This window comes from Oxyura jamaicensis, chromosome 10 (assembly GCF_011077185.1).
Source record: "Oxyura jamaicensis isolate SHBP4307 breed ruddy duck chromosome 10, BPBGC_Ojam_1.0, whole genome shotgun sequence".
Lineage (NCBI taxonomy): Eukaryota > Metazoa > Chordata > Aves > Anseriformes > Anatidae > Oxyura > Oxyura jamaicensis.
The window spans coordinates 6,831,713-6,972,927 of record NC_048902.1 but is presented as its reverse complement, the minus strand read 5'-3'; the positions used below and the strand labels follow the sequence as shown (position 1 = coordinate 6,972,927).

Sequence of the window (141,215 nt, the reverse complement as noted above, 5' to 3'; positions counted from 1 at the left end):
GCAAAAATACAGAGAACATTCTGCAAGAAATATATAAATTGTAACCTACTTCAGTAAGTTTCCTAAAAAATATAATCAAATTTTAGTTGTTTGACCAAAATAAATGGAATAGGAAGAAAGGGCCCTTTCAGTGAATACACTGGCTGGGCCACAGGCAGTGCTTGCTGGCATACTAACAGCAGAAGAAGCCCTCTCTATACAGCCAGCCCAGTTCTTTCCTGGGGACACTGAGCGGCCACAAATTGCGACTGCTGCTGCCCTTCAGGCTGTAGCGGGAGCTGGTATTGAAGGATTAGCAGGCAAGCTTAAAAGCAATGGATACTAAATTAAATTATTTATAATAAACAGAAAACTCTGTAGACAAACCAGTAGATATTTCAAGGGTAAATTCTGTAATGGCATAACTGTGTTGCAGTGCACTCTTACCTAATGTATTACGAGCTCATACCTTGCTCTTTTGTCAGCTGTCACTGTTGCAAAGGTCAGGCCCTCTGAGTCTTTATCTCAGATTTTTAGCACATTACTTCTCTATTTTTGCTGACTCTTCTCTCCTGGAAATGTATTATCTTCTCCCACCTCTCTCCATTGCACACAGTAAATTCTTCTCTCTGGTGTGTCCTCTTTGCCATAAATCTTTTTCGAGTAAGGACAGAACAGAAAGCCTGTGTTCCTTTATCTGTCTCCATGTGTCCATCTCCCTACTCTCTCCTAAATTGTTTGGCCTCTTTGCAAGTGCTTTATTTGCCTTTGGCAGTATTGTCTTTGCTCCAGAACTATGCAGTTCCAGACAAAGTATTTTTACCCATGGTTACTAAAACTGGGTCACTTTGAATTGTGCTATGAAACATGTCATGCCTTGCAGGTGATGCAGCGCAGCGCTGACATCACAAATCTGATTGTTTCCAGTCAGCAGTTCCAACACAAAGACACAACACAAAGATTGGTAATATCAGAATACCTGGAGTAAAAAACTAAGTGTGAGCTTTGATGCCAAGCATGCAGACTGTTGCTTTAGACTAAACCTAAAGCTACAATACAAGGGCAATATTGGTATATAGTAATATAGACCTGGTACTTTATCTCTCTTGTTGGAAACTTCACACTTCGTACATGGGAGATAGGCTTAAAAGTAAAAAAAAAAATAATATATTCTCTTTACTAATGGTCAGACTGACGTGCATAGAAACTGCAATACTTCACTGTGCAGACTGCTTCAACCTATTTAACACAATATCTCTGGTAATACAAATCCCTATTAAAATAAAATGGCTGACTGATGCAGAAGAGATGATTGCTCCCTGTGCCACTACCTCTCTCCTTGAGAAGGCTACAGCATGCAGTGTTTGTTTGTTTCTGTTGGTTGGTCTGGGTTTTTCTATTTCTATTTTTTTTTTCTTTTTTTTTCTTTTTTTTGCTTTCTTCCTCCTGAGAGATTTGCTCCACAGCCACAGCAGGTAGCATCCTACTGTCATAGGCACATTTCTACTTTGCCTATGCCTTTGGCTCTCTATTACATACTTACAGACCAAATACTTGAGCGTTCATCTTTGATGTTACAGCTTATTTTGTGTTTTACTTGTAAAGACAGAAGAGATGGACTCTTTCCTGATAGAACCTTTGACTCTCAGCTCCTCTGAGACTAGCATCTCCCCTGCTTCAAGTACATTGAAGACAATAATTTGATAAGGCAGAAGACTTGCCTTTCTGATAAATTACCAGTGCACAGCATGGGATTCAGCCATGGTTCATTTCTCATTGTTCATTGCACTTAAATTAACAAGATCTTTTACTCACAGACTGCAGGACTAAGGCTTCAAAGGATGAAAAGACTTGCAGTATGTGATAAAAGCATAACTACTGTTAAAGTGAAAAATACAAAAAAATAACCCATGCCTCATCTGTACTTAGAAACCACTATTGTCTAAATTGAATGGAATGGGTTTCAAAGTTAAGATATTAAAAATGCTGACAGAGAATGGGACTTTTTTTTTTTTTTTTAAAGTGACCAGAACTGAGTGTTCTTTAAAGAGTTGAGAGTGCAAAAAGCCCTCTAGAATTTTACTGTGTCTCCCTGTTTTAACTTCTCTTTATTATTTTCTTCTTGAATTTTACTTCCTGTAAGATTTTAATAAGCAACTTGGAAAAAAGTATTCTCTTGATTTTTAGAGTTCTTTGGTAGCTAGGGCCTATTAAATAGGTCAATATGTTCTGAATTCTATTTGATAACTTCTGTAATTAGGTTCTTGTCTGACATACATGAAAACAGTAAAGTTCTCCCCATCCCCAGCTCCCTGCTGCCCCAGCACTCTCCTAAATTCAGTTTCTTTTTCCAAGGCAAATTCAAATGCATAACCCAGAGTGACAGCAGTTTAAAAGTGAAGGCAGGCATTGTTAGATGCATTTTGAGGAGTGACTCAGAGCCCTCAGTGCAAAGAAATTTACTGCATAAATGTGCACTACTATTACATGCAATACTGTAAAGTTTGAAGGTAAGCTTTTTGCCCAGGATACCTCTGAAGGGAAACTTCAGTTTACCATCCTCTCTAGTATATCAGGCCTTATATCAGGTCTATAGCTGCCATTTAAGTACCATTCTTGTTATTATAAAAGAAGCAAAACTGAGTTAGTGGTAGTAGCAGTAATGACTATATTCCCTTGTGTAACAGGAGACAAAGTTCACCACCTCCTCTCTAATTTCCATCAGTCCCCCTTCCCCTGATACCATACAGCCTTTTACATCTGCCTCAGTGTGCCTCCTCTCCTTTCCTATTTCGTTATGTGAGGGTTATCTGAAGAGGCTAGACATTTCAGTTGTGGGCTATATGCAGGAAAACAGTGATCTGAAGTTGTTTTGTGCCATCTGTGTAAGTGTATATAGACCTAAGTGGATAAATTGGGCTGAGTAACCTGAATATTACACTATTTTATTTTCACCTATCATGTTGTACAGATCATGAGACAAACAGAAAGCAGCACGGGTGTTCTATAGGTCTCCCAGGAAAACACAGATATGAAAATACAATAAAATAAAAGCAGCAGCAACAGAAATCTAGTCCTATTGAATGGAGGATTGGGCCTTGAAACAAAACGTGAAATATCTCAGAGTATATTGCTCTCTTGGAAACAATTTTTTAGAAGACCTAAATGGAAGATGGTTTTCTAGGAGATACATCACAAAGAAAGCTGGGGATCAGCCCCAGTTGGATTAATTTTTAATGACAGGAGCATTTTGGGCTATGTAGAACTACTGGATCGTCACGTAAGTGCCCCATGTTGCCCTGGTAACTGATGTTGAAAATGTGTGTACCAATCATTTGCTTTGGAAAAGAGCTGGCAACACACTGCAACTTGACTTGTAAGCAATGCTCTTATACACCGAGTAGTGGTAGGTGCTAGGAGATTTCTGATAGCTACATAAACGTGGCTCAACCCATACAGGCCTGTGCTACCAAAATTTCTGTAAACCACAAAAGACGAGAGGTAAGAAGATGCAAACACAGAACGTCATGCAAAAAGAGACCTGCAGGTTTCTTGCACACCACGTCCACTTCAAATTCACAGAAATGTAAACATTAACAAAACCCCCTACATAGGATTCCCTCACGTATATGAAGCACAAAATGTTTAACAAGGAAAACATTGATATTAGAGTATATCTTAAAACATAATTATTGTCCTCTTCATTTAATGAAATATTACACCCCATTGGAACAAGCAGTCTGTGCAATAGCAAATTTAAGGAAATGAAATTAGGCCTCCTTGTATCTCCTGTGAATTTAAAAGAGTTCTAGGAAAAAAAAATAAAAAAATAATAATAATAAAAAAAAGCAGGGCCATAGTAATGACAGGCTAACTTCCCATGGAGGAAAGTCGATGGAGTTGCTGGTTCACTATGTGCCTTTACTAAACGTTTCTTTCACCACCCAGTTTCTGAGCCTCCCCTCTAAACTGCCACCCATAACTATTTTGCATATCTGTGACTGATAAACGTAGCAGAAGCCTACTCTGTACATGTGAGTGGGAAGCATGCATCCAGGCTCTGCATCCCTGCCAGGGTGTATGGAATCAGTTGATTCATCATTTATGCTGCTGCTGAAGAAGTCCAGGCACCAGTGCATTATCATGATTAATTTAACAAAGCTAACTTAGAAATGACACCAGAAGCGATACCTAATGGCATGTTGTTTCACTCTTAAAAGCAGTATCTAATATATACTTACAAGGAAGAACAAGGGGATGAAAGTGTGTTTTTCTGACTGATAAAATGTGAGGCTGAATATTTCTGACTTTTCCCACATTGGCATGTAATTGCTCAGGTGTTGTGTCAGCTGCTCTAGACAGCTTCAGTCTGCAGAGTAGAGGCAAACAGTTTCCCTCCATGTGAGATCAGTGATTGAACATCAGCGTAATGCTTATGAAGGTAGCTTATTCACAGGCCCAAAGCAGTTACAGACATTGCCTAACCAGGCTGTCAGCCACACCAGGCTTATTTGGGATGTTTTGTAGTTAACTGCTGCATCAGACATGGGCAGTAGTGTCCTTCCTCCATGTGTACCCTGGTCAAATGCATTGAAGAACATTTTGCAAACATACCTCTAACTATGTGCCTCTCAGCCAGGGAACTCCATGAACTGCTGACACTTCTTGGTGCAGCTTTGACTTACCACAGAGGTTCTTGAGGGAAGTCTAACAGGTTCAGCAGCCCCACAGTTAACACATTTCCCAGCCTGCATCAAAACTATTGTACCATCAGACCTGCCACGTAAACAAATGAACTTGTTATAAAAATGCTTTTAACCTGTAATTTAATGTTTTTTGGGGGGAAACTGCCAAATCCGCATTTCACATAAACAGATATATGAGTCATTACAGCGAGTGTGTTTATTGTACATGGCAGTTCTTTCCAAAACACACATGTTTAAACAGATGGCTTATGTTGACTATTAATGCAGTTCCTGCAATTAAGTTCAGTCTGAACAAAGTAGACAGAGACTGACATTCTATTGACATCAAAGCCAGTGTATTACATCTTCCCCTTATGAATGTTCAAATTCAGATCTGCTACTACAGCCTTACTGAAATGTCAACTGCGATAAGTCACGATGTAAATGAAGAGGAGAGATAAGGTAGCTGGCATCTTGCTAATTTACTTTTTGACTGGGATTTACTATATGCATATTCATGCTGTTAGGTTTTAATGGTGAAAGTCCACGTTTGAGCAAATTACTGCAAATAAACACAGCAGTAGGGTTAAATTTGGCTCTCCATATCTATAGGTGTGGTGGGCCCAAAGCACAACCAAACTAGTTTTTACTGGATAGGCAGCCCAAGAGCAGCAGGGTGGTGGTGTGCTCTGCTGGCTGTGCTGCCAACTGAAGCAGCTACATGGCCCACAAATGATTATGGTCCTGCAGGCAAAGCAGCTGTGCCAGAAAATAGAAATGGCCATACCTGGTCAAACTCAAAGCTATTCTAGTACAGTATTGTGTTGATGGAGGACATCGCAATAGGGGCTGGCTAAGAAGGAACGTGAGAGCAGCTCAGATGAAATGGCCCAGATGACACAGTTCAGGCTGCTTCAGGTCTTCCTGAACTGCAATCTGTTTCCTTGTATTTAATAGTGCCCAAGAGGTTTCTCCTCTATGAATTTGTTGCAGAGGTTTTGGAATCAATGTAAACATTCAGTATTCACAGTTTCCTGTAGCAAAGTGTTTCATACCTTAGCTGTGTGTTACATGGAAGAAGTGCCTCCCCTTCTTTTGAACTTGGTATTAACTTCATTCAACAATCTGCAGGTCTTGCACTGGAAGAAACAGTGAACAATTGTTCCTTACTCACTGCCTCCTGTGATTTTTTAGTAAGTCTGTTCTATCATCTGTTGTGTTTTCCAAGCTGAGGAACTCTATACTCTTTCTGGTATGGAAGGAGTTTCATACCTTTCTTTACCACTTTTTCTCTATTATCTGATCAGTTTTTTTTGCATACCTATCTTATTTATTTTCAGATAAACATGTGCAGCAGGTAGTGCCTTGGCCCTGCAGCTGGAGTCTCATGGTTGCATTTCAGTGAAGGACATCTCCAGCTCTATGTGACCTGTTTAGGAGATGCTAATTGTAGCCTCTGAAACGACATAAAACAACAAGTATGTTTAGGCTTAGTGAAGTAGAGGAGCTGTTTAAACAGTTTAACAAGCATGTCAGATCTATTAAGTGCTGCTTACCTTTTCCTCCTTCCTTGGTACTCTCACAAACCAAATTTCAATTTCTGGTTTTTCCTCTGTTATATTCTTCACTTAATTTTAGCAGTAGGAAAAAAACCAACCAACCAAAAAAAAACAAAACACAACATGCATTTCATACATGCCTCTGGATAGAGATGTTTTAAATGCCTTTTCATATTCAGTAGTAACTTCCTAAATAGGCATGCATGGGAAAAGCTTCGTTACAGCACAAAAGCTGTGTAGTAGTTAGGCTACTTTGGCTTCTGCTCTAGCAGGGCCTGTGACACAAGTTCTTGGAAGATCTCCAAGTGTCGTGGCATGATGCTGGACAAGGCTGAAGTTGAAGCAGAACAAGGTCCCTTTTATCGCAAAGTCTGGCACATCTTCAGCATTACAGGGCTGGCGCTGCACAGTTGAACACTGCCTCCCTGCTGAAATACCACCAGGTGTTGAAGAAGAGAGCTCATTTTCAGTCACACAAGTGCAAATAGCCAGAGAGCAACATTCAACAATCTAATTAAGGCTGAACAAGAGGAGAAACTTGATACCTTACAACCTAGAAAACAACTAATCATCCCTCTTTGAGTGTCATTGCTGGAAGTAAAACAAAAACAGCAAACAAACAAAACAAGTAAGAAGCAAAAAAATACGCAAACCCCAAAACACAGTCATACAAAACAAACCCCACAACATTTCTGGGAAAGCCCTAGGAAAACTATTTCAGGAACAACATCCTGTACTTGAATTTCTTCCAGTTTGATTTTGACCAGCTTTAACAGAATTCACAAGACAAGAATAAAAGGGAAAATATATATCTCCAATTATACAAAGTCTATGAGCTTTCATTTCACTGTATATACAATAATAAATGTGAACTTCACAGTTACTATTTTTGCACTCCATGGTAGTATTAGGAGAAAAAAACAACCTTGCTTAGAAACCTTTCAGTGACATAGCCTGGCTGTAGTAGATTTACCCTCTAAAAACCTATAGTTAGTGTTTCAGTTGACACAAAGCTCCAGGAAGGAACTTTTAGACCCAAAGGGAAGAACACCGTAGATGCTTTTCCAGTAAGGGGTAACTACAGCAACCACCAGGTGTGGCTATTAGTTCTTTACAGAAAGAGAAGTAAACTTAAGTCATGCTTCAGATAGATTAAATATTTGTGAAGCTCATTTAACGCCCTTTCAACAAGTGAATGTATAATGGTCTAAACAGCTGTAATTATAATGCATAAATATAACCTATGCAAATAGATTATTTTTATAACTTTCCTTGAAAAATGGCTTCAGAGCAGCAAAGGTAATATACTGATACCAGAAACATTAGGAAGCCGATTACAAGTGTATCTCCTAACACTAGCTATTCAGGTTGCTTGACACTTCCTGTCACCAGAGTGGGATTTCAGTCGTGTAACTTTGCCAAACTCTAAGCGTTTAGTCTCAAGTTTTCTAGCCTGAATGCTAACCCTAGGCTATATTTTAGTGAGAAACACTGATCAAAAGGCACAGCCTAATGATCAAGCTTAGGAATGAGATCTTGTTTTTTAATTCTTTCCCAAAGGCTTGGGAAAATGTTTCAAATACAGCATTGGCATGGCTCTTGTAGCAGGGATAGATCTCTCAATGCTCTTGTGCAAGTTGGAAAGCCTTGATAAATTGTAATTTACACACAATCCATGCAGACTTAGATCTTAGTTGCCAAAATCTCAGTATGTCTTGTCTGGCTTGTGCATGCCTGATAAAACTTTGGTTTGCTATTTTTGATAAAGCTGTGTGTGCATGAATTCCACAGAGCCATTAAGCTTGATTCAGTCCCTGGATACAAGCAGAGTCAGACTTCCCACAACAAAGCTACTCAGGCTCCTACACAGAGCTTGTCTTTTCAGAACTTGCATTGATCCTCCTGCTAGGACAAGAATAAGAAGGAGGAGAGATGGCCGAGGGAAGGAGGGAAGCTGATGGGTTGCCTTGGAGAGGTGGCAGGATATAACAGCCCCTGCAGGAGTGGCTGATGACAGTGGTATGCTGGTTGTGGCTGGGAGGACCAGTGCATCTGGCCAAGGAATCAGCAGGAAAACAGCTGAAAGAACTGGGGCTTGGGAAGACAAAAGGAGAGGAGGAGCAGTGCAGAAAGCCAAACTGGGACATGAGGCAAAGCAAGGGAGATTTAGGAGGGACCACAGCTGCAATGGTCCAGGCAAGGGAACGAATGAAACAGCAGTAGTTTTTCAAGCAGCAAAAACAGTTTATTGATTTTGAGGATAAAATATTCAAGGTCAATAGATTTAAAAACAAAATGAAACAAAAAAAAAACAACAACAAAAAAAACAAACGTGTGTTTTCTGAAAGTTAAGTTCGAAAATGAACTATTTCAAAAGAATAATATTAACCATTCCATTTCAACCACAGTAAGAAACATCCAGGTCTTTCCTGGGACAGAACTTTCCCATGCTATTCTGAAGGATGTTGGTGTTAGCAAAGAATGTCTGCAGGCAACACACACTCATTTAATTTCTCAGATCCAATTTATGGACAAAACAGAGGGAAAAATGATTAAATTATGTCTACTAGTAGTTCTTGAATTTTACCTCTTACTATGTTAAGCAAATGATATGATTGTGCTGATGCCTTTTTTTTTTTTTCAGATTCCTGTCTCTAAGCTTATTGGTATTTCCTCATGCCATGAAAAGGTAAAACTAATTTACCGAGAGATTATAGAGCAGTTAATTTATGTTGGTTTAGGCAATGATTCAGCTTCTGTCTGACACAAAACATCAATCTCTGTTTCCCTTTGGCTTGTGGATAGATGTGACTAATTTAACATAGCCACACAGGTAAGTTAAGGAGTCTTACAGATAAAGCAAGGAAATAAGGGTGCTGCTTCTTGAAAAGCAGAATTACACTTCAGAATAGCAGCTATCACTTTAACCTTCTAACTGCTGAGCATTGGCAACATTCCTGAGCTGTGCTTCCATGTCCTGTAATGCCGACTCTGAGGAGGGAGTAACTTGCTGCCAGTCGCCTTGATAAACTGGTAGGGCATTAAACTTAATATTCATTAAACTTAATATTCAGATGGAAAGAGATGTGAATGGTGTGGTTTTGTTTGTTTATATCAACATTTCCTACAAGTGAACAGCTTTTTCTTTTTCCATTAGAGGCAATCTATCTGTATGTAACAAAACACTAACAGGGACTTGAAGATGATCAGAGAGCTGGAGCACCTCTCCTATGAAGAAAGGCTCGAGAGAGCTGGGGATGTTCAGCCTAAAGAAGAGAAGGCTCTGGCATGACCTTATTGCAGCTGTTCAATGCTTAAAGGGGGCTTATAAAAAAGATGGAGAGCAACTTTTTGCTCAGTCAGATAATGACAGTACAAGGGGGAATGGTTTTAAACTAAAAGATGGGAGATTTAGATTAGAGGTTAGGAGGAGATTCTTCACTTGGAGCATAGTGAGGCACAGGAGCAGGTTGCCCAGAGAAGCTGTGGATGCCCCATCCCTGGAGGTGTTCAAGATCAGGATGGACAAGGCAACCTGAACTTGTGGGTGGCACCTCTGCTTATGGCAGGGGGGTTGGAATTAGATGATCTTTAAGGTCCTTTCCAACCCGAGGCATTCTATGATTCTATGATTCTTCCTTGCTTAAATGACGAACATGAACTGTCTGTCATTCAGTGAAAGACATCAGGCAGCCTCTCCATGCTGGTGTTTTTGGCATACTGGTGGTGTCCTCCTCTTTCTCTTGGTCACTTTGGGCATATTTTACCACATAGAGGTGCTGCAAGCAGGATATAAACACCTTCAGGGTACAAAGCAATTATTTTTTGCCCTATGCACAGGCTATTGGTCTGGGAACTTGTTAGTCCCAGCCTAAGAAGCTGGCTCAGTGTTGTGTTGGCCCAGCATTAAAAGCCCATAACTGAGACTAGGTATTATTGCACAGAAAGCATTTCAGAACATCATTAGTGAAAGCCAAAATTAATCCTTTCAATTGTCTAAACTTGAGACAACCCTGCTTGTCAGGGTCTAAAAAAAATATTTGGTACTAGACTGTTTCTGCTTGCATTAGCAAAAGAGTTACTTCTAAGAAGCTTTCAGGAAATGCAGATCCAGCAATCCTAATGCAGCAGAAACAGAAAGTCTTCATGACTGAAACTTTGGGACAAACCTGAGCTCACAGCGAAGGAAAGACAAACAGAGGACATTACAAACCTGTCATATATTGATGAAGATGTATTGATGAAGACACAAAACCAAAACTGAAATTCTTATACGTAACAGTACATCTGGCACTTGTGGGCATCCTTCTATATTGAACACATGTAGAAATATCTTATTTTAAGACGTACCTCATCAGTCATGCCACTTAAAAATCTTATTCGCTTATTAGTCTAAACGTTGTATCTTTTTAAAGGAACTTTCTCCTTTCACAGCAGTTACACGTCTCTTACCAATTGTCAGTGAAGTACAGTTCCTGCCAAGCTCCAGGATAAGAGGAACATTCAGAAATTGCATTTATGTTACGAATTACATCATGTTGCTATGCACTTGAACCATTCAGGAAATATTCCCCTTCTTTCAAAAAGCCTTTGATTGCTTCCTGGGAAAAGAAACACTTTTAAATCTTATTTGGTAACAGAGAAAGACTTTTTACATTTTTAATTCAAGTTAATAAAAAAGCATGACAATTTATCTGATATCTCCAGGGCAATTTATGGCTGTATCAGGTGTACAACACTTACACAATCGATAGAGAAAAAATACATTGCTAACACATTCAGAAACACCAGAGATGTAGACCTGGTTGTTGAGCAGTCCCATTTTTGCAGATTTTTAGGTGTTGCCCTACTATAAAATTTGTCCAGAGCCTCTTCTCTGGATAGGTATGCTCCTCAACTTCACCCATGGTCAATCTCTGACAGCTGCCAGCATTGGCCTCTCCAGCTCTTCTCCCTCCATAGCACTTGTGACAGCTATGAAGAAAAACGGTATCCTTATCACCCTTCCATTTGTTAGGCTAATCCAGCCAAGCTCTTTTATTCTTCTCCTGTAAGATATGTTCATGACTCCTCTGATCATGCTAGCAGATAAATTCATCTTTCTTGATAAGGGGTGGCTTTCTCTAATAAAGTCCTTTGTTTTTAGACGTCCTAATTTGCATTATGTGAGGTACCTGTAAAGGGCTACAACGGCATAATCTAGTTCTGTGTGCTTTTTCTGATCTTATTGTTTTAAATAGAAAAGTAAATATTAATATCACAGAAGCACATTACATAGGCTCAACTACTGTAAACTCAAAATGAACAATATTATAATCAAACCAAAATGGCTACTGAGATTAGATCAGCGTGTGACCAATTACATTGCCTTGCTCACCAGTTTATGAAATCATAAAGCTAGTACAGTGTGTAATCAAAGTGTGTGTCCAACAAAGAGAAGAATTGCTATGTGTTAATTTTGCGTCAGGTGATTGAAAGAGGAGTTGTTTCCTGCTGGTAAAGACCTATCAGTAATAGAGGGCTTTAACAACCTGGGGATCACTAGTGCCAGGATTCATGGAACAAAGGACATTGCCTGAAAGAGAAGATAAAGCCTATTTAGCTAATCTTGAGGAACTACAGAGATCTAAGCAGGCCTTTTGTAGTTTTCTGCTTCAACGCTTTCTCCTTAAAATTTAATTGCAGTTGTGGAGCTATCGTTTACTCTCCTTAGTTATTACCTGCCTTTACCCACGTGAACACAAAGCTTGCAAAGGGTTTTGCAACGAGGTCAGTTTCTGGACCAGCCTTAAGACTAACAACAGGGGGTTAACATGGCCTACATTCAGATTTCTCTTTTTTGGTCTCAATTTAAACAACAGGGGTTTGTTTTTCTGTGAATTATGAGTTTCTATACAAACCAGCACTGTCTGATCTTCCTTGTACATTATTGCACAGGATGACAGTCAAATTATTTGTGCACTCTGGACATGAACTGCATGAACCAGTCCTTTTCAAGTAGGAAATCTTTAGACATAAGTCCATTCAGAACTGACCTCGATCACCCTATGCCAGAGAAAAAAACTCAGAAAGGATAATTTTAAAATGCATAATCACCTGTTATATAATGAGAATCCACATGACTGGAAACTTTTTTTTTTTTTGAGAACATACAATAACTTACATGCCAAATCTATTTTTCAAGATAATAATTCTTCTGCATCCACCCAAATTTTCCAATTTCTGGGTAGTCTGAATGCTCATTATCTTTGGTAAAACAAACAAACAAACAAACAAAAAACACTAAATTGATTTCTTAAAATGTTGGAATTGTATCTAAGGTGCCATCTCTTATCTTTACAGTATGTAAAAAGGTTGTATTTTGGAATTTGATCTACTTTAGTTCACAAACTAGCATCATACAGTTATATATTCCCAGTACTTCTCAAATGTTCTGTAAAAAAAAGAGTTTTTCTAACTATCTCATAAGTAAAAAACTGTGTTTTTTAAACAGTGTAATTGCATTAATTATGAAAGACAAACAGGAAAAAAAAATTCTGATCACAACCTGATAAACACATTAAAGACTGAGCTGGCTGATACAGTTATTAATTATAATATGCTTTTATAATTTTATACTTTCCTGACTACACCAATTCCCAGAAATATTGTAAGTGGTGCTTGTGAACACAGTTTAACTCCCCAGTAAACATACCCATCTGCTCAGTGTTTTCCTTCCTGCCTAACTTTTACCTCAGTGGTAAAAGCAGCTGACTGAGGGCATTAGGTAAGAAATACGTCTGCTCTTACAGACTGTCTTGTCATAATGATATTGGAAATCAGGTGATGTTAGTTCTAACAGATGATACCTATGTTGACAAATGCCAACTAGAGTTCAGGGATTTGGGTGACGGGAAGCTTCAGTGCTTACTACCTTTAGTACCTAAGTGCTAAGGAAGCTTTTTCATCTACTTCTGGATAGCTCTATTGTGGAGAGAGTTTCATTTAAAATGGTGTTTCTCAAAACTGTATATGCTTGAAGTAGGTAAAATTTCATGTGGTTATGAGCAAAATTGACGTGCTATGGAAATGGTTAGGACTCCTCTTATTTCAAATATTTTCTGATTCTCAGGAGCATCATCTTCAAATTTGATTATTTTAATGGCAAAGGTGTACATACAGTACACATGAAGTTTAGGATAGTGTAAGGAACTTTCTAAACTCTGGTTGGTTTCCTCTTATGCTGTTGACAAATTTCAGATGTAGGATGGTGGCAAAATTCAACTCATGAAAGCTATGTATATCATACCTGGTCTGCACTTTGTATGTAAAATCTGAGGCTTCCATTTTTACCCCTGGGAATTTTCTGCTAGCAATTATCAGTTTCACAGGTCCAACAGCCTCTACATGGAATGAGCTGTATTGCAAATCAGACAATTGCAACACCGCAGTTATGGTTTGTGTGTTTCTCCTGTGCAGTTATGCTAAAATACCGAATACAGAACCTGTTCTGCTAGTTGCCATAAAGGCAAATGCTTGTATCATAACTCTTCTTGTAAAGTGAAAGTGGACAACGTGTGTTATGTGGTCGGTCACACACTACTTACGTGCAGCCAGCTTGGTTTTAAGTAGAGCATGCTGTTTCCTGCAGCAGTTTGCCAGCTCATGAATTCAACTTTGCTTAGAGGCCATGTGTCTCCATGCTGACTCCGGCTTCTCTGTGAGAGAGCACAAAATATTCGTCAAGCAAATAAAAAGCTTAGTTCAGTTCAGAGAATCAGAAAATGTCTTGCATGTTTGTTAGTCCTTAGTTTTTACAGTGAGGGCTGGCTATTCTTACTAATCTCTTCCCATTTAATGGGGCTTTTGGAACTAGCCTACTTTTGGAACTAGCCAGTGTCTAATTTAAATCCAGCATAGATCTTCATCTGTGCTTTTTAGAGGAAATAATATAATTTTTAAAAAGTTTGAAATGAGAATGACTGTCTAATTCTCAGACTTGCAAGAGAAATGTTTATTGTTGGGGCAAATACATAGATAGCTAATCAGGACATTATTTGGTATTATATAAAGGCAAATGGAAACTGAACAAGGGTAACATCGGGAGACAGACTAAAAGGTATTTGTGCTGGACACTACTCCAGAGGTTTCACCTGGAGGAAAAAAATTTGGTTTGATATTTTAAGTGACTGTTAAACTGAGATGTAAATAGTAAATGTTTGAATATGAGAGGTTTTTGATCTAGCTGTGGAATTCAGATGGATCCCTGTACCTGTGCAGTTACCCTGTCTACATGTCTAGGATTTGCTATAAAGTGTAGGGAGACAGGGCTTTTGATGTGTGTCTGCAGTTCAAAATTGCTATTTTGAATTCTTAAAATGCGTAAGCCAGAAGATTTGTCATTCAAATAGTCTAGATCACCTCATTGATTTCTACAGACTCCTGCAGCACAGCATATGAGTGCTTAATTCATGTACATGTTTAATATTTAACAGAGTGCTTCTTGGTTACAGTAACAACAGGGGGGAAAAAAAAGTACATATGGTTTGCTGCTGTCAAAAACAAAGACCTAGAAGGACAACAAGCAGAGGCTGTTCATTTCTTTCTCATCTGCCAAGTGCCACCTTTCACCTAAAAAAAAGTAACTGTAAAAGTAATTGGTATGTTGTTATTTTTATTAGGTATTATTGCATAGCTTTTACTTCCTTTTGATAAGGGACAGCTTGAAATACATACAACAACTTACAGTTCAATTCCTATCCACAACCTTGAACCTTTCCAAGTCACGTATGTTGACTGTTCAGAGGGTTAATGGCTTCAAGAGAAAAGCAAGCTTATGAAATAAGGCAAAATCTATAAATAGCTTGATTATTGAATGCTGGTGCTTAGGGCCTTGGAATATGTGGTAATTGAAGAGTTTGTGTTTCCCAATATTTTCTACAAATAATTAACAAATGATATAGACTAGGTCAGACTGCCTTTGCTGCTTCCTAAGCAGAATGCAGGAGACTGTGGGGGCAATTAGTTAAGAGGTCAGGAAGGGTAGAATACAGCTAGAATTGTCAAAAATAAACATGAATCAGATTTTGCTAAATAACTTGGTTCTTTGTATTTTTTTCCTCTTCTTATGGAAAGCTTTTTATTTATATCATAATGAAGGACAAGGAAAAGTAAGTTGCACTGATCTGTAGGAGAGGTATAAGAAATAAGGAGCCATACTGCTGAAAAAGACAGTCAGGGAACAGACTGGTAGTATTATTTCCCTGGGCTTCCTTTGGCCCTGGTGATGTGGTTTGATGATGCTGAAGTCACATAATAAAGAGTAAAAATGACAGCTAACTTTCTCCCATGCCTGAGGACTGACTCCAGCTGTTAATGTGGAGGAGCAGAGGCTGCTGTGCATATCGACTTGGTCTGTTTGGGACCACCGAGGCAGAGCTCAGGGAGATTCTGCCTTTTGGGATGCTCTTCCTTTTTCTTATAGCAACCACTGGGATCAGTGATGAGCACTCAGGTTTGCACTGGTGTATTTAATAAATAGACTCTGTACAGCCTGAGGACTGCTGATTCATAGCACATCGATCTGTCTAGTCTATATTGTTGTCTGATGCTTCCTGAATAATCAATTACTGGTGTTGGTCATACCATTCTGCTTTGGTTTATCTGCAAATTTCATAAGTAACCAGTTTGTTCTGGGATTTTATCTCTTCCTATTATTAAATGTAAAGCATATTGGACATCAACAGCTATCCATGAAAAACAATCATTATTGTGATGGATTTCTTCTCCATCTACGTAATGTCTCTTTGAACATGACCTGTTACAATTTCAACTTTAGCCACTTTATACATATATGTATACTTGTCCTGTATTTTAATACAAGATTTTTAAATAATTTATTTTCTTTTAAAGAATAATTAAACATCAAATAAATTTTTTAAAACAGTGATTTGCCATTGGGCACTGTACAAAATGCATTGCTTAAATCTTCTTCGATTGAGTCTACCAAATTCTTCTGGTCAGTGGAGCTAGTTATCCTGTCAAAGAAAGACAGCAACTGGTATGACACGATCTGCTTTTCATAAATCTGTGTTGCAAATTATTCCAGCCTGGTGACTCAGGGTTAATTTCTTTGGGTATCTACACAAGATCCTCAGTTTAGAGTGTTCTCCCTAGCTCCCATACACTCAGAATCTGAGCCAAGGTTATCTTCTTATCTAGGGCCTTCGGGCTTCTGGTGCTGGAGGCAAGCAGCACACCCAAGTAGGGTTCAGCCTGGATTTTAATTTGATGTGGAGGGGTTATGAGATGCAGTACTGTTAACTACTTTTGGGAGTTCCTCCTCAACTTTATTCCTAAATCACACAGATGATTTAAACGTCAGAAGTGATTTTGAGATAAATCAGATACAGAGGTGCTCAGCCAGCCAGGCACCAGTCTTCTGCAGGGTATTGCCTCCCGTGACAATTTCGATTCCTCCTGCTTGAACTGGCCACCCACATAATTTGGGCACCACAGAGCTCAGTTTGACATAATCTGTGTGAGATTTTCCATAGAGCTGAGGTCAATTCTGCTGGCATTGCATCTGATCATATCACTTCTACCCTTGCATTTCTCTACTATGCTTGTTGTTTTGAGATACACATTTGAACTGACAGAAAAAACATTGCTACAGCACTTAAGCTTTTGTGTGCTGGCTCTTTCAATATTTTGCCATGGAGATCACCAGGAACAGCTCATGTCTGGGCTTTTCCTGAAAAGCTACCAATTCTACTTCTCTGTACTTTCTGCCTTAGGTATGCTGACTTTCTCCACTGTCTTTACCAAAAACCGAAGTGAAGTTTTTCTATGGACTTTGGCCTGTATTCGCATTGCTCACAATCACTTCTGTATGTGGTCACCCAATTCTCCAGTCCATGCCCACTTTTTAAATAATGTCAACTCTCCAGAGCTTTATCTTTGTAGTTTAGTTTATAATGTCTGACAGTTCTTGTATAGTGAAGTGTTTCCCTTCCTGACCTCAGGGCAAGGAAACAGTATTCCTGCTTCAGTCACATTGCACTGGCACGTGGCTTAGTCACACAGCAGCTACAGATCCCTGGATGAGGTCATCAAACAGTCTGATGAGAGGTGACGGCTGTGTTAACAACATCTGCAGTAATATGAGGAACTACGCAGGCTTTTGGGGAGCAAAAAGCAAAGTAAAACTGGTTTCTTTTACCTGGCACATGTCAACTCCACGACTTTTTCTCTTATTGACCATTCCTGACTTTTACAGCAGAACCATCTTACAAAGGATAGTGAAATAATGTCTGTTTCCAAATTCTTGGAGTTGTTACAACTTTCATATTCTATTTTTACACCTACAAATTTGCTGATTTTATGGCCTCATCAAACATAAAAAAACAGTGATTCTAAGTTCATTTGGTTTTAGTTGAATGTCCTCAGATGTCAAAAAGAGGCAAGAGTTTCAGCAGGTGAACTCAGTACTTTCTGAGTTCACAGGCATTCAAAAGCATTCTACAAAATTTCATGTGAGACTTAATGATTTCACTTACAACAAATCTGACAAGACTAAGACGTTCTTGCTGAGATGCGTGGAAAGACCTCTCTCCAAGATTAGCAGCTTACCTGCTCATGAGTATGCCCATGGCGTGCGATGACGGATTGTCTCGCAGGGTCCTGTGGACTCATGACCTTGATGACTGTTACTCCTGGCTGAATTGGGAATTGGAGTAATGCATTAGCAAATAAGGCATCCCATATTAATGTTTCCGGCCTCAACTAAGAATCTGAAAACTTTAGGGCATCTTACAAATAGATACTGTAAAAAGTAGGTGACGGTGAAGATTTTCTATTAGATTTGATTAGATTTTATTTTTTTTTAAACCAAAACTGTCTAGTTCAGCAATGTCTGGAGTTAGGGTGCCTTCTGTGAAAAGAAAGTCTTGTTCTTGATTTTCTGAGTTCATAGTAAGTGGGATATTTGGTATTTTTCTTAACTTTATAATTTAAAAGACTGACCTCTATCTGGAAAATTAATAACTGATAAAAAACAAAGGATATTATAACTGCAACTCCCTACTGTTCTTCTCTTAGCACTTCCCAAAGCAAACCTCAGCTGATAAGTAAGTGATTGTGCTACCTTTCAGTATCCCATTTCTTCAAAACCAGTCAACACTTTTCCAAAAAAGCCACTCATAAAATATATCTTTTACCACATAGAACAATTCTATCTTATTATTAAAAAATAAATGATTAAAAACAATTCATTCTTATTATTAAAATTTATTTTTTACCAGATAGAACAATTCTATCTTTTACCATTTAGTGAGTTTTGCTGGAGAACTGTTCCAATATGCAAGTTAATGTGCAAATAACTGAAATTGTTATCAAGTGAAATGGCTTGCCTTTGTATTCATAGACATTCATATGGGCTTTCACAATGAGTAAGTTCAAATTCTTACCAAGTGAATAAAATTATGCTTATCATTTGAAAGCAAGTCTGTTTGGTCCAGACTAGACTATTACTGCTTCTTTCCCCACTCAAAGGCAACATATTCACTGAAACAAGTTCATTTTTATTTCAGGCAATTTTCTTACATAGCTAGTGGCTTTTTCATCTTCACAGCACATCACTGAAGAAAAAAGCTATGACTTCCAGAAATACCATCAAATAAAGTCCTCATAAAAAATTAAGTTGGATTCCTTTTATGATGCAACTTAGCTGTTTTTTTGAAGATTCTCTGGCTTGGGATAAAAGGTATCAGTAATTTATAATTCAAATCTCAGCTGGTATGACATACATGTGATCAACACTGATCAGAACGACCAATCATCTTGGCTTAGACATTTCACACAAAAAATGCAAGTTCTAATTAACAAATGTCCTAGACACAGATAAGGTACATGGAAATGATTCTTTGAACTCCCTTGAAAACCACCTGTCATGATAAGATTGTATGTGTATCCTCATTTGTGGATGCATTATTTCTTACCATGTGGAATCTATGCAGTATTTGTTCTTTTGTAATCACATAAAAGCTGTGAAGAGCTTTGGGTATAAGCTTTGAACAAAGAACAGTCAATAGGATTGTCATTTTTTAAAAATCCAGATTATCTCTGAAGACTTGTTCATAGTATGAAGTGAGGCTTGTCCTGGAGTATAATGGAAAAGGGTGCATATGTATTTATTCAGGAACAGAGGTGGCATTTTTATATGCAAAAATTACAACTATTGTGTTAGAATTTAGACAGCTTATCTAGTTTAAAATTACCCTGAGAAACAAACTGGGGTTTCTCCAAATGGGTGAAGGTATTTTTATTAATAAGATTTGTCCCTGTGCAAAATGGCTGTGCCTTGGCAATAGCAGCCAAAGTTAACACTAGCTTCTTATACTGACACTCTTGCATTTGCTTATCAATTAGTTCTTCCATATTTGCACCTGGGAAAATCTTTCATATTTTATTGTTCTGTCACAGAAAGGGAAAAGGACACTCTGAAACAGTATCACAGTTTTTTTTGCAGATACTAATTCTCCCACATTCTCCACTGAGAACTGGAAGCCTCCAGCTGTCACAAGGGAAAAGGGAAAGCAGATTACTATATGCTGGCATCTTCTTAGTGTTTCAACCATTTTAATATATTGAATTATGCTGGGTTTACTCATTGCTAATATATTTGAGATACGTGTTGTAAAAATTGCCAATATTGATCTTAGGAAATTATTACCTAGCTGGTTGTAAGGCAATTTGGGTGTTTTTATATTGGGTGTTTTATATATTGGGTGGTTATATTTTTGCAAAAATATAGTTAATATAAAAATTTAACATAATAATAATAAAAAAAAAACAACAATAACATATTGTATTATTTCCATGGAATACTGTGGGTTTTTTTAGATAAAAAAGGATGGTAAAATTAACAATATTGATTTCTTACATCTGTTAAGTCCAGAAATATGTCTTATATAGTTACTTCTGACACTATTACAGTCAAAAATTACATCATGGGAGATTCTCAGTAGCTAAAAGGTATTAAAAACAAAACAAAACAGAAAACAAACAAACAAACAAAAATAATTAGAGTGAATAAGGAACAAGTTGCTCATGGAGGGTATGGCGTAACCATTTTTGTACATTTTCAAAACTTGTACAGACAAGGCTTTTGGCAACCTGATCTAACTCATCAGAAAATCCTCTCAGTGTGGTTTGTGGTGAACAGAGTTGATGCCACATTACTTGGCTGATTTCCCAACTGCTAACAGGCATATACTCTGTTTAGTGAGGTACAGTGGATAAAATTTGCCATCTGTTCACTTGCCAACAGTCAGATGGTAGGAGCTGGAGATTTTGTAATATTAATGCAGTAAAATATGAGAAGAAAGCTTGGTTATTGAGCAATCAGTCCATGTACCCACCTCAGATAAGCATTATGATGTGACTATCATTTATTTATGTGTACAAAATTGTGTAACAGGCAATACCAAGCAAATATTTGTTGTTACAATGTGAAGGTCTATTCACAAAACTGAAGTTTTAAACTTTAAACTTTCAATGCAGATTTTTTTTTTTTAAGGTTTATTTTTTAAAAAAGTCTTAACTCAGGGATCTGAGCAAATCTTGCCATGTAAATAAGTTGTGTTACAGTGCTGTATTGGTTTTCCTTTTACGAAATTATTATGCAGTGATGGAGTGATCAGATCCTTCTATTTAATGAAATGCTACCATAACACACAAGGAACATGTTTTCATGACTTTCAGCTGAGTGAAACTAGTGATTCCATTCACATTTATCAAGTCAGGCATGTCTATTCAACGTTGGTATTTAGAAAAAATAGGCAAAATGCATGTTTTTCTCCTGCAGTGAATGACCATTATCTGTGTATTCAATGAATGGTAAGCAAATACCAAAGTTTCTGCTTGTCCTGTATCTGTTATTCTAGATACAGAACTCATACGTCATGTAATTTTTTTTTTTAATTTATTTTGGACTGTTTATCTTTTTAATTGAGAACACAGAAGGAATGGTACCTACCAACAGACAGAAGGTGCATTAATGTCATTTTTGAGTGGCATCCTATCTGCAAGGGAGGCTCATGAAGATTACCAAAGGATTGTTTGGTAATAAAGGTGCAAAATTATGCATCTTTATTTACCAAAAATATCTCAGTAATTACAAGTAACTGCACAGATGTCTATGGTTGATAAAATATCTATTAAAACTGCCTTCTTTACAGTTCATCCATTCATAATTCCATTCTGTTTCCCTTTATGCTTTTAATACATGTAGATTTTACTGAAACAGAATATTTGAAACAGACTTGGCTTTCTGGGGCTTCTTTTCCAGGTGAAATCACATTATTTTGTGAGCAATTTTTGATCCACTAGGCCACATATTTCTGTTTGTTAGGGAAGCATGTTTGTAAAGAGCAATAGTAATTTAATCTACTCAAATGCGTGCTTTAACAAGATGATTTTCAAAAATCATTTTGGTTAACTAGGAAATGATTTGACCACACACAAGCTGTTTTCTTCTTTTTTTTTTCCCAATAATTCATAGCTGTGATAAATTGATTGTTGCTTTTTGCTGTGCAGAAATCATTATGATTCTTATGAAATGCAGAGAAAATGGATATATATTCCTGTTTATGTTCCACGATTGTTATAGAAAATATTTAGTGCCACTGATTTGCACAATTGCTCTTATATACTCCTATATAAGAGCATAAGCTGTCATGAGCTTTTACTCAAAACTTCAACCATGAAGTTTTCTTCTAACAACTAAACATACTATGAACAAGTCTTCAGAGATAATCTGGATTTAAAAACCATTCAAAATATTCAACCATGGTTTATATATAAAAAGAGAAATAAGTGAAGGTCTTTTAAAGCTTGATAAAAATTATCACAAATGGAGGTTTGTTACCTAACAGCAGGAGCTGTGTACAATTTTCCATCTTGTTTTCTTGCATTGATGATTTCCTATGATATAAATGGATTTGATGGATTTGAACAGTCAACACTGCACAAAAGAACTAAAAAAAAAAGGAAAAAAAAGTAATTTTCTATAGTTTCTATAACTTACATAATTAGCAATTTGTCTTTGTGTCTTAAGTTAAACAGAAATTAAAATGAGAATTTGATCATTTTTGGCTAAAACTCCCCCCTCCGTTTCAAACATGCAGAAATCAATCACATGGCAAGGTTTTAAGCCATTATGGAAGATAAGTTGCATTAATATGCTACTTAAGGTTAAAAAAAAATCAGCATTGACTTTAGAAAAGAGAAATAATGGTATGAATGGCTAGAATTCTCAGAAAGAACAAAAATGGCACTAACAACTAAACATAAACCCAATTTATCCAAGTATAGGCACAGACCAGTCTTACAAAGGGCTAGAATACAACATGCACTTATGTTTTCTACTAATGCAGTGACTAATAAAGCATCTGACAGTGCTTTTACAAAAACTGCCACAGTACGCGAGGGAACAGACATCCAGTGTGCACTGATATGTCATGGTGGTCAGTAGTAGGTGCTTATGAAAAAATAAAAGAAGGTGAGACTTTCCAATTATGAACCTCCCCAGGATTTCCATGCGTCTCCAGCATACAGTGATGTGACTTCCCCAGTCAAATTATGTGGATTATTGTGTTTAACAGCCATTGTCAGCCTGAACTTTGGTCTTTGTGGCATAATGGTTTGCCTTATGCACCGAATGTTTATTGTTGAAAAAGACTTGCAAAGAATGTGGGCACATATATTTACAGCAATGTGCAGATGTGGCATGTATCTCTTAGAATGTTAAATAAGGTGCCAAATAAAGAATCTTCTTGTGTTGCTTGCATGCTCTGGGCTGCACTCTGCGCTTTACTGCATATTCCACAAACCAAAAAATGCGTTTGACAGATAACTTTAAGTATTTCACTGTATTCCCCCTGAAATTTGAAGTTCTGCACTACCAACAACATGGCTACCTGCAGATTTACCACACAGGGCTGTATGTTGTCATCTACATTATCTGTAGTGCCATTAACTCCCTGAAAGATGTCTTTTTTAAGATCAGCATTCTTGTTTGTGTTCCCTTTGTCTGCCAGTGTTCATGTCACTTGGACAGCTAGATTAACAGCAATAGCTTTTTTCTGTGCGCTGTAAAAACAAACCAGGTTCAGTCAAACTGTAGCCGAAATGGCAGCTAGCACATCTCTTAAATTAACAGGTGGACAGGAAAAACGGCACCACCATATCAAAGCTCAGTGCCTGCACTTACATGCTGTACGAGGCTGCACCTCAGGAATAGCGCAGCTTGTCAGGAACTGGCTGAGGGAAACTCTGGACAGTCCTAGGCAGCCTCTAGGGCATCTTGGAGAGCCCTGTGAGGTCTGCAGGGGGTGTCTGAGCACACCTAGGGGCACCGAGCTTTCAGGGTGAGCCAGGCAACACTGAGAGGCCCTGGAAGATTATAGGGAGCGCTGGGAGGCCTCCAGAGCTCTCTAGAGTGCAGTGGGGGTCCCGGGAAGCCTAAAAGGGTGCAGGTGGGCACTGGGGACCCTTGGAGGCCTCTACCGTGTCCCGGAAAGTCTCTAGGGGGTGCTAGATGATCCTGGCAAGTCCCTGGAACTCTTATAGCTGGGAGCCTTGGGAGGCCTCTAGAGCAAACTGGGCGGAGGCTGGGAGGTACCTAAAGCGACAGAGGGGGACAGCAGATAGCACCGCAGGGCCACAGGCGGGCTCAGAGCTATGCTGGGAGGCCTCAAGGACATCCTAGGGGACACTGGGGGACACTGTGAGGCCCTCACGGGGACCTAGAACGCCCGCAGAGACCCTAGTAGACACGTAGGTGCTCTGGAGCTGCCCGGAGGTCGGCGGGCGGCGCTCAGTGCGCTCTAACAGGGTTTCACGGCACCTCCTCGCGTCCTCGGCAGGACGAGGCGCGCGCCCCTGCGCGGCCCCGGCGGCCTGAGCCCCGCCCCGCCACGTCACCTGCATGTCGGGGGCGCGCCCGGCGCCGCTCCGCGCTGAGCCCCGCGGCCCTCTCCCTCAGCTCCGCTCCGCTCCCTCCTCTCCCCTCCCCTCCCCTCTCCTCTCGGCGGCCGCCTCCGCCATGGTGCTGGAGTCGGTGGTGGCGGACCTGCTGAACCGCTTCCTGGGCGACTATGTGGAAAACCTCGACAAGTCCCAGCTCAAACTGGGCATATGGGGGGGTAAGGAGCCCAATACCTCCGGGGCGCGCGGCGGGGCCGCCGCTCTCAGGGGGGGCGGCCGCTTCCTCACGCCTCGGCGGGTCCAGCCGGCCGCGACCCCTCTGAGGGGCGGGCGGGCCGGGGGCCGGCGGGCCCCCGTGAGGGGGCGGCCGGGCTGCAGCGGCGGAGCCTCCCTACCGCCGCTTCCCCGTGAGGGGCGGGCGCTCCGTGGGCCGCCGACCACTCCCCGAGGGGCGGGCGGGAGGGCAGCGGCTCCTTTGCATTTTCTTCCCCCTCGGCCGTGAGGAGTCGCCTGGGGGCTGCGCGCTCCCGCGCTGGCGTCGCCCCCGGCGAGGGGCGGTGCCGTGAGGCGGGGGCTGTCCGTGAGGGGGGCTGAGGGGGCTTGTGCTCCTTCCCGCCTCGTGTGAGGGGCTTGGGGAGCCTCACGGCTGAGGCCATTTCCCGCTGACGCGAGGCGCGGGTGGGCGCTGATGGTCTCAGAGTGCTGCAAACCGGCTGTGTGGAAAATAAAAACATGTTTATTTTGTATTTCTTGTGAGTGTGCTCCGGGGTATGTGTGTGGCATGGGGTAGTGAGGGGTGGTTTGGGCATGGCGGTGCCGTGAGGAATGGGAGCCTTGGGTGAGGTGCAGGTGTGGGGTGCTCAGGGAGCTGTCTTTCACCTCCCATTTCAGTGCTTGAAGTCATCTACTGAACAAACATAGTAATAGAGAAAGGTGGTATAGCCCTTTTTGATGAACATAGGAAACGTTCAAATTTGCCACGTGATAGGCAGAGGATGCTGTTGAGGTACTGTGTGGAGAAGGCCTTACCTACATCCCCTACATACACCAGAGAACAAAACTTTTTTCATCGGCATTAATTTTGTGGTTGCTATGTCAGGAAAAGTTAATGTGCTTTTGGAAATAGTTACGCAAGAATCTTTACATTTCATGGAACAGCCCAGGTTGGAACGGATCTCAAAAGATCATCAAGCCCAGCATTTCATGGAAAAGGGAGCCCAAATGAGATTATCTAGTATCCTCTGCGATTGCAGCTTGAAAACCTCCAGTGATGGGGTTTCCTTTTAGTGCTTCTACGATGCAGGCTTTTCCTGCGATGTAATATGATCAAAACCAAGATACCACTACAGAAACATGCAGAAATGTAAGACGGTGATATTTCTGTAGTCTCTACCATCATTAAACTTTGCCTGTGTAATCAGTGTTTAATAATTCTTACAAAATAGCTGTTTATTATGCTCTTCTATAACTGGAGTCAAGTTTTCAGATTTTATCCACGTGTATTTGGGAGAGTTGCAGTTTTGTTCCTTGTTTCAACTTGTATGGCATAGTAGTTGAAAGAACTTACTCTGTGTTTTTCTTCTACATAGGTAATGTGGCACTTGACAATTTACAAATAAAGGAGAATGCATTAGTAAGTATTACATTAATTTTAAAGTAGTATTAATGGGTCCTGGGACTACTTATTATGGTCTCATTTTACACAGTATACCTCCTTTACTGGTTATTCAAAGTAGGTACTTGGTTAACAGCTTCTATTTTTTCTAATGTTATGGGAAAACAAAACAAAACTATTGGTTAAATCATCAGCATGGTCCTGAGAAAACTGATTCTGAGAAATTAGAAGTAGTGGTTTAAATTGATGTTTTGTGTATATGTGCATAGATAACCCATTCTAATATTTGAGGCTTGAAATGATAAAACATTAAATAAGATATTGGTGCATTTTTGTTAACATTTCAGTACAACTTAAAGGATTTATTTTCCTCAGTGATGGCTGCTGCATAATCATACTTCCATATGAAATTTCTTTTAAAATACTGAAAGCTGATCTTGCCTATTTCTTCTTAGTTACGATCTTGGCATATTTTCAGCACATCATTTTTTTTTCTCCTTAATATCAAACCCCAGTGCTCTTATCATCTTTAATGTCTGTAAATCAGTTGTCTTTACCAAAAAACATTTAAACACCTTTAATTTCTAGCGTTTTCCTTCCTTTTTTTTCCTCTCTGGAGTTTAATCTTCAGAAAACTCATTCTTCAAGGTCAAACTCGTGATCCAGTTCTATCAGCAGGCCAAACTGAGCTAGTCCCTCTTGGAACTCAGCTGTGGATCTTATGATCCACAGTATCATAAGTATAAGTACAGTATCAAATGGGGTAGATGTAGTAGCTGGTATCTGCTTTTATTTCACTGCTTCTGGCTCTGTCAAGAGCAGAGATCTTTCTTTGCTCTCACAGTTTGTTTCAACCTCTTTCCACACCTGTTCATACTACTGAAGACCAAGGGTAGGGATTAAAATATTTGAAGTGAGTCTATTTTTGCTTACTCTTTTGATATATTTTAATGACAAATTAAAGCTGACAAGAAAACTTCCAGTTAAGCTTTATTTTTTATTTTTTTAATATTTTATCAATAACAGATTTTTAAGATTTATCCTCCTGCAGGAAGAAATAGAAAGAAATATTTAAGAGTTCCTAAAGAGTGGTCATAACCGAGAATTTAATGCATATGGAAATATTTCTAGGAATATATAGTCATAACCAGAAAAGGGTTGGAATATTCCATATTTTTTTCAATTGTTTCTTTAAAGCACTAAACAAGAATAAGCCACAGAAGAATTGTTGGTAGTTTTACCAAATAAAGTTGTTTGATGTTAGGCTCATAATTATAGCTGAGAATGCTTTTTTAAAACTGTGGAAATCTGGCAGAGATGTTAATTGGGATATTACTCTTATTTTTAGAGCAGCCTTGTTTAATATTTTTGAGCTGTTGGAGAAGTGGCATTCGAGGCTGTTTTGTAATATGTAGGAGAAGCGGTTGACATGTCTCATTGGAGAAAGCAGGTTTACTTTTTATAATCTTTGAGATTGAGAATTCATGTCTTTGGATTGTACTTTATTCACTTCAAAAGAATATTGAAGTGGAAGATCTAGAAAACGCTTTGCTGAAATAGGGGAAGGAAATTCAGCAACTGTGTACCAATTGGAAATTTTCTGTAGATCTTGTTGTTGAGGCTTTTAAAATATCTTAGTGCAATGCTTAGTATTTACTGATAATTAAAAAGAGAACACCTATTTGGCAGATCAAAAAAATAAATTATATTCTCTTATGTAAATAAAAATCTACTTCTTAGATAACCTTTGGAGCAAGGCATTATCAAAGTTGTAGGAGAGAACTGCTAGAAATGTGTGATTCCTTTGTTTTTAGGCTTTCTGCAAGCCTAAGCATATTTATGGATACCTGTGTTCATCTGAGTATTGTTAAATAATTAAAGATATATCATATAGAGAACTGTTTCTGTTCTGGAATTTCAGCTTTGAGAGGATAATTTTAAGAGAAGTCAGGATAATAATTTTGCTATATAAATCAGGTTACCTTCAAAATATATGTAGCTATTTAATACTTATTTTTCTTTACAGAGTGAACTGGATGTACCTTTTAGAATAAAAGTTGGTCAGATAGGTAAGTTTTTGTTTCAAACTGAATCTTAAAATTGAAGTTTTAAGACCTTAATATGAGTCTTGCCTCAGAATTTCTTTTATAGTTTTTTCTTTGGTGCTCTCTGTAATAGTGTTTGCTGTTGAAATTAGTGTTGATGTCTAATGTGAGTGCACTAAATAAATCATAAAAAGTTATCTGCCTAACCCTGTTTGTGTAACTTCACAGTCTGGGTATGAAAATCATGCCTGAGAGTTTCTTTTCAGGTATACAGGTGATCAAGAGAGCTTTTTGGTATAATTTTAGCATTTGTGATCCTTTAAAGGAAAGATAAGGAATACGAAGAAATTAAGTAAGATTCCCCCCAAAAATGGCGAACTTGCCAAAAGTTTAGGAACTCTTAGATAAATGTTGTTAAAATTGATTCCCTTGACATCAGCATTGCGTTTTTCACATGAAATGTTTGTTGGAGATGAATGTATTGTATATCTTCTAATATTTTCCTGGAAAAATCATATTAATCCCAGCAAATGAAACTCAGTTCACATTTTCAGCTTTTCACCTTGACTATTTGGACTCAAACACCATCTTTGTACTTAAATCTATTGCTTTTATCTTCTCTGCATGCATTTTGTAATTACAAGGGCTTTATAAAAGGTATGCCCATCCACTTTCTCCTGACTTTCTAAATAGTTTAGGACATGAATGAAGATAAAGGGCTAATGCCCTGTATTGCCTGAGTTACTGATCAGGCTAAGCATATGTACAAAAATATTCATTTTGATGTAACTTTTATCTGCTTTATATAGATAAACTTACTCTGAAGATTCCCTGGAAGAACCTGTATGGTGAGGCAGTTGTTGCAACTCTAGAAGGCTTGTATCTTCTAATAGTTCCTGGAGCAAGTAAGTAAACTCCTCAACAACACAGTTAAATAATGGAAGGGAGAAAAATATATAAGGGTACCCATGTATTTAAGTGTATAATAGCAATTACTTCATATAAGCTGCCATTTTTACTTTCTGTTCCTTCAGGGAGATTTCTAAATGAATGTTGGCAAATGAGTAGAAGAATGGTGGGTTAAAAAGGGGAGCATGAACAAGATGATAAAGGGTACCTTTCATGAAAATCCTTGGTTGTATGCATTTGAAGTTCAGTTAACAGGTTTCCTCTTATGCATGCTTATCCTGAATCCATTCTTCTGGCATGGTTGAGATCTTTTGACTGTTGTAAGATATAGTCTGTCTGCTTAGAGCAATCGAAAGTAGTCATTCCATTAGAACTGATTTTTAGGGAGGGGGGAAGAGGGTCAGAAAACCTGATTTTTCTCTGAAATCAGGTGCTCTGTTGTATGAAGGAAACTTTCAAGTTTCTAGAGCATCACATATACGTGATGTGAATTAAAACATGTTACATTACACAGATCACACTTGAAGGTCCGAGTACTCATGGAAACATCCTCTTGAAAAACAAAATGCTTAAATGCTGATGCAGTCTTTTTTATTCTACTGTGTAAAAATCCCAGTTTCCAAGGCTGGATGCAGGTTTCAGCATTCGGTCCTAGAATAGCCTTTGCTTCAAATGACTATTTGCAACATAATGCTCAATATTGTGCACATTCCTTGATTATGCATTTATAAAAATTGAAATGTAGGATTAAAGCTGTCCCAACTTGGTTTACAGGCATTAAATATGATGCAGAGAAGGAAGAAAAATACCTGCAAGATAATAAACAGAAGGAGCTGGCAAGAATTGAAGAAGCCTTACAGAAAGCGGCAGAAAAAGGTACTGAGTTAATAATTCCTCCCCTGGAATTTGAGGACCTATTGTGCTATGGAAAGAAAGTCCTATGTTGTGATTGACGTTATAAATTAAGTGTCTAGCTAATCTTAGAATTGCTTACTATAGAATCATTTAATATCCTGAGATGGAAGGAACCCACAAGGATTATTGAGTCCAACTCCTCCAGTTACACTTTCTTGCTGCAGTGCCTTAAAAAATCTTTTTGCGCTGAAACTTAAAGAGTGTTACTCATTTTGTTTATCATTCCTTTGTCCGTTGGAAGTGAGAACTGGATTATCTGGCATGTTTTTCTCTTAAAGCTTTTGGGGAATAGGACCAAAGACAGCAACTACTTTGCATGAGGCAAATGTATCTTGCTTTGGAGTTTTAGTAATGGATGTTTAATAATGTGTTCTAGACAAGCACAAGTCATTCTTTGCTTAAAGGAAACTTTAAGGAGAGTGGTAAGGTTTGTAAATTTTCCACAAAAATTATCAACAATAATGCTTTCATTTCAGTTTCTGCTGCCTTTTTCTGATGTACTGCATTTGGACTAGTTTAAAAAATGACACTGAATGACACTTCTTGATGAAGTAGTAAGTAATGACACAAGAAAACAGTTGAACACAAAGACAGGAAACTTTAAGCAAAGCTGTGATCTAGATCATTAGAAATGTAAAATTTTCCATGATTGGGTAAAAGAATTGATCATTTCAGCCCAGTTAGCTTTTTTTTTTTTTTTTTTTTTCTTCTCAAATAACTAATAGAATAACAGTATAAATTAGGCTTGTATGGACAGAGACCAACTTCAGAGCCAATGACAGAATGACAGGTAATGAAAACTTGCAATGCTGCAAGTCATTTGCCTTGCAAAACCTCCTGAAAATAAAATAACACTTAGAACACTTCAGGGGAAAAAACAGTCCATGTTGTAGTCTCTTTGCTTGCTTTATTTTCCAGTTGCAGGACTCTACTGCCTTGTCCTGTCCTGGTAGTTTGAAATATACATATGCATTTTTCTTCAGACAGCAATTTGGTCATCTACATAGAGTGAAGAAATAAGCCCTGCTTTGTTTATTGTCTTTAATATGCCAGAAACTGTGTGTGAGCTAAGTTAACATAGGTTGATGAATTTTGGAGCCATTAATTCATACTGGGGCAAGGGAATATTTGTAGAAGTTTTAGCCTAATCATGGAGGACATGGATACTGTAGGAGCTGCAATGTTTAAGCTGTTATTTTTTTTATCAGTAGCAATGGGATGAAGGGATAATGTAACAAGAAGAATTTTACCTAGTAGGTAGCACTTGAGGAACTGCAAATCTGGAACTGGATGTAATATAGAGTCAATGCATGTGCAAGAAAAGTCAAAAGTTTTTTTTTTTTTTTTTGAATCTCAATACATCTAGCATTTGCAAGACTTCTGAAAAAGAGTTAGATAAAAATGCTACCTCAGTAGATTGACTTGTCATGTGAAGAACTAGAATTAGATTTAGAGTCATGTTTTAGAAAGATGCAGTATTAAACTTCTGGCTTGGGGGGTTAGAAAGCTAGAGGAATGTTCAAGTCAAATTATTTTAAATTGTGGTGATGCTGCAGCCTCATTCAGTGGTACAATAGCTTTGCAATTTGTGTGACCAGGTCTTGTATTAGAATACTGTAGTCACAGATCTCTTGCCTTTGCTAGGTACAAAGGTCCTGGGGTCCAAATTGCTCTGCTGTGCTGTAAACTTGTAACAAATTCAGCTCTTCCCTGTAAGCTTTTAAGAGCTTTCAACAGCTGGTGAAAATCTGGAAGATACACTGAATAGATTATTTTCTCCATGAATTCTTAGCTGTGTTTGCTTTTGTGACTGTTACTCAACTTAAGTGTATAATCTTAATTCAGTACTTTCATTTATTTGAGAATCATTTGGCATAACCAGTCCTGGGGATATTTTCTTTCAACATACTATTCAAGTGTCAAGCAAAATGTTCACGTCTCTGTGTGGTAATAGTGTGATGGAGAAGTGATAGCAAGGTCTGCTGACACAAGCTGACAAAACATTTTCTGTTCTCCAAGATATGCAAGTCTCTCAGTGTCAAAACTCATTAATGGAGACCAAGGCTTGAAACCCTTGTCTTTTGCTGGATAGAAGTAAAATGAAAATTACCTAATATGCATCTGTAGATAGTCTTTGAAACTAGATATTTCTGATATGGCTCTGGCTGTCCAATACTATACTGTAAATGCTAACTTGACACATGAGGCTTACAAACTCAACATTAATTCAAGAGCAGAATGTAACATTATATCAGCATCCAATTTCCTTCTATTAAACAAAATGCGTTTTTCGGTTATTTGCTGCCATGTGGACCAAGGCACTCATTCACAAGATTCCTTGTATCGTTTGGAGAGTCTGATTTGCAAGGACACCAAGCCTGGTGGGTATGCATGGTTAATTGCAGCTTATGTTTTTAAAAACAAACAAAAACACAAAGCAGCCAAATTTAAAATGAGAAAACAACATGTTTGGTGAGCATATGCATATTGATGATTCTAGAAATAAGATGTTGATGATTGTGGATTCAAACGGAAACCTTGTGTGACTAGTCTTAGCTTAATTGAATGGCTGTTCAAAGAAATTAATAGACCACTTAGAAAAATAGCCATCAGCCATCTTGAGTTCAAGAATGTCATAAAATACTGACAACGTTCTGCTTTAGTTTTAAAACACTACTGTGTAGATATTTTGAGAACAGAGGGTAATTCCTAAAAAGTCTGGTCTTAAAAATACTGTAAGTTTACGATGTCTTGAAATAGTGGACAGGCAAAATGACTCATAGCAGATAGAAGGCTTTTAGTATGTTTTTTTTTTTTTTTTTTCTTTTTTTCTTTTTTTCTCCTTGGTTTTGTTTAATTTGGTAGCTTTTAGACAAGGAAGCAGTTTCCACTGAAATTCACTGGAGCTGTTATGTTGTATCTGCTGCTATTTTTTATCTTCTCGAACTAGATTTTCAGAATGTTACTCTTGGCTAAAAATATCTGGGGAACTTTTATCTGACTCAACGTTTAGAATGAGCTTCAAGCTTTACTTGGACTATGATTAGACTCTCCATAGTAGTGGATGCAAATAATCAAGTGTAAACCCATGTTGCCTTGGTTTTGTCTAACGTGCAAATGAAAGTCTGAGAATTCAATACGAAGTGAAGTAAGCTGTCTTTTAAACTATTGTATCTAGAGGATTCCTTGGACCACTAAAAGGAACTATTCAGAAGAAAACATCATTTCTGTTTGGCATAGATTTTCTTCTTTGTGACTCCCCCTATATTTTTTTATTTGTAGCGTGACCACCTTGTAAGTGGTTATGGTTGAAGTTTTGGCTGGCACTTCTTTCTCCTTTGTTTGAACAAGCATGCAAAGTACATCAAAATAAAGCTCTTCCCGTAAGTTAAATAGGCCATTGCACTTTCTTCTGTCTTGCTTTAGCAGGACACACCCTTCTACTGACTGCTATAACCTTTTAAATGATCTTTTTCCCCTTTATGGTCAGAGAGGGGAAAGAAACAGTGCAACTCACCAAACTGGTTTTCTTCAGAAATACAGGAAAAAAGAGCATTAACTTAATTCATGCAATGGTTGTGATTTGTTTGATCATAATTCGTGTGTTAATATTAGAATTTAACTTTATATAAACCTGTTTAAATAATCATTATTTCTGTATGTGTTTTTTGTGGCTGCTATTATTTCAGATTGCTCTCATACCCTACTGTTGATTGTTGTGAGAATCTTATTGATAAATGTTCCTTGGGTTTTCTTGTATGTCTTGAGTTTAAGTTGGAAGTTTTACACTTGTATAGTAGAAGCCTCATCTGGATTTAAACTAAAGGTTTTCCCGTGTGCACATTGTTAGCTGTTAAATTATGACAACTATGCCTTTTCCTTAAGTCATTAAATAAATGCTTGGATTACAGAAAAGTTTATTCATCGGGGTTCTAGTAAGCAGTCATGCTTCTCTTTTCAGATCTTTGTATGTAAGAGATCTGAAAGTGTGTTATGCAGTGCACGCATCAAAAGCCCTGACTGTGTATTTGCTGAGAAGCCTGGTGATCATTTGTAATTCCTCAAACTCACGAGATGTTGTGTAAGGAATATTGAATTCTGAATTTAATGCCTCGACTGTACAATTGGCAGGACCCTGTCTTGATCAGTGGAAATTTGTATACATAACTTAAAGTTGTTACTGGCTGCTTATTTTAGTGGGGCTTTAAACTTAAATGATGTTTAACTTTTTTTTTTTTTTAAAAAAAAGTAGCTGATGGCATCATTAATGGCTATGCAATTCTGTAAAAGCTTTTAATGCACACTTCCTAAGTCACTTTACTTTAAGACAAGCTAAACTTTCTTCTGTCTTTTATTGTCTTGCATTTCTGCCTTACTAACTTGAATTTTATCCTTTTCCAAAAAATTGCTTGCGCTGAAAAAGGACGTAAGCGTAAAAAGTATAAAAAGCATTTTAAGAGACCCTTTAAAGGTCATGATCACTCAAAAGGTGGGTAAAATACATGGCTTTCAACTTCTTAAAATACTATATTTCTGCATTATTTTGGATAAGTTTCTCTTATTTTGGCTAAGTTTCTCTTATTTTGGATTAGTTTCTCTTTCTTTAGCATCCACTGACACTTCTTATTTTTCCCCTCTTTTTTGAAAGGCGGGACGTAAACTGGAGATAGGCTTTTGTTGCTGTATATCCATTCTCTCTATCAAATAAGATTGAATTTAGTTCAGGTTAAATGCTTAACTTAGCCTAAAAGATCACACTATAATTCCACTATTGAACAAATGGAGTATTTCCCAGGGTATCTTTTTATTTTTGCTTAGGGTATGCAAGCTTCTTAATATTCTCAAGCAATGTCCTGTAAAAGGCTCTAATGGACTGATCTTGTATTGTGCAAGTATCACCTTCATCAGATTATTCTAAGATATTTTGTACTGAATTACACCTTCATATCTATTTGAAAGATACTTGCTTGTTGAAGCTCACAGTTAATTGCTGAGGGGCTTTTACAAGAGAATCTTTTACCTTAGAAGGAGTGGGGAGATGTATCTTAAAAATAAAAATGAAACTGGAACTTGCTGTAAGCTGAACTGTCTTCACTGAAACTTAAACATAAGTTTTCCTATGGCTATGTTAGCACATCTTCAGAATATGGATGTGCAGAAAAGGAAAACATCTGAAAAACTAAAAACTGAAGTGTTAAATATCCACATCAGAATAAGCATTACATTTACGTGGGAATAGCTATGGTTAAAATCAGCTGTTGGACTGAATGCTGACTTTTTTTTTTTTCCAGACAAACCAAAGGAGGAGAAGAAAGATACTTTTTTAGAAAAGCTTGCAACTCAAGTTATAAAAAATGTGCAAGTCAAAATCACAGGCATTCATGTTAAATATGAAGATGATGTAAGTATCTGTCATGTACTCCTTTCTGTCTTAAATTCAACCAAAGTACGGTCATTATAGTCTAGCTAGTAGAGATAAAGTGTTATTTGCCCCATTGAAAAAGTTATTGTGGTTTCTTCTACACCACTTTGGATGAAGTACCTCAGGTGCAACCAAAAGTCAGAAGTGTTTTGAATATATGAACTAGATGTTCTTTGTTTTGCGTTATTCAGTGGTACCTTGCTCACTAAATGCGGGTGGTGGCGGTTTGTCTCACATTAATATGCTCAAATGATATACAGATTTTTTTGGTGTAGTGGATGAAATGGAGAATGGCAGGAACATGAGGGCTTATGGATGAATTGGAAAACAAAAAGCTTAAAACACCTACTAGATTATGGAGTATCTTTACATAAACCACACTAGCATTATTCTATCCCAGTTCCATCTTCCTTTAAGAAAAGAGATGTGACGGGATAGTTGCAAGTAGATGGAAGGTATCTGATGTAGAGTATTTCCCTTATTTTGGGACTGTTTCCAGAGTCGTATTCAAAGTGGTGGGAAGAATGGAAGTCAGAAAATGATGTAGTTTTTCAGTTCTTTACTGTATAGAGGTTTTAGGACCTGAAGTGCAATTTTAGAATTTAATTCTGAAGCCTTTAAACTACAGCCATATTGGTTTTGTCCCAACTCAATATTAGAATACTGAAGCAAAGGAAGACCCTTAAAACAGCTCAGGATTTCTGTCAGTTTTAATGGTATGATGCATCTTTGTATGCAGGCAATAGAGATAAATGGCTGTTCTTTTTCTATTTTTGCAGATCACAGATCCACAGTGTCCAATTTCTTTGGGAATGACATTGAGTGAGCTTAGTTTATTGGTAATTATGTGCATGCACGTTTTTACATTTTTGATTCACTTATCTTTGGGTACCAGAAAGGAAAAGTCACGTTTAATATGATGCAATGACAGTATGCATATGGAGGGTAAGACAATCTTTTATTCGTGCAAGTAGTACCTGAAGTTTGTTCAAGCAGCAGAGAAGATGATTGAGGATCATCATACTTTTTGAGACTAGTGTTTTGTTCTTATGATCCAAGTGATCTTTAAAACTGAATGTGTTGACTTTGATGGGGGTTGTCTCCCTGTCTAATAAGTAAAGTAAGCAAACATTATGTCATGATGAATAATGTGGTATTTTGCCAGGCCTTTTGAGAAAAGAGGGGACAGAATTTCACCTCACCTTTGTTTGCCACAGATTCAAATGATTTTATGGGTGGGATAAGAAGTTGAAAATTGAAATAAAATCACAAATTTAATACTGGATTTTGACCTGTGCATATGCAGTCTAGCGGAACTGACTTAGGTTATCTGGTTGCACCGAAATGATTCGTTCTGTGCTTGAAAGTATAAGATAAAACTTGGATGTGTTAAATAAGATGCACAGAATGACTTTTATCACTTTGACCTTTTAGACAACAAATGAGAACTGGAAGCCCTCTATTCTGAATGAAGCTACGAAAGTAATATACAAGGTAATATGGTATTTTTTCCTAGCTACCAAGCGAGCAATTAAACTTTGGAGTATAACAGTTTGTAGTTGTAAAGAAAAATTGGAAAACGTGTTGTGAATTCTTCTTTTTCTTCTTAATTTTACGATGTAATTAAACAGAAGTAGAACAAAAATGACTGGCTTTATATAAGCCATAACTTTCAAGTCCATGGTTTAAATAGTTAAATGCAAACACCGATATGATCATTAAAGGCATTATACAACAAGTTTGAAGTCTGCATAGTAACTATGATTTCAAATAGTTCTGTCAAACTGCTATTTTTCACTCTAGTCTATATGCCTAACATGTATTTGGGATTCTGGTAGCTAAGCGTGCTTGCTTGTGTTCCCCTCCTTCCTCCCACCCTGTTGTGTTTAACCAGTGTGTGTGAACTTGCATGTGCTTTAAGAACTTGCTTTTTAGCAAGTAATTTTCATTTGAAAAATAGTATTATATGATTAATTACATCTTAATGCTTAAAAGATTAAATACATCTCAATGCTTGTAGTATATTTGCTGTCTAACATGCCTTTGTTTTCTCAAATGGAAAGCTAAATTCATAGTATGGATTGAATACTGACTATGGAATCTGTTGATTTTTTTTTTTTTCCCCTACGCAGCTTTTGTGCTTGGACAGCCTCAGTGCTTATTGGAATGTACACAGCAAAATGTATTATCATGGCTCCCGTGAACAAATACTGGTAATGTAGAAGAAAATGTGTTGAACAGTACTATATTTCACGGCTCTTGAAGTATTTTAAGTTACACCATAATAATTTCTACAACCCCCCACCCTCACACATTTTGGTCAACTCTATTTTAATACCAGTCATATGTTAATCCATCACACCATTAACACTAATCCTTTTTTGTTACCTCTATATGTTACCAACTCCTATAGGTTTAGAAATGGTCAGATATTGGGTCTTTAAAATCAGTTTTGTTGGCATGTTCATCTTGACCTTATCGAGTACTGTTTGTTAGTATCTGGGCTATATGAGGTCTTATATAGCTACTGTAATGAAAACTAAGTTAGAATTAATAAATTTTCAGAGTATTATGTCTTTATCAGAGCAGAAACTTGTATCGTGTTATCCAGATACCTAAGCTGTGTGACTGAAACAAAACCAAACTGAAGAACAAGATGTTAAAGCAAAAAGCTTTTTTAAAGAAACTTACAAACTGAAGCTTATAGGTAGTGGATGTCAGTCCTAAGACTTTAAAGTTAGAGGGGTTAATGTAGTATTTCTATTAAGGTAGCACCCCTCATTGTGGGAAGCAGCTCTGGTAAAATTTTGGAAAAGGTTTATTAGAATAAGTTTTATGTATGAATGAATGAATATGCTGTGCTTGTCAGACTGAAGAGACTGAAGTACATGAAGGTGCTTCGTTGCAGATGACGAGACACAACATGAGGGCAGTGAGTGTAAATTGCATACAGAACAAGAGGCATATATTTTATTCTTTCTGTTAAATTAGCATTTTAAACTCAAATTCAAGTATGTGAGTTTCCTGGAGGCTCTGTCTCTTTATTTCTGCTTTGTTCATGTTTTGAGTAGCTGTTAGCTAAATGAGTAATTGTGTCTTGCAGCTTGTAATGTTGTAAATCTATGAAGTACTTGCTTTGCTTTGCTTTCATTTCTGCCGTCTCTCACAAAGTTTTACTTCCTCAAAAGGGGAACTGGGAACTTTAGTGCTATGAATAGGGCAGTTGTATAGATACAAATTATGTGTGAGGGCAAACATCCTCTTTTTGTGCTACAGATGAGGACTACTGAACTGTAAAGGCACCATTACTGTTAAGTTTATTTCAGATGGCTATGACATTCATGTGGTTAAAGAACAGCTTGTTTATAGAGATAATGCAAATATTCTGTGTATCCTTGTACAATACTGCCTGTTTCCCTTGCTTCCTTTTCTTCTGTTGTGCTTGTCTTTTAGAGGTATCTTTTTATTTTTTTTTCCTAGCTAAAAGATACACTTAACCAGATAGGCTTCATGCTAATAGGGAAGGTTGGTTCAAAACTTAAGTGTAAAACCAACCAGTGAGTTGGTTTTACCAGCCAACCAACCATTCAGTATTCTGAACCTTGCCTGTTGCATGGATCTTGAAACCTAAGACGTCCTTTTATTCTGTTCAAGTTTCCATTGTAGAGTAATTCTTTTAGTCTCAAAGCTGGGGTGTTAAGTTCACTGTATGTAGAAGATGCTGTGAATATGTTGATTCTTTATCCTGTCTGTAGGCTCTTGCTTTGTTCAAATAGCTGAATTACCTCAGAGCACTTTCCCTTATGCCATTCTAGTTCAGCAGAGATGGTTGCATATTAATAACAGCCAAGTTAATGTCAGTGTTTTCAGTTAGCATGGAGTGAGTGACATTTGATCATTATACTTGCAGACACTGGTGTCATAGCTTGTCTGTGAATGTTTTCTCTGTTAGATCTCAACCAGTCTGAAGTGAGATGTAAATGCAAACCAATATATGCAGAATATACTGTTTGACTTGACAGCAGCAAAAGCCTTAGTTCTTTAAATGCATCATGCCAAAATTGTCCACATAATCACAGAATGGTTGAGGTTCAAAGGGACCTCTGGAGACCTAGTCATCCCCAGTGCCCCCCCCCCCAGCCAAGCAGGGTCACCTAGCACATATTGCACAGGAAAAGTTCCTTGGTGAATCAGTGCTCCACATGCTTGTGGACAGATGGCATTGTGGCCATCTAACACTGGCTTACCTGACATCATTAATTGATTTCTTAACAAATAATTTCTGATAGAAGTGGGAGCTTTGCTCTTCATGACTATAAAATGGAGTTATCTGTTTCAAAAGCCTGTTGTATGTCCTGCATGTAAATCTTTCTTTGAGGGTTGAGGGCAGAACAATTCCACTGTAGCAGATGGTGTCTAGCATTTTGATCACCTGTTAACTCGAAGCATCTCACCACTTGCAGTTTTTTCCAGTTCTTGAGATCCTTAGTAGTTTTGGCACTGTGTACTAGTGTCACGTTGCGTACTGGGATTGTCATTCGGATGTTTTGCGTCTTGTGATGGGGCATTTCGTTTGAGATCATAGCTGCAGCTTTTGATGCATCATTTCTGTGAGTTAAAAATCTGTCAGTTGTGCTTAGTCATCCTTCTGTGCTTTGGTGAATTTGGCAACCTTTATGGCCCTGTGCCTAGAAGGGGAAGAGAGGGAAAGCAGGAAGCAGCTCAGAACACATCTGAGAAGGCTTGAAGAAGCATGGGGGAAGACTGAAATTTGGCATGGGCATAAGATTACTTGTGGAAATCCTTTCAGCAGCTTGTTAAGTCCTCTCTGTTTCACAATTTTAAAACAAATACATAAACTAAATAAACAGGAAATAACATGTTTTTAGTAGCATTCCCTGTATTAAAGACCTGAATACATTTTATATGTAGTCCATAGTGTAGCCTGTTTCCTGGAAAGCTAGACCTTCTATCCAGACAGGCCATTTTAGTCTTACTTTTAAACAGCATTATCCAGAAATCGTATTTATTATTGTAGCTCATTGGTCAGACTTCTCGTTAAAATAAGCTGTGTAATCCATAGCAATCTGTCACTTTCATACAACAGTCTTCATATTTAAATAACGTGAGCATATGGCTATTTGTGAGATTAGCTGTTACAAACTTAATCTCATTGAAAAGCTAGCTTTTATTACTGTGGAGCAGTAGACAGAAAATAAATTGAAATACAAATATTTTTTAATGAGAAATGTACCTTTTTATAAAATGCAAAGCTGTTTTTAATTAAGGAACTGGGAAAAGGAATTACTTGAAGAAATTTCATAATTGTGAAATATTTTCCATGTAAAAACAACTCTTAATATTGACAGACTTTGTAAAGTATGACAGGAACAAGCACTTCATCTGCTTTCATGTAATACATGCAATAATTAATACTTTGTCCTAAAAGCGTATCTTCTGCTTTAACTGATTGTGCCATTGCAATGTGGAATCTAGCTAAAATGTTTGGGTAGCATCAAATACAGCATTCTCAATAAATTGTCAAATGATTGTAGCGGCAAACAGACTTCATTTTGAATGAAGACTCAGCTCTAGCATGATATTTCTGAGACCTGTCAGGCTGTTGCATTATTTTCCTGACTTCTTTCTATCTTGAGTTTCTCTCGTACCCATGAAATACTGGAAGGCTTAAGTGGCCTCATTATGTGCTAAACATGAGGAGGGGTAGTTTATGAGTATTTATTCTCAGTACCCTTAAGCAGTTTGAAAACAAACATTTGATCTGTTATGCCACGTGTTGGAATGTATACACGAGCTATGATATTTCTAAGTTTGTACACACTGTTTTTTGAAAGATTTCAAGGTTCCATGAACCTTGAAACAAAGTTGAATGGAAACTGTACTAAACTTCCCCTTGAAGAGAGAAACGAGAGAAACAAACTTTTTTTTTTTTTAATGGTATATTAAAACTTTTTACTCGTAATTACTTGTGCTATATTAGATATGCCTTTTGGGGATGCAGAGGAGGAGAAAGCTCCCGCAGAAAACATTGGAATTGGAGTTGGTCTACTTAAACCATAGGCAACTGTTCAAAAGTAGTACCTTTCAGCAATTATTAGATGGTATCATATTTCTTCACAGGATCAGCTGAAAAGAGGAATTCCATGTGGTGGTAACCAATCTCAAGACTACCAGTATAGTAAGTAAACTAAAAATGAATGAATATTTGCTGCTTTGAGCATGTTAATTAGTCTGTCTTGATTATGAAGGCAGGCCCATAGTAGCTTCATTTTACAAAAAACTAAAGGTAACATCTCTGTCACATTAACAGATTAATGTAACATCTCTGTTACAGAGCTGGGGATGTTCAGCCTGGAGAAGAGCTCGCTGCAACCTTTCAATACTTAAAGGGGTCTTATAAAAAAGATGGGGAAGGACTCTACTTGGGTAGATAATGATAGGACAAGGGGAAATGGTCTTAAATTTAAAGAGAACAGATTTAGACTGGACATTAGGAGGAAATTCTTCACTGTAAGGGTAGTGAGGCACAGGAGCAGGTTGCCCAGAGAAGCTGTGAATGCCCCATCCCTGGAGGTGTTTAAGTCCAGGCTGGATGGGGCCTTTGCCAACCTGATCTAGTGGGTGGCATCTCTGCCTATGGCAGCAGGGTTGGCGTTAGATTATCCTTAAGGTCCCTTCCAACCCAAGTCATTCTGTGATCTCAGAGCTTATATTCTCTTTGACTAACGCTGGACTAAGTTCATTTGTGTAAGAATCACGTGCTGTTTCTATAAGGTCTTGGGCATATGCATTATCCCTACGAAGTTTGATATATCAGGCAGTGCACTTAAGTACTTTCAATATGTATTTTAATTGTACATATACAAATAATTTGAATTCCTAAGTTTTTAGACCAGTATCAGCCTCTGCAAGACTCTATATCAACCCATATGCAGAAGTAGAACTGAAAACTCCCAAGTTTGATTGTAATGTAGAAGTACAGAGAATTGCCATCGAACTCACTAAGCCACAGGTAAGTTGGTTTGGTGTCAGTTATCATGTACTTCAGTTTGTGAGGATTTTTTGTGTAGGATATTTTTGCTTTTGAAAAACGGTGTTTTTTGGGAGTTCCATGTTTATAGGTGCATAGACTGAAATGTGTATCAGTAATTGTGGTAAAGTGTCAAGTCCTTTTCTCACTATGTAACAGTCACTCACTGCCACTGGATCCAGGTACTCTGACCCTGTTATCTGTGGACCCTCTGGGGACAGCACTTTTAGTAGCATTCCTTTCACATAGAGAATGGAATCATTCTTTTGATTAGCCCTTACCTTGCTTTAACTGTTAAAACTGTAAGCTAATACTATAACTGAAGAGAGGCAAGGATGGGAACGAATGGTGTATACTGGCTTTGACAACAAAGCTCCCTGAATTATCAAGGAATTAATTTAGATTGTTCCCCAGCAATGACGTTGTTGTTAGTTGTTCAGTGGTAATTAACAGTTGGCTAAATAGCTCTCATTGATATTAAAGTGTAATCTGTGTTCAGAACAGTGCTAATAATGCTTATGAAAATGCAGTTCCAGGATTGGGGAAGTTGTGTATTGACCAAGGAAGAAAATAAGATTGGTTTGAGAAAGTCAGCAACTTTGTTCTGAGCAGACTAACAGAAATGCAATTACTTTGTCCTTCAAGGAGACCAAAAATTCAGATGGTGGTGTCCTCTGAGAACAATAGGTATAGTTGTTGGTCTACTTTTATGTACTAATGAAAATGCATAGGCTCACATTTCTGTGTAGTTTGGGGAGTACTGAAGGACATGGTAAACATATAAATGTATTTTAATCATTACGTGTAATGGCATCTGAACCTTTGCCAAGAATTCTGTTTTCCTATGTTTAGTACCTCAGCATGATAGACCTTCTGGAGTCCATAGATTACATGGTTCGCAATGCACCATACAGAAGATTTAGGCCAAGTGTATCTCTCCATAAAAATGCCAGACAATGGTAAGTTGAATATGTTCATGCATTTTTTTGGGAGATGCTGTAGTCCTTTCCAGGTTTTTCATTCTCTTTTGTGGTTAATACAGTTTCAGAATGAGATTGCATGTATCATAACTTTAACATAGCTTTGCTTAACCAAGTTAAAAAAAAAAAAAGGTTTGCAGAAGGATTATGTGAAAGAAATAAATAACTGATGAAAATTATTTGAAAGCTAACTTTGATTACAGAATCTCTGAACAAAAAGCCAATGTTTGCTCTAGAGGTTAGAATGCAGTTTTAGAATGACTAAAGAAAAAATGAGGCAATGTTTTATGAGGGAAACGTATGTCAATTCTAATTTTAGTTCTTAGTTTTTAATTCATAATTTTTTATGGATCTCTTTCTAAGCACTTAAGCACTTTGTCAAACAGCATCAAGTAATTGTACTTAATGCTATTACAGCCCAAATTTGTAAACATGCAGAAGTCAATAGAGAATGTCAGTTTATAGTTCTTCAGGCATTAAATATAATCCATCAGTCTTTTTCAGAAGTGATGTTGAAACCATTAAAAGTTTTATAAACAAAGTTACTTAAATGATGTGGTAAACAAAGTGCATACTAACATGCTACATCCTCTGCAATGTTTAAGTTGCCTTGCACAAAATGAAATAGGAAATTGCTCACAAGTAGGGAATTGTTGTAGGTGGAAATATGCAGGTGACAGTGTTCTAGAAATTCACATCAGAAGACGTACGCGTATGTGGTCGTGGAGTAACATGAAACTACACAGGCAGCTTCTGAAGAGTTATAAGAACATGTACAAAAATAAGCTGACACAGAGTAAACTGTCAGAAGAAACACAGAGGCAAATTCAGGTATGTGGTGTTTCTGTTGAAATAAAGTATGCTTTGGTTCCTTAATTAAATAATTTTTCAAATGTACATGACAGTAATCAAGGTTGATAGTTTTACTAGGGCAGAAGAGCTCTGAAAAGACAGTTTTCATCAGAAGTACAGTGTAACCTATTGGGAAAAGAAAGAATTCTAGTGAATTGCTGTTAAATTAACTTATCTTGGTTGCAGAGTAATGAACTTGGACAAGTTTACTGAAGTGCAAGATTATTAAAAAAAAAAATCGGGCTGTCTGACATCAAACATCACCTTTTAGTGAACTTTGGCAGGGGATATACCCATGAAAGAAAGGAGCATGTCTAGGAAGAAATTAGGGTATAAATATGAAGGGGCTGGGACAGCAATTGTATTGGCGAGCATCTTCTAAATGTTGTTGAGAGGCAAATAATTCATCATACATTTTACAGGACCTGGAAAGAAAGCTTGATGTCTTCAATATAATCCTAGCAAGACAACAAGCACAAGCTGAGGTAAGAAATAATTTCTGTTTAGTAATATTTTAACACTTCAAATAAGATTATCATGATAAAATCTTGAAAAAAAATGTGGTGACAAATGACTGGATGGGGAAGAGAGAAGGCAAGTTGCCAGTCTTTACAGGACAGGAGTAAATCAATTTCCAAACTGGATACCAGTCCCTAAAACTTAACATTGTGTGCGCACAGTGTTTCTACTGTGTACTCTGTACCATTCAGGCAATTGTCTCAGGGTTTATGATTTTCTTCCTTTGACTTTTGTTATTTCGAGACTGATTCTGCAGGTATTTGAATCGAGCATATACAACTGTTTCCATACTATCTGTATTCGGGCCCCTTTCTAGTGTATAGCCAGTCTAATTAAAATAACTATGATAGAATTGTTAAAAGGTAGATTGAATATGCATTTTGTTTTGGAATTCAATGCATCTGGAATGCACATAAAATAATATGAAAAACCAGTAATGATGTTGCTTGTTTTTGAGATACCATGGCCATATGTAGATTTTTTTTTTTTAATGCAAAGAGAAAGTGTGACTATGATATAAGAAAAAAATATTACTAAATATATGCAGTTGTACAGGCTCAGTCATCAGGTTTGTTACTGTAGTGTTACGAATGTAATTGCTTCTCGTATCCCCACTCATTCTCTTTTCATACGGTTCCTGCCCTTTTGCAGTATAAATGCTAGTGAAATGACTAGAGAAGGGGATCCCAAAGTAACACACACTTGCATTCTCTCCTCCTCCACTGTGCCATTGCCCCCCAGTCCTCTTTTTGTTTGTCTGCTGAGTCAGTGGTCTTAATCCCTTGCAGGTGTCATATTGCTGTCTCTCAGATACCTATTCAATGTACATGCATGCATACATGAATTATTTACAGAAAAAAAAAAAAAATCAAACAAACATATAATAATCAGTTACATATTCTAATGTCTTGTTTGTAGACTATAAGATCAGGACAGAAACTACTGAAAAAGAAAGCCATTGAAGGTGAAAAAAAAAGTGGAGGATGGTTTAGTGGTTTCTGGGGTAAGAGAGAATCTAGAAAAAAGGAAGATGAAGAATCATCCGTTCCTGAAAGTAAGTGTAGGCTGTAATATACTAACTTTTTAATAGGCTTCTAAGTTACTATGTACTTTTGTTTAATAATGATGAAGCAAGTTACAATATAGCTTCCTTGCTACTATACAGAAGAGAGTATGGCATAGGCAGTACAATGCAGTATTGATCTATTTTATAGTATTACATACTGTTACTGACTGTTGAGCTGAAAAATACGGCCTGTTGCTGAAATGGCTATAAGCATTTTAGAACTTTGTAAGAAGAAGAACATTGAGTTTACAGCTGTAGCGCGATATGCATCAAGTGAGAACTGTAATCTGCTGATTGCTGTCGAGATGAGAACTGTATTCTAATAATACTCCTTAAAGTTATTTTTGTATTTGGAAATTATGAGTAGTCTAATAAATGATTTCACTGCTATGTATGTAATGCCATATATGAAGGCTGGTGATTATTTTATAATATGGAACATACTGCGGTATGGAGAAACAAAAGATGAGCTTTGTGTCAGCAGAACTTTAGTTAGTAACCGTAACCAATTTTCCTCTCATGTTTTTAGCTGTACTCAAGTGTACATTTTTGTGGGTTTTCATTTTTTTTAGCTATTGATGAACTAATGACACCAGAAGAGAAAGCTAAGCTCTTTACTGCTATTGGTTATAGTGACAGCTCCCATCACCTTTCCTTACCAAAACAGGTAAATGACTCTTCAGGGGTGGTTTAAAAACAGACAAAAACCCAACTTTCAGGCACATGTTATTCTTAAGCTAAAGAATGTGTTGATAAAAGTGAAATCTGTGCAGAATATGTAAAGAAGATAAACATAAGATTTTTAGTTAAAAAACATGAAGAATGTCTAATGTTTTTCAGGGTGTTTTACCTTGTACATAGCCCTAATATGGAGTGATTTAGAGTAGCAAACTGGAAGATAGATACCTGTTTGCAACTTTGATGAGAAGAAAAGCTAACTGTAACTGGAAAAAGATATCACATTAGTAATGAAAAAATAGCATTTGTCTCTTGCTTCCTGTTGTGGCAAAAAAGGAATTAGCCTGTATGGTTGTCTTGACTGTTCTGTAAATCCAGAAGTCAGTTATTCTGATAATTGAGTTGTTGTTTGTATAAAGGTGAACATTAGCATGTGATTATTTCCTGTTTCACCTAATGCTTGCCACTTCCTGGGATGCCTTTGTTAGAGGGATCATGTTATGTTCCTGTTGAAACCTTTGTCCTCATAAGAAGTACTAGGAGATTCCTGTTATACTTGTTTCTACAACAGGAAGGAAAGCATAAATTAAAAAAGCATATGTTAAAAAAAGAACACAACACTTTTGTGATGGTTATTATTTGGCTTGTTAAGCAAAGGAATAAAATATCAACTTGCAGGTATAGTATTCTTGGCAGGGTTTATCAGTTGAAAGCTACAAAGGAGACAACAAGTATGAGTTTAATGTTAAGGTTTCTCTCAGTATGGCTACTGAATGGTCAGTGCCATTCTTGTTTTAAATCTGAACGTGACTGGTGGATCTGCTTCTAGTTGTTCATCACTTAGAGAAGCACTTCTTTGTTTCCTTCAAGGAGACTTTTGTCTGTTTTCCCCTGCTCGCCTAACTGAATGCTCCAATCTTCCACCCTTGTGTATATGTGTTAAATTTTGTCATTGTAAACCTACGTGTGCTTCACATGTAGGCAGGAAAACTCAGAATTATTTGAGGGGCAAAATCCCAGCCTCTGCATGATTGTGTGAACTTTTGTTCTTGTTAAATTGAAAAGAGCAGAGCAGCAACATGCCTTTGTTACTAGGAAAGATGATGAACAACCCAAATGGTGCCCAGTACTGCTGTGTTCTTTTGTTTCACGCATTCTTGCCTAACTGTAGAAAAACTTCCATTTTTAATTTGGACAGATGTAAAGTAAAGATGCTTTCGTCTCTGTCAATACCACATAGAAATATGCAGGCTTCAAATTGAATTGGGAAGTATGGTCTGATACTTAAGTTACTGATTGATGTAGTCACAAATGTTACATGGAAAGGCTTACCCATCCTTGACAAGGTTGATACCTGACATTAAGCAGGAAGAACGAAAGCATTTATGCGATGACTTCTAAAATGTAGTTATTTGGTGTGATTATAACAATTTGTTTACTCGTCTTGCTAGCTCTCTACTGAGTGTAGCTTATCTGCACTTGATTTCACAGCCTAAATTCTACGAATCTTAAAAAGAAATACAGATTTTATTTGCTCAGCATTTGTTGAAATAAGCTATTTTGTATTGCAGAATTGACTGGTGAGGGTTGTATGAAAGTTCTCTATAGCTAGGTTTCTGCATGAGGATGTATGGTTACTGGAATAGTTGCAATTCCACATTTCATTATATGGATTTAAATTACGAGCTCTGAAAAAAATTTCAGATCAAGATGACTAATTTCAGTTTTCTCTGTCCTTCTCACTAGTACGTTGCTCATGTTGTGACATTGAAGCTCTTAAGCACTTCTGTTACAATTAAAGAAGACAAGAATGTGGCAGAAACTCTTAAAGTACAAATAATTGATCTGAGTACGAAAATATCACAACGCCCGGGAGCACAAGCCATTAAGTAATTAGATTGATGTTTTCTTTTTTTTAGTAGAAACATTACTTCTTTTTCAAATTTCTAACCTTTTTTGCTTGGGTAGTTTTCATTGTATTATGCTGTATGTTGACTTGTAATGTTTCTGATTCTGATATTTCAGTCATTGTAGATAATTTTAAAAGTTGTTGATTTGATAAATAATATTGAAGGGAATTAAGAAAGGAATGCTATTTGGTTGCTGTGCGTGAATATGAGAAGTCTTTTTATTGAATCCAGATGTTGAAGTGCTGAATATTTTGGGAATTGATGCTTAAGCAGTGTGAAGTGGTTGAGCTGATTACATTCCAGCCAAGCTACCAAATATGCTGCTTGATTACTTTCTACAGAAAAGAAAATCTACATCTGTATGTTGTTGGTAGATGAACCAGCAGCAGGGGAAGATGAGACCTTTGTCCCCCTTAACCAAGGGCACGTCAGAGATAGTGAGCACAGATTGTGTTACACAGTCAGGGAATAATGTTTCAGTGGCTAGAAAATGAGATTGTGTGCATTTTCTTGCACTTTGATTTGCAGTACTATCATCTTTTGACTTCATGCATAAGATCATCAACGTTAATTGTGGAAATATTTTGCTGAAAACACTTTTGGGGGTAGTATTAAAAGTGCAGACTGAGTGCTGGAAAAAAAAAAGCTTTGAAAAAGCTAAGTGTGCCATATAATTTAGTTGGCAAGACTGAAACAGTAGGGAAAAAATACCCTTGATTTTAATTTTCTGGAAAAATGTCATTAGGTTATCTCAAAGTCATGTTTGCGACTTCAGTTATGCCCAAAGAGTCAAGAAATTCCAATGAAAGCAAACCAGGACCCAAGACTGGTTTTACGTCTAATGGTTACTTCAAAATATGAATTAAATTAGGCATGTGGACACCAACAAACTGCTCTTTCTTTCATAGATATTTTTCTGCTGATTCCACTTACCACTTTTTCAAAGGAAGCTAGCAGTAAAGGGTACCCATTTGCGCCAGACCAAGCCCATAACTTGTTTTGAAATCAATAAGTAATAGTTAACATTTTTACTTTTTTTTTTTTTTTTTTTTTTTACCTGTAGTATAAATATTCTACCCATTTTCTCTTGGAATTGATTTTCTTAGTAAATATGAGCTGAAAGTTATTTTTACTCCACTTTGCAGATGACAGAAGGTAAAAATAAAATAACATCCTTGTCTGCTGTGAACAACTCGCTTCTTACCTATTTTGCCCTAATCTATTAATGTTACAATTTCTTAACCATGTGGTATGTTAGTCCTATGAAGCTAGGTTGGTTTTGTTTTCCTTTATCAAAGGCTTTCTCATCTTGCTCACTTTTACTAGGTGGAACTGTGTTCTGTATTCTCATTAAATATAGCATTTAACTTTTCATCTTCTTTAGGGTGGAAGCCAAGCTTGAAAACTGGTACGTTACAGGCCTGAGACAAGAAAACGTTGTACCATCTCTTGTGGCTTCCATAGGGGATAGCAAGTCTTCTCTACTTAAGATAGAGTTTAATATTAACCCAGAAGATAGGACTGCTGATCAGAGTCTTAGTATTGAATCACAGCCTGTGGAAATAAAATACGATGCAGTGAGTAGTTAACAAAATTATTCCCTCTTTCTGATTCTGATTCTTTTCTTTCTCTACTGTTGCTCTAATTCTTTTTGCTCAGTCAAGGTCTATTTTGTATTTTTTAACTGAATGACTTCTGTATATGTTGATAATTGTTGTATCTCTCTCCTTCCTGAAAAGAGAACAATAAATGCTATGGTAGAGTTCTTCCAGACAAGTAAGGGAATGGATCTTGAAAGATTAACATCAGCCACGTTAATGAAGCTGGAAGAAATCAAAGAAAGAACTGCTACAGGTAAGATAACATGTATCTCACCTGAAGTGAGATAATTTCATAAAATATAAATATTTATATATCATAAACATTGTATATATCAGTATCATAAAATGTTTCTGTATGATTTGCAAAACTGCTTGTGTGTCGATTGCTGGCTAAATAGAATGACTAATTTTTTTTTTCTTTGAGTTTTTTCTTTTGACTTGGATTAGTGGATGTTTTGTAGGGAGGAGTATTCAGCTTAGTGGGAAAATGCCATTCTGTGATTAATTTTTCTTTACGGAAACCAAATCTATGATTCTATGAAAACAGTAAACTTCTATGAAAATAAGACTTCATTCAAGATGCCCTGTCTTTGAGATAACATCTCTTTATATGTGGTCTGGAACAGCTATTTTACTTGTGGCTAGTATTTCAATTTTTACGTACCTTTCCTTTTATTTAAGGATTAGCTCATATTATCGAAATGAGGAAGGTCCTTGACTTGAAGATTAATCTGAAGCCTTCCTACCTTGTGGTTCCACAGACAGGTTTCTACCACGAAAATTCAGATTTGCTGATTTTGGACTTTGGTACATTTCAGGTATATAAACGATCTTTTATAAACTCAGAGGAAGAAAATACTCTTTTTCTTTAACATAGCTGTCATTTGGAACTGTATGGTTTTCAGACGATGAAGGTGGTCATCTTTGAATGTGTTTTCCCATAGCATGCTTACTACAAAATCAGTTGGGGTCAGCGGTTTCATTGTGTTCAGTGTTCAGAGCTGTTAGGTTGTCTTTTGACATAGTTTTACTAGTTAGTCCACCAATAAAACATTTCCATATTTGGTGAATCCGTATCACAGTAATTTTAATCTTCCATGTCTTCAGCAAAATGTGAATGTTTTGCCCCTTTTTTATAGAATGATATATCTTTAACAGATAAAATGTCTTTTTTTTTTTTTTTTTATTTCTTGGAGCTTCAAAGTTCATTTCCTTGTTCCTGTAAAACTGAAAAATTACAATTATTTAACTTGATTTTAGCCAAGTAAGTATTTGGTTGTACTCCAGCAATAAACTAATAATGAGAGTTAATTTTACATTACTTGAATTTGAATGGTTCGATAGCATGAGGAGAAATAAAAAATTATTCTATCCTTGGTGAGTGAATTGTTAAAGAAATAAAGATCTCGTCTCTCTGTAAGAGTCCAAATGGCAATTGTAAACTCCTATGAATTGTCTTTTTCACCTTCACTAGAATTAATAGCATGTAAATGTATGTAAGTTTGAGACTTAACTGTGTCTTGTCCTTATGTGTTTAGCTGAACAGCATAAATCAAGGCAGTAGTCAAGCTTCTAGCTTTTCATCTTTAGAGGAGATAATGGACAAAGCTTATGACAAGTTTGACGTGGAAATAAAAAACGTGCAACTTCTTTTTGGAAGAGCAGGTAACAAAACACAGTTGCTGTTTACTCAAAGGATTGATTAAGGATAATTGCCTGTAATTAGTAAAAATATTTTTAAAGAAAGAAACCAAGCAAAAAACAGTAGTTATGTAAAAGATTGTAATAGTCTGCTCTCAGGTATTCAACTAAGAAAAGTTTGCATGTTAATTTCTCTTTAAGAGAGCTGTGTTTTGAGACTGGTGTATTATTTCTTTGCCAGTGAGCAACATAATTGCATAGGACTCTTACATTTTCCTTAATGCTCTGGCAAATGTACTAAAGTTGCCCATAGTAGTATTTAATTTGGACTTATATTTTACAGTTAACAAAATGCTAAGTTACTTTTTTAAGATTTTATATTCAGATGTGTCTTTTAGTGTGGAATTGGGTTAAGGCTGCTAAGTTAATATAGTGTTAAGGAATACTGAAAATCTATTTAAAAGTTCTTAAAATAGTTCACCTAAATAGTTCTGGCTTTTTCAGTTTATGAGTGGGTTCTTTAAGTTTTCCTTGGGATGCCGTTTGATTACTCACAATGCATCAGATAGAGCAATTAGCAGGCAATGTTCTTCATCTAAGTTGATTGAATACTTGCAGGTGAAGACTGGAAGAAGGCTCGTTTTCAACATCCATCAACTTTGCATGTTTTACAGCCTATGGATATTCATGTACAGCTGGCAAAATCGATGGTGGAAAAAGATAGCAGGATGGCCAAGTAATGTATTAATGTTGAGAGGACTTCTTTAATTACTGTGTATTTAGAGAGAAGAAAAAAATATTTTCTGCAAGGGTTTAGTAACATATTAATGTAGGAAATACTTTTTACAAACCCCTTCTTCTCTACTAATTCCCTGGTCACCTTCACTTTTTACTGACTAAAAAAAGTCATTTTAATGAGTCCAATACCTATTTTTTAATACAGATTCACTAGCTTTACTGTGATGTGATATGGTATTTATATATTAGCATAGTTACTAGTAACATTTTAAATCAAGAATTGATATGTACCGTTTTTTCTTGGAGTGAATCATTTTTTTTTTTTTTTTTTAAGGTTTAAAGTGTCAGGAGGGCTTCCTTTGGTACATATCAGACTCTCTGACAAGAAAATCAAGGCAATTTTTGATCTGATTGATAGCATTCCATTGCCTCAGAAGACATCTGTGTCAATTGCAAGCACAAAGGTAAGCTGACTACAATTAATAAAACTGAAATTTAAAAAATTAATAAGAAGACACAATCAAAGTGATTAAGTGTGAATTCCTGCTAATGTCCTTTCTCTTTTTCATTTTAAGTAAGAGATCTATTGTCCATCTGAGCTAGGCAGAGTGGTGCCAATGCAACTTAATATCAGAACATGCTGGGCTTATTCAAACAAGGTTACCTGAGACTTTATCACTGTCCTGTTGGCTTCAGTATAAGTATTGGATATAAGTATTGGAGAAACTAACATTTCTAAGAAATACGGAGAAGGCCAGCTGAAAGATGGATAACCAGTGGAAAATATAACTGAACATACCATGTTACCTGAACTTCAAAATAATGGTTTCTTCTTTCTGCTCCATCTAGGTGGCAGTGATTCCTGCAATTCCTGTTGTTGATAAAGGGTTACTTAATACTCACCAGTTGTTAGCAGAAATAGTGTCAGGTAAGAAAATGTACATGCCCCTTAGTAAGAGTAGGTGGCCAACATTTATGGAATATCTTAACATTTCCAAGCTAGCGTTGTTCTTAAAACATGTTATAAGGATACTAGGGATGAGTATGGTTGTCTCTAACTTGCACTGCTTAATGAGTATTAAGATGTTGCTGTTACATCAGAATACAAAACTTACTTTTTTAAAAAGCAACCCCCCTTTTTTGGAGATGAATTCATACTCTGCATAAGCAACCTCTTCAAATATGAGTGAGATATTAATAAAAACTGCATTCAGATGTTATTAGCAATCCAGTTTAATTATCCAAATGTCATGAGACATGTTTTTAGGGAATTGAACTGACAAGCCTGTTTGAGAATTAAATTACACTGATTTAGTCAAAAACTAATCTGCTGGTTTTGCTACTTGAAGAGTTTGAAGTCTAAGACACTGACTTTCAGGCAGGCATATGGAAAAGATAAATAACAAGTCTAAAGCACATGTACTTGCATAAGCAGCCAGCATGTGGCAGAAATACTGTTACAGACATCACAGATGTACTGTCCAAAATGTTTTACATTAGCAATGCTCTCCTTTTTCAGTAAATGCAGAGCTAGAATAGCAAATAGCAAATTAATTTATTCATTCTGTGGATTTGAGTGTATATTTTCATAGTTCTAGAGAGGAACTTGTACAGTGGAATCTGGGAAACTTCTTTTTTTGGCGTTTACTTTAGAACTGTTTTTCCCCTATATAGATTCTTTAACATCTAATGATACAGCCTAACTCTAGTGCTTTAACGTGGCTTTATTTTTATTTTTTTTCACTTTCCCACCTTCATCTAATGGGAAGGAAGCAATATAGATCTAAAAACTACTTGGTCATGTTATGTTTACATAGCTTGTACAGTATGAAATGACATTGGAATGGGACATAGAGCAGTAGATTTACCCCTGTTTGTGGAAAAAGTTTATCCTTTACTAAGAAGGAGGTCATTTCTGTTCTGTAGATTCTGAAGAAGAATATTTTGATTTTGAAGAAAGTTCTGAACAAACTGACAGGACACTGATTAAGGGAGAAGAAATAAGAAATAAGGAGCCTGCTAAAGAGGAACTGACAGATCTTCACTTGAAGTTCGAAATTAAAGAGGTATGTCTCTGTAAATCTATCTTAATCTTCTATATAAAGACTACTTGAAATAACAAAACCCATTATTCTATTTCAAGTGTTCTCCAAGTTTAATGGACACACAAAACATAGCCACTAAAGAAACAATACGCATGTATATACTTATTTGTAAGTGTATGTGTTATTTCTATTTATAAGATATAAAGAAGTGTAAATAAAACACGGTCTTCAATTGTGTGTACGAGTTGAAAAAGCAATAGTAGAACAAAGCAAGTACCTGGGCCGGTCACTTGCAAAGAGCAAGACCTGTAAGGTCCGTAAGGTAGTTGTCTCCCAGCATCAGATATTCACAAGGCATTAATATTAGCACTCTTTCATTGTTGGTTTGACCTAAGAAAATACAATATGTGAACAGATGGCCTTACTGTGTATTTCTTGCTCATCCAGGTTTTGCTAGAGCTCACCAGGCAAAAAAAAACTGAAGAAACAGTGCTTGTATTTGATGTGAAGCATCTTGGGACAGAAGCTACAGTGAAAACCTATAATTTAGCAGCTGTATCATATTTGAAGACAATAAGCTTGGATTACTATGAAATTGGAGGTAAAGAAAGAGGAGTAAATAGCATATATTCCGTAGTCTGAAACTGTCGCTCTCCTGTCTTTTAGTGCTCACTAAAATTCAATTATTGTTCTAGTTGCACAGGCACAGTATTTATTATGCAACTTTCCATTGGAAGTGCTTGCGTCAATTGTACAGTTGACAGTTTTTTGACTGCCACGTTAGTGCTTATTAGATAAATAAATAGCTTTGGCTGGAGAAGGGAAACGGTCTTTATGTTTTAGACCTAACAAAGGAAAATATTGATATGTATTCGGCAGTGCAACATATCTTTACAAACTGTACTGTAAGCTTATTTGTTCAAGGCACAAATTCCTTTGGTTCATGGAAAGAAGAAAAATTATTCTATTTTTTGTGTGTATTTTGTGTGTTATATTACAGGTAAAAAAGCACCCCTTCATCTAATTAGTTCCTCAGATAAACCTGGCTTGGACCTTCTGAAGGTGGAATATATCAAGGTATAGATAAAACTTTTCTAGAGGTTGACTTTTTTTGGCTTTAAACCTTTTTTGTACTTGAAGTCTTAAAACTACTATTCAGAGAGAGTGGATTGTTCTATATCTTCTAAAGAGCACAGTGGGTCGTTTGAATTAACAAGCTACATGCTAAACTTTCATTTCAGGCTGACAGAAATGGTCCACACTTTCAGACAACTTTTGACAACACTGAACAGAGGATTGAAGTGAGTGTCTGCAGATTTTGTTTGCTTTCCTTTGGTTTGCTTGCTTAGAAGTGGGGAATTGATGGTGTTTTTTTGGCTTTCCTTTTTTTTTTTTTTTTGTTTGTTTGTTTGTTTTTAATTTTCCTCTTGCACCAGGGGAGACGTAGAGATCCAAAGCACTTGAATTTTTTATACTCTTACTTTGAGAGAGGTATGTTAGCCTATTTCCTAACTATGGAGAAAAGCCGTCTAGTTATTAGCTCATGTGAATAAAATTAAAATAATGTAAGAGTGCATTATCTTCTCAAGCATAAAAGTTCAATAAAGTTCAAATGCCTGCTTTGGGGAAAATATATTGGTTCTAGAGGTTTTTCTGCTTCTTGTCAAATAGAGTATTTGTATTGTGTGAGTTATGTAATGTAGCATTTTGGGTAAATTTCTTAATAAGTCTAAATCTATTTGTGAGTGACTTTTTTTTTTTTGGTGGGGAGTGGAACATGTTCTATTCCTTCACACTGAAATATGATTGAGGAGTTTCTTGCGATACTGTTTTCCTCTCCATCACTTCTGTTATTCTCCAGAGCAAGAACTTAAAAACATCTTCCTCTAATGCAATAATTTATAAGACAGTATGTACCTACCTTGTTAAATTTTGACTGTTGTACTAATGGTATATTTCCGAGTCAGTTTTCATTCTAAGGAAAAACAGTATCTTGAGTAACTCTGGAAATAAAAAAAAGAGTTGTCAGTTTTCATAGTGTGATGACCTGTTACTAAAATAAGAAAAATATATGACTGATTTCTTTAAAAGACATCTTTCTCCCTTTTGTACCTTACTGCAAGTATTTTGCCTGACTTCTTCTGGCACAACAACTGAAATATTCCTGAATAGTTTTCAGTGAAACTGTATAGTTTTACAGTTTCTACAGATTTCACTGGGGAAGTCCAGTTAATACTGGCGTTTTTTTCCTAAGAAAAGGCTCCGAAAGTCCCAGTGGTGGATGACAGTTTTATTCCACAGCTACTGAGGTAGATGCATACAGCTGAATTGACTGAATTCACCCTATGGAAGAGTGCTGGTATTTAGAGAACTCAGCTTTCCCTGCATGATTAGGTGGTGGCTTGTAGCTCTTCAGTACGACTTGTATTTGAATTGGATTTGAACCCTTTCTTTTTACAATTTTCAAGCTAATTTTGCTAAACTGCAGTGCAGGCAGTTTTCACCTTTTGGACTCCCTTAATGGATTTATTGAGAAATGACTATCCTGAGTATCTACGTAGCAGCCACCTGCCACTTACCCTTTTATGTTGTACTGGGTCATGGCACGAGCATGCAGGAGTCTGAGTTTGACAGAGCATAGTGCTTGAGAAGACTGAATCCTGGTTGAGGTTAAGCACCTAACTGCTAACTACCTTAATTCAGATGGGTCTCTCTGTTAGTCATCAAGGAACAATAAGTTTCCCCTCTTTTAATGCTTCTGAATTCATTTTGTCACTGCTTTTGTACGAACCAGGTAATAGCTTAACAGAGATGTTGAGTTGTTGTCAGGTTCAGTTATTTTCTGAGTTCACCACTTTCCTGCTTTACAGAAAGCTTTTTTTTCCTTTAGAACTTGTTGCTGGTATAGCACGTGCAGCTTTTCTGTTTCTAAGATACTTATGCTCCGTAGGGTGCTTTTGCACCTCAGTCCAACTCTTGTTAGCTATATTTTGTGATGCAGAATCTCACGTTTTCAACAGGTAGCTTTTTCATCATTAAACGTTCTGCTGCATACAGAAGCCCTTATGTCTGCTGTCAGTTTTCTAACGGCTGTTAGTCCATCTGGGGATGAAAGCAGTAGAGAGACATCAACTAAAGAAGAAAAGCAACGAGATGACATCAGATTAAAGAAAGGTATTCTTGTGTTTGTCAGAATGATGGGTCTGGGTGGATGTGTTGCATGCTGACAAAAGGATTGAATCCTAGAGAAATCTGATTAACTTTGTAAAGCGGGGTGAGGATCAAAGCTTACGTTGCAGTGGCTCTCCAGGCTGGAGGATTGATTTCAAAAAAGTAAACGAACAACAACAAACCCCACAAACGTTATGGTCAAAAATAGCGTCTTCAGGTGAGCTTTCTGTTCTTGGTTTCACAGTTAATTTCACAAATCAACTTGAATTTCAGTACATGACATTTCTATGAGGACTCGGAGTATGATCTTAGTGTTCATGGTAAAATAAAAGAACTAAATAGTACTTCGATAATTATGATATTGAACTAGGCAATTTAATTATACTTGAGAAGAAGTAGTCAAGTGCTTTGCCAGCCTAATGAAAATCTTGCTGTTCCTAGAGCGCTGGAACAAAAAATGTATTTATGTCAAAACAATGGGCACTGAGGGGAGCAGCTGCACTTCCTTCAACACAAAGTGCAAAACTCAAGCATCACATGAACTGGAAATGAGGTGTTTAGCAAAGAATGGTCATGGTCAGAGTTGTTTTAACTTGAAATGGCCTGGGTATGACTGAAGATGGAGAAGCTGCTGCTGTTTAACAACATCCGTAAACATTTAAGCTCTTGTATTAACACTTGCTACTCTTGGTTCGTGAAGGTGCAAGCCATCAGTGAGGTCTGATGGTTTCTGGTTTATCCCTCATTAGATCATTTTTGACACTTGTGCTTGACTTCACCTTATTCTCTACAGCCTTAATACTTGCTCTCAGAAAACCTAGATATTGGCTGCCTGAAAAAGGCTTTCAAGGTTTGTCATTTCTTATAAGCTGAAGTTTTCTGTTAATATCTAAGGATCTTGAAACAGGTTTGATAACCTGAAAAAAACAGTACTGTGAACCTGCTGAATTAATATTAAAACTACTGATGTGCCTTGAAAATACACCCTCTGTCTTTTTTTTAGTGACTAGACCTTCCAAGGATAAGGACATCTTTGCCTTCAGGCTTTTTGCCAAACTGGATGCCTTCTGTTTAAATGTTTGTGATGAAAAAAAGAACATTGCAGAGATCAAGATACAAGGTATTAAATTATTAGGAGTACTAATCATATATTTTAATTTCAAAGCAACTGCTGATAATTGAACTGAAAGATAGCTAAGGTATAAGTTTTCAGCATGTGCTTTTTTCTCTTGTGCTTTGGAACAAATGTGGCTTGTAGTATTTTTTCCAAAGTCAGTCCATCTCCAGCTGGATAAATGTAATCAACTACTAATGTATTGAATTATCATTCAAGTTTTGAAGGTATTTGATTATGGGTTACTTCTCATGTTGTGCTAGATTTTGTATTTTTTTTGGTATGTGTGTGTGTACCTGCGTTATTTAATACATTTTAAAACTGTTTCCTTTGGTTTTGAACCCCTAGGCTTTGTTTGGGTTTCTTGTTTTGGGTTGTGTTTCTTTACCCTCACCCTCTGAACTTAAATTTCTGGAACTTAAAATACTTTTCTTTAAGATGTGAATTAATGTGTTGCTAACAACAAAAACAGAAACAAACAAGCAACAAAAGAAGCCACTCTCTCCCCCTTTTCTGATTTTGGAGAAATTGTGGTAGTTGGAAATTACTTATAATTATCCTTACTTGGATACAGGGAGTCTAAAATGCTTTGGATGTAATAGAACTTGTAGTGCATATGCCTCTTGGTGAAGAGGCTGTAAGTAACTTACTTTATTTGGAAACAGAAGAGGAAACAAAAAAGGGGAAAAAAAAGTGGAAACAAATTTTTTTTTGTATGTATGCATGCATGTGTGGGTTTGTAATATTTGTTGAATTATTGCAGGATTAACAGCAGAATTGTTTGTAACACTGTGATTTAAGAATAATGTAATAAGACCTTCCCTCACCTCCCTTATTTGTGTTGTCCACCCTACCCTGAAAGTGAGTGCTGCTTCTGTTATGCAGTGCTGCCATTTATTTTCTTATACTTTACAGGTCTTGACTCATCTCTTCTACTTCAGCCAAGTCAAACTGAACTCTTTGCTCGACTTAAAAATATAATTGTCACAGATGTTGATTCAAGGACCCTTCATAAAAAAGTACAATTATAGGATTTTAAGTCTTATTTGACTCTTTATTAATTTTGTGTGTACAAGTGAAATTTAATACACATTGTATTCTTTAAAATGTTGGATTTCATGTGAATACGTCTTTCCCTGTAAACATGGTGAAGCATGGATGTCTAAACAGATGCTTTTTAAAAAGTTATATCTAATTAGTATATCTGATAGTCTGACAATATATTTAGTTTTTCCTTGTATTAAGTACCTTCTTAGAAGCTACTGATGGCTGGAAGATATTTCTTTCTTTCTAGGCTGTATCTATAGTAGGAGATGAAGTTTTCAGTTTCAGTCTGACTTTATATCCATATGCTACTGAGGGAGAAGCTTATACTGATATGTCAAAAGTGGATGGTGCCGTATCTTTGAGAGTCGGTTGTATTCAAATAGTATACCTTCACAAATTTCTCATCTCTCTGCTGGTAAGTCTTCTCTTTGTGTGACTTGTGCTGAATTCTTCAATTATTCTTCCCTGTTTGTAATCTCAGTATAAAGCTTAACTTAAGTTTCTGAAAGAGAAAGGGTAGGCTTAATTTTCCTTATGTACTACTAATAAACTCAGATAAACAAACTGTAACTGGTTGGAATGTGAAAAGCTACTACTCTGCAGGGGGGGCATTCTGAGTCTCCTTCCTCCCTCCCCACTGTGCTTTTAAGGTACTCATGTTCTCACACCCACCTTCAGCAAAAAAACTGAATTTGTTGCTCATGCAAACATATCTGAGTTAGAACTAGAGACAATATTTTCTGCAAGGTTTGATGCTATGAGGACTGCAAATTGACCACTGTAAATCACTTGTCTGTCAAATATTCTAATACTGCCTTCTTTGGCTAAGCACTAGTGGGTTCTTTGCCACTTAGTACTGGCTTTAATAAGTATTAGCGTTCATTGGTGACAGAGGGGCTCTAAAAATAATGTGGGTCCCCAGAAGGTAATGAGATAAAAGACTGTTGCCGCAAATGAAGGTGGAGAAGAAGATGGGGTCAAAAATCAATTGATTGAACCCATTAGTACATTTTTGACTATCTAACAGAGCTCGTAATAGAAAGTACTCAGTTATCTTACCCCAGGGAAAACTTAACACAGTAGGCAGTGGTTGATGTTGGTTGTGGCTGGTGTTGTAAAATGACAGATTAGTTGAGATTAAATACAAAACTGTTTAAAGCTCTATTTCTGCTTTCTCTTTAATTCTTTTTTTCTAGACGTTCTTGAACAACTTTCAGACAGCTAAGGAGGCACTGAGTGCTGCTACAGTCCAAGCTGCAGAAAAGGCTGCTACCAGCGTAAAAGATTTGGCTCAAAGGAGCTTTCGACTTACTATGGACATTCACATAAAAGCACCAGTTATAGTCATTCCTCAGTCCTCGATTTCCCTCAATGCTATAGTAATAGACCTTGGCTTGATTAAGATTCAGAACCAGTTTAGCTTGGTGTCTCCAGAAGGTGGTTTGCTCCCTCCAGTCATTGACAAAATGGACGTGCAGCTGACAAAGCTGAAACTATCTAGGTAAAGTGCATTGTACCATGTGTAATGTCTTATCTAATTGTTAATATTAATACTTAGTAAGGTATTAATCTACTTGTTTAAAAGTTGTGGTTGGTAACAGTCAAATATTTGGTGCTAGAATACAAACCTGTTACCCTAGGGGCAAATAAATGAACAGTAAAATAAGGTACTGGTTTGCTCAGGAAGCTATGTTTGTCTGAAGAGAGATTAAACTTGATATTTAAAGTTATTTGGGTTGAAAATGTAACATAAGCTTCTAACATCTCCCAACACTTTTTTTTTTCCTCCTTTGTTTTAAGAACCACTATGGAGACAGGTTTATCTCATCTGGACATTCAGATACTTCACCCTATTAATTTGAGCCTGTCTGTGAATCGAAATCTAGCTGCAGATTGGTTTCACAAATTGCCAGTATTGGAGATTACAGGGTATCTGGATACAATGAATGTAAGTCTTGTGAAAAGAAGGTGGTGAGTAGCTCATGATACGTAATGTAAGACTAAGTTTTATTTATTTCTGGGCACAAAAGTGGAACAGAAGTTGAAAAGTGTCATATAAAATATCTGCCCCTCCTGTGTGAATTTATTATGCTAAGAGAAAAGAGAATTAAAAGGCATGTCAAGGAGTCTTGAATATTCCCTGCTATAAGGCAGGACCAGCTTATATCACGTGTTGTTGGGTCCATTTCTCTAAAGGAGTCTATTTCAGTGTCTTCTAAAAAAAGTGGTATCTTGAGAAGAATTTAAATCTATGCTAATATTTGCCTTAGTAGCTCAGCTGTGTAACTTTCAATCTCCCTTGAATGATCTCAGGATAGTTGTGTATTGTGGCAACATACTGTGGAAGAAATACCAGTTATCTCTTGGCAAAACTGACATGCTACCTCATGGCATTTTATTTCCATTCATAGCAAAGTACTGAAAACATAGATACTCTAAGGGCTGCATTATATATTGATACAGCTTTAAGAAGTCATAGTTTTCTTTAACCTCAGTCTTTTAACTGTAAGTAGTTAGAAGATTTTCATTGTTACTTTCCTCAAAGGATGCTGCTGCTGACAAAACAGCTGTAGCTAAGCACCTTTAATTTTGCCAAGAAACATTGTTGTGCTTTGATAGCTAGTTATAACTTTAAAAAACTTTTTTTTCTCCTGAGAACTTGGATTTGCTATTTTTTAGGTTGTGGTAAGTCAAGAGGATTTGAATGTCTTCCTCAAAGTGCTGACAGAAAATCTTGGTGAAGCAGAAGATAAACAAGCTCATGCAAAACCAGTGCTGCAGGAGGAAGGTGAGAGATAAAATTTGTCTTAAATATTAAGTTAGCTTTCAAAAATAACGAATATCATGTGTTATATGGAAAGCAGACTTAGATCTGAGTATGATGTGCAAGTAAAAAGCTCATCTCCTTAATTTGGCAAGGACAGTGTTCATGTTTCAAAATACTGCAAGACAGAATTTGGTGGTTGAGGGAGCTAAGAAGTAATGGCGGTGACAAGGTATTGAGATATCAGTGTCCTTGTTGCCAGTATGTTTCTACTTTCTTTTCCTGTTCTGAAGTTAAAGGCTCTGTTTGTGGAAATGTTGCTAACTTATTTCAGGTGAATATAAGTCATTTAAATGAATAAAAGAATTGGATCTGTTTCTTGAGCTAAATGAATGGTAGCGAATTGGGATGTTAACCACTTTATTGAATGCTGCAGGTAAAACCAAAGAAATGGAGAAATCTGTTTTGACACAGGATAAGAGTGTTCCAGAAGGAGTGCTGTCTGAAAAGAGGAAAGGAACATTAAATGAAGATGTAATCAATATGCTGCTTAATTTTGAAATCAAAGAGGTACATATCTATCTATATAACTTGTTACTGGTTCTAGTATTCAAATCTGTTTATCAGAAGAAGTGGGCTGTAATTATTAATTATTTAAAGAAGGGGGTAATAACTGATGAAAAGAAATTAAAATAACTGAAAACCTAGATCCTTCAGTCTAGAAGGATACACAGAATGCTACCTTTATTTAGCTGTTTTCATTTGTCTGTGTTATGTGAGTTTGTATATATAGAGGGCGTGACATCTCACAGGGAAAAACAGACTTTGTTTTAGATGTTCAGCACTCAGGTAGCCTTACACAAGGTAAGCAACAAAATGGCTTAAGTAGCAAAATAGGTAAGCTAGAATTAGTATTTTTCCTGTAGGGATACAGGACTGAAGGTGAGTTTGTAGGTGAAATACAGGGAAAATGCACAAGCAGCTGAATAACAAAGATACTTATGGAATTAGGAAATTATCCAAGTATATCTTGTCTCTGAAAATAGATGTCTGTGTGAACAGAAAGGGAAAAATATTTACAAACTGGTGTTACAGATTCCATTTGTACGAAAAAGCAAGATGTCTAGAGTAATACTGCTTTTGAAGTCTATCTGAAGAGAGAATGTCTGCTTATAACTGCATGCCATGCTCTCTGAACAGTTTTACTGAAATAGTGAACTCAATTCCTTTTCTATATTCAAGGTAGTAATAACCTTGATGAAGCAAGTTCAGAAGGACAGGTATCCATTACATATTCTAAATGTGCTACGGCTTGGAACTAAAACTAAAATCAGAGATCATGAATTGACTGCAACAGCATATCTGAAAAAAATTACTATGAGATGCACTGAAATAACTGGTAAGTATTCTACGTAACCGGTACATAGTAAGTATAGTGCATACTCTCAACTTCTTTGGTAAGATGATAGTATGGTAAAAAATAAAAATAAAAAATCAAAACAAAAACAACAGAAAAGGGAGGTTACATGCCAAGTTAATTTCATGATCTTGCTCTCTATAATTCAGATTCAGTTTAAGTGTTTCATGTGATAAGAAGTTCTACTGCTGTTTTTAGGGTTAGCTTGAATAGAGTTAGTTGCCTACTTAGTCATTCCTGTGAAGTATTCTTTCTGTTCAGCATGTTTTGATGAACAGTTACTAAGCTGTAACAACTTCAAATTTCTGGCAGCACTGGAAATCCAGAATACTTCCTTTATTCACGAGGTAATAATTTAAGTGGTACTCAAGTGATAATAGAAATAGCCATGTATTTAAAGTAGAAAAGTATGTTACAGAGTATATAAATAAAGACAGGAATGTAAAACTATGGGTAGGAATGCAAATAACTTTCCAGTTCTAAATCTTCTTGCAGGACTGTGCTGAGTTTATTTTGACTAGTTTAATTAAATGGATTAATTCAATTGACAATTAAAACAAAATAGTAATAGTGAGTATATCATTTCACAGGGTAATGCTTGATCTGCAGCTTCTCTGTGAAAAGAGGTGTTTCACAGTTTCAGCAAGAGTAGTATATAATTGAGAACTAGAACAGAGGTATTACATGGGTGAAAGAAAACTTGTGAATGGAAATATTTTCTATTAATAACTAGATTATTTCTTGATTTGCAGACTCAAATGGAGACCCTCTTTGTATTATTAATTCTTCAAGTAAGACAGATGAACATCTTCTGAAAATGGAATACATTAAGGTTTCAATACTTTTTTAACTAAGATTATCTGGGGACTAAAATAAGGCTTCCATAGTTAGCCTGTGAGAGATGGTTTGTGGGTTTTCTTTTGCTTGTTTTAAAACCCATTGGACTTGCATCTAAAACTGTCTGAGGCTTTCTCTCAAATAGCCATTTTTCTGCTTATATCTCATTTTACTCTCCGATGCATCCATACAGCGACTTCGTAAGTCAACCCACCTACTGAAATCATTGTAAGCTCAATGTGTGCGTTCTTTTCTGTGAAGACTACAGAGTAGTACCTTTGTGAAACTTAATAGGTGAGATAGTCTGACTGTTCAAGTGAGAGGTGGCCTTTATAAGGGTTAAAAGCATTTGAGGAGCAATAAGTTGGTAGATGGCTTTTGAGAATTATTTAAAGAAAAAAAATGCCTTTCAGAAAGCATGTAAATACTTGGGCATCTCATAGGTCTCAGGACCAGTGGGATACTGTTATTAATTTTTTTCATTAATGTTAAGTGTAGAGAAAAACAAGTTAATTGGTTCTGACAGAGTACTAAGCATAGATTGATCAATTTTAAATCGATTTTACATAAGAGAAAATATTGCACCTAAGCAGTTGAACTTTTGCAAAGCATATGCAATAAAATGTTGCTTGGAGCATTATGAGTACCCATTCTGTTTGCCTGAATAGTGTATTTTAAAAAGAGAGAACTCTTTTCCGAAGCGTTCATTGCTTTCCCGTTTTCTTTTACAGCAGTAGTAATTGTTGTGTGTGTAAAGGAATAATTCATTCTATTAATTGAATAGCAACTGACTGTATGCTTAGGCTTTTTTTTTTCCTCCTTCAGGCTGATGCAGATGGACCTTATTTTGTTACTACTTACAGAAGCACCAAACAGAGCATTGATGTAAGTAGAGGATGCATTTGATAACTTTAAGCTTCTCAAGTAGTAACATGTGTATGAACCTGTTAATTACTTACTGAAGAGAACAAGCCCTGTTGTTCTGATCATTAAAGCATACTACTTTATATTTCATTACTTCAAAGAGAAATTCAGGGAAAAAAATATAAAAAAAAATAAAAAGTAGTGGTACTTAGCACTGATTAGTTAATTACTTTTCTAATAGAAGCTGTAGATTTTTAGCTAGGTCAAGTATGTAAGGACATATTTTTAACTATAGCATATGGGGGGGGTGTATGTTCCTCCTTGCCCCGAATGATAAACTTGGCAGCATGTAAAATGCAAACCATGCATTGCAGAGCTTGAAAGTTCCTAACAGTGAAAATGAGATGAGGTGAAACATCTTATGAGCATGTGACATATTCACTTAATGCTTTTTACTTTTCTGGAAAGCAACTGTCTACATGTAGTTTTCCGTAACTTTTGACTTCTAAAGTAAGCAGGCCTTGGTAATTATTGCTTTTAAAAATGTTTTCCTTTAAAGCAGTCACGGTAGGTTGAGCTTGCTTCTAGATAGCCCTATGGAGAATTTGACATGACTGATCTACTTAACTGAGAGTCAAGAACACTGACATCCTTTAATGTATCAGTAAAACTAGCATTTTCAGAGAGTTGTTCTCAGCTACAAAATGGTGGCTAGCTGATGATACTTTTCAGTAAGTAGTACTGGCCAGAATAGTTGCTCTTCATGTACTTTCTGTTCTGATTGCAAATTTCTGAATCTTGTGTTTTTGTGGGTGGGTTTTTTCTTCTTTTTTTCTTTTTTTTTAATCATACCTACTAAAATATTTCTCTGTGCGGTTCTGCAGATGTGTGATCCAAAGAGCTCTGTAGTCTGCAATGAAATGCAACCGAACTAAGAGCTTACTGAAAAAGCATATCTACATTAAATAGCAATTTTGACACGTGCACGGTACTTTTGTAGCTGTTGCAGTCTTCTCTTCCTTGGCTCCCTCATCTACTCTAAAGTTTCTATATGTTGTTAAGCTGAAGGAAGTAGAAAGGGTGATAAGCATGTGAAAGAGCAAGACTTTTAATGTGACGGTAACTCTGTGTTCATATGCAATCACTTGGTACTATATACTAAATAACAATGTTACCATGTTTCCTTGCCCTTATTTTAGGTCGTCTTTTCAAGTCTGGATCTAGTACTTCACACAGAGGCTTTACTTTCCATCGTGAGTTTTCTCACACTCAGTGTACCATCAAGTGCTCTTCCCGGTACTGAGAAAGCATCAGACCATAAGCCCCAAATAGAAGAACAGGAAAAAGGAAGTGCTCTCAGACCAGGTAATGTCATAATAAAGTCCATGCTTTTGTTGCATGGCAGCATACAGCCTTTGTTTTCAAAGGATACCATTTCAAGTGACAGCATTGCAGCCTGTTCAGTGAAAAACAAGATAGGCACAATTGTATGTGGAGAGAAAATGATCTTATTTAAAAAAGCCCAAAAACATTGCTCTGCATAATGTTAGTATTTGGAGAGGCCAGATGTTGTCCTTGCTTAATTCTACAAATCCTCCTTACTCCATATGTAATTTTACTAAATAGCAGACTGAAGTGGAACAAATAATGTTGCAGTAAACAGTACCAAAGCCTTCCCAAAGCATCAGTTTTATGACTTTGTTGTTCTCCAGCCTGCAGGCTTTAAGAGTGCTTACACTGATAAAAATAGGTATTCTTGAGCCATGGGGAAGTTGAGAGAAGTTCTGAACTCAAGGATCCCCCTCAGTCTTGTGCTTATTTTAAAAATTGGTATCTGTAACCTTGAAGTAGTGTAAATTTTTATATGTAGACTCCTGAAGGGTGCTTCGTCAGGGTTTCTGTAGTTGATTACTGTTTGGGAAACACAAGGTTTTCTAATCTGTTGGGATCTAGTTTCTAGTAGTTGGTTGTTGTATTTGAATTTTGGCAGCACATTCAGTTGGGCTGCAGAAATGTTTTTCCTCATTAATTAAACCTAAATTGGCTGTGCTACTCTATGCAGAAAAGAACATTTAGCATGTGAGATAGTGTTTGAGACTGTATTCAGTATGCTGTTGCATTAAAACACAGATATTGAGGGTAAAAAAAACCAACAACATTGTCTTGATTGTTTTTTGCCTGTGTTCACTGATGACTGTTTTTGTGCCAGAAAATGACCATGTTTTAATTAATTATTTTTTTTTAATTTTATTTCATGTCATATCTAACTAGCATTAACTTTAGGGAATAACTGCAAAATCTTTTTTGAATCGTATATATACAACACACAAATAATGTAGTATCTGGTTTAGAACAATTAAGTTATGATGATGATCTTGGTTTTCTGATCCAGTGTCTGGTAATGCAACCCGTGATGATATCTGTGAATTAAAACTCACTGCAAAGCTAAACTCATTCAGCATTTCAGTGTGTGATCAGACTTGTAGAATTGCAGACATTAGGATACAAGGTAAGTTGTATTTAATTATTTAATTAGACTAAATAATTGTCAGAAATATTATTTACCTTTGTACACTTCTGGAAGACTAATGTGAGCACTACATATTTGTCTTGTAACACTTCCTTAAATATGCTTTAATTATATATTATCATTGCAGTTACCAGTTTTAATATCCAAAATGCTTACAAGAGAAGAAAATGTGAAAAAGTTTTCTTTGAAAAAAGAAGGCAATTACTCTTTAAGTGCAGTAAAATTAGAAGAAATGAAAACAAGATTTGATATATAGCATAAGCTTAAATTTTTGAAGAGCTAGATTAATTTTAGGTAGTGTCAGGATTATTTTTTTTAACTGTCGTCTTAAAGTCAATTGAGCTTGGATTTTTCATACGTAGAAAGGTCAGGACTTCTGCACTGGGCTTAGCATCAGTTGTTACATGGCAGAATTTTAAATCCTAAGTCTTATTTTTTTTGTATTCAGTAATAATATTTCTTTCTTAGAAAAACTATTTAGTTAATAAATACTGTTTAATAAGTTGCTGTCTTCTTTCTTTTATCTCAAATCAGGAATGGATGCGTCTGTAGCTGTGAAAACTAAAAAGATTAAAGTATTCTCCAGACTTGAGGACATTGTGATTACAAATGTTGATCCAAAAACAATCCATAAAAAGGTGATGTGTTGCACAGATTAGAAACAGACAAAAGAACCCCTTTCTTCAAGCTATTAAATGAAAGTGCTCTAGTTGATTTCGTCTGATGTATGTATGCATTATACTAAGTATGATGTAATGCATCAAATATTAGGCAAAATTTCATTGCTTTATTTCAGGGAAGCAAAGCATGCTTCCATTCATTATTTAATTCTTTTTAATCATGTTTCAGTCGTGCTTTCATTGATGTTTTAATTCTGATGAGTAGTGTGGGTTAAATATAAATTGAACTACAGATAATCAACTGAGATGTAACATACCCTGAAGTAGCTAGCTTAATTTCTTTTTGTGCCTAGCATATGTGTGTCCAAGTACTGCTGGTAAATTGCTGTTGATTTGTTTGTGGAAATATTACTTGTCTGATACCTTAAGCAATAATTTTATCACAGATTACTGTCTGGGAGTTTTAACTATATGGACTTAATCTTCTAGGCTGTCTCCATAATGGGAGATGAAGTATTTAGATTTCAAATGTCGCTTTATCCAGATGCTACTGCAGGTGAAGCCTATGCTGATATGTCAAGGGTGGACGGTAAAATGTCTCTGAAAGTGGGCTGCATCCAAATAATTTACCTACATAAGTTCTTTATGTCTCTCTTGGTAAGACATTAGTTTCACTTCTCTTCTTGACAGTAGGAGTTTTTTTTTAAAAAACAAGTTTATTCGGCTCTGTCTGACCACTGCCTCGTGGTTAGGTGGTCTACAAGCATGCAGAAGTATTTTGATGAAGAAACGCCCCTAAAAGTTGCATTGTTTTATAGAAGAAAAACAAGTAAGGGCAAAGATAAGAAAAGTGATTAGGGAATCTGATTGATAGCTTTAGTATCTTCAAAATGAAGTAAATGGTGTCTGTCCACAAGTTTTTATTCCTTTTTCTTTTTTGAAACTTTAGTGGTTGAATCAAATGTTTGTATTTCTGACACAGATAAACTATTTCTCTTAACTTTGTTTTGCTTCAAGCTTACCTTTTTTCTGAGGCTTATTTGCTCTTGTAGATCTCATCTTTTTGACTACTTTCCAACAGAACTTCCTAAACAACTTCCAAACAGCCCAAGAAGCCCTGAATGCAGTGACAGTCCAGGCGGCGGAAATGGCTGCTTCTAGCATGAAAGACTTCGCTAAAAAGAGTTTTCGTCTCTTAATGGATATCAACTTGAAAGCTCCAGTTATAGTTATTCCTGAATCTTCAACTTCCTGTAATGCTTTGATAGCTGATCTTGGCTTAATCAGAGTTCAGAATGAATTTAAGCTGGTGTCTTCAGATGAATCTTCTCTTCCTCCAGTCATTGACAACATGGATGTACAATTAACTCATTTGAAATTATCCAGGTATACATAGGATTGCCTTCTGCCTTGAGAAATACTTTGCTAAGAAAACAGGTCCATATTCCATATGCAGCTTTTCTATTATTTAAAAATTAGGGTGAACAGAAATGTTCAAAAAACAAGCATCACCAAAAAAAAACAAAAGAAAACAAACAAAAAACTAGGCTTAAGAATGCATTTAGATAGGGATATATATCCACAATCTTTTAAAACTTCTTGGAAAGAAAAGAGTGATAGGAGAGTAACTGAAGCACTTCTTATGTGCAAACCTGTGTCTAAGTGCATGTATATACTTATTGTCACAGACCCATAATTCTGCTAGGTAATTATAATATATGCGTTCTGCAGCTATTAATATCTTTCCTGTATTGCTTATATCATCTTTTGTAGGTGCATTTTATTCACAGATTCCCAAACAGATTCTGAAATTCTGTGTCCTGTGAGTTTGACTTTACTAGTCCAGAGAAATTTAGCAGCAACTTGGTATCATAAAACCCCAACAATTGGAATCAAAGGAGACCTAAAACCAATGCAGGTAATATTATGGCAAATCGGAGCTAGAATGAAAGTTGTAATTATTCTTGGAATAGTATTTAGCCTAGTTACCAAACTTGTCAACACATTACAATTTGTATTCTTTACAGAATGTTAACACTGAAGCCTGACTGTCCCATTCATTGATGTGCTACTTTTGGTGTTGTATAATGAATAGTTTTGGTAGTTGTATGCAAATGATCTGTTTTTATGGTGGAGAAGGGAGTCTGTTGCAGCCATCATTTGAATTAATAGCAAAGTCAGTAAGGCTTATCTGTTGAGTTAGTATTTAGTATCTAGATTACTAAGGTTTTAAATTGTTTAATTTATGGACTGCAAGGCTCTTTAATTGTATATCAGACTAATTTAATTCCTCTGTCTGTGCTGAAGTCAGATATAGCACTGGTGAAGCACAGAGGAATATAATACTGAAGGAGTACCATTAAAAAAAATTGATATAGAAAAAGTACTCTATGTATTTTGGGCTAAGTGACTGTATCTTCCCACTTTTTTTACTGCTTATTTTTTATGACCCTGCAATGTTATAAATGTATTGAGAATCATTAACTCTTTAGGGACTTAGTGAATGACAGTTGTTTCCATGTATACAACAAAATGGCGATTTTAATGTTATCTATCTGTTTCTGGATTACTGATTTGTTAAGACGCATTTATGCTTAGCAATTATATTTCTGCAGCTAAAGAGCCTTTAAAAGACCAGAAAATATTTAACGCAGTTCTTATTGTAACACCTATTTATAAGAAGTAACTAATTATATTTTAGGAGAAGTGGTCCAACCGTTTTTACTCAAATTTAGAATGTTTTGAGCAGGATTATTTTGACTGACATGCTTATGGTAGAATCAGTATGTTGTTTTTTCTAAACATTTGCTTACTATTGATAAATATAGGGTTCTGCACTGGAAGGAGATAACATCACCAAAAATAGGTTGTGGGTTTGTCACTTTACAGATTGCACTCAGTGAAGATGATCTAACTGTTGTCATGAAAATTTTACTTGAGAACCTTGGAGGGGCTTCTTCCCAGCCAAATACTCTGCAACAGAGCATTGAAGATACCCAGATGGTTAAAAAAGGGAAAGTTTCAAATGAATCCAATTTCTCTGAGGGTATGTCAAATTCTATAGCTACATAGGTATAGGGAGAGGACTATTTGCAATCCCAACATGTTGATCTGAAACACCTCGGTGTAAATAAATTGTTTTTCTTAATGGTTATTAATGAGTTTAAGAAAAGTTACAAATAAGAATGTATGCACATACCAAAAACATTGCAATGCAAGCTGTTGATGGTCAAAAATTTTGTAGCTGTTGCTTGCAATTAATCTTTTATAGGGTGGTATTCTTCAGTTTGACGTTTAGATGTAGAGCTTAGGGATATGGTTTAGTGGGGACTGTTAGTGTTAGGTTAGAGGTTGGACTCGATGATCTTGAGGTCTCTTCCAACCTAGAAATTCTGTGTGTAAATTCTGTGTGTCTGTATCAGGGGCTGAAATTGCGGGTTTAAAAAAGATTAAAACCCAAACCAACAAGCTTCCCCAGAAGGTTAATGAACAGTTATAAAAATCCAGGATAATATCTTCTTAATATTTAAAGAGCATGTTAATGTAAACAGTGTGTCTCTCTAACTGAAATATAGTTAAGTTTGCCATTTTTTTTGTTCAAAGCACGATAATGTTCTCAAAGTCAAAAAGTTTTTCAACCAATACTTAAAGGCTATACTATGAAAAGAATCCAGAAGGAAGAGTAATGCAAATTCTAGTATTGCTACTTTATGTAGTTGACTAAAAGAGGAACAGCCACAGTAAATTAATGACAACTTTAAAAAAGTACTTAAACCACTCAGGGCATGGCAATTTTAACATATCTTGAAGAGAACAAAGTGCTATTGACTATATAACTGTGAGTTGTCCTGGGTAGACATCCTACCTTTTCCTTTTTCCCTGACTCAAACCCAGAAAACTATCCCCAAGCTTAGTATTCTAAAGAAATGTAAATATATTTTCTTTTTATCAACAGACCCTCTTCTTGCTTTGGGACAAAAAAGTGTTTCTACAGTTGAGTCTTCTGCAGAACATTACGAAACACTTAAATTTGACTTCAATTTTGAGTCACTTTCAGTAATTCTCTACAACAGAGATGTGAATCAGGTTTGTGACAAACCCTTTATTATACTGCTGGGGTGGGGAACTTTGCACATGGACAGAACTCAAGACAGTAAAATAAAATATTTCATCTGTTGTCTTGACCTTGTTATGCTTGCCTTATGGATCTTAGGCAATTTATCCTTCAACCTGGAGACTTTGAGCATAGAATGGCCTTAATTTGAAGAATGTCAGTGCACTTCTAAAAATCACACATTCAAAAAAAAAAAAAATAACCAACCAATACAACCCACCATCTCTTTGGTCATTCAAGACTTGATTCCAGTTATCCAACCTAAGAAATGAAAACTTAGAAAGTAGGAATTGCTAGCCTCCATGATGCTAGTTCAGTGCACGATGCCTGTATCGTTAATAAACAGCTGCAATATGTACATGCTCCATACTTCACTCTTACGTAGCCCTGAGTGTGATCTATTAACAAACACCCTGAAAAACTCAAACTGTGCTGAAAACAGAAGAGAAATGTATAATGCTGCCTTGTTATCATGACTTCATAGGCTTTGTCTTGATGTGAAGGTTTTTACACCTTGGTACCTAGTGAATGGGTGGTAGCTTTGTGTTTAAAGTGACTGTAATGCAGGAATTCGCAGTGGGTGTGTTTTGAAAAGTTCTTGTGGAACAAGCATCACCAGGAAGAAATGCACTAATGTGGTAGGATTTAAATGCCTTATTTATATCCTTTCTATTTAATGCTGAGGTCCTGGTTGTAAATGGAGTTAGTGTGATGGGAGTAGAGGGATTTTCTGGTGGGAGGTTCAGAGTCAAGTTAAATATCATTGAGTCATGCATTCTGAACAACTGCTAGAAATTATGTGTACTTCAGTTACTTTCTTTGACTAATTTGTATGGTTAAAGGACTCAGGACATCAAGAGGCTTCTTCCATTTGCAGATTCTAATGCACATTTGTGTGACTAGCCTCATGAGAAGTGTGCTTACTACTTTGTTCTGTACTAAGTAATTTTACTGCTTCTCATTATATAGAAGTCCCCACTTTTGCTGCATAGTGACAGATTACGCCTTGGTGAACTCCGACTTCATCTCATGGCATCATCAGGCAAGATGTTTTCTAACGGCTCGATGGATATAAATGTTAAACTTAAGGCATGTACCCTGGATGATCTCAGGGAAGGAATTCAGAATGTGACAGCAAGGTAAGTATGAATGCATCAGAAATTTAAAAAGTCCATGCAATTTATGAGGAAGACTGTTTCATAGATCTATACTTTGCTTCACATGGCACTGATAGAATGTAGTAGGGCTGTCAGTTGTGCTACGCACTAAAGCAATTAGTGATGTATTTTTAATAATGTTAAACAGGTTTCTTCAAATTATATGTTGGTTTCTGATGTAATTAAAAAAAATACCTGGGAGGCTTGAATATTACAGTCAACTGTGGTGAAGGGCTGAGTAGAGTGCAACCAGCCCCGGTTAGAGAGTTCTAGGTACTGTACTGTAGTCTGATTATTAAATGCTGCATGTGTAATTCCTAAATTGTAGGACACAGTTGGAATTGAAATTATTCCTCTGTTAGAGAAAAGTCTATATCCTCATTTCACTGTAGAAAATGTTGATTGCTTATTTAGCAATTCTTTTATAAATGACAAAGGGAGGGAAAATGATACCATGTATCCTATTTTTTCTATATTAATGTGTTATGATATTAGAAATATTTGTCATTAAACTTATTTTCCAGAATGATAGACAAGAAATATGACACAAATGACAGTTCTATGATAGACATAAGTTACAAACAGGATGAAAACGGAACTGAAGTTGTCGCTATCCTTGACAAGCTGTACATATGTGCCAGTATGGAGTTTTTGTTGACAGTAGCGGAATTCTTTGTTAACTCAATGCCGGCATCTTCAGCTGAAAAATCTACACAGCTCCATTTAAAGCACGTTGCTTCTGGGAAATCCAAACCAGAAACAGGTCTGTAAAACGGCCTTCTTTTCCCTTTCTTTTCACCGACTTCATATTGGAAATAATTCATCCAAAAGTGTTCGAGTGCTTATCTTGCTATCAGACTTAGACGTTATGAAGAACAAATACAATTTAAATTGTCCATAGAGTAATGCTATACATAATTCTCCATAGGTTACTGTTATATTAAGTATCCATGTTGTGCTCTGCAACAGAACTAACTACTGAAACTCATTCCTGCTAAATAGTATTTGCACTCATCTTATTTACTCTTAATTATTTCTGCAAAGGGTGCAAGAACAGACCATGTGGATAGTAGTTAAAGTAAAAAGAACAACTTGCACCACAGATGTGAGTGGCAAAGAGTGTCTTACCTATCTGCAAGCTAAGAATTTTGAAACTGTATGTTGGTATTCCAACTGATAATGTATGTTATTGTTTCAAAGATACGGAAAACTAAGTTTTTGATGAAGGCAACTTTTCTCTTTTTGGTTAAAGACTGAAGGTATGGTTTGATGAAACAAAGGCAAAAAAGACCACTTTTGAGTTGAGTTTTGTTTGGTCTTAAGTGATTGCCAGGCTTGACTGACTTGTGGTCACACCGCATCTGTGGATTGTGTAGTCTGGACTGTTCCCCACATCCTTCTCTTTTGGGAACTTGGCAGAGTGTTGGGAGTGAGACCTCAGTTTTACGAGTTGTTCTAGTTATGTCAGCAGTTCACTTCCTCTCTTCTTCCATTGATGGAGATGTGCCAAGTCACATGATAAAGGAGGGATGATACACACACCAGAAAAAGGGTACTTTAAGTAGCTGCTCAAATGTGTTGGCTACCCAAATGTGTTGCTGGCTGCAACTGATGATGCCTGGCTTTCTTTGCTTTTGCTGTTGTAGCACTCCAAGCCTCAAATTGCCTTTTGTTCAATTGTATGGGTGCAATATTCTGATGAATATTCCAGCAAGTGCTAGGCTGGGGAAACCTATGTAATGAGTACTAGCGTGCATGAGGGTTACACACCCTTATACCTCCTTATCATTCAGAACTGAAGTGTCTTGATCCATCATTAGGTCATTAGTATGTTAAGAGTCCTCCTTTGAACTGAGATACATGTGATTTTATCCTGTTTGGAGACTGTGTGGATATTCAGACAAGAAATTGAAATGAAATTAGCAGTGTACAATTAGAAAATCTTCATTCTAAAGAGCTTAGTTGCTTTAGGCATTGAACCAGAAGATAACTGTTGTGAGTTTGGCTTTATAGAGCCATTACTTAGGTTGACTGCAGAGCATTGAGCAAATAATGTTTTTATATAGTATTGAGAGACAGTTTCTTCAGAATGAAACTGCTTACCAGTTTGCTGCTGATTTCTGGACACTATGATTTTACTTTTTAGTGAAATACTACAGCATTACTGTAAAGACTGAAATATTTGTAAAATTTACACCTTTAAAAACTATGTACCAAATTTTATGCATAGTTGAGGTATTACATATATAATAATGCTGTTGATCCTATTATATTCAAGGGTGATTTTACTTATTTTCACAGAAACATCTGTACGGCCAAATATGAGAGTAAAAGCTGTGATCATGGATCCAGAAATTGTGTTTGTTGCTAATTTGACCAGTGCTGATGCCCCTGCCTTAAAAGTTTCTTTCCAATGTGACTTATCTATGAATTCGGGAAAGCTTGCACAGAGGATGACCGCTCAAGTGAAGGACTTCAAAGTGTTGGCTTGTGCCTTTCTCAGAGAAAAACAAGACAAGAGTGTTACTAAGGTATGAAAACTTGTTTTCCATAATGAAAAAAAATAATGACAACAGCTGGCAGGCATGTCTGTTTGTTGGTATATCCATAGCACTCAGAAAACTCAGTTCTCATGTAATTATTATGAAGATAGGAAAGGGCAGTGTGTATGCAGACTGCCATTTAAAAGGGAATCATTTGTCAGAATGCACAAGACTTCATCACATAGACCTTTGTTTAAAACATGTACATTGAAGTAAAGGTTTCATAGTGAAGAAATTGCATGAGCGATTTTGAAGACTCAGAATACATCTACACAACCTTGTTTACTGCAATTCCAGCAATTTTGGAATTGAAGCACAGTAATGTAGAAAGAATGCTGTTACTTGAAGACCAGTTGTTTTATTGGATCAGTAGCCTTTTGCCAATGGGATTAAAAAATACAAGTATTTCAAAATGCTAGGAGTAACCTTAATCAAATTGTATTTTTCACACAGGTGTTACGACCATGTTCTCTGGTCATGGAAAATATGAGGCATGTCTCGGGGTTACAAACTGTGGTAGTAACAATAGAAGAACTTGTTATAAAGGTAAGTTAGATTATTAAAGCTGTCTTTTGAAGAAGAGCTTTGTAAAATGAGCTGTAGCTTATTTTTTTTTTTAATCCATGTATCCCTACCTAAAACTTTTGTTTTTTTCCATCAGTTTAATTCTGGAAATAGGCATTTTTGTTTTTCAGGGCTGCTCTGAGTTGGAAAAATCATTACATATTTATTGTTTTGGCCATCTCTTGGCAAAAAAAGGGCAAATTTAAATACTGGATACTAGGATTCCTCCAACTGGTTTCTTCCACTTTTATGAAACAACCCTTTCCCTGCCACTGCCAGTATTTTTCTCTTCCGAGAGGTTTATAAACAGGAATGTACACAGAATTGCATGTTAACTTAAGGCTCTTAATGTGAATTCCATGGTGATACACAATGTGAAATAGTGTTCTTAGTAGGTAAATTATTAAGCAAGTATAGTAAAGGTATATCTGAGTATAACTTGCTAACTCTCCTATAAAAATCCTCATACTTTTGTATTTCTGATCTGAAAAAATAGCCAGTAACGAAATTTAAATTGGAAACAATAGTATATTATGCTTAAAGCTTTTGACAGATGTACTGTACCATTAAGTGAAATGGTATTGTACATAACTCTGATATGCTTTTTTGAACACCTTGAAATTCTTAAAAATTGATTTTTAAGTGTTGACGATTTACAGTGTAGTAGGGAAAAGGTGTCTGGCTGCTGTTGTGTGAATACCATGTCTTGGTAAAAATGAAATTGCAATCTTAGAATATTCTTCTTGACCCTGTGGGATTGTGAGAGAGGACCTAGGAAATGTTATGGGAAAGGAAAGTAAGAGGAGGTCCATGAATAGGTTCTGTTTCTTAGAATTTAAGCTGCTTAACTTGTTTTTTTAATGCTGTATACCTGTATCAAGAACCTAAGAGTTACTTGCCATTTTCATGTATCATGTATTTTTATATGTTCATCAATTTTAAAATGTTTTGAGTAATAGATGATTTTTTGTTGTTGTTGTTCAAGATCTCACCAATAATTCTAAATACTGTGGTGACCATTATGGCTGCCCTAAAGCCAAAAGCGACAGAAGAGGATTCTAGAGGAGCAACTGAAGTCTGTGAAAATTTGTGGCAAGTGAAGCCTTTAGATCAATACAATGCTTGGTTTCTTGGTGTTGATGTAGCTACAGAAGCAACAGAAACTTTTAAGGACTGTGAGCATGCTGTGAAACAAGAGAAGTTTGACATCGTAGTGAAATCTGTTCAGGTCACCTTGGAATGTGGTCTGGGACATCGCACTATTCCTTTATTGTTGGTAGAATCTGTGTTTTCAGGTGTGCTTAAGAACTGGTCCTCGCTGATGGAGGTCTCTGCTGATATGTCACTGGAGGTTTGTACTATCAAATTATTTGCAATTTAAAACGTTACTGCACTTATTACCTTAATGTTCAAGTAACTTCATTTCTACTAGTTTCTAGCAATAGCTGAGTTAAAAATAGGTTTGCATTGTAATGGTCTTAGGAATTATTCAGTTGTCAGGCAAGTATTGAGTAAGCATATTTGTTATAGGAATTTCATAGATCAGTACAGATATACATGAATTCAGTAGGAGGTTTTAATGGCAATTACTACTGTGAAATAATTAACTCCTGTATAATGATAACTCCTTTCTTTACTGGTTATGCAAGTAACCTTCTTTGCATTGCTAGGTGTGCATGTCACAATAGAGTATGGAAGATACATACCTAATCATATAAAATGAGGTCCCAAAAGGGAGGAGGGATGGGGACAACAGCTGAAAGTGAGCTTCCGGAATTGCGCCTGGCCAACAGTTTTTTATTCAGATATGCAGTGTCTGAAAAGAAATAAATATTTAAGGTGGCATTTAGATGAATTGTTCCAGTGGGCCAGATATAGACTAAAGAGTTTTTTTTGTTCAGGCCAATTGCTATTTCATAGTAAAAATGAAGTACTTTGTTGAAGTTACTGATCTCAAAGTCATTCTCATGGACACTGTAGGAGAAAATAGAGACTGCATTATATTAATGAAATGTGTTAAATAAAAAGCTATGAAATTACTAGGCTGCTTGGTCCTATTTCTTTTTAAGTAAGCCAGATAGTTAATGCTTTAAAAATCACGTCACTGAAGAAAAAATGTATGATGTATTTCACTTGTGTGTATTGATTTTTGAAGCTGTTAAATATTAATACTAGACTTCTGAAATGTGAAAGAGATTAAAACAGCTTTTTCAGTGTACTAACTACTTCAGGAAGGAACTTCTTCATACTAAATTTTGATTCTTTCTTTAGGTCCATTATTACAATGAAACTTTTGCAGTATGGGAGCCTCTTATTGAAAGAATTGAAGGAGGAAAGAAGCAATGGCGTTTAAAGCTGGAAGTATGTAAATGTAGTGGAAACTATGTAAATACTTGGTTTGAATAGACAGTTGTATTTTAGTAATTTTTTTATAACAGAACAGTGACCATTCAAATGCAGTTACTTGGAGGGAACTACGGAATTTTGCAGGGAAATATTCAGTCTGTAGAAATCTGAATAATGTTATTTGTCTAGTGCATGAGCAAAGCATAGCATGCAACCACACATGCAGAAATGGAATAAAATAACTTGTTTGCCTTCGATATTGGTATAAAGTTTCCATGTTACTGACAAGTTTAAGATGTATTACAGGTTTATGAGGTAAGGTAGGTATTCCTCTGCTTGGCAAAAGTTTCAAGTGTAGACCAAGCTTTTTCCTGTTTTAACATAGGAGGAAGTAGTTCAGTATGTTCATAATTGCCTAAAGAAATTTTGGTTTTAGATGAAGACTAACCCTGTCCAAGAGAGAAGTTTGATGCCTGGTGATGATTTCATTATTCTTCCTGAGCCACAAACTGCAGTTAACATTTCTTCGAAGGATACAATGAATATAACAATATCCAAATGCTGTCTCGCTGTTTTCAGTAACCTAGCCAAGGTAATCCTAACAGGCAAAAGGTGCCAAATTATTTAGCTTTGTGGTAAGTTTGGACTTTAGAAGAGCTTTCTGTGCTGCTATCTCAAGCTAGTGATGTTTTTAGAGCCCTGACAAGTGTTACCTATCAGTGATGAGGAGTTTTACTCTGATAGCCCTATAGGGGTAACAAAAAGGCGGTGCTGGCTTTTGAAAGGGAAGTACATTTCTGTTAATATGTCAGAAGATGAAGTGTAGGAAACATTTGTATTTATTGGAGGGCTTTATTTTCATTCAGCTTGCCGTTTCTTTGTAAGACTGTTCCATAGTAGAATACTAAGAAAAGTGTGCGTTTTAGGATTGGCTATTAAACTGTGAAAGTAGAATGTCCTGTTTTATTTTTTTTATTTTTTCTTCTGGTCATGTGCACACTTATGAGTGTCCAAGGCTTTTTTTTTAATGGGAGAATAAATTTTGCTAACTATATCAAGCCATTTGCACAGAATCTGTCTCACTCCCAATTGAGTGATTTTTTTTTTTTTTTTTTTTTTTTTTTAATTTTAAATGAACAAGAGTTCTCTAAGCTAGTATATTGGGGGGTCAGTTAATACAACTTCTGTGTAATAAAACGTGTTAGTAAGCGTATGTTGTGGTTAAGTACCAAGTATGTGTATGGTGAATGTGTTTGGGAATTTGGTGTCCCATATCTTTGTTTTCTCTTACAACGCTCCAGCAACAATAAAAATATCCCCATGAGGAGCACGAATACTTAGTATGGTATCATCATTTGTTGTTAGATACAGAATAGTAAAATCTCCATAAGTAAACTTTACTTCTCTGAAATATTACTACACATATCGATCGATCTATAGTGTGTGTATATATAGAGTTTTATATATATATATATATATATACACACATACATATATCTATTCAAAACACTATTTTCTGGGCCCTATCTTTTAAAGACTTCAATTTTTTTATATTTCTTGCTGTGGCTATTTAGATATGGTTACATACTCATTATATTGTTTTAATTATGGATGTTCTTCATTGCAGGCATTTTCAGAAGGGACTGCATCCACGTTTGACTATTCCTTTAAAGACACAGCTCCATTCATAGTGAAAAATGCCCTGGGTGTTCCTCTTAAAGTGCTTCCTAGCTCCAATTTTCGGATTGTTAATTCAGTTGAAAAAGCAAATGTGAACCTTGTAGAAAGTGGCCAGAACATGGAACTAGAATACTCAGTTTTTGAAGCTCCTCAACAAGGAAAGCTGTCTACATTGCATCGGCAAGAGAGTTCCATCTTCTCTTTAAATTTAGGTATTTTAATAGGGAACACTGCATGTTACTATAAATTGAGAATGGGGAAAACAAGGGAGTCAGCATGGTTAAATTCAGTGTAATTAAAATTTAGGTGAGGTATGTTTTGTTGAAACTGCTTTCGAGTACTGATAGCAATTGAAAACAAACAAACTAAAACCAGCTACTGCTGGCTTCTTAAAATGATACAAAATGTATTCTGCCCAGTTTTCCAGAGAATGAAAAGTGCAGTATTTTTCTTACCTTTTTGAACAAAATGGAAGATGCTTTAGTATAGTCATTGATAGATCATCTTAAAGGCTCCTGAGACATGGGCTTGTGGGTTCCAACTCCTGTTAAACAGGACCTTCATTTCTCAGCATCCTTACTACCCATTTATTTTTTTGTAGTTAGTTATTTTGCTTAGAGCGTTTATGAATATTCTGTGTTTTCAGCTTTGCTAAAGAATATTCCTGGGGGCATAGGACATCATAACTCGTCATACATAATTTTTTTTTTCTCCTTTCTTTCCAATTCCTTATGAAGATACTTGGCCACGATGAAAAGATAATGCTCAGTGTTGTAGTTGTTAACTTAAAAAATACGCTATTCATCATAATATGACGTTACGGAAAGTTAAGGTCTTCAAGAGTTTTCTGCTTTTAAGCTTCAGTTTTCCCTTGTGCTCAAATGCCACTTAAAGTTGTTTTTGCCAGAGGGCAACTTTGACAGTTGCCGAGTCTAGAGAAACTTAAACATTGTTCAATTCTTAAAAAAGGTAATGTGATTTATGTTTTGCATAATTAACACCTGTGTATTTTTGTGGATTAGAACTTCAAGGATACAATGAAGTGGTAAACATTCCTATTGCCAAACCAGGGCGGCGACTGTACAACATTAAAAACCTTCTTGTTGATCGTTCAGACTCTATTATTGTCCAGATAGATGCTACAGAAGGAAATAAGGTTATTAGTGTACGATCTCCTCTGCAGGTAAACAAAACTAAACCTGAAATAAATATTCTTCCCTCTGAGTGACTTTGCTTTTCTTACCTTTTTTTTTTTGTTTTCAGATAGTACTTTCCCCAAAAGCTGATTAAAGGCAAATTATTAAGTAACTTACTGTATTTGTTAAACTATTTTTTATTTATACTATATACTTTTTTTTTTTTTTTCTGGGAGATGACAAGTTAGATTTTTTTTGTAAATTATTCTTTGTTTAGCTTTCTAGTGTCCCGTACACTGAGTTTGGAATACATACATTGTATGTGGTTTATTTTAAATGCATTGTAAGCATGTTTTTCAATTCATGGAACTTAAAAGGAAGCATAGTCTTCTCATATGCTTGCATACTGTTCTCCTTCAGAACCGTATTTCTTACTAAGATGTGTTTAAGTCTATTGTCCAGGTGAGTGATTAAATCTACTATTTTCCTTCCTTTTTGCTATTCATATATTTTTTTTTAGAAATGAGTACCAAACAAATGTAATGGAAGTCATTCTTTTTGATCCTAGATCAAGAACCATTTCTCCATCCCATTTATAATCTATAAACTGGATAGGGACTCCAGATCGCTGGAGCTGATTGGCATATCTAAGCCAGAGGAGGAATTTCATGTTCCTTTACATTCATATAGGTATGCTTTTTCTGTTCTATAGGGCTATTGTTTGCAAGACTGATACACAAATATAGCATTATTGTGGGAGCTTAAATTTGTACTTGGAACTCTTCCTGGTTGGGAAAAAAAAAAATCCAACAAACAAAACTGTCTTTATTAGGTAATTACACAGTGTGCTTGCAAAAACCCTCCAGAAAGCTAGCAATTACTTTGAAATGGGTGCTGGTAGCTGTTGATGCAAGGACATTTTGTGTACCAATTCTGTCTTCTTGTCGTAGGTGTCATTTATATGTTCAACCAACAGGAATATTAGAGGGTCAATTCAGAGAGTCCACAACTTACATTGCCTGGAGAGAAGAGCTACATAGAAGCAATGAAGTAAAGTGCTTGTTACAGTGCCCAGCCACTGAGATGAATTTCTTGCCTCTAATAGTCAGCTCAACAGCTGTACCCGATCAACTGAATTTTATTTCAACATCTGGAGAGGAGTGGGATCCTGCCTACATCATCCACCTTTATCCTACGCTGACTGTGAGGAATCTTTTGCCGTACTCCTTGAAATATTTGCTTGAGGTAGGTTATTCCATGGTTCTGTTCTGAAATGCTTTCCTTGATTTTAATGAAGATTTGCATACACTTAGAACTGGAGGTAGAAGTAGAGTAGAAGATACTGAATGCTGTTTATTGTATATTCTTCTGTAAATTACAAAGTTGGCTGATGGATTCGCCCTAGGAATGTGGGGGATTAGTTATTTTTTCCTTTGGATCTACTTAGCCAGTTTCGCTTTGCTCCTGAAATATTAAACCTGTATTGGATTGGTGTCTCTTAAATACTTCTGAGATCCTGTTAATGTATTGCAGGATAGCTTTTGTTTCACAAGGAGAGATGTAAGGAAAAAAAGCCTGAAAGTATGGGTGCTTTTCTTCTATGTAGAAAGACAACTTGTCTCCATTCCAACACCGACTCTTTACTGAGTGCTACTGTGAGGCTTCCCATGCACAAATCAGAGGATTTCTTTGCAGAATCCTATGTTGACGTTCTTGCTCTACTTGCAGTATCTTCTGTTTCTAATACACGTTTTCAAAGAAGAGCTGAATGATTCTGGTAAATAGAAATGGCATGAGGATCTGTAGCTATCATCCTAGTTTGTTCTGTTTTGTCCTGGTCACACAACTGGCTGTCACATTCATTTAGATCTTCCTTTTGCTTCTGTCTGCTATAGTAAGAGCACTATTACCAATTTTCCTTCCCTTCACTCCACTTCAATACCCAAAGTCAAAGAATGTAAAACAGTGTGCCATTGCCTTAAATAAACTAGTAATTCAAATCTGTTTCTGAAGTAACTTCATCTGTAGGTGAGCTTATAATCTTTATGTCCATCAACTAACCAAGCCTGGCCACTGCTCAGTATGGTATGATACACCGTTTTTTTAGCTAAAATGAGGAAAGCTGCTGTTCTGAGGTGCTGGTCCCTAAGGAGAGCTGTGGTACCCAGCAGTATGACACAGCTGCCAGAGTTCTGTCTTCTGCGTTGTTTCATGTGAAATGTCTTGGCTGTGCATTTGCAGCACAAAAAATTCAGTATTGCACCTAGTAACATTGCCATGGAAATGAGAACTCATTGCCAAAATCTACTGGAAGTCACGTAGGAAGGAAGGAACAAGGATGGGGGATACATTGGAACTCATTTGTCTTCCTGAAATCCAGAATCGTTTAGTCTTTACTGTCCTGCAAGAAAAGTGCAATTGACATCAAGTGGTTCATAGGAAATGAAAGTGTTTGGAAGTTGGGACATAACGCTACTAAAATACATAATGCACGAATACCCTGAAAGACAAGAAAAACGCTGTTTTGTGAATACACGTTCTTCATGTTAAAAGCTTAATTTGTCCCTTACAATTTTTACTACAGGGAACAGCAGAAATCCGTGAATTGCTGGAAGGGAGTGCTGCAGATGTATTTCATTCCAGAATTGCTGGGGAAATAATGGAGCTTGTCTTGGTAAAATATCAAGGCAAAAACTGGAACGGACATTTTAGAATTCGTGATGGGATGCCTGAATTTTTTCCAGTGTGTTTCACCTCCGATTCTGCAAAAGTGATGACAGTGGACATTTACATACACACCAGGAGAATCGGAAGCCGTATGATCTTGTCTGTGTTCAGTCCATATTGGATAATCAACAAGACTTCCCGTGTTCTCCAATATCGAGCTGAAGACATTCATGTGAAGCATCCAGCAGATTACAGAGATATTGTTTTATTCTCCTTTAAGAAGAAAAATATTTTTAGTAAAAATAAGGTATGCTTATTTTAGGTGATGGTGGTAGTGCTATTAAAATCCTGCTTTGAAGCTGAAAACTGAGCTGCCCTTCCCATTCCAATCCATCTACACCCTCAGGAGAATTTTTGTCAAAGGTTGGAAGCTGGGTGGCCATATAGAGTGGGTAGGTCCTGAATAGTCAGTGGGTACCTTCCCAGCTTACTTCCCGGAAAATTCTTCTGTCTCGTAGAGGAATTTAATGAATGTATGCAAGATGGAAGTAAATATACCTGTGGAGGTATGTTCCAGTGAATTAAGAAAAATCACAGACTTGTCTTAATCACCTCGGTGCTTTGACATTTAACATGCACAATGTTGAATCATACTTCTTTTATATTGTTTTGGCATGGCATTTCCATGGCTAAATGAAGAGTACTGTGGTAAAAGATACTTTTTTTTTTCTTTGTAAAGTGACCCCTCTTTCCATTTCATTATATTTTTTTCACCCAACAGTAATGGAAGCAGTTGAAGAAACAGTCTTGACAAGGTGTTCCTTTGATTCTTTTAATTCCACTTCCAGTTTGTAAAGCAGTACAAAATTGTATTTTTTTTTTTCCATCACTGTGTGTGCTCTCAGTAACCATAGTCTGTTACTACTTTTATTGTAACATCTTTCCCAGACATCAAGCATAGACTAACAAATGAGAATATGAATAATGGTACTACATGCTTAGGCTTATCTTAAGTTATATAAAGTTTTAAAAGCACTTAAATGTCTTCTTAGTACTGCTACATGTGATATAGAAGCACTCCATAATGCATGAACTCTAAAATTAATTTATTGAAGCATTTTCCACGTCTTTTTTTGTGTGTGTGTAGATCCAGTTATGTATTTCAACAAGTGCATGGTCCAGTAGCTTTTCCCTTGATACTGTAGGAAGCTATGGATGTGTCAAATGTTCAGCTAATAACATGGACTATCTGGTAAGAAAGCTTTGATGTGTTTTGTGGGGTCTCTTGAGGCACTTTTGTCTTGATTTCTTTCTTTTCTTCATTTTGAGGCCTTTATTTCACTACTTATACTGCTTTTAAATCATGGCAATATTTAATGTCTTGGCTGCTAATTCTTAAATATTTAAGGTCTTGGCTGGTACTCAGATCTATGCCTGGTTACAAGTAGTTTCATCAACAGAAATTCCATTATGATTGGTCATTGTGTTTTACATAACAGATGACTAGTATTAGGCCATTGGAAAATACACGAACCTTGATAGTGAAGACAAAAGAGTTAATGTTCTAAAGTTTTAATTGTTTGGGATTGTTTAGAGCCTCACTCTACACAGTGGCCAGCTTTGTTTAAACTAATTTCCAAAGCTAAGCAGAATAAAAATTGCAATTTGTTCTGCTTTTGGAAGCACAGCTCCAAGTAATACTTTAGAACTTCGTTTCCATGTACTTTTTAATTGATTTCTTATGATATGATCATTTTAGGTTGCCTTGATTTACAGCAGAGGTGTTCCTGTTGGAATTTTCCCTGCTAAGCTGATACTCATACTACAGCTAAAACTGCTTGTTTACCATTGTGCTAATCATATTGCATAGTGCACCACATTTTACTGCATGCTTCTTTGTTCTCTTATTGCAGGTGTTCAGAACAGGAGTATTCTGTGTTAGCCTTTTTATTTACTGTCACATTGGCTTTCCTTCCATGAAGTAAACATGAATCTTCATGTTAATTGTTTGATCAAATTGTCCTTGTTCAACAGGTTGGAGTTAGCATCAAAATGAGTAGTTTCAACCTTACCAGGATAGTTACGTTCACTCCATTCTACACAATAGCAAATAAATCTTCTTTGGAACTAGAAGTTGGAGAAATTGGTCCTAATGGCTCTTTTCCAACTAACAAATGGAATTATATCTCAACTTCAGAGGTAATATTTCTGTCTGCTTCCTTTTGGGTGTTATCATAGATGAATAGCTGGTCTCCAGCTGTCAACTAAGAAAATAAGGTTTCTATAAATGCTCCATCTTCTCTAAGGCATCCATCTCACATTGGATGCTTCACACATCTCAGGGCAACATTTAGATAATTTACTAAATTTACTTGTTATATCTCTTAGTAGAGATGAGAGTGACAACTGGGGCATCTGAATAGGTGTCTCGCGCAAGATTGTTTACTACTGTTTACTATATTAAACCTATTCAAACTGTTCAAGTGCTTATTTCTTGTTTTATAGTGTCTTCCATTCTGGCCTGAAAACTCATCTGGTCAACTTTGTGTAAGAGTAGTTGGCTATGAAAGCTCATCCAAACCATTCCTGTTTAAAACCCCGGATAATGGTACTCTGCTGAGGCTGGAAGAATTGGTGAGACTATGACTTTGTGTGGTCCATTTTTAATACTCTATTTTACTTTTGTGAAATTGAACTTAGTACAGCTTGATTCCCCAAGTTGAGATGGAAGCCTTGTACTTTGAGGTCTTGGTGCATTGCACTTTAGTACTCTTTCATTTAAAAAAAAAAAAAAGGCTTTCAATCAAGTCGACAATATTCTCAGTGTTTTCACAGTTGTCAGATTCAGTCAAGATGATCTAGTTTTGACAAGCTTATAGGAAGCTGAACAGCTATAGTGCTATTAAATTAAAAATGATATACTATGCTTAAAACATTCCTTTGCAGTGAGTGTTTCTTAGGTGACTTGATTTTCTGCTGGGTATCTGAATATACAATATCTGTCTTGTTTTCTTGATGATCTAATGTATGTTCAGGATGGAAAAAAATATGTCTGACTTTAGAATTGAGTTAGTAAAATCATAATTCTTCGTGAATTTAATCTCTCCGAGTATTCAGGAATGTGTATGTAATTGTGGCATGTTCAGACAAGCCTCTGAAGATAATGCTTCTCATAATTAGCTCAGATACAAATGATGGTGAAGATAACTTCATCTCTCCAAGTTTGCTGAAGCAGCTGGAAAAACTGTTTTCAGAGCAAGATGTCAACATGGATCTGGAGTTCTGTTGGCACAGTTGTGTATTTTATTTAAGCAGGGTCTTGAAAGCCATTAAAAGAAAGGGTCAATGTGATTTGATGGGAGGTTTAATCAATAGAATTTTTCTGTGCAGTGATAGCTTTGTTAACAAACTATCATTATTCTACCTTTAAGAACTTTGGTACAGTTGTGTAGACTTGTATCTTAAACCTAACTTTCATTTTTATAATGTGAATAGAAGGGAATGTCTGGCTATAGTTTTTACTGAACTTACTGAATGAAGTAATTTTTAAAACGTTATGCGTCTAGTTTTAAACAGCATTTTTGGTATAATTGGAATATAATTTTTGAATTAAGTTAAACCTACAGTCTGTTCTAACCTGAATTTATGGATAGAATAAATACTGAATTTTCTCTCTAACTTTCTTTTCAGAATGGGGGCTTATTGGTAGATGTGAATGTGTCTGAGCATTCTACTCTCATAAGCTTCTCAGATTATCATGAAGGTGCTGCTCCGGCTCTAATTGTTAACCATACTTCATGGGACTCCATCAAATATAAACAGAGGTATGTGAAAGAAACAATCATTAGTTGTTTAACAAGTAGATAAACTTTGAGAAGAAAGGTTCTTCTCAAAGGTTCTCTTTTACCTTTATGGTGAAAGGTACCATAAAAAATATTATACACTTCTGATGAAGTATTTTATTCCTGCTTTTAGTCAGTCTTTATAGTTTGAGAACGTGGAAAGAGTATAGTAGTAGTATAGATAGATCATAGTTCACAGGCAACCTAGCTACAGCTGGTCTTGTTGGGAGCTGGTAGCCTAGACCTTTCATGCCTCACCGCTAAGAAGCTGTAGTAGTGGAGTATATAGCGCCACTATCTGTATCACTTTAAGCAGCAGTCTTAAACAGCAAATGCTATTGTCTTTCTTACTATTTTTTTTCTAACTGCAGTGGATTACAAGAGGAAATGGAGTTGAAACCAAAGCAAGCATGCCTGTTTGCATGGACAGATCCAACCAAAACAAGAAAATTGACCTGGGGCTACTCACAAAATTTTGGTGAACATGACCTACTGAAGGTAAATCTCAGAAGCAGAGAAGTAAATACTTGAACTGGTCTAGGTCTATAACAAGTCTAAAAATTTTCCAAGATGTTATATCACTATGGTTAAATTCATTACTGCTTTGGGCTTTTGAGGAGTGGATTTTAACTATCTCAGTTTTGACTCACAAATTAACAAACAAGAAATCTCTGCATTCGAAATACAGAACATTTTTAAATCATTAACCATTTTTACTGCTTTGCGGTATGTGATTTAATTAATTCTACTTACATGACTTAATATTCTAGGTCATTTCTTTTGCTGTGAAGACTTTGTTCCCTAATCATTGCCAGTGTTCTTCTCATCTGTAATTATTGCTGGAATGCCTACACTTGAAAAGGAAAAAAAAAACAACAGCAGCAAAAAAATAAAATAAAATAAAATAAAAAATATCCACACTTCTTGCCAGTGCTTGGAATACAACACTGCACTAAATCAGTATGACAAAGTAAACTGAATCAACAAAAAATTATTATTTTGGTTCTGGTTTGCATGTGTGCCAGTAAACTTGTTTATATACATACAGCAATATTATTCCTCTAATATACCTATACATATATATATTTTTTCCAATACAGGATGAATGTGGCCAATTTCCATATAATGCAAATACTCAGATACACTGGGTTTCTTTCCTGGATGGACGCCAACGAGTGCTGCTGTTCACAGATGATGTTGCATTAGTTTCCAAAGCATTACAAGCAGAAGAGATGGAGCAACCTGATCAAGAAATAAACTTGTCAATTCATAGTCTTGGACTTTCTCTTGTTAACAACGAAAATAAAAAAGAAATCTCTTACATAGGAATTACTAGGTACTGCATATAGAAGCCTAAAAATTCATTTGAATAATCAAAATTTGACAGTCAATTTTAATTCTGGCAGTACAGTTGAATTGGTGGGAATGTCTTTCCAATGAGATATAAGTGGAACCTCTTAAGTAAAATAAAGTTCTGCCTTTATTCCTATTGTGTGATTTGATTAGGATATAATTGCTCTATTTCTTAGCTTCTTTTAAAAAGTAAGTAGTATTTATTTCAAGCCTGAAAAATGAGCATTATATCTTTTCACATGGTTTGTATGCATAAGAAAGGCTTCAGTACTTTTAAATTGTAACCTTCTTGTATGTCCTGCAGCTCTGGTGTTGTTTGGGAACAGAAACTGAAGCAGAAATGGAAACCATTTAATCAAAACCAAATAAACCTGTTGGAACAAGCCTATCAAAAATACCTTTGTAAGAGTGCTTTCCAAGCTCCAGGTTGGCATAAACTAGACAACAATACTGAGGTATGATTTGAGTTTCAGTATTTAAATGACTGTAGTACCTGAATAACAGTGAAAACAGACTTGTGTTGCTAATTATGGATAGATGACCTATTAACAGAAACACAAAATGAACAGCAAACTTCGTTGGAATAGTTTCATATTCTATATGGAATATCTTGTTTTGAGGTAATACTGAGGCAATGTTGAACTATTTTCCATAGTTTTATTAGTAGGTAACAGATTATTTTTCAGGATCAGGTTAGAAACATCAACTAGGTACAGAGCAGCCTGTAAACATCTCTAATTATAACAGTGTGAGATAACTTGTGAATTAGTTATTACTGTTGTTATGACACAGAGGTGCTTGATTTGGACAACTGAAGTTGCAGTGTGACATGCTTCTCAAACTAACTTGTGATTTTCTTTCCTTCCTATGTGAATACTTGATGAGAGTTATTTCAGTAATTAATAGTATCAGAAAGTAATGAAAATCCAGGTGTTACTAGTAATGTGTTTTTCTTTATCCTGAAGCTTAATTAAATAACACATCAGCTCTGCTTTCTTATTATTACCAGGTGAATTTTAGTAAAGTTCCAATGGAAATGCGTCTCCCGGTTAGATGTAGCATCCGACGTAGCTTCCTGTCAGGAATTCAGGTTGAATTCAAACAGTCACCTCACCAAAGAAGCTTACGAGCTCAACTATATTGGTTGCAGGTAACATCTTTCATCACGTTCTACATACTAAAAACTTCAGATTTTTTTATTTTATTAATTTATGTGCATGAAGAGGCATCTCCGAATCTTATGTATGTGGTTCTTTGCTCTCTGATGTCAGGGTAGTAAAAATGCTATGAATACACATTTGTGGGAAAGTAGTGCATTCCATGATTTAATTTCATATGGAAAAAATTACACAAAATTGTGGGTTACTGTAAAGCAGGGTGCTATAATGAAAAACAATTTTTTTTGCCGTTTTTAGAAGAAGGAAAAAACAAGAACCTTTTTCAAAATGTATTGACCATAGCTTGTATATTATCATGTAACACCATGTTCTAGCTAGTGTACCTGGACATTAAGACCTCTTAGTGTAGAAAAGCAATCTGTCTACTGGAAAGTAGACAGTAGAAATCTAAATACTCAAAACCAGTATCCAGTAATATATCAGCGTACAAGAGTTTAACAGTGAATGAAGGTGCTCTACTTTTCACTGTTGGCTTTTTTTCACTGAGACAACATATACCATCAGTTTCAGACCCTCTAAATGAATCTTTGAGCATGAAACTCTATAAGCATCCCTCAACCATTTGACCTTTTACAAGTAAACAAGTAACATCCTGAAATAATTTCAGCAAAATCTTTCTCACTTTTTCTTCTTCCCCCAAAATGTGAATGACATTCTTCTTGACCACAGTTTATTTTAAAAAATAAAACAAAAAAAACCCTCAGGCCTTCTAAAACTGCAATGTTTTTTGATTAAAATGGTCTTTGATTATTGTGTCATTAAAACATGGCTGTAATTATGCGATAATTCAGGTTGATAATCAGTTACCAGGATCAATGTTTCCTGTTGTGTTTCACCCGGTGGCCCCTCCCAAGTCAATTGCTTTGGATTCAGGTAAGTAAAAGCCATTAATGATAAAATCCTTACACAATACTGAAGGTAGTAGCTTGGCAATTTTTTAATATATACTTACATATATTTTTATTTTCCAATTCAGAACCAAAACCATTCATTGACATCAGTGTCATCACTAGATTCAACGAATACAGCAAAGTTCTGCAATTCAAGTGAGTTTAGCAGTGTGTTGTAATACCTTAGAGATTTTAAACCTTTTTAGAAGTGAACCCTATTTTAAAGGTCAAATTGTCTTATCCAAACAACTCTTGACTTCAATTGAGTTTTAAATGTCTCTAGTGAAAAAGCAAAATTCTAAAATAAACTTAGAAAGTAAGGACTGTCCTGGTTAAAAAAAAGTTACTAAACAATTTGAATGATGCACCTTCTACTACAGCATCGGAGGTGCATGTCTGCCTGTTGGCTTTATAGTGCTGTTTTTTTGTTGTTGTTGTTGCTCTAACAACAGACAGCTCATACAGTCTCTAATGTAGCTCAAGACTGTTTTACTGTGAAATGTATCTTCTGTACTTAATATGTCTGTGTCTTCATTTGAGTTCTTGCACCACGAAGTGAGATGAAAACATATAGATGGTTACTAATGCAGGTTTTTTCTACCTAGCTGATACTGATAAAATGTTTGAGGATGGTGAATTTTAATAAAATAAAAACTCAATAATATGCCTTTTGGAGAAAGGCAGTTGACTAAGAGGAATATATATGCTGTTTAGGTGATACCAATGGAGCATATAGAATTATAAATATAACAGGTAATTGGTGATGGTTAATATTTTTAAGGTAAATTTTGAAAGTGTTAAGGTATGAATAATGTATAGTAAAGCAACACATGGTTTCATGTGGCTGGCAAGCTCTCCTAACTATAAATATACAGTAAATACTGTAGACAGTCCTACTGTGCAATATTACGTAGTGAAACTTAGAAAAAGCATGTGGTATTTAAATGTGTACAAATACACACTGTTCCTATTCCTGTTTTAGATACTTCATGGTTCTTATTCAGGAAATGGCACTGAAAATTGATCAAGGCTTTTTAGGAGCACTTAATGAACTTTTCACTCCATCTACAGATCCAGAAATTGAAAGGCAAAGGGTAATGTATGGGAGAAACCAGTTTTTGCCACAATAGATCGTTATGGACCTATGTGATTTCTCTGAATATTTCAGTGAATATTGCATTTGAGAACAGTGAGTAGAGGGACTTCTAAAGATAATTCTTAGTGAAACAAAGTTTGAGTAACTGATACTGTGTTATGTATAACGGTATTTTGTTCTTGTAATTTTTCATTAATTGTTTGACACAGTTGTTTCAACTGTAGCTAGAAAGTGCTACAGGTGGTAGGTGAAATAACTGCAGGGTGTAGTGGTCTTCTAACTGATTCATCTATGTGTTCACAGTGTCTTCTGCTTTTTGTCTTTAGGGAGCAGAAGACAGTTAATTTTCATGGCTTTGACTTAAGTATTTTATTCAGATAGTATTCAGAATGATGACATCTTGCATTTGACGCTAGTGTTCATAGGAGTCATTCTCACAAGCTTCTTTTTCTAAGAAATGTTGCCTTCAGATGTACTGTCTAAAATTCTGATTTGGCAAGGAAATACAGAAAACAAAATAAACTCACAAAGTGTGTTATTTTACTAATTTTTCTAAATTAATACAGAAATGGCACCTTTAGTGATTGAGGAATTGAAGGGCCTATCAAGTACTCTATAAAAAAAAAAAAAAAAAAAAACAAAAAAAAACTGAAGTCTTTCAGAAATTGTTTCTGCTCCTTCACCTCGCTCTCCATTTACACATTTAAAGAAGAGAGTGTCGTTACAATTTCTTATACAAAAGTAGTTAGTCCATTTCCAGTTTTGGAGGTGCTGGCCCTTTAGTTGCTAGCAATTTTATTATATTTGGATATGATTATGAGTTCTGCTGGTTTTTCCTCATATATATATATATATATATATATATGTATATATAACATGTACATATTTGTATGCTATTTGTGCCGTCATGTATGGTGATGAAATAACCTTCTTTTCCTTTTGCCTTTTTTCTGTATTAAAACAGTCTAAATTAATTCAGCAAGACATAGATGCACTTAACACCGAATTAATGGAGTCTTCCTTAACAGACTTGTCAATGCTGAGTTTCTTTGAGCTTTTTCATATTTCTCCAATTAAGGTATGTAATAGAGATAATTTGAGCTAATAAAAGACTATAAATGACTTCTTAATTCCTTATACTAAGGATCAACCTTTTGGGTAATTGAGTTCTTCGTACTGTCTTTGGAATTCGGATTTTTTTTATGTTCTCTGGAACTTAATACCTCATTGGAAAACTTACTAGTAGTCTAAGAGTACAAACAGTACTTAACTGTTGCTTATTGGGAGGAGTCAATGTAGATAACATGGAAAAAAGCTATATAAAATCTGAATATATTTAACAGACATGTTGTCTGTTAAATGTAGGAGGGGGGTGCTTTTTTTTGTTTGCTTCTATTATATTTGCTCATGTAAACATAAGCAAAGTTAATTTTTGTAGGGCAATTTGGCACTTCTCTATATGAAAATACATATAAATGCATGTGTTATCAAAGCAATACCATTGTGAGTTCAGGCATGTTTATTCAAATTTTACATTTCCTCAAAGGGAATAAAATATAAACTTGACACTGTTTCAGCACAGGTCTATTTGTTTAACTAATTGTTTCTTTACAGTTGCATTTGAGCCTGTCTCTGGCTTCAGGTGGAGAAGCATCAGATAAGGGTCAAGAAATGATAGCCATCCATTCTCTGAATTTACTGTTAAAAAGTATTGGAGCTACTCTAACAGATGTGGATGATCTTATTTTCAAGTAAGCTAATAAAGATTTTTCAAATTATTTCAATATTTTGGAAAAAAAGCTAGAGTAAATGTTAATAAATAGGTCTGTGTTAAACGTTGCTGACTGACACTAGTATAAATGGGTGAAGCCTTTTAGGAAAGGGAGGAATGGAGGGAAGATGTTGTTTGTGCTCCTTTGCTAGGGAATATGGCTTCAGGATTATCTGAAGGACAAAATAGACTGTTTAAAAGGAAGGAAGCGTGGATGTGAGGAAGTGTGTTGTTAAATAATGCACAATACTTGTCTTTCAGACTTGCTTTCTTTCAAATTAAATACCAGTTCTACAAGAGAGACCAACTGATGAAGAGAGTTGTTAGACATTACAGTGAACAAGTAAGTTTTAGTCAAGCCTTTGTGACAAGTTTTGAGTAACTATGTTATAGAATGAGGAAAATAGGAAAGAAAAGGTGAATAACTCTAAAGGCTATTTTTTTTTTAAAGTTTATGGTACTGAAGTGGGAATCTGATGGCACATGACTGAAATGTAAATACAAAATCCTCCTGAAAATTTATTTAAGAATTTTGTTTTAGTTGCTTTTGTGTTCTTTTTGTCTACACATTTTTTCACCACAGTATTTTGTTGTTTATCTGTAGATATACTGCATCTTTTGCCTAAGCCAGTCTTGATTTTAGTAGAAATACTCACTTGAGTGCTTTAACACCCTGCTTGGGTAGTCAGTAAAAAAATTTATGAGCCTTGAATTCTAACATTGAACTGTATAACAACCAATTAAGCTGTTCTTGTTTTTTCTTTTTTTTTTTTTTCCATTTATTTTTTTTGTTAATTTTTGTTTTTGTTTTTATTCAGTTCCTGAAACAGATGTATGTTCTTGTACTTGGGTTAGATGTTCTTGGAAATCCATTTGGCTTAATCAGAGGCTTGTCTGAGGGAGTTGAAGCTTTCTTTTATGAGCCTTTCCAGGTATGACCTTGTGATTATTCAAACATCTATGAATAGTAGGTTGATATACAGGTAGGATTGTAGTTTTTTGTATCACTGTACTCTCCACTGTTAAGAAAGCAATGTATTTTTTTATGTTGACATTAGAGAAATGCCATATTCAAAAGATTTCATCCTCATCATTTTAAAGGAATTGCTAGTGCTTTCTTGAAATAGTTTTCTTTTATTCATAATAAGCTTTGTTACCAGGGTGCTGTTCAAGGACCTGAAGAATTTGCTGAGGGCTTTGTAATTGGTGTTAGAAGTCTTCTTGGACACACAGTGGGTATGTTGTAATGTATAGTGGGTAGTATTGTTACTCTTTTAATAAAGTAGGTTAACTCATGGATAGCATTTTTCTTATTTGGGAAGGAAAGTAGTTTCTGAAAATACCTACATGGTAATTTTTTGACAATTTATCAGATACTATTGCCAGTATTCATGTTACAGACCATTCATACCTAACTTACTTGAGAGCATCTAAATCTGTTTTGTAGAATTAGGAAGCAAACTGGGAAGCTAGGTAAGTTTAACTGAATTTGTAACATGCTGTGGATGAAACAAGAAATTATAATGGTCCCAAAATATTTGGAAAAGCCTGAGAAATGCACTGAGGACCAGTTCTTGTTAGAGTTCATTTAGTTTTTTATTCAGCTGTGTGTTGCAGCTATTAACAAAAAGTCAGATGCCATCCAATATGATATGTAATATATACTGAGCTGATTCAAGAGTCACCTTTTATTAAGTTTGTGAGTTTCAGGCCAATTTCTTCTCATGATCAACATGGTAGTCAGTCTGTAAATTAGTAATATCTAAATTCAATACAAAAATCTCTGAGCCTTGTGGTTTGTTGTGTGTTTTCTGCTGTTAATTTTACTTTGTGATCTGTTCCATCAGGTGGTGCAGCAGGGGTGGTGTCTAGGATCACTGGCTCTGTTGGGAAAGGCTTAGCTGCCATTACTATGGATAAAGAATATCAACAGAAACGGAGGGAGGAAATGGGTCGTCAGCCAAAAGACTTCGGTGACAGCCTGGCCAAAGGAGGAAAAGGCTTGTTGCGGGTATGAATTTGAAGTTGAGTGTATTATGTGCCAACATGTTGTAATCTTTGCATATGATTTTTAAGCATGTGAGATTGATTGTCTTACTTGGCTTTATCAGTACAAAAACTAAACAGAAGACAAGAACAGAAAATCAGTTTATAGGAGACTCAATATCCTCAATATCATTTATCAGTGTTAGGGTTTGAGGTAATGTAGTTCTTTTGACCAACACAGGGAATTGAGGATAGGGTCTCAAAATGGGAAACTTCCCCCCCTTTTTTTTTTTTTTCCCTTTGCTATCATTTCCTTACAGATCTGAAGTAAAAAGGAAATGTTTTTTTTCCTGATATTGAACTGCATTATTAAGTTTTAAAATGAAGGATGACACAATTGGTTGCCTAGTTAAACCATAGCATTCATATTTCTAAGCAGGAACTTAATTATCTTCTTTGTTCTAGGGTGTTGTTGGGGGTGTGACTGGCATAATCACTAAACCTGTAGAAGGTAAGCGCTAAGGTTGCACTGCACTGCCTAAAGATTTCTTTCAATATTTTAGGATTTATTAATTTTAAGTAATATCAGTCTAAGTGCAGTGGTGGTAAAGCATAGGGAGGTTGTATTTCTAATTCAAATATAACCTTATGCAGTGTTTTACTCAGATACATTTCTAGCTGTTATTTGCTTACCACCTTTTCACTCTTTGTATGAATTAGGGAATGATTGTCTTTTTAATGTATTTTGTAAGGCTTGCTTAGTACCCAGTTTATTTTTTAAATAAAATTAAAGATACTAAAAATGATTCTGTGATTCTTTGGAAAAAAATAGTAATTTTAAGAAGCACTAATTGAAAAAGCTTTGGATGTTATGACATGGGGACATGGGTTTAGTGATGGGACTCAGTAGGTCAGTTTGATGGTTGGACTGAGTCTTGAAGGTCTTTCCAACCTAAATGACTCTACAATTCTGTGACATTTTCTCCATACAATATCGTACAATGTTCATGGCACATGTATATCAGATGTTGAGCTAGTAGATTCTGGATACTACAGAAATAATGAACAACTAAAATAATATGTTTGTCGAAGATGACAGGCATCTTATCACTATAGTTTATTTTGAGGGGACTCCAGAGGCTGGGGAAATATTAATAAAATTTTGGTTTTTATTTTAATAAAATTTTAATTAATTAAATTTAATTTATTAAATTTAAAAATAAATTTAAATTTTAAATTTAATTTTAAATTTAAATTTAATTTATTAAATTATTAATTTAATTAAATTAATAAAATTTATTTTAATAAAATTTTGGTTTTTATTTTTGGGAAATATTAATAAAATTTTGGTTTAGTGCCTGAGAGCAGTATGAGTTTTTTGTTAAGGCTGTCACTTCATCAGTATGATAGATGATGAAAAACACCCAAGAAAATAATACTTCATAGTTCACATCTAAGTGATTTAAATACTGGAAGTTGATTGTTTTGCTGTATTTCACCTGTGTGTTTAGGTTGTTGGCAGATAATTTGAGGTATAGTACTTACCTCACTGGTGGATGAAAACATGGGCTTTCTAAACACTCTTAGCTCTTACAGAGTTATGTATTACCAGAAACATGGAGTCTTGAAGTAGAAATAATTAACTTGTTATGCATGTGCAACTTCGAGCCTTCAGATTATTTTATTGTTGTTATTGACTTATAAAAACTGTTGATCCTCAGTCATGACCAAATGGGTGAGAAGACGGATCTAGTTTGGCTGATGGTTTGGGCTCAAAGGATTGTAGCAAATGGGGTTGTGTCAGACGGGCAACCAAGTGCTGTTGGGGTTCCCCAGGTCTCCACTTTAGGGCCAGTTCTCTTCAATGTTTTTGTAAGTGGTCTGGACACAGGACTTGAATGCACTTTAAGTAGGTTTGCAGATGACACTAAATTAGGAAGATTATGTGTGATGGGTCTACCTTGGATATATGTACCATCTGGGGGATGAGAGCTTGGAGAGCAGCCCCACAGAAAGGAACGTAGAGGTTTTGCTTCATGATAAGTTGAATATGAGTCAACAGAGTGATCTGGCAGCCAAAAGTGCCAGTCATTTCCCGGGGTTCATCAAGCACAGCATTGCTAGCTGGTCAAGGAAAGTGATTGTCCCTTTCTGATCTGTGCTGGTGCGGCCTCACCTAGAGTACCACATACAGTTTGGGCTGTCATAAGATCAGAAGAATGTAAAACTACTACAGAACATGCAAAGGAGGACAGCAAAGATAGTTGAAAGAGGAAGAGTTGAGAGAGGAAGGCATGTGAGGAGCAGCTGAGGTCATTTGGTTTGTTCAACCCAGAGAAGAGGAGACTGAGGGAAGGTGTCATGGTGGCCTGCAGCTTCCTCACAAGGGGAGCAGAGGAGCAGGTGAGGGGAGTGGAGGGGCAGGTGCTGATCTCTTCAGTGACAGCAACAGGACCTGAGGGCAGGGCATGGAGCTGCATCAGGGGAGGTTCAGGCTGGGTGTTAGGAAAAAGTTGTTCACTGAGAGGGTGGTCGAGCACTGGAACAAGCTCTCCGGGGAGTGGTTATGGCACCAAGCCCACAAGAGTTCAAAAATAGTTTGGATGATGCTCTTGGATAGATGGTTTGATTTTTTTGAATGCTCCTGTGGAATGTGTGACTTCTTTGCAGAGCTTTTTAGTACGCAAACTATACACAATCAATTTCTATGGGCTGTTTTCAAGATAAAATTATTCTAATGCAGTTCAGAGCAGTAGTAGTTGAATTCTGTGGTTACTGGTTTCTGGTACATAATTAAAAATACTGTTTTTTTTTCCTGTTTCTTTTAAAGGGGCTAAAAAGGAAGGTGCAGCTGGATTCTTTAAAGGAATTGGAAAGGGGCTTGTAGGAGTGGTAGCCCGCCCAACAGGTGGCATTGTAGATATGGCAAGCAGTACCTTCCAGGGAATTCAAAGGTAAAATGTCAAGAGGAAGTCTTGAAGAGTTCTCCATATGTCATAAACTAGGTGCTGAAATGGTCCAGTAGTGACAGAAATTTGTTAAAGATGATTTGCAGTAGGATTATATAGAACTAAGAGTTACCTAGCAGCTGGTAATGAATGTTTTTTATGATAATTTCTGGAAATTGTTGCTTCATGTCTTGCAGTGTTACAGTTCTCATAAACAGTAACTAGCCCATTTTATCCTTTCGCTACCATCCCTTATGATATTTAAACCTTACCTCTGAGGTAATTTGTGTCCTGCAGAATGCAAATGTTTAAATGTCATTTAAACTTACTGTAAAAAATCCACCATTGAAATTCTGGGAGAAAATTTGCCCGTTTGAGATTCAATTAACAGTAAATGGTGAAACTCAAATATATAGTGAGCTTGTGAGAATACTGTTCCATTGTCTCTGGCAGGGTGGCAGAGTCAACAGAAGAAGTATCTAATCTCCGCCCTCCACGTCTCATTCACGAAGATGGCATTATCCGGCCATACGACAGGGTGGAAGCTGAGGGTTATGATTTATTTGAGGTATGACTTACATTACAGTTTAAGCACTCTAATCTACAGGTTTCCTTAAAAGATTATAGAAATTAGGGAGGAAAAAAGCTGCTCTGAAGGGAGATGGGATTAAGAATGCTTTGAAATATGTGGAAATGTTAAGAAAAATGCATTTGACACTCAGGTCGAATGTTTTGCTTGAAAAAAAAAAAACAACCTAGTACCACTGTCTTCTTCATAAACTAAGCAACTCTTAAATAGGATGAATAAGGCTTGAATTAATTGGCATGTAATAGAATTACTGAAATTCCTGTAGAGTTTGGGTGGTATCAGCAGTTCAAAAAGCTGCATGAGTTGTCAAAATACCACTTTTTGGTATTTATTATGTTGTTCTTAATGCTAACGTGTCATAGCTACAGGCATTATGTAAACGTACTAGCCTGCTTCCACATCTGGATGTGATAACAAATGGAGGTTGAGTAACTATTGGTTTGAAGTCCTAAGTAATCAGAATCCAGTTGAATTGCATTTCAACTTTCACTTTCTTAAAAACTGAAAATGTTTATCTTTTGCTAAGAAGTTAAAGTAACATTACTTTCCTCATTAACAATTTTAAAAATAAAGCTTGCATAATTGCTGCTTTCTTCTTGATGTTCATTTTTTAATCCTTATTTCCTAGCCTATTTCTAATACTTATCTTCTTTCTCTTTCTCTTCTGGCATACGCAGCAAGAACTGGAATAAAGGAGTAAACATTTTCCGTATTTCCTCTTGATTTCCTTTATGGTCTTTTATCTGCCTTAAGTATTTAGATTAAGGGCGTGATTGCGTTTAACACGTACTCTCCCTACCATTCATGTCTTTCCTGTGTAGCAGATAGTGTTTCATGTTGTCCAGGCTAGAAAACAAACAAAAAAAGAAACTGTAATATCTAAGGTAAGATCAGATAAGTGAGAAAGATGAGAGAGAGGTTGTTTTTTAACTCTTATATCTGTTTCATGCTTAGCTCTTTATGAATGTCAGATACTGAAGGCTCTTGGGGAAAAAATCATGGTAGGGTAGATGTTCATTCATTTGTTAGCCTTCTCTTTCTCTTAAAGCTAGGGCTGTGGATGAAGGGAGAGAGGGATGTTTTCATATGTGCACAAAATTTACAGTGGTGATACAGAACAGAATTTTCTTCTGTGAAAATTTTTGCTTAGAATTTCAAGATTATATGGAAATGTTTCTATAAGGACTCTAACTAAACTTGTCTTTCTCTTTCTGTAATATGCCATCGCCCTGCCACTTAAACATTTAATGAACCCTTAGAACTTAAAGTAAACACTACTCCTACTTCTCTTTGGAATTTTATCAGTTAAAAAAATTATATCCAGCTCAGTTGACTCTGGTTTCATTCACAGAATCTTCGGGCTTTTCTGTTTAACATACTTACATGTCAACTGTTAACATGAACATAAATTATACTGTTAACATGAATTTATATTAAAACATATGTCTAAATCAAGTGATGCCATAAATTTCATTTCGAACACAACACCTCAGAAATAACAAACTACACTGAACAAGTTGTCTTGGGAGCCAATTAATTGCTTCTCACACACAAATAAAACTTCAAGCAGACACATCTCTGCTGCTAATGCCTTTCTAGAATTTACTGTTCAATAGTCAGCTATTTTGATTCAAAGTAGTTTAAAAATGTAGGAAAATTATTCTACCTATTTAAGTGAAATCATCAGTGTCATATATTGAGCAAAACAAATTGCTTCATGTAATGAGAATTTTCTGTCTTTAACTTCGGTTATTCTTAGGTCTTGCTTGGGATATTTTTCAGTAATGCTGCGCTTCCTGGTTGGTTGCGCTGTATTTTTTCCATCTATCAAAAAGGAAAATGTAGCACAATTAGCACTGCAAATTGGCTATTATGCATTTCCTGCACATCTAATACTTGCATTTTTCTTAGGCATAAATTTTATTGGTACTATAAATAGTTTCTTCTTTTCCGAAGCCAACTTTCTGAAAATAGCTTTCATTTTTAACTAATTTTGATTTTTGTACTACAGCTTAGTGTTGGGAAGTTTTTGCATTCTAATATAATTTCAAAACAAGATGGACAGTGTCTTACAGGAATAAGATAATTTAAGAGAAGGACAGTTCATGCACACTTAGAAATTTAATTGTCAATAGTCAATTTATCGATGCTAGTTCTGTATATTTTTGATTCCAATTTTGACCCAACATTACATACAGTTTAGCCATAATTCCCACTCTCTCATCTCTCGTATCAACTGTATGCCACCCCTCTTCCCCTGTAAAAGAAGCTAAAGAATAAAATTCATAATAAGAATTATTTAGAAATGGAGAATTTTAACATATAAACCAATCTGGATTCTTAATTCCTGTATTCTCTTGCATGCAAGGCTTCTGGATGATTGCTGTCATCCATACAAATACTGACCTAAAGATTATTCTCCTGCCTGAGCAGTTAAAATTATTTTAAATACCATTCTTACCACCCCTAAATACATCTGCATTTTATCTTGATTTTGTATCATCTCTGATCTGGCCAGTGACTTCTACCTTATTAAACTGAGTAATTAATTGAAATTCATCTGCGAAAGCTCTATTTCTAGCCTGCTGCTTTAGCCATACTAATGGCTCGGCTCAGGTCCATTTACAGTTGGTCACTGCTATCAAATTAAAGGTGACTTGTCGTTGGTGATTAAGATGTTGTTTCAATATTCCTTCTTTTCCAACCGCCTTGCTTTTATATGTGTTATACATCATTAAATTCAGGACTTTTCCATGGGGAAAATGAGCTAAACTTCTTTTAAGTGCTGTAGTATTCTCATCAAAATAAAAGCTTCTTATAAAGATGCCTGAATTTTGACAATGTTCTCAGATCATGAAGTAATTTACATCAAGTGCCCCAACCCCCTTTTTACAAAACACACTGCCATAGCACACTGAATTTCGATCAGGAGTATTGATGCAGCTCTGACTGAATTGCTTAGGCAGAGTGCTCCATGGAAATTCTTACTTTAATAAAGTATTATGTACAAAATTTAAAAGTACTAGCAGGATGGTTTCTGAAGTTACAAAAACAGACTTCATCACCAAAGCTCAGAGGTTAAGTAGAGGAGTAAGCTTATGAATAAATCTCTGTTTAAATATGTGGTTATGTCTCACATCTTGCTTATCCAACAAAAAGATTCAGAATATGAGTTTCAACCTTTGAATTGCAGTCTTGATGGTGATGTTTTTTGCATTTCTTTATTTGTATTTTTTTATATACCTGCATCGGCTATGCTTTGGTTATAAAATGTAAGTTGATATTCTTGTATTCATATACTGCTGTCTTTCTTTCTGTGATTTGAAGAGGTGTAAGGACTTTGAGATAAGCAGTCTTTTGTGGCATTTTTCCCTTTCATGTTTGTTTTACAGTATCAGAAACTTTTAAGATAGTCAGAAAGCGGTATTTTTTCATAGAAGATGGGGACTCTATATTTTTGGTTGTTGGAAATTTGTCAATTAAAATGTTTTTTAAAGTATCACATCTCTGGGGATCAAATCCAGGAGAACGTTGTGCTGTTGATTTCATCTATAGAACATGAATCCACCTTTGAGCTTAAAGGTGTTTTTTGGGTTCTGTTGCAATGTGTGATGATGCTTCAAAACACTTGTTAAACTTCTAAATATGCAAAAATAAAATGCAAATATAAGTAAATGTTGAAGCTTCTTTAATTGATTTTGATGTAAGCTGGATTGACATAAGGTCCTTCCTTTTTCGTTACTTGATCTGTATAGAGTTTTTAGCCTGCATGGTTGACCATAGACAGAAAAATGTGGAGTCAAGTCATAGGTTCAGCTATGGAAATTAATTTTTACAGGGAATAATTAAAAATGTACCGATTTTATTTTGTCCTTCCTCCTTCATTTCAAGTATGTTCTCATTAGATTGTCAGAAACAACTTGAGAAATTTACTTTTATACAGTGTCTGAATTCCCCAATAACAGAAGTAAACTGAAAACCAAAGGTCATTTTTACTTCGAAGAGCATTGGACCAGTTTTGGGGCCTGCAGTTACAGACAGCTGATGGGATATTGTAAACCTGACGACGTGTTCTAGAAAATACTGTTCTTCAGTTAAATACAGAGTAGAAAATTAGAAAAATACTTAGTCAAAAATTGTTGAAGAACCTAAAAATAGCTGGGGAGAACTTAATTATTTTGTTTGGAAGCTTTTTTAAACCTGTGTTCATGGTTTATCATTTGTTATAGTTGACTAACGGAAACAGAGGATGAGTAGTTTGATCTACACTTTCATATAGTTTCCTTGCATATTTGAGATATTGAATAACTACGTCGGTTCAATGCTTTAGAAGCATGATTCTTGAGGTACATTGAGTGTAACTTGGTTGTTTATTTGTGTAAGTCTGGGCCATGCGTTATATTCTCTAAATGTATTGTCACAGGATTTTCACTCTCGATACAAGTCTGTAGAATAGGGTATACTAAATAAATAGGAATTGCTAAACAACCCAAAAAGAAAATTCAAGCTAGGTGAATAGCCTAATGACACTGCAATGTCATGCTCTCCCTTTTGAGGGGAAGGAAGCAGACCTTTCACTGACTCAGCTTGAGGAGTGAGAACACTGTGAGAGCCTGCTTTTAAAGAACCAGTTTAACTAGGTGACATTTAAAAATGCCTTTGAATAGCTTTTGAATTGAAAGCACCGCTTTGACTTCTGTTTTTATGGTCTAAATGTTTTCATTTTCTGTTCCAGAAATTGCACATCAGAAAGCTGGAAAAAGAGACCTACCGATACCACTGTGCGCTTCCAAGAGGCAGAAGGGCAAACCTTATTGTTACCAATAGGTATTTAGGTTTGAAGGCTTCTAAAGGCTTGTCTTCGTTTCAGCTTCAGGATTAGGCATCTGGCTAGTCTAAAGCAGTAGCTATTGTCTGCATATTTATTTTCCTTGTTTGTTTTCTTCATTTTATAATTTGTTTCCTTTACGGAAAATGTAAGATGATGATCAATGATGTTAATACAAGTTCAGGAAGCTATTTTAGTTGACTCTGAGGTCAGTGACTGTTTCATAATAGTGGAGGGAAATGCTCCTTTTTCTGTTTCTGATGTTTCAAATTAGCTTGTGTTAAGTGTCTGTAGTCAAAACTATGTTTTATTAATGCATGTTTACAGTCTCCTTAATTAAAGGATACTCTAAGTGGAGTCTTAGCTTTTCTTATTCAAGTATGAACATAAATATTAAACCCATCAGGCAGTATTTAGAATGTAAGTTGTTACTAGTCTTGGATGCAGTTTGAGGACTCAAAACTTTGTAAATACATTTAGATTAAAAAAAAAAAAAAGGATCCCATAGTTTCTTCTCCATATCCCAGATGTCACCAATTTCTGCCCCTTGCCTGAATCTATGAGGTGGGCTAACCCATATTGAGACTCTGAGAGACATTCCACTTAAATTTGTTTTATAACAACTAGCACACTTCATAATTCATGCTGCAGCAGAACAGGGTTTTTAAGATAAGTACTTACATCTTTTTATAATAGTTGGGTGGTTCAGTTTTTTGCAGCTTCAGCTAAATGTGCACTTCTGTTCTTATCCCAATTGGGATAAGGGATGTGTTTAAGAGTTCTAGTTTAATTCCATTCAAAACTTCCCCTTGTTTTGGTCCTAGTGTGACAGGTAACGTTGGAGTTTTGAAATGTTAGAGGGATTCCTAATTAGCAAATGTAACATGTAATTAGGACTGCCAGATGATCCATTTCTACTTTGCACTTGTTTCAATATATAGCTAGTATTCAGTTTGCTGACTGCCCTCAAATGGTAGAGGCTGGCATTGTGGAAGAGATTTGAATTAATTGATGACACTGTACTATCCAATTCTAGTAAAATGTTTGGATTTGGAGAGATGGGTGAGTTTTGATTTAACTTATCCTGTGCATACTGTGTGATAACATATATCACTATGAGTCCTAATGACAGAGTTATCATCTCAGAGGGTATATTAAAGAAATATTGTTCTACTGCCACATGAATCAGTAGTTTCCATCCACATAGAAAATGCCTTCTTGAGCATATTTCTGGTTTTCATTTCATTTTCTGACAAAGTTCTAGTCCCAAGGAGAAACTGTGTATTGACTTTTTTTTCTTCTGAACAGGAGAGTGATATATGTAAAGGAGGTCGAAATCTTAGGTCACTTAACTACAGAGTGGGATTACTTACTTGAAGACTTTGCATGCTGTCCCACCTATGAAGGAAGCGTTTTAAAAATAACTGTTTTGGTAAGAAAAGTTTTTTTTTTTATATATTATTATTATTATTTCATTTAACACTACTTATTTAGTGATCCGAAGATGCTTAGAGTTTGCTTAAGGGTTCTTTCTAACTGCTGACGTTGGAGCTATGTAGTAGGAGTTGCTTTGTATTTTTGGGAACTATGGGTGGGTTGGAAAGAGACCGTGTGGAAATCTTAACTGAAGTTGACATTCAAGCCATTTAAGTATCAGGTTCTGCATTCTTGTTTTATGAGTCACCCGAACTACATTTTTGTTCCCCTCTGCAACAGGATCAAAGGATGTTCCGCAGGAAGGACAGTGTAGGACATGAAAGTGTAAAGGCAATTCAACTTCAGGATGAATCTACAGCAAGGGTATTTTCTTTCTTCTGTTTTCTTTCTACTTATGATACTGTTAGTAGTTGTTGAAACTCAGCATGTCTAAAAAAAAACAGTAACATTCACCGACTAGTTACAGAATAGTGTGCTATGCCTTGGGACTGTTTCATTTGTTGTTGAAAAATGAGTGTGACCAGGAGAATGAGTTAAGATGGTCTGAAGTGTTCAAGAGAGTAAATGTGATGATAAGTTAAGGTTAAAGCTGGCATCGTCTTATGCTTTGTATATTATAACTCATTAATAGAAAATAGTTCAAATAATTAATGAGCTAGGTTAAGTTCATTCTAGTCTCTAGGAGTCAACATACCTCTGAATTATGCTACCTCCTCATTATTTGAAGATGACTGAATTAACCCAGCAAGTGTACCTCTGTGTGGAACGAATGACAGACTCCTTCCCCCCTTCTCCCTCTCTGCCCATTTTCTACTGATTATTTCCAAATGTTTGCTCATGTTGATGCTGGAGAGGTTGATTTTTGAGTGTTTTTGTTTTATGTATGGCTGGGTTTCCTAGCTAACTCACACAAGCTAAACGAACAGTTGCATAAATTCCATGGTACTTAAACAACAGAAAAATCTACCAGGGTGACTGTGTATCTTGTTGTAGTTTTGTGTTACATTATAAGAGATGATGAATTCTTCCCAGTCCCCACAGTGGAGTAAAATAATTCCACAGGATCTTGCAAGCACGTGTGAAGTAGTAGTTTGAGTAAATGGCAACTCAAAACTAGAATATGCCCAAATTCCTCCTATGAAATTGATCAAGCCATTGAAAAGAACGGGTTAGACAGGGGACAAAAAAGTTGCTATCATTTGAAGACACTTCTTTACATACTGAAACAGTGTATATTACTATTACTTCACCGTCTCCTGTCTAAAGAGTTTTTTTTTAGCCTTCTCATTTGGCATATGTTCCAAATCATGCAGTTGGTTCACTAGGATAAATCCTTTCAACACAAACAAACAGCAACTACAAAAATGTAGGCTACACCATGAAATAAATTACTTCTTTCTGTTTCATTCTCTTTTAAAAATTTTTACTGTTTACCTACATATTTATTTGCTGTTATGCTGGCTTGGGTGTGTTAATAAATTTCTCTGTCTTCGAGTGGAACACTAGTGCTTACCTTTTGTGGATTTCCGTTTGAATGAGTTTATTAGCATTACTCTTAATTTTGCATCTCGTTTCTTTGAATAGATCCCACTTAGAAAACTCTCCTAATTTGACAGGATGCCACAAAAAAGTGTGCTTCACAGATAATTATCACTTCTTTTAAGGCTTCTGTGAAGCTCTTAGTGACAAAAACATGAAACAAATGTCTGCAAGATCAACTTAAGTTTATCTGTATCTTCCTTGTTCTTTCTGTCCCCTATAAAAATAACATGGTTTTTGTTTGCTTGTTTTTTAGTCTTCTGAATCTTTCCCCAGTCTCCATGAGTTACCAGCAATCCATAAATGTTTGAAATGCTTCAGTTACACTCTGATGCATGTTGTCTGTCCATTCAGCTTAACTTACTCTTTCTTCTCATATTCATTGCTTCATAAATTAGTTTGTCTTATTGAAATCAGGAGCAACACTGCCCTCACAAGCATTTCCAACACTTACGCTTTCTCTTAATGCTGTAGTTATTCAGGTAAAATGAGGCTGACCATCCAGACTACCCTAGTACTTGCCCCCTCCTGCCCCTGAGGCATTTACACTTGGCAGTGACATTAATTTTATTGGACTGGAGGTTTATCATAATGTTAATATTTTGGATGTCTTATGCATAACATAAGTTTAATGTTAGGTAGTTGTGAAATGGATTTTTCTAACTATTGGACCAGTTTGTTTGGGTTGTTGCGCTGCTTTGTTCAGCTAGGTTGTTTCTAATTGTATCCTTATTATTTGCTTCTCTTCTAATAATGCAGTGGATTGCAACTATCTATCCAGTTTATTGTGAGCACTTTTTGTTGTAAATGTTGACAGAAGCATGGGCATTTATATCTTCCTTTAAGTATCACGAATTAATCTGTTACATTTAGAGATAATGATAATGAAAGCCTGTTGGTTGGTTGGCCCCAGCATAGTTCTTTTCATAGCCCTATCACCTCAGACTGAAACTTCTAGGTGTAGGCTCTCAGTATTTTTGTATCAATTTTTAGAAGAGAAAATACTGCTAAATTTGATCTGATATTAACTTTTTTTCAAAATGCCCTTGTTCTTTTGATATTTAAATTTTCACTAGAAACAATGTATAATGAAAGGAACAGAGAATGACATGCTGGTTAGGACATCTACTACATTGGGATATATACTTGGTCAGTATATATCTATTTGAGAGGCCTTTGGTTCTAATTATAATTATTGATTCTACTATATTTATTTGAGATGCCTTTGATTCTATTTATTTGAGAGGCCTTGGAAATTAAGCAAAGAGAGAGGGAACACATCCTTTTGTTGGTGTTAGCAAATATTACATATAATGCAAAATGGATATTTTAATGTTAACTGGTATTTTACAGTGCTTTTGTGTTAGTAGTACAGGTTGTAGTTCCTGTTTTTCGGCTAGTATAGTGCTGGACCTTTAAATGGCCTGACTTTGAAAGCCTTCAGAGTGTATAGTATTGGAAAAGGCACTTGCTTATCTGTTTAAGATCGCAGCCCTTGCATTGTGGTGCTGCCTGAGGAAGGTTTATCTAGCTAAGGGTGAATAAAATCATTAATGTGACTACTTGAAAAATCTGAGCAGATTGAAAACATCACTGAAGCTTTTCTGTGTTGACTATTATGTAAGTGAGTCAGAAGCTGTGTATTTAACTTTAGGCAAATAAACTAGCCAATGCATGTGTAGGTTTTGCTGTAGGTGGCAAACTTTAATCTTCATACTTTCAATATATTGTTTTACAGAGAATTTGTTCTGCCATTGTGGAAGCCCAGGCAACAAGAAAACAGCAGAAGCTGGTGAAGCAAGCATCACTGCAGTTGAAGAAACCACAAACACTATCTTGATAACTGGATTTGTCGGGTTTGACCTTTGGTATGCAATCTTATGCCTAAAATTGATTAGAAGCAACATGGAAACTTTTTGCAGAAACTAAAGATAAAATATCTGAGGTCTTCCTTGGACATTAACAGCCATAAATACTTTATTTTAAGAACTTACATGTCTTGCCAAAACTGTGGATTTAATTAACCTAAAATAAGCATCAAAGCCTAAAAGTTACAACTTTTAGCTGAAGTTTTCTCACTCTAAATCTACCTGTTCTGCACTTTTTAATATCGGGATTAAATAGTTATATAATTTGCACTGTAAGGTTATGGTTTACAGACACGTTGTAGTAATCATGGTTCTAGCATTTTGCTAGCTAAAGTGCTTATGTTAGTGACTGATTGAAACAAAAACTTCTATTTTAAGCAGCATTCTGTTTAAATTAAGAAAGCGTATACAATTTAGCTACTCTAATTTGTTCTGTGTCTGCTTAGTATCCTAAAAATAGTGCACTGGAGTAACATAAAAATGACTAATGAATGAAATAGGTTATTGTTGTGTGGGGATGCTTACTTCAGAATGTTGTCATTTACACTGCAAATTTGTAAATGAAAATCTGCACTTTAAAAATGGAAAATATTGTTTATCTGTCTTGATCATGTATATGATTTGGGTTATATCACTGTAGCTTAAAGACCTTCCCATGGAGGAACAGTACACTCTTGTACTGTGAGAATGCCAAAAGCTTAAATCAAAATTGTTTGCAATATTTTAGTGTATAGTTATTTCACAGGAAAAGTGCCATCTAATTAAGCTAAAATATGCTTCTGATATGTTATTTTCTGTTGTGGTTTTTCCTTCTGAAGACCCTTAAAATACAGTTTAATAAGATACTTAAGCATATTCAAAACATTCCCTATATATACTATGGTATGAGTAATCCTACGAACTTAATTGAGACAAATTCTGTAACACAAGGCTTACGCACAAGTAACTGGGTCAGGGACTATATGAGCAAATCAAATGGGTGTTAGTTCAGTGAACAGTAACAACACTTGCTGTCAGTCTTTGGCTCTCAAGTACAGAAGATGCTCTTATGTGTGCTTACTCTTACAAATTTGTTCTTTCCATCTTACTTCACTTGGAAACCATCAATGAATGATTTCTGTATTATTATTTCATTTTATCCTAGACAATAGTTACAGATACGAACTCAGAGTAAAACTGGTGATATTCTTGCATAGATCTATTCTGTAAGTGCAGCTGTTGTGAGAGCTAGGCCTGGATTTTTGAACTTTGTCCATAGTTAAGGGCTGCTGGATTCTATAAATGTGTTCTGAACGTGTACCTTTTCATTAGATATCTTCTGGAGAGCATCTGCAGCCGTGATTTTATTGCTCTTGTATGCACATGGTTATTAATCCTGTTCAGTCCAGGGGAAATAAACGTGGTACAACCTTTGTCTGTAATATCACCTGTGTTCTAGAAAGCTCTGCTTAAACATTGAGATTAGCAGCCTAGGTTGTATGTATTTCAAGCCTTGTGTTAAAAAGTATATATATTGACAATAAATTTTTATATGCAGTTGTTTGTGCAATGGTTTTAATGATGCTGCTTTTGAAATACATTTTATTCTCTTGGTTTGCTGTGTGTCAATGTCACGATATGGGGAAAAAAAATGGAATATTAATGTATTTCATGAGCTATTTGCAGCCCTGTGCTTCCTTCAGCTTGGTGTCTGGCATTTAAGGGATGGTTCTGTATGTATTGTCTTTTAATCCTAGCTGAAAGTAGATTTCAGTTCTGTGTATCTTTGTGTTTACGATGTGCCATTTCTGAGATGGAGAATTGAAGCTTAAAACAGTTCTGATTATGCATTTCTTGCTCTGGTCTTCTGCTTGCTTCAGTTCTGTACTTCATTTCTATTTGTAAGCCTTCTGGATTGAGTTCTCAAGAGTAGATACTTTTTCTCACTGTATTTCACTGTAGGTACAGTAGGTACAGTGAAATAGCTTTCTGTTTAAAGCAGTTTGAAGAAGCAATAGGGTTTTAAGGAAGAACTTTTGATTTTGAAATGCTTGCTTTTGCAGTTTGTGTTTCTAGCTGAATTTGAAGTGGTAGATGTCGCTAGGACTTCCAGCTGAGGTAGTGAATGACCTTCTGTACCACTTGGATCGAGCACTCTGGAGGACATGAGAGATCGCTTGCTTCACAAGAAATTGCATTTCTTGTTTAAATGAAGATAGCTGTTAGGGTCTCTTATGTTTCCAATGCTTGTCCTGTGCTTTCTTCAGTCTTCTATTGATTGTGTCCTTCTCTCTTCTGCTCTGTTGTTGCATCTAGCCTTTTGCATTGCTGTATTCTCTACAGCCTTTGGCTGTACGTAGGTTTTGTTGTCTGATGTTGTCAGCTTTTTTTTTGTCCTGTTCCCTTTCTGTCCTTTTTCTGAAACTTCCCACCTTGTTAAAGTGCTGGCTGAACGAATTAGGGCTGAGGAGAGTCTCTTGACTCATATATCTAAGTATATATGCATAAAAACAGTGAACGAATTAAATATGGTTTAGATGATCTGTAGGAATGAGGCATTGCTGGAGTAGATAATCTTTAGTGATGAATTTTCGACTAATTGCTTTGGTGCCAAATGAGCTTTTTGGAAGATTTAGGCACACCCTTGCAGTGTTGCAACAAGGTGATTTCCCATCCCTTGCAAATGTTATACTTTTATGAAGTTCTAGAATTTCAGTCCTACTGAACATCAATGGGCCAAACAGTTGAGATCTTTCTAGACCTTTCATTACAGTGAGCTCCTGGAGGTTTTTGCTGTCTCAAAACCCAAGTTTTTACTAATTCAAAGACATGGAATACTAGATAGCTAGAACAGAACTCCATGCATTTATGGCCTGGATCCCTGCTTTCCGTCAATTACTCTGTTGCTTTTTGGATGACCACAGGTTTCTCTGGCTCTTCAAAAGCATTTATTTCCATGACTTGTATGGCTATTCTGTCCTTGCAGCTCTGTTTTTCAGTTTCTTGCTTGAGATGTAGCCTCCTTTCTGCAGCTACTTCATTCCTTTCTGCCATGCCATTCCCTTACTCCCAGCATCCTCAGTCCTCCTAGATGAGGATTAGCATGCACTTCAGTGGAGATCTATCTCAATCTAGTAATCATTTTGAAGGACAGTAGTAGAAACTGATATTAAAATCAAACTATTTAGTATGTTTTGATTATAGTCCTAGAACCATGTAATATTTAAAAAAAAAAAAAAAAATCCAAAAAACTGCCTAGGAGGTTTCAATGTAAATAAAAGGTGTCTGTGATTTTTCAGAGGGTGGTTCTGTGGATTTTTAGTTATTGATTTATTTATTTAAGGAAGTACTATTACTTTGTTTTCAATGAATTTCTGTCCAATCTGGAGACTAGTAAGTCTAGATTTTATTCAGACTTTTTCAAAAGAACCTTATGTTGATTAATTATGCAGTCATTGTGATGTTTTTCTTTACAGAATATGTCAACCACTTAAAACTACTAAAGTGAACTTCAAAAACACCAAGCAAATTTAAAAAACAAAACAAAACTCCTCCAAGAATAAACAAAAAGACCCACCCTGTATAACACTCTCTCTTAAAAACATTCAGGGTGTAGGGTCTTTATCCTTGGGGATACTTATATCCTGACTAGACATTGTCCTCAACAACCTGCTGTAGCTGACTATGGTTGGACTCTGTAAAACCCAGAGATATCTTCCAACCACAGCTGTTCTGTGATTCTTTGCCAGTAAGAAATTTGAAACACCTTTAGAAAGGAGGGGAAAAAAACAAGTGAGAGATTGTGTTTCCTGGGTTAACGTAAAACTGCCAAAAGAGTTCTACACTTTTCACTATCTATTTTAATGATTTTCTCAGCCCTTGCAGTCTGGAAGAATGTTTGGTTTATTATGGACACTGATAGAGAGTGTTTTAGTAATAAGAGATTAAATATAGTCTCTTGAATGATTAATTGTGAAGTTGAAGGAAGGGATAAATAAAGAAATTCAGCAAAACAATCAAAAACTAAGTTTAGAAGAGGGAACTGAGTTGTGAAACTTTTCTTGAAACTAGCTAGCCACCATTTATTTGACAAAAATTTTTTTCAACAGCTTCTGAAGTCAAATTTACTCAAATCTGAGTGTGAAGACTTAACTTCAAATAGATGCCAGTGGACTGACCACTTCAACAGAAATGATAATATAAGAAACAAGTGGAGGGATTTGAGAATCACTGTATACAACTTGAGATTCCATCTGAAAAATCAAACCTATAGTTTCTTTATTAACATGTCCTGGATGAAGGTATGCTTTTGAGAGGGAGGGCAGTTACCAATTAAGCATATGATGCTACACAGTGTATGAAGTGCAGGTTGAAGAAAAAAGACTTAGACATATAGATGTAAAAGAAAATGTGTTCTGAATGCATGAATATTTTTCAGTTTACTGATGCTTCCTAGATGATGATTGTCATCAGCTAAGCAACCAAGATAGTAGCTTATACTATTCACCTCACTTAACTGGGTGAGAAAAGCCTAAGTGTGAAAGGAGATACAACTCTAAGGAGTTGACCTATAAAAATGAAGTTGTGAGTTTAAAACATTTGCTTCATCATATTTTATTTTCACTTTAACATTTCTCTACAGGTCAACAAGGATATTTCTACTTATAAAATGATTTAATATAGTTTATCTCTTTTACAGTGCTTCAGAGTTTCTCTCCTGATCTAATCTTTAGTGTTCAGTTTGCATTTGGGGTGAGGGGAAGGAGGAACCCCATAATTTAGGTGTGTTAGCTGGTAATGAAAGAAAGTGAAAGCAGGATGGTGGTAAATCCATAAAATGGATTATCCATAAAATGGCTAACTCTTCAGAGGCAGAATATTGGTCAAAGGTGTTTTGATGTACTGAAATCTTGCTACAAATTCCTTTTATGTCAGTACTGAAAAGTACTGAAAAATACCTCATCCAGTTATGAAGAATAACTGCATTACTTGAAAACAGTAAATGTATTGAATTTTAACAAGGAAGAAATTTCTGCTTGGATTTCAGTCAGGGAGGCAGAGACATTCCTAGACATTTACTGGAGTCAGCAGATGGAAAACTGAAAATCCTCTTTATTGATAATATGACAGCAGTCAAGTTCCAGCGTTCATCTTGTGTGTGCCCAGGTTGTTTGTAGGCTCTACTGTTTATCAAAGGTAAGCACAGTAAGGATGTATAATTCTGAAAAATACTTATCCAAAACAAAGACTTGGAAAATAGGAAAGGTGATGATGTACTCCATGATGTGGCATACTTCTAGGCGTTTGAAACTTCTCCATTAGGAATGAATAAATTCAGTATATATATTATATATTTATATAATAAAAGCTTCATAGGTAAAGCACTGAGCTGTGCAGGTTCTAGCCTCTGCTGTGATAAATATGGTCCTGAATCTGTCCTTGATTTAGAAGATTTACGAGGACTGTGTTGTGCTTATAAAGCTTTCTGTTGGGTTTATTTACCTCTGGCTGTGCTTTACATTTTCCTGCTGGAAATAAGTTTGCTGTTCATTTTTAAAGAGCTATGACATGGAATTAAAATGCTCTTAAGGAGTCCCAAAATACTTGTACATCTGATTCCATAGGATTATTGCAGATTAATTATCAGTAAAAGCAGGACAGAAGATATCTTGAGTCAATAACTTACGTGTAAGAAACCTTATCCTGTCTTGAAAGGAATATAATCGAAGAATAGGGTATAATGCAAGTATAGTATGACATTCGAACAAACTTGTGGGGGAGCATTTTTCTACAATTGCTCTTACATTAGAACGATAACATCAGTAGGCTTGTCACTGGGGGACAGTCCTGAAGAAAAATCTCTTAAATTTGAACCCCAGTCAGTTAACTTTGTTCTGTCCAATGCAAGACATTCTGTAGACTTTTAACAGAGCAAAACACTTTGAGTAATTGATAACCAATGCTGATAAGCATCAAAACAGTAGACACGTTCTCCAAATTTTTATGGGATGTTACAAATAGAACATACTATAAAAACCTTTGCAATTAATTCTAAGTGGATTTAATCTGATAACACTGTAGTATAGCAGAAATCTATGTGAAATAGGTATGGGAAAATCCATAGATAATGAGTTGCTATCAAGTGCTACAGTGAATTGTTGTTTCAGTAGCTATCCACAAGGTGGGAGAATGGTCCTTCATATTTTAGTGCTGTTGTCTTTTCTCTTTTTTGCCCACCCTCCTCCCACCTGGATACTGTACTGTTGAAATCACCTAGTCGATATGGTCAAGGCAGAGCATGGAGCTATATGTCAGAGGCTGTCAGAAACTTTACCAACTGTAGATCCAAGCCTGAAGCTTTAGAAGTGTTGAAAATATAATATAAAGCTCATTCAAATGTGAATTCTTACTTGTCCATAGAGCACTATAGGAATTGATGCCAATTTCCATGCGTAAAAATTTCTTTAATGTTTTAGAGTAAAACCTTCCTGTGTAGTTTTTAATTAAGTGCTCATTCTGCTAATGAGGCTGTTAAATTGCAGAAATTGATCTGAAGATGGCTGCATAACAGACTGTGATAAGGTATGTACTGCTTTTTTTGTGTGTTTTTTAATAAATTCAGAGAGATCTAAGGCAGCCCAAGAAGTCATCTCAAAACTGTTTAATGTGATTTTGTGTTCTTTTGCACTGTTCATATAAAGGTAAATCTAGTTTTCCTAAATAGAGGAGCTTGCTCTATGACATATCTATTTCAAATAGTGCTTAAAAACTAAGACCGGCTAATACTTGCCAACAAAGTGGAAAATGAAAAAGTAAGTAATGTTATTCTGTATTTGGGTCATGATTGCCATTTCTTACTGTACAGACTTAGCGCTATGAGCTACTTTAGTCTTCACTCAACTTCTGTAGTTCAGATGTAGGAGCCATTCTTACACGTCAGAGCTTCCAGGAGAGTGCAGAACAGCGTTTAGGTTCCTCTACAGCATGCAAGAATTGAAGATCTATTCGTGCATTTGCTCTTCTAGTGTATGTTTTGTTGGTTGCAAGTGTCCTTCTCTGTCTGCTCTTTTTCCTTCCTTTTCCTACTTTGTAGAGATCCTCTTGCTTCTCCTACAGAACAAGATACCTAAAACGCAAAGTAGGTAAAGGTATCCAAATGTTTAAAAATAGTAGCTATGTCATATCTTTCTACTGGTGAAAAAAATGTATATTTGAGAGAAAAAGTTGTTGGGAGTGCTTATGCATGAAAGACAAACTATGCTGTAAGTAAACAGGGGAGTAAACGTTTTAAAACATTATTTCTAATGTTATCAGGCATAGTGTCCTCTGTTTCTGAGGCTGATCAGTTCCTCCTGTCATCCCTCACAATATCCCTCACAATTTTCTAACCCTGTAGTATCTAGGGCTTGCAGGCAGCTATTTTCTGTTGCAGGCAGATCTGAGAACTGAGAAGACAGGTAAGACAGAGAAGGTGCTTGCTTACTGCCAGCACATGCAGTAAGATTGCTGCCTTACTACCATTAACAGTTTTTGCACAGCTATTCTGATCCTGTCCATTAGAAGACAAGAATTTGTAACATTTTGTGTCCCATCTACTGTATCCTGGGTAGCTAGCAAGTAACACTTGCTACTTTGACGTCTCATAATGTGTTCTGCCTCTACTAGTTGGTTCTTTTCTATTTGCACATTTGTAGTTTTAAATATGAATTGTATATGTATATATATATAGGGTATACTCTTGGTGTTGCAGGTTATCTTTTTAAAGCCTCTTTTTGAGAAACAGAAATAACTTCTTTAGAAAAATAGTATATGGAAGTGCCCACAGGCCTAGTAACATGATGTTCTTCTTTCTGAGCACTTCTTTTTCAGACCTAACTGTCCATTTGTCTGCCCTCCCCCTGTGTTATGGGACACTCCCTTATGTAAGGATTTAGGCTATCTAGTAGACCCAGAAAATGCATAACATATTTGAAAGCACATTTAGAGCCATGCTTGCAAATAATAAATATTAAACAATATGGCTAAAGTGGTATTAAAACCACTGAAGCAAGCAACCTTACCAGTGCTGGCAAGGAAGTACTGATATTAATCATGGGTCTGTTTACTGTTTGTATCAGTCCTTCTGTGGACTGTGATGTTTAGAACAAGCCATAGTTTGACAATACAAAGCATTTAGAATGAGTATCAGTTTCTAGAGTTAAAATGCAGTCTAAGCCACTCATTCTTGTTAGTGCCTCATCCTCACTTGAGTAAAGCCCATCGCTGGTGGAACCAAACACGAAATCAGATGAGGAAACTCCAGTGGCCTAAGCGACACCAGCAATACCCTTCAGGACTGGGGCCGAGCAGTCAGAATGAGTAGTGATGTTGTTGCCAGTGATTTTTATCACCAAAACAGACTTGCCCTGTGTAACTCTTGTCTTGTCCGTACTTTTCTGTTGTGTCATGCTGTGACGTTTGTGTCATTTCTTGTTGTGTCATGTACATCAGAATGAGAACTTGCAGTTTTTAAAGGTAATTTCTGTTCTTAAGCACAAGGTGTACAAAATTTACCAATCCCTCTACATCTGTTGAGGAAACTACTCAATTATCCATCTAATGTGGCATTTAGATTATTGTGATAAAATATTTAAGTTAACAACACATGAACAACCTCCATCCTTTATTTTAATGGCTTACAGCAATCAGTGCAGCTATGTACCAGATACAGTTTTGGCTCGGCAAAATAGAAGGCAGCCTTACATTTCTCATCTTGGCAAGAGTTGCACCAAATTCATATAGTATACCATTCTGTATCCAGTAAACATTAGTATGCTTGACACAGTTGATATTCAATTGATCAGAGGACAGCTGTGTAAGATTTATGTGCATTACCTCTTCGACTTCTTGTAACCTGTAGGGAACATGGATGTTATTAGTTCAAATACAGACTGACTGTAAATACAAATAAGCAGTATGATTTAATTTTGGGAAAAAACTAAAGTGGTGCCCATCGTCTTAACCTTGAGCTCAAACATACAGTAGAAGGTTGGAAAATAAGCATGTTAAATACTGCTCTCAGTCTATATATTAAATACAATCAAAAAATTATGTGGAGTGGATTAGGTTTAGTGAGGGCATATTTCATTTGCCCTGTGCTGGAATAATTTTGTGCCAGGTTAGTACCCGGCAGTTAGTTAGCTGAGGTTAGTACCTCAACTGAATAACTAGGGAGGGGAAGAATAGGGAAAGGAAGAACTTAGTTCTTCCCTCTGGATGATGACAACCTGTTAGGTTGGCTCAGCTTCGTCCTGAAAGTTAGCAGTACTGAAGAACTAGTTGAAAATTTTCCATTGAAATTGCACTCTAAAATGTGGATACAGTGTGGTCTGATAGGAGGTGTGGAAGTGATGGTCATTTAAAGGTATCTTCACCACTTTATAAGCAATACTGTAGCCACTGATATAAATAATTTAAAATTTCCCTTCACAGCAGGTTCACTGAGTCATTCTTCACTGAGAAGGGATAAAATGGGGATTGCAGTACTAGTTTGGGACTACTGTGCAGTTACTAATGCTGCTTCAGACTTGCAGTGCGACTTGCAGCAGATTTTTTTAAGTGCTTTTTAAAGCCTCACCCTTACAGACTTCATTTTTTCATCAGTCAAATATGGTTACAGTGCTTCTTGTAACTGACTCATATTTGTTGTATAAAATTGTCAAATAATCAAATATAGTTATCTAAATACTGTTAACTGAAGTTATATTTCTGTTCAAGTGGTTTTTTTCTTTGCATTGACAGTGCAGGTGTGCTGGTAAAAAAAAAAAAAAAAAAAGATAAATAGGTGGAGGTCTTTTGTTTTATAAATATCAGAAAATATTAATCCCTGTTACACAGTTTAATTCTAGCTGATGCTCATAAACTAAAGCATGCCAAATAGATTCTCTTATTGTATCTTGCCTTTCGGTTATCTAACAAATACTTGGAGATTTCCTGTGAGACAATGGAAGATGCAGTAATAGTAGTTGAACAAAATCAAAGTATATGGATTCACAGAAATTTTTGTTCTGCTGGATTATGTCAAATTGGAGGTAGTTATCTTTTTAACAAGAAATGGATTTGAAGACAGACTGATCCTTTGCTATCCAGATCTTCTACCTATTGCTCAATGAGATCTAGTTCCCCATCTTAGCAACACAAGAATCTTGGAAATGCTTCTGAGACTTGAGTATTTCCAATCCTATTGGAAACAAATGTCTAAAAGTTAAGAATTTCTTGCAAAAAGGAATGAACATACTGAGCCAAGATTCTGAATGAACAAACAAGTGCACTAGTTTTTAAGCCTTCTAAATAACAGTATCCAAAAGTGATTAGGAAAGAGTATGATATTACAATTAAAGTATTTTTGTTAATAAGGGAAGCAACACTTTATAAATAGAATGTTTTGTCATTGGGGAGAGAGCAAATTTATTGAAAGCCTAAATATGGTGGCACATGCTGACTTGAGGGAAAATAGCTAGGTTTCAGTTAAAAACTGAAGTCAAAACAAGAGAGACTTCTCTCTCCTCTTCCCGTTACTTTAAGGACAAGAATAGTAACATGGTAGGTAAAGCATTGGTCTCCCACAATCCAGTGTACTGATGGAACTCTTTCATTGCATCACAAAACCTTCAAAACTTAGTGGTTTTTGTCCAAGCATATGATGGAGAAAAAGTAAAAAAGGTAATAGTGGAACAGGAAATCAGATTTTCTCCTAGCTGTGAATCTAAACTGTACTTTAGACACAACTGGTCCTGCTATGTCATCATATTAAGCCTGAGGGGCAAAAAGAAAAACAAACAAAAAGCCCACTACTGACTGCATCTGTCTTCTTGTGGCACTGTGAATGAAGAAGACAAGACAATGCTGACTCATCTCAAGATATCAGTGTTCTAGAGAGGTTAGACCTATATTTCTACTGTGTGGGTGTTTCAGCATTTGAATTGGCCATCTAGGGACAGCAAACTGCTTAAACTTTTTCTTCTTTGAGATATTTCTATAACAGTCTGAGAACCAAACCAGGGTTCTAATCTGTAGAGGAAATTCAGATGTTCAACCACTCCATTTTACAGAAGATGTGATGCTTATCTGGAAAATTTTTGTAATAACTTGAGAAGGATTGTAAATAAAAGCAGTGAATATTTTTAATTACCTTTCAATCCAGAAGTGCTTATTCTGTGTGTTCTGAAGCCTGCGTTGAGTTAGTTAAAATCAGCTCTGAGATAATAGGTAAATTCGATGAATTTCCACAAAGTATTGAAAAAAAAAAAAAAAAAAAAAGCCTTAAACACAGCAAAAAGAATTAGCTCATCTGTGAGTTGTACTTGTTTCTGTCGGTACTGAGCTAATGAGCATGGCTCGTGACACCCATAATCTGATTGCACTTGCTGAAATTCACTATGGCATTTTTTTCATATATATTACTACCAGAAAATTGCCTTTTTCTGATTAGGCGTAGGTTTTCCAAGACTATTATTTGTAGTCAGAGATAAAGCCTACGGCATTTGTCTGGTGCAGGTTCTCTACAGATACCTGTTCATTAGTGAGTCATTGTGAAGTTTATAAGTTCAATAGCTTGGGCAGCTGCTGGTTGACTTAAGCTCAAAAGTTTTTGTGAAAGATGCTCAATTACAAACCTTTCTGCTTTTGACAGTTCAGTATCTATCTCAATTGTCTCTTTCTTTCCAAAGAGAGAATGATTTAAGATTCACCCTAAATGTAAAACAAATGATCGATGGCAGCTGACAGTTGCCATTGTTTGTTTGTCCAAACTGGTAGATGAGCAGCCAGGTCTGAACAATTAGTCCTTGGTTCAGTTTTTGTGTGGGCTGAAGCTAATTTTGTACACAGTGGTTATTTTTCTTGTTGACCACATAGGAAGGTGTATTTTCCATAGTTTAGAGTCTAGGAAGGAAAGCTGTGATAAAAGGTCATAACTACTTTGCAAGAAACTAAAACATTCTCTCTCAAAATGAGCCTATGGAGAGGCAGATACGGTTAATGATACCTGATGATAAAATTGCTTTAAAAACAAGTGTTCCTTGCTGTGGTGTTGTATTCCTACACATTAGATCATCGTATTCTTCTTGTCTTCAATTTTAAACCACAATGTCTTGGCTGTGGCTTATTTAATGAAATCCAGAAACACTGAGAAAGCACATAGTTGTCTTTCCTTATGGCCTATGCTTTTTTAAAATTTAAGTACCATAGAGAAGCAAGTGCTGAGTAGTTACTTTTGCCATGGTGATTCTGACGGGAAAATACCTTAGGATGTAAATTCTGTGTAGTGGAAGAACACAACTAAGTGAGGAACAAACACATAGTTTTACATAAATGAGCAAATTATCGAGGTCAGGTATTTAAGTTTTCTAAAATATGCGTTTTGAAGTCGATGGAACTAAGGTCTGTGCTGATACCTGTAAACTTGTATTTTTCATCTGAAAAGTGTGCTCACTGCTTGTTCTTTAAGCCCTTAATTTCTGTCTTTTTACATTATGTTAGCTGTTGGCCTTGCAATTTTGAATTTCATCTAACTTTTTTCTGCCTCATTTGCATGAAAATCATCAAGAGCATTAATACCAATATAATATGGCCTGAAACAAACAGAAAACTGCCTAGCATGAAGAAGTAAGAGACACATAAGGGGTATGTGTAATGTATGTCTTTTTCATGGAAAAACGTTGTTTACAGGTTGTAATGAAACACTGAGACCTGTTCCTTCATGTTGTGTACAGTGGCCCCATTTTAGGTGCTTCTCTCATTTTTCTCCTGTTTCTCTGGCGCTATATAAATTTTGTCTGCTATTGGTTCTTCTGGAAAAAGATGATGTAGAGCTGCCAGTATTATTGCTATGAGAATGCCTAGAGAATTGGTAAAAGACCTGTACTGTTGTGATAACCTGGTATTTCCTGGGCTATTTTCTAAACACCTAGTTGAAACCCTAAAGACTTCTGACTATCAGAGGATGTTAATACTTGGCTGAATGATTGTATAGCTTTGGTGTGTCGGTCAAGTCATGATTTTGTAAAGTTAAAATTCTCTTTCTCTTCAGTTGATTTCTGTCAGTTGTTTAGCATGGTGGCTGAAGTCACACAATGACTAAATGCAGTTGTGCTTTACCCTCTCAGGCAGTGAAGCACCACATAGCTGGGGTGAGACATGGGGGAGAAAATCGAAAGGAGAAAAAAAAAAAGGTAAAAACTAGTGGGTTGAGATAAAGACAGTTTAATAGGACAGAAAAAAGATGGGAAAAGAACAATAATGATAGCAATCATGAGAAAAGAACACACAAAGTAGGTGATGCACAATGCAATTGCTTACCACCTGCTGACTGATGCCCAGCCTGTCCCCCAACAGTGCCAGCTCCCCCCGTTGTATTGCAGAGCAGGACACCACATGGCATGGGCCATCCCTTTGGGCAGCCTGGGTCAGCTGTCCTGGGTCTGTCCCCTCCCGGCTGCTGGGGCACCCCCAGGCCCTCGCTGGCAGGGCAGCACCAGGAGCAGGGAGTGTGGAAAACCAGGTACAAGCACTAACAATTGGTTGAGGGGGATCTTGCTTTCTGGTGGTGAGACCCATGCATGTCCATTGCATTAATGAATGCTGCAGGAAGCATTTGTCATCAGAAATACTGTGCTGACCCGGGCAAAGGCTGCCAGCCCCAGCTACCTTTGTGCCAATTTTTTTGTAGGTCCTTCAGTGGGTGGAACATTTTTATGCATTATGTGACACTTGTGAAATTTCAAGTGTATACACGTGCACACTTTGGTTAAATCAAAGTGAGTGGTCATGTAACACCTGAAAAAGGCCCAGCAAAAGGTTTTTGTGTGCATCTGCCTGGGTTGTTTCTATATCTGTATATGCTTTTTTTAAATAAAATAAAATAAAATTCAATTTGCTGGTCATTGAGTCCCTATAGATTGTGACCTTTTCTGAAGAATACCTGTTTCATAACAAGTATCCACTTCAAAATGAACAAAGTCTTTTCTTGTCAGAATGTCTTTGTCAGTGAGGATTCAAGTAAGGGTGTTTAAATAAAGAGTAGATATGTAATTGTATTGCCCACGTGCTGGTTAGGTAAATGTTGGATTGAAAGAAGCAAGAAAGCAGGAAAACTAATAGCCAGTTTCTCAATACAGCCTATATGTGACACTCCCACCCAATTTTTTTTTTTTTTTTTTTTTTTTTAATGGAGACGGTAAAAATTCCCCTCATAATCCAAGTTAATTAATCCCTTGAAAATATTTAGGACTACCGTATTATTGGTGTACTCTAATTACACTCATTGCCATTCTGCATTTCTTTTCTTGGCAAGTACAAAATAGAATATGTTCCAGTGTCTTTCTGAGACCTGCTTTATTACTGCTTATTAGCACAGTAAATAATCTCTGCAAATTGATGTCCAGTATTAATGCCAGAGAGAGGGGTGCTCAGTAGACTTCAAGCTGAGAAACACCACTAAGCTTCTTATATAAATTTAACTTTATGGAAAATGCTGCATTTTTGTTGACCATTATTTCTTTTCTCTTTTTTTTTTTTTTTTTTTTTTTAAAAAAAAAATATCAGTGAATTTATAACAGTTTTCTGTTCTAGAGTTGTTTATCTGGATAAAATGTCTAATAGAGCCTCTTACTCAAACCACACAGCATCCTTAATTCATCCTTCATTGTGCCACAGCAGAATCAATACATCTCATGCAGCGCACTTGCAGCTAAAATTTTTAGATACTGTGTGCTTTACACAGACCTGTTGAGGGGAATGGCTTGTATTGAGATTGCTGCGGTAAAATCCTGTATCCCTTTCTATTCTGTGCGCATGGTACAGTTGGTTGATAATTGCAATTTAGGCAAAGCCCTGTGTAGCGGGTTAAGAAATAGTTGTGGATCATTTTACCTAAAGTGATGTGAAATTAGCCCTATTTCTAAAGGTCCACAGTTGGGCTAGGTATAAGCAGCAATACAACTAGTTTTATTAAGGGAGACAATGTTCTGACAGAACAATCTGAAAATCTTCCAAGCTGGTTCCTGTGCTAGTTTCAGGAGAGGAGCTGGCAATGAGGTGCCATTTACAAGGACTGGGGATTTAGTTCTCTTTTCCCTTTTTTAGTCTTTCTTTTCTCCCCAAAGTTCATGTTTATTTCATGAAGCCCAATTAGTAGATTGTAACGATTTGATCTCAGTGAAATGAATAGTTGATTTTATAGTGAATCTGTGAAAGCAGAATTATATACTGAAAGGCCTTGTATCAATATGAGCTTTTGAAAACCCACAAAGAAAAACTTCCCTATTCCAAGAGCCAATTCTGCAAAAATGGCTTACACCGTTCTTTGTTACAGTGAGAGCAGCTGAATTTTGTTTTAATAGGAGTACTGCACTGGTTTGGAGACTTCATTATTAGGAACGGAGGTGAATGTTAAAAACATTTTATTTTGAGGATAATTATTTGAGGTGATCAAGATGCACTAGCATTTAAGGGGAAGGAAAAAAAAAAATATTTCTAGCTGCAAAAGCAAGTCCTGCATGTACACCAAGCCCATGAGAGCAGTGACACTGCACCAGGTTAGGTATAAGTTTGCACTCATCCCCCTGCAAATCATTGCAATTCACCTCAGAAAAATTACTGAAGTGTTAAACTAATTAATAAAGCAAATACACTACTTACATTTCATAAATGGTTTTGGTATTACCTGATGCTTAAAATCTGTTTCAGCATGAACTTTTGAATTTTCCAATATATTGTAGTTGAGAAAAGCAAATGGTCAGACTTTTCAATGGTTTTGAGTATCTCCGAATTGCTTTTATAGGAGACATTAAAATGCCTGGTTTTGAGTTTGTGACATATTCCACCCAATATGCTTACAGCTTGATGTAAAAAAAAAATAGACTTTTTTTTTTGGATAAAAGTGAAAAAGGGTGCTACAGTTGCAATGCAGTTTCCAGAATGATCTCATTAATTATGAAGGGATGCATAGCCATATGCGGAGTGGCTGACTAAGCTTGAACATCTCCCGGTGCTGCTGAAGCCCTTGAAGGTTGTTGAACTAAATGCAGACTTGTTTTTTTTCACAATGCTGTCCCCTGGCATTTGAGCTACCACAAGCCCAAGATCTGAAAGAGCACTACCAGTGTTGCACCCTTCCACTCTATCCTGAATCCAAGTCGCACGTAAGGTTTAAACTGCAATTTGACTGCTTTAGTATAGTTGAGGCCTTTCAGAATCTGAATTTCTAAGTTCACAGCAGTTTTAGTATCAATAATGGGTCAGTATGAGTTGGGTCATCATTTGCTTTGTAATGCTTATATAATTGCAAAGAATCATTATTCATTAGTCCTTACAGGCTGATTTGCTGCCCATTTCTTCTGCTTCCCCTTCATAGACAATGGTTGCCACTTCCCTACTTCATACTGTCCATTCTTTCTTCTCATCTTCCTCGGACATTGCTTCCTTTTCAGTTGCATGGGTGTTCACTAGTTTCTTGCTTGTTGTCAGAGGCATTAAAACAGTAAAAACAAACAAAGCAACATGGTATTTCTGAATTGATAAGTACCTGGTGATTACTAAATGTGCTCATCACCCCTATGCCAAAGGGCTGGGTTAACACGGATTGCTTCAATAAATAGTTGCCCTGCTGCTGATGCTAGCTGTTTTCTCACATTGTTTGATTGGTTGTGGCAGCATTATGTTTTTGCAGCTATGCTTGTTAACAAAGTAAATAAATGCTACAAAACAAAAACAAAACCTTCATAACCTGGGCCAACTTTCTTATTTGATGTTAATTTTTTTTTTAGAAGAAGAGGCTGACAATGAAGTACTTACATACTTCAGGAGGTAATGACACAGCAGGCATTCGAAAACATCTCTCTACACACACAATTGTATTTTGCACTGTGAAAGTTCATAATATGTTGTACCTTTTCTTTCAAAAACCAGACTTTTACCTTTGAACTTTGTGCTTTGGAGGGGAAGAAAAAAACACAACTCGTGATATACAAGTTATTTGTATGGTGAATCCCTTTGTTATTTAATGTTACTACAGAGTAAGGGCTTCATTGTAAAGCTGATCCATTCTTGTGCAAGTTGAGAAGAATATGCTGCAGTATAAATATTAACGAGACAACTTGCAATTGAATTGATAGATTTTTAGCATAAGCATTACTTAGCTGCAGTAATCTAGTCTCTTACCTGTGAATTCATATTCCAGTTTTTTGAGAATCTATTTCTGTGTATGTAGAATTAATGCATGCAGTGAAGGTGTTAAGCAGTGTCAGAGCTGTGCTGTGATCCCAGTGACGTTAGCCATGTTGATTTGCAGTGTGGTCGTAATTCATGTTTGGCCATGTACTGAAAGAGCAAGACTGAAGGTTTTGTTTGTGGTCAGCAGCAAATCACTCAAGTGACTGTAGCAGTTACTGTCACCAGTTGTTCTCTCTGCTCGTTTTCTGCTTGTCACCATGCATGCCAAAAAAGGCTGCTGAAAATAGTGGTTAATAGGGGTTAATAGTAATATTTCAGATGCTGAGTATCACATAAATTGATGAGCTGTTTTCATCTGTCCTGTTCGTGCTATGGTTGAGATACCAGTGAGAAAGCAAGTAAATTGGCGATTTATTTTGCAGGTCTAGGGGGGAGATACTGGTGAGCACTACTTCACCAAATGAGAATTGATTTTCTTACTGTTGCCATGATAGGAACTTGTGCCAGAACTACTGTTTTAGGCAGCACACCTTAATCTGTCTAAATGGAAGTCATTACCTGGTAGGTATCCTGATTAGTGTACATCTTGTGTGTAACGATATGTAGTAATCAAGAACAATGAACAACTATCCCCTACCAAAAGGCATTGAAGGGATTGTCTTATTTCCAGTATAATACCTTGTAAATTAGGTGATGCAAAATTTTAAGTGCAACTCCTTGGAGAGGGCATCTATGAGAATAACCTTGTAAACATGAATATTACAAATGTGAGAGCAAATACATTACTGTGGTAGAGAGCTGATGATCTATCTGTGGCTTTACTGTGAATAAATGACACCATCTTATGTATGAGGCAACACCAAGATTAAACCTTAACTATCTACATAATGGCTTAGTATCTTGCATGCATGCACTCTCAATTACTGCTGAGAGGAGTTATATGAAAAATCAAGAAGGACTGGAAAAAATAGTTGTCCTAGTGTCTTAGTGCTCACACAGAAGCTAATCTTATAAAGCAAATTTGGGAACTTACCTCGGTTCCATTTCTCTGCATGTATGAAGGAAGAGGACTTGAATACAAAGAGGAAGGAACAGACATGTCCTTGTGTTCATGCTCTATCTAGCTTTAAAAATGTTCCCTTTTCTGAAAAGAAACAGGGACATAAAACACAAGGGAAGTGTTCCTTTGTGCAGATGTGAAGCATGTGTATTGAAGCTCTTCCTCCTTCTCTCTGGGTGGGGATTTGAGCGAAATGCATTCTTTTATGTGTTTCTGGTGTTTCTTCAATATGGTCTTATTTGTTTACGAATAACATATACAACCCCACTTCCTAGAGTGATGGAATCCAATTCAGGAAGGCTGCATGTACTACCAGTGGGTAAAAAGAGTGTGGTGCTGTGGCCCTGTAGTCTTCTTTACATTTAGATATGTTTAGTGAATTACTGTGACCAGCCTGATAATGCCTGAAGACAGTAGGATGTTTGAAAGGAGGTTTCAGTGACCATTAATACTTTGCTCTTCCAAACAGAAGTTCAGTGTTACTCTTTGATTGCACAACTGGAGGGAGAAAAACGCTTTGTGGAAGTGAATGAGCAAAGAGAGCACTGTGTCCCAGAGCCTGAATTTTCTTAGTTGGGCCAGTCTTAAAAACAAAGAAAGCTCCTGAGGAGCTGGTCCAATAAGGATATTGGAGTGGTCTTGGCCATCCACGAGGGAGGTTAAAATTCACACAAAGATCAACCAGTGATTCAATTAAACTAAAAGCCCAAGTATGAGGTGATGTTATTTCCTGCGTTCTTATGCAGAGTAAAAACCTGCACTGCAAAACTGTGCACTAGAAATGGCATAATATGAAATCCTCTGCCTTGGCTGTTTGGAATTTTGAGGCATACTTTTTCCCAGCTGTGGCAGTTGCTCCTTATTTGCTGCTGTATGGCACACTGGTGTAAGGAATTCAGCACGAATATGACTGGTCCAGCACGTGTTGCTAGGAGCCCTGGGGAGGTTTGTCTTTTTGCTGACAGAAAGACTGTCCCAGGTAGAAGCTGGTATTTACTTGTATCATTTAAACACATAGAGTGGGTGTATCTGTCTGGTACACTGAATTTACAAGAACCAGGAGCTGTCCCAAGTCTCTGAGCTCCTAAGTATTTGTAACCTATGTCAAATGTTGTCGCTGTTGTAGTTGGAAAAGATGTGAATGAAAATTAACCAAGGAAGTAATCCTTAAATCCTGAGACATCAGCACTTTCAGGGAAGATGATTAGTATATAATGGTAATTCACAGCTGAGATGAAGCATCCCTCAATATGGTTACTTCTTTCTTTTCATGCTTAATTAGGATAAAAGTTTGTGAGGCCTTACTACAGGAATCTCTTCACAGGCAAATCACCAGTAGGGTGTTTTATTAGGTTATTTTTATCAGGATGAGATCTAAAAAACTCAATCTAATAAAAGCATGTTGTCACCATCTAGCAATGCTTTACTTGGATTTCTAGGGTAGTTGCTAAACTAACAATTCTTGGTGTACATCTATGCAGATTTTTAAAAGTGAATGAAAATAAGATATCAGAATCAAAGAACTTTCAGTCTTCACTTGACCAATTCTTTTTATAATCCTAATAAATAGAGTTCTTAAAAGAAAAGCATTAGTTTAGCTTGGATTCAAATAAGATTCATATCTTCAATGTCATTCTTTAATTTGATGGACCAGTGGTGTAAAAATGAAGTAAAATGGAAGGTATTTTAATCAAATGTGTGGCTTTGATATTTTTAACTTGCAAATTGCCTAGCTTTTTAAACATGAGCTCTCAAATTGGTTTAACTCCAGAAATATTTTTAACTATTGGAGATACATAGAATATATGAGGAGTTTTAAAACTTGTACCTTTGTATCTCACCAGTTGGATCTTCATGTAGAATACTCAGAAGCCTTTTCTGTACTGTTTGATGGCAGTATATAAAATTGCATGGAAAGTGGAAACAGTTTACACAAACTGTATGCTTCATGATTAAGAATCTCACATAAAAATACTCTTGGAGACTTCACTCATTTTCTCCTAGATATATTCTGAATTTTCAGATGCAATAAATGAAATATTTACTATACTCTGGTTTTAAGAAAATCTGTAAGCCTGTATTAAACAATGCCCATGGCAAATTTATTTGCCTTTGGCTGAGCCTCTAGCTTTGGCTGTCCAAATGTTGATGTTACTGAGCATGGTTTCCGAGGTTTTTGGCATGTTGATGCTAAAACATTGATATATGATGTGTTTGGGTGTGTTTTAAACTGTAATTGTTTGTGACTATCTCAACAGTGAATTCTAAAGGTGTTGCTGAAATGGATTTCCCAATCAACGAGACCGCAGACTTACAGTAAGGGATGTGCAGCCTGACTTGGTGTGTCACTGGCTTAGTTATTTCTGACGTAGGATGTTTTATCTACCTCTGTCAGCTGACTGCCTTAGATACTCAGTCTGCATGAGAGCAGATGATATTCATGGTTATGAGAACAGCCTGAAGTTCGTCTTTTATTTGAATCCCTGTAAGATTCCAGCTAAGCCTCATGTCAAGTTTTTCCTGTCTGGAATGCTCAGTTAGCTGGTGTTGGCCATTGGCACTGACAAAAAACAAAGAAACAAGCAACAATAACACCTGATTTCCTAGCCTGGGCTGTTGCATTGGATCCTGCTGTTGTGAGTCATCTGACTTCTGCCTTTTTTTTTCGCAATAACTGAGGAATTTTTCCTCTGAGCTGTTTCACACTATTTTAGCAGGGGTTTCTAGGTGAGCTGCTGAGGTGATATTTTGTCTTAATTTTGGTATATTATAGTTACATCATAAATCTGTCCCAACTACGTCCATTCTGCTGTCTAAAATTTGGCTTATTTTCACAAATGGGCATAATGTCAGCCATTAGTATTGGTGAGACTCAGGAGTTGCCAGCTTTCTTAGAGTAAAGCCCCTCCTAATGCTGGCTATTTCTCCAGTTGTGTGAGCATTTTATTAATGGAAGGTTATTGCCATTTCCTTCTATCATTTCTGTCCATCTAGCTGCATCCCTCAGCAGGTCATCTTAAATAAATAAACTAAATTAAATAAATCATCTCACCTTGTCAGCTGCACTTAATGTGCCATGATGTAGCATAATTGCCAACCTTGTGTTTCTATGTTTCTATAATTTTAAAAGTGCTATTTCTAAGTGATGGCAGCAAACAGGGAGTCCTAATGCAAGGCCATCTGTCTACATTTCTTTTAAAAGCCCTTATCCTAGAGCCTTTTCTTTTAAAGCATACAAACCAATGGCTTCTTTCTGGTGAAGCTGGAGAATGGGTGTACATGCTGGGGTGTGTTCAGCAGGATAATAAACATTGTTTACATTGAACCAATGCTAAGATATTTACAGAAGTATTCACAAATGCCGTTTAACCTTGAGAAGCTGTCTTGTTAGTTTTCTTTCCAGGCTGATGGACAGGTCCAGCTGATAGTGATGCAAAGAAGGAAAGCTGGCATTCCTCAGTGATATGTTGTCCTTCACTACCATCCAACCTTGGCAGAATCTGTGGCATCCTTGTAGGAAGGTTTTGGAGATGGAGCATGCTGTCTTTTACAGGCTCAGTATGGGGAGGTGGGACTGCATAGTGACCCACAGCTGAGTGGTGAGCTTCTGGCAGAGAAGGCAACTATGAAAAGCAGCAGGCTTTCTGCAGGCAGATTTCGACACCCATTGAAGAACTGGGTATGATTTCAGCATTTAGTCCTGCTGAATTGGACCAACTGCCTCTAATGAAGCCCACGGGCCTAAGAAGTGCAGTGGTTACAGAAGTGGCATAGTTAGGTTAGCCTTCCTTCACTGCAGTTAGGTTCCTTAAATACCTTCCTGAGGTATCTCCTTGACAGAAAATGCTGGGTAGAAAAATCTTTATCAGTTTTGTCTGAGCAAGCAGTCACCAGTGCAGGAGAAGCACACAGGATTTTTGCTTTAAAAGTTCAACAGTAACTTAAAATTCTTTTTTGTCTTATAGTTAAACAGCACAGGGCATGGTATTGGTCAAACATGTTTTGAGAAATAACATAGAGAAGCAGGGTAGTTTAAGTAACAGTAAGAACGGCATCCAAAAGCCTGTTCCTTTCCTAGTGAGTATAGGTAAAAAAAAAAAAAAAAAAGTAGATTTGGCTTCAATGGCTGTTCTCCATGAGCAGCCAAAAAAATAGCATCATATCCAGATTTGAAAACAGCATTATGTGAGAAGGGGCATTTCCCTGACCATGCGTTCACTTGCTGTCTCTTTGCAAGTTAATACCAAGTCACCTCTCAGCTTTTCTCTTCTATTTGCTCTTTCAGTCTGATGCAGGATATGCTTTACACCTCTTCAGTTGATTAGAATAGGAGGAAAAGGTAAATGTAAGAATTGGGGACTCTTTGACTGGTAGGTGTCAGCCTCCTGATGTTTTTGTATATGGTTTAAGGAAGAGCAGGGACTAAAACAGGCTTTTTTGGCATCTAAGCTGGGATTGGTTTTATGGTAGAAGACCAGCTGGCCAGGTTGTGACCCATCCAAGACACACAGACAGGCCTGGAGTCTTGCTGTGGACTATAGGTTTACCTGGAAAGTTGACAAACAGTGGTCTCAAAAGCCACATATAGAGCTACATAGATTTCCAAACATGCAAGGGTGCATTCTCATTGTTCTCAAGACAGTATCACACATTTCACCATTTCAGTAGAAGCAGTTTTTCATCCAGAAAATAGTTTTGTCTCCTAGTGTAGCTTCTGTACTGCATCCTGGCTCGAAACAAGATGACTGAGGTAAAGGAAATGCCTGCACCAAGAATTTTAGAGAATGCAACCTGTTTGCCAGAATTGTTCCCATAAAGTGCTGGTAAAAATGGAACGTTAGAAATCAGTCAGAGAGCTGGTCTCTCTCAGGAAATGACAAAATACAATGTTGCTAGTTCTTTCACAGTGTGATATGTAAGCTGGAAATGATACTGGTACTTGATTATGTGTATTTCTTTCGTGTTCACAGAGCATTTGATTAAAATAGAAAATCTAGTCAAAAGGATACCATTTCCTCTTGACTTAATATTGTGAGTTAAACTAGTTGAACAACTTTTGCATGAAACTCCTAACTTCAGTGCCCTGTTTCAGGTATTGTTTACTTGACAGGCTTGTAACAGCTACACTGCTTGAGCTCCTAGAAGACAAAATTTGTTTCATACCTTGAGGGTGCAAAGTCCCAGGGCAGCAGATGGCCCTATGATTATTATTTCCAACCTGTCTTACCTGACCATTCCTTCCCTGTATGAACAGCTGTTTCATTCACTTCAGTGCAGCCCAGCCCGATCGGCTATTTTTCTTCTGCCCTTTTCTTTCTATGTAACATAAATCTTTTTTTTTTTTTTTTTTTCTTTTGACCTGGCCTGCAGCTCCATCCACCTGTGCATGCCTTAAGCAATGTCAGACTCTTGCCAGATCCACTTCACTTTTTCTAGATACATTCTTTTGAAACTAAACTTTTTGCAGTAGTGCTAAATGGATAGAAAGAGTCCATTCTCCTCTTAGAATACTCACTTCTTTAGCATTCAGAGGGGGGTGAATTTAGCTCTGTCCCTTTCAGTGCATTGATTGCGGGGTATCAGCCTATTGGTGTGAAGGTGTGAGCAGGCCCACTTTCTGCAACTTGCAGTTTCCAGCTATGCAACACAGTTCATATAAACCTGTAAAGTTAATTTCATCTCTTATGTTGCAAAGGCAAATGTTCACATTAGAAAATGACAAAATTAAGATGTGCCCATGCAACTTCAGCTTGGCCTCCTTATGCCCAGATTCACTTTCAAGGAGTTTTTTAGCTCTGTAATAATATATATTTTCGGGAAGAACCTCATTTCATTTCTATGCAAGGTGAATGATCAGTTTCTTAGCATTTCATTTTATCCTTGTTGTACAGGCTATGGCTGATGTCTTATTTACTGTGTAGTACTCACACTGTGCTGAACATGGAGATACTGATTTTCATAATGACAATCATCATTCACCTTTAAGAATTTTAATGCTACTGTTAGACATGGTAGAACCATTCCTACCAGCTGACAGGCGGACGGTTGTGCTAGGCGGAAGTCTATTACGTACGCTACTGAATGGTGACACACGATGACACAACCTCAGTTACCAAAGCTCTGCTCCTGTTTTTATTTATTTTTTTATTTATTTATTAACCATAAGGACCACCTTGTAGTAACTGATAACGCTTGGAAATTCTGCACATCAAATAACTGAAGTTGGACCCCTGTAAAATGAAGTTCAGATAGAAACTACAGAGCTTCTGCCTTATGTAATTTGCATGGTATCACATGTTCCTTGGGACAGAGCCAGCAGCAGAATCCAGAGTAGAAATGAGATACCTTTCATGTGAGGTCCATTCTTTTGCTTACGATATCTATCTTTTCAAGCTTTCCAGATAGTCTCAAACTGTAAGACATGGAAGGGAACCCTTACAGACACCAGATTTCTTCCTAACAGTATTCCGGATGTTTCCTGGACACTATCCTTTCAGTTCCTCAAGTAAGGCAGGCCTCCCCTGGTGAAATGTAGAGACTTGCCAGGTGATGCACTCTTACAAAGCAAACTTGCCGAAGTTTCACAGGTATTCCTATTTTTTTTGTATTTCTTGACTTCATTGCTTAATTTTGTGGAACTGTTGCTATTCTGATTTTTTTTTATTGTTGTTGTTTTTGTTTTAGTCCTATGGAGATTTCCCTATTATCTTCTTCTTTGTGCCATGCCATGACACAGTAACTTACAGCACAGCAGATTTCTGATGCTGTTGCAAGCCAGCGTCTGTCTTTTATTATGTGGATAATGTGTTTTTTTTTTTTTCATCGATCAAATGCCTCAATTTAGAACCAAGTGTCTGGCTTTATCTTCTTTGAAATGCTGTTAGCAGTTACTTTTAGGTAACTTAAAATGCAAATATGGATATATTTGATACAAACGAATCCCTAAAAGGACTTGATGAAGTGCTGCAAGCTTTTTTTTTTGAAAGCTGAGTCAAGTCCCACTTAAACATCAAACTGTCTTCCAGCATATGTTCTACACAAATAATGAGTAAATTGTGCTTAAAAAAGCTTCATCAGACACTTTCTGATTTTTTGTGATTTTTTTAAAAGGAGAAATAGTGATCTACGTAACAGAAGATATCCGGTCTTAATTCTCTATCACATGTTAATATGTATATATATATATATATATATGTATATATATATATATTCTAAAACTAGAATTAGAATATTATATGGCAACTGGAAGATCTAAAAGAGTAGGTCTTTTTCTAAAAAAGGAAAAGCTGTTCCTGAAGAAATCTCTGTAGAACAGCCACCTTAAGCTAAGATGTATCAATTGATAAGAGTTCACCTGCAGACCATGTTTGAAGCGAGAAATATGCAACAGGGATGTGAAGCAGTTGTAAAATTGAGGGGTTTATGCAAATTTATTTGTGATATAACTGTAGTTTATTAATTTATCTGGAGGGGGAAAAAAAGGCCTTTTATATATAAAATTGAGAAAGAAAAGATTACTTTTCTTTCACTATGAATGTCACTAGTGAAGAAAAGTTTCCTAATATCCAACCTAAACCTCCTCTGGTGCAACTAGAGGCTGTTTCTAGATGTCACTAGTGGGGTCCCTCAAGGCTCCATTTTAGGGCCGGTACTTTTCAATATTTTTATAAACGATCTGGATGTAGGAATAGAAGGTATTTTGAGCAAGTTTGCTGATGACACCAAACTTGGAGGAGTCGTGGACTCGAATGAGGGTGGAAAGGCCTTGCAGAGGGATCTGGATAGGTTGGAGAGCTGGGCGATCACCAACCGCATGAAGTTCAATAAGAGCAAGTGCCGGGTCCTGCACCTGGGACGGGGAAACCCTGGCTGCACATACAGACTGGGCGATGAGACGCTGGAGAGCAGCCTAGAAGAGAGGGATCTGGGGGTCGTGGTAGACAGCAAGTTGAATATGAGCCAGCAGTGTGCCCTGGCAGCCAGGAGGGCCAACCGTGTCCTGGGGTGCATCAAGCACGGCATCGCTAGTAGGTCAAGGGAGGTGATTGTCCCGCTCTACTCTGCGCTGGTGCAGCCTCACCTCGAGTACTGTGTGCAGTTCTGGGCACCACAGTATAAAAAGGACATGAAACTGTTGGAGAGTGTCCAGAGGAGGGCTACGAAGATGGTGATGGGCCTGGAGGGGAAGACGTACGAAGAACGGCTGAGGTCACTGGGCCTGTTCAGCCTGGAGAAGAGGAGGCTGAGAGGAGACCTCATCACAGTCTACAACTTCCTCGTAAGGGGGTGTCGAGAGACAGGAGACCTTTTCTCCATTAACACCAGTGACAGGACCCGCGGGAACGGGGTTAAGCTGAGGCAGGGGAAATTTAGGCTTGACATCAGGAGGGGGTTCTTCACAGAGAGGGTGGTTGCACACTGGAACAGGCTCCCCAGGGAAGTGGTCACTGCACCGAGCCTGTCTGAATTTAAGAAGAGATTGGACTGTGCACTTAGTCACATGGTCTGAACTTTTGGGTAGACCTGTGCGGTGTCAAGAGTTGGACTTGATGATCCTTAAGGGTCCCTTCCAACTCAGGATATTCTATGATTCTATGATTTTTTCCTTTAGATTCTAAGCAAAAAAACTGGAAATTATTTAATGTCTGAATCTTTGGAAGACAAATAGTGATGACGATGATAAATTACGCGTGTACGTCGGGGGGGATGAGTGAGAGAGCGGTTGTGGTGTCCAGCTGCCTAGCATGGTAAAACCACCACAACATGGAAGTTAATAGGCACAAACTTGCGTATGTTTGACAAACGTATTGACTTGCAGAGTCAAAGGCATTACACAAGTGTGGTGGACATGTTGTAAGTAGTACTGTTAGGTGATGTGGTGTATTCCCTCCCTCTTTCTAAAGCTATACATAGAGGGAAAAAAAGTTTGTTATGACTCCTGTAATGACCTGGGTTTAATTTCCTGTATAGTAACATGCTTGTCTTACATATGGAAGCATCCATCAACATTTTCAGATTACTTAAATACAGAAGGCATCTGTTTTAGGCGTATGGACATGAGGGAAGATCTTGCATATTATTTGAGCTTTTCTTTTTTTCTAGGAAAACAAATTGAATTTTCTCTGTACTATAGTACTGCAGAACCAGAAATGGGAGAGTCATAAATGATGACAGGATGTTAAAAATAATAATCCTGAACTTTAAAAATAGCTGTGTAAGGAGAACTGAACTAAACTTTAAATGTTTCCACTGCATGGACAAAGTTGGTTTTTCAGGCTTGGCTGTTGAAATGCAAGTGCCTGTCTTTAATTCAGCAGAGATTTTTACTATGCTTATTAAAATAATCTGCAATAGGATATATATATATATAAGATAAATACTAGCATTTCTCTTTAGGACTGCCCTGCAGTTGTTTGGCTTTGAGTACAGGTTAAAGTGCAATAATTTGGAACCAGAAGTTTGCATCCAGAGCCTGCTTCTTGCTTGGACTCACTCAGTAGTGATCCTGAGTGATGCACAGCATTTATACTCCAGAGCGAAAACATTTGAGGCCCTCAAATGTTAATGTTCCATGTTACTGTTAATTTTATGAGTTTTTTTCCTTAGCTCCAGTCCAGTGTAAAGTCATATTTCAAACTCATTCTTTTTTGTCTTGAGCTAAGGGCACAATGTAGTCATAACACAGGTCTGTTATTTAATTTTTCTGTTAATCTGTACTTGTTTTACTGAATATAGCAGGACTAATACAGTCTAAATTGTAGTTGTGACATATGAAGGAAACTGTAATACAGTTCCTGTATAGCGGGGTATGAAGGATCTGTCAGTGTACCAAGCAGGGTTAGTTGTTCATGCTTTGAGTAGTCCAAGAATTCCCCAGAATTCATTTTGTAGATGACACAGCGGACTGACCTGAGATGAAGTGATTGCCTGAACTTCTGGCCAGCTTCACAGTAAAGATTTTTGTCTCTTACAATACAAAGCTCTTCAGGTGGGAACTTGGGACAATCCTGGAGATTCCCCCAGGTAGCTCCTTCTGTTTCTAGCCCAATTAATATATACCCTTCGTATGCTTCAATGTGTTGATTAACATCCTGGGTGGAGAATCTGGCAGTCTCACGGACTCCCCCAGGCAGCTCCTGCTGCAGAGTTGACCAAACTTTATGTGGATAAAAATACCTGTAAATGGTCAGCAGAAACTGCAAGTGAGGAAGGGTTGTGTAGCATTGTCTCTTCACATGCATCTAAAACAGTGAGATAGTGAATAGCAAGGGATTGTGCAAGTGCTGGAGCGCTCGTGTAGGACGATGAACCAGCTGGGTTGTAAGAGCTGGCTGTGCTGATAGTTCAAGGAGTGGGCTGACAATGCAATTCCAAGCACTCTTGCAACAGACTCCTGTCAGCATCCTGATAGTAATTGGCTGTCTTGTTCAAGAGGTTTGATTTCCCCATTTAAATCTTACCCTGTACAGTATTATTTTTTTAAACATTCTTTGAGTGTCTGTGCAACATAACATGCTAGCATTTTTTCTGCAAATCAGTTTGCAAAGTCATTGCAAACGGGATGGTGAGGAGGAGGTTTTAGTCTGCTGGGTTCTGATGACAATACACAAGGCTGCATTCTGACTAGGGAGTTTTCCTCTCAGGATGGAGAAAGCAGCTTGAAAATGCCACATCATGCTTTAGGAACATGAATTAACCTCATGCCATGAGGCAATAACAAATAATATGGGTTTTACATTTCCCCTGTACCTGGGTCTGGTAAGGCCACACCTCAAATACTGTGTTCAGTTTTGGCCCCCTCACTAGAGAAAGACATCAAGGTGCTGGTGTGTGTCCAAAGAAGGTCAACAAAGCTGGTGAAGGGTCTGGAGTACAAGTCTTAGGCAGAACGGCTGAAAGAATTGGGGTCATTACGCCTAGAGAAAAGGAGGTGCAGGGGAGGTTGAGCAGGGTGTGGGTCAGTCTCTTCTCCCATGCAACAATAAGACAAGGCAACAGCCTCTAGTTGCACCAGAGGAGGTTTAGGTTGGATATTAGGAAACTTTTCTTCACTTAAAGGGTTGTAAAAACAGGCTGCCCAGGGAAGTAGTTGAATCCCTGGAGGTATTTAAAAGATGTGAAGATGTGGTGCCTAGAGACATTGTTTAGTGGTAGACTTGACAGTGCTAGGTTAGTGGTTGGACTTAATGATCTTATAGGTCTTTTCCAACCTAAATGATTCTATGATAATTGTAGAATCACTAAAATGAAATGTTGCAGAAATCGCTGCAAGTGGGGAAAAAAAAAAAGAATATTTAAAACACTTCTTACTCAGCAACACTCAGCAAGTAGTGTAAGTTTAATTTCATCCAGTCCATAATGCGTTTTCAGACCACAGATCAAAAACTTCTTTCGGTGTTCTCAGAATATTACAACATCATATTCTGAGAGACTGATATACTTCCAAACATTAGCTCAGTATGGCTTTCTTGGAGACATTTTGAAGTATCTGTTCTCAGGTTGCTACAGACACAGAACTTGAGAATTCCCCAGTATTACTATCCTTAATACTATCCCTTAATATTTTAGAAGCTAAACTGAAATTAAACATTCCAGTAGATAATAGGGAAATTTATTTAGTAAAAATTGGTATCAGATCTTAGGTATTTCTAAGAGTCAGATGTATATCAGCCATACGTTTCTTCTGAAAGCTGGTGGCAAAGTGTATGTGTGTATCATTTTTTGTGTATGCATGAGTATATCCTTTATGGTATACTTCACTTCAGATATGGAGCCCTGTTTCTTCTGGTCTTGTCTGTGAATACTGATAAAAGGAGAAAATATTCTTAAGTCTCCCTTGGACTTTTTTGTGAACATCTGTAGTGTTTGCAATTGAGAGAGAGAGAGAAAATAGTGTTGTTCATTTTGCATTTTAGCAAGCAAACATACAGAAAGTAGGCAACACAGACAATGGGTTTGCTAAGCGTCTTAGAAGCTACTGGTCTTGCATTTGTAAGGACCTTTCAAACGTTTCATAGAAAGGTCCAGTGTAAGGCAGCAAAGCAGATCATATGCGTTCTTTGATATCTCTTAGAGTACCCAGATAAGGAGACATTAGATGAAATACAAAGCTGATGGCTCAGAAAGCAATGCAGTTATTTTTATTTACTAAATCACTTCTACTAACAGAATGAACTGAGACACTCAGCAGTTCTTTTGTGGAGCTGTCGGTGTCACCTGGCTTAAAGGGGTGCCTGAAAACAAATCCAAACATGATTTGTTGCATCTGGTTTCGAAAGCTGAAGGTTGATAAAATCTCCGTGACTTTGGGGTCATTGTTTCTGAAGCAGTTAGAAATGGTAGGAGTTGAACAAACACATGCAGGGGAGGTTTGGAAAGATTATTTTCTTTTGGTTCTTCCCTTTATTTCACAGTGAAATACAGGCATTTGATGGAGAGAAGCAGATAGGCATTACATTCCAACCAGGAGCAATGCTTTTCTACTTGACTGTCCCCCACTCCTCTCTCTCATTCACAGAACCTTAGGTATAAGGCTAAATATGTTACATCATCTTTTATTTTTTTTTTATTTTTTTTTTCTTCATCAGGCTTGGGCTCTGTCTTCTCATTCTTTTCCATTGATTCTTATAAGGGTGGGAGCTTGTGTGCAGTTAAGTTGCAATCTTATTTGTCATGACAGGATTTCTAGCAAGAAATTCCTAGAGTAGAGAGAATGACTGGGAGTTTTGACATTTTAGATCCTGTATGTGTGCATGTTGTCAGAGGTACATTTCTACTTCAGAATAAAGCACTCTGGAGCAATCCTTTCTGTCTGAATTCACCTATTTCACCAGGAATTACAGTGAGGAGTCTCACTTGTAACCCTTTACAAAGGGGACAGAGGGATATATTC

At 36.5% G+C, this 141,215-nt stretch overlaps 1 protein-coding gene and 2 long non-coding RNA genes across 7 annotated transcripts; 1 reads left to right on the top strand and 2 right to left on the bottom strand.

Moving 5' to 3' along the window:
* Positions 1-2,368: 2,368 nt before the first annotated feature.
* LOC118171867 lies at positions 2,369-6,290 on the bottom strand. Of its 2 annotated transcripts, XR_004753440.1 has the most exons (4): positions 6,221-6,290; positions 5,986-6,120; positions 5,720-5,803; positions 2,369-4,755 (listed from the first exon to the last, which is right to left on the bottom strand). It is a non-coding gene; the product is annotated as an uncharacterized LOC118171867 (long non-coding RNA). The 2 variants fall into 2 exon arrangements; XR_004753439.1 differs by lacking the exon at positions 2,369-4,755 and having other exon boundaries at positions 5,451-5,803.
* A 14,340-nt stretch (positions 6,291-20,630) lies between these two features.
* LOC118171866 lies at positions 20,631-24,424 on the bottom strand. 2 transcript variants are annotated; one of them, XR_004753437.1, is made up of 4 exons: positions 24,336-24,424; positions 23,182-23,353; positions 22,051-22,226; positions 20,631-21,978 (listed from the first exon to the last, which is right to left on the bottom strand). It is a non-coding gene; the product is annotated as an uncharacterized LOC118171866 (long non-coding RNA). The 2 variants fall into 2 exon arrangements; XR_004753438.1 differs by lacking the exon at positions 24,336-24,424 and adding an exon at positions 24,188-24,238.
* Positions 24,199-111,612, top strand: VPS13C (vacuolar protein sorting 13 homolog C). 3 transcript variants are annotated; one of them, XM_035335297.1, is made up of 85 exons: positions 24,200-24,408; positions 25,780-25,823; positions 27,832-27,874; positions 28,660-28,755; positions 29,534-29,635; positions 31,993-32,055; positions 34,098-34,163; positions 34,966-35,075; positions 35,876-35,935; positions 36,531-36,590; positions 37,229-37,309; positions 41,238-41,295; positions 42,002-42,129; positions 43,000-43,106; positions 43,787-43,958; positions 44,402-44,464; positions 45,417-45,552; positions 46,137-46,231; positions 47,989-48,131; positions 49,537-49,729; positions 49,892-50,006; positions 50,435-50,571; positions 51,292-51,418; positions 52,013-52,130; positions 52,467-52,596; positions 52,982-53,060; positions 54,059-54,198; positions 54,625-54,778; positions 55,178-55,254; positions 55,419-55,478; positions 57,198-57,351; positions 58,352-58,468; positions 59,378-59,481; positions 59,757-59,924; positions 60,706-61,010; positions 61,310-61,457; positions 62,189-62,297; positions 62,710-62,843; positions 63,516-63,672; positions 64,443-64,522; positions 65,353-65,412; positions 66,591-66,756; positions 67,784-67,900; positions 68,456-68,559; positions 69,031-69,198; positions 69,623-69,927; positions 70,315-70,459; positions 71,431-71,587; positions 72,497-72,627; positions 73,625-73,794; positions 74,337-74,575; positions 76,114-76,343; positions 76,809-76,901; positions 77,905-78,270; positions 79,191-79,280; positions 79,702-79,857; positions 80,893-81,157; positions 81,968-82,128; positions 82,650-82,771; positions 83,032-83,326; positions 84,666-85,055; positions 85,896-86,000; positions 86,783-86,947; positions 87,254-87,382; positions 88,439-88,572; positions 88,962-89,088; positions 89,691-89,926; positions 90,248-90,398; positions 90,953-91,093; positions 91,913-91,994; positions 92,098-92,167; positions 92,994-93,105; positions 94,072-94,185; positions 94,722-94,858; positions 95,140-95,221; positions 95,697-95,810; positions 96,039-96,114; positions 96,726-96,889; positions 97,330-97,375; positions 99,695-99,818; positions 100,266-100,380; positions 105,137-105,228; positions 106,538-106,661; positions 106,946-107,029; positions 109,944-111,612. In XM_035335297.1, the coding sequence occupies exons 1-85, from the start codon at positions 24,309-24,311 to the stop codon at positions 110,043-110,045; spliced, it is 11,289 nt and encodes a 3,762-aa protein (XP_035191188.1). In that variant the 5' UTR covers positions 24,200-24,308; the 3' UTR covers positions 110,046-111,612. The 3 variants fall into 3 exon arrangements, with proteins under 3 accessions (XP_035191191.1, XP_035191188.1, XP_035191189.1); XM_035335298.1 differs by lacking the exons at positions 31,993-32,055; positions 34,098-34,163; XM_035335300.1 differs by lacking the exons at positions 105,137-105,228; positions 106,538-106,661; positions 106,946-107,029; positions 109,944-111,612 and adding an exon at positions 101,079-104,076 and having other exon boundaries at positions 24,199-24,408.
* The last annotated feature ends 29,603 nt before the right edge of the window (positions 111,613-141,215 follow it).

Coding starts and splice junctions, on each gene's coding strand:
- VPS13C (XM_035335297.1), top strand. CDS start 24,309: ATGGTGCTGGAGTCGGTGGTGGCGGACCTGCTGAACCGCTTCCTGGGC. Junction 81,158..81,967: donor CATCTTCTCTTTAAATTTAG/GTATTTTAATAG, acceptor TTTGTGGATTAG/AACTTCAAGGATACAATGAA. Junction 93,106..94,071: donor CAGAAATTGAAAGGCAAAGG/GTAATGTATGGG, acceptor GTATTAAAACAG/TCTAAATTAATTCAGCAAGA.